The following is a 121,896-nucleotide window of genomic DNA, read 5'->3' on the forward strand; positions in this document are numbered from 1 at the left end:
ATTTCCAGATTACTGGAGATATACAGTCATGGGCAAAAGTTTTGAGAATAATACAAATGTTAATTGTTACAAAGTCTCCGGCATCAGGTTTTATAATGGTAATTTGCATCTATTCCAGAATGTTATAAAGAGTGATCAGCTTAACAGCAATTAAATGCAAAGTCAATATTTGCCTAGAAAACCCCAAAACACATTTCAACTTCATTGCAGGCGCCTTAGGCGGAGCAGCGGCCATGGTGTCAGTGATGTCTCCAGTAACACAGGTGCGGGTGTTGATAAGGACAGGGCTGGAGAGCAATCTGTCATGATTAAGTAAGAATCACACCCCTGGACACTTTAAAAGGAGGCTGGTGCTTGGCATCATTGTTTCTCTTCTGTTAACCATGGTTATCTCTAAAGAAACACGTGCAGTCATCATTGCACTGCACAAAACTGGCCAAACAGGGAAGAGTATCGCAGCTAGAAAGATTGCACCTCAGTCACCAATCTATCGCATCATCAAGGAATTCAAGGAGAGAGGCTCCATTGTCACCAAAAAGGCTCCAGGCGCTCAAGAAGGACCAGCAAGCGCTAGGACCGTCTCTTAATAGTGTTTCATCTTGGGGATGGGGCTCCCAGCATCGCAGAGCTCAGGAATGGCAGCAGCAGGTGTGAGGCATCTGCACACACTGTGACACTGCGGAGACTCCTGGAGCAAGGCCTGGTGTCCAGGAGGGCAGCAAAGAAGCCACTTCTCTCCAGAAACCATCAGGGACAGACTGATATTCTGCAGGAGGTGCAGGGAGTGGACGGCTGAGGACTGGTGGAAAGTCATTTTCTCTGATGAATCCCCTTTCTGATTGTTTGGAACATCTGGAAAACAGCTTGTTGGGAGAAGACAAGGTGAGCGATGCCCCCAGTCCTGTCTCCTGCACCTGTAAAGCCTCCTGCAGCCATTCATGTGGGGGGGGGGGGGGGCTTCTCAGCCAAGGGAATTGGCCTAAAAACACCTCCATGAATAAAGAATGGGACCAGAATGTCCTCCAAGAGCAGCTTCTCCCATGGTGATGAGCAATGCCTCCTCCAGCATGATGGAGCACCTGCCATAAAGCAAAGGGGAGAACTAAATGGCTCAGGGAACAAAACATAGAGATTTTGGGTCCATGGCCTGGCCTTGTGGTCAATCATCAAGAGACGGATGGACAAACAAAAACCAACACATTGTGACAGAATGCAGCAGTGATTGTGCAAGAATGGACGGCGATCAGTCAGGATTTGGTGCAGAAGGTGAGTGAGAGCTGCCAGGGAGAATTGCAGAGGTCCTGAAGAAGAAGGGTCAACACTGCAGATACTGACTCACTGCATTAAAAACCAGAGGGCAACAGATCATGTAAAATATAATATTTGTGTCATTCTCAAAACTTATGGCCATGACTGTAGTGATTTAGATGTGGTATTGCATGTAGATATATTGTGGAACCTTACAGTAGAAGATTGATTGAAAGATGAACAATAGATAGGATAATACGTTCATGTGAATGAAGCCTTACACTGCGCAGCCCACAACAAAGGCAAATAGATCTATCACCAAACTTTAGTGGCAAAGCCTTTACTCTTTATTGGAGTCGTTATAAAATGATTCATAGAAATGGTTTCATCTTCAACAGATTGCAGGAATAGCCGGACAACCTACTCAGCATGTGAATAGCACTAGTTTAATCCTACTTACCATACATTACCCACTGTGAACACATACTGTATATCCCAGCTTCGGGGTTCCTTTTTCTAGCAATAAGTTACCTGATTGATACATTTGTTAGATAAAGAAGTAAATTGTGGGCTGATGTTTGACAAATAACAGGGCGATCCGGAGAATTATTACTTTCCTGCGACACATGTGCAGCTGTTTTCTTTCACGTCCTTTAACAGAAACCAGAGAAAGTCTAAATTCACTAAAGGCAAATTCATTCTCCACTTCTCTCTAGTCACTCATGGTACGGTCTGACCTCTTTTAAAGCTCCAGCAATTGAATGACAAAGGATCATGCAAATGATACATTAGCCCTTAAGGAGTGCTCCATTTTTTTTAGCATTCAAGACAGAAGGTATTTAATAGAGCATCCAGTTCTGCCCCAGGAGCTAACTCTGTGTTATCTTAGGAGTTAAAAATGTGATCTATGGTTTGACGACCATAATCCGGATATAAAGGTGCATCAATTTGTAGGAGGGGGAAACTTTATTAAACAAATTCTAATAATGAATCTTAAGGACATTTACTATGATTTAAATTTGCAAATCCACCTAATAAGCCGAGGACAATTCTCAGTTACTCTCCATAGACTCTTGCAGTTTTTTTTCTTGTTAGGGTAGAAGCAAATCTTCTGCAGTGGTAGGGGATATATTTCAACTCACTGATGAAACACCGAATGGACGTGGGTTCCCAGTCTGCAGAAACTTTCGGGATCCACAACATCTTTTAACATTTCTCCGGCTCTAATTGGCGGAGCAGGACTTAGTCTCCTATGAGACACAGCCAGAGACCCTAGGGCAGTGGTGGCGAACCTATGGCACTGGTGCCAGAGATGGCACTCGGAGGCCTCTCTGTGGGCACACGGGCTGTCTTCCAGGCACAGAGTTTGCCAGACATGGCATTTTCCTGCAGTCTCAGTCAGTCCAAGTAGTGCCCTGCTATTTTAAAGTGACCCATCCTGTGCGAAGAGTGAAAAGGTGTTGACAGGGTCGGATTGGAACTCCAAAATTCTGGTAGCAATAAGTTTGTTACTGCGTAAATTGCAGTGTTGGCACTTTGGGAAAAGCTAGTGTTTTTTGGGTCTCATTTTGGGCACTCGATCTCTAAAAGGTTCGCCATCACTGCCCTAGGGAGAAGGGAAAAGCTGTTTATTACTGCTTCTGCCTTCTCCTTTCTGCACTGAATAGAACTGAATAAGTGCAGTAGTGAATGCAGGAGCAGAGAGTCTAATCAGACATAACATAGGGAGTTGTTTTCCCCAGTAACAGGGACTCTTATAGTCCCCCCGGCTGTAGATGAAAATTTAAAGTAAAAAAAAAAATGAAACAAAGCCAAAAAAGAACTGTGAAAATGTCCCCCAGGTGTCTTTTATGATCTCACTTAGGACATATAAAGAAAAGAAAATGCACACACATAAATAATAAAAAATAAATAATTAAAAATAAACATTAATATAATATATACAATTAAAATTAAGATAAAATCCCTCTTTACACTCTAAAAAAACCCCCCACACAGTCGCCCCGTTTGCCCAATACTATAAATGGCCACACTTTCGTCAGTTTTTCCAACGTTTTCAGGATTTGTGCCGCTGGTGACCATGGTATCCCCATGATTTTACTGACCCATAGAATAAAGAAGAGGTGTCATTTGGGACACACAGAGAAACATGTAAAAAACAAGACCACAATTTAATTGCACAAATGTGTTTTATTTCATCAATTTCACTGTATTTGGAGTTTTTTTTCCCACCTCCCAGTACACGGCATATTAAATACCATCACTTGGAAGTACGATTTGTTATGCATGAAACAAGCCCACATACAACTCTGTACATAGAAAAATGAAAAATATATGGATTTTTGAAGGCTGGGAGTGAAAAATGGAAACACAAAAAAGTAGCATTGGGCCAAGTCACTAAAGAGTTAAAGCTCTAGGGCAGTGGTGGCGAACCTATGGCACTGGTGCCAGAGGTGGCACTCAGAGCCCTTTCTGTGGGCACTCAGACCATTGACCCCAAGACAGAGCTCACTAAACAATTTAAGAGATTCTGCAATCAGCGCTATTTTAAAACAACACTTCATTGGCTTTTTGGAACTGCGGGAAAAGTGAGAAGGTGCTGATAGAACTGCAGTATCTTTGGAGGTCCTCCGACTGGACCCTACATTCTTACTGTACAGAGAGACCCTGGTGAGAAGCTACAATGATAGTCTGAATGTGCCCTCCTTCTTTCAACTGTATTGGTGGCCTCAAGGGGCCGATACGATTGATAGATGGGGAAGTACAGGGAGCAATAAGTTACTGCTTAAAATGCAATGTTGGCTCTTCACGGTAAATAAGTGGATTTTGGTTATAGTTTGGGTACACGGTCTCTTAAAGGTTCGCCATCACTGCTCTGGGGTGTCCTGGTAAAAGTAAAAGAAAGTGGCAAGTTACTGAGGGCCATTTACTATGGGGGTTTTTGGCAGTTTTGTGGCGCTCTCACCCCATGTTCTTCTCTCCGACCTATTTATTAGCTAGCAGTGCCAGAAAAAAATGACTTTTTCCGCCTGCTCTGACTCTACTCCGAAAAGGGGCGTGGCTTTGGCGGAGTGGAAACTCAGACACAATTAATATGTGTCGCAGGCATTTTTGGGCGCTGTAAACTGGCAGAAAGTAGACCAAAAGAAATTTGGTCTAGCAGGGACACAAAACACTGCTATTCCGGTCCCAGGGACAGAAAATTGCCTCGGCGCCTGAAATGTATCTGCACGGCTCCACAATATTACATGTGCATCTTCTTTCCGATAGCGGGTCGGTAACACAACCCATGTAGACACCGACACTTTATGGAAATGTCCCACTGACTTCAACAGTGAAGAGGACACCACTGAGAGCAGTTCATTGGCTTCAGGTGTGATCTTCCCTTGAAAGATAACGGTAATAATAATAATAGTATATTTACTGTCATCATATTCAGATCAATGGTTACATATACAGACAAAAATCAAGAAGATCAGGGCCCTCCTTGTGATAACTTACAATCTATTATGAAGAACTGGCAGCACAGTGGAAGTGCTTGTACAATATAGTCTGCTCGGTCTGCATGCCCTGCTGTAGTACTACTAATGGCCACAAGATGTCAGGAGAACATTCAGTCAATGGAAAAACTTGCTACAGGGACTGGATACAAGACAACAAGATGTTCTTACTACTCAGGGATCTTCATTTATTGATTGATTAATACCTTGATTTATGCAATGTTACCTGCTTACGCTCTCCTGCTCAGAAAATATAGGCCTTTACCTGCAAAAGATAGAAGCCTGTGTGTAAGCAATAGCATCATTTTCGGTTTTCCCTTTTTAGGTTCTTATAGAGCAAAATCAACAATGCAAGCAAAACATACCATCAAGATGACAAAATGACCTTGTGCTCTCATGTATGCATGGACAACAGAAGCTTTAAATGGATGGCAGGAGCTTAGTACAGGGGTCTTCTATAAGGACACCAGGACCCTTGTACAGCCTTCCTCTACATCCACCATTCAAATCCGGTATGGACAAACCAGGGACACTCACTCATAGATCCAGGCACCATGTGATTATGACAATATTCTCACATTTGTTATCCATGGCCTGCTTCCTTCTAAAAGCAACTTTTATAATTATGCTCATGTTTAAGCTGCTGGTTCCCAGTAGCTCCCCCTCCGTGGTGCAGATTCACAGGCTGTTACACTGTGCAGGAGCACTTCCCCCTGCCACTGTGCTAAAGATTCCTGTGCTGCAGGAAGATTACATCAAGGGAAATACTGAGAAGGGAAGAGGGGGAGGGGAGACAGTGTAACAGCTGGGAATCTACAGCACGGAGGGACTGTGGGAACCATCCAATAGTCTTCTAGACTCATTAACATAATTTTAAAAGTGGATTTTAGAAGGAAGGAGGCCATGGATAACAAATACAAGAAGATTACTACAGTCAGTGTTGCCTGGATCTATGAGTAAGTGTCCCTGGTTTACCCATGCTGGATCTTCTCACACAGCCTGCACCCCCATAGTTTCCTACCTACCTGCTCACACAGCCTGCACCCCCATAGTTTCCTACCTACCTGCTCACACAGCCTGTACCCCCATAGCTTCCTACCTACCTGCTCACACAGCCTACACCCCCATAGTTTCCTACCTACCTCCTCACACAGCCTGTAACCCCATAGTTTCCTACCTACCTGCTCACACAGCCTTTACCCCCATAGTTTCCTACCTACCTGCTCACACAGCCTACACCCCCATAGTTTCCTACCTACCTCCTCACACCGGCTGCACCACCATAGTTTCCTACCTACCTGCTCACACAGCCTACACCCCCATAGTTTCCTACCTACCTCCTCACACCGGCTGCACCCCCATAGTTTCCTACCTACCTGCTCACACAGCCTGCACCCCATAGTTTCCTACCTACCTCCTCACACCGGCTGCACCCCCATAGTTTCCTACCTTCCTACCTACCTGCAAATATATTTCCCAGAACGGGAAAAGGAAAACATTGCCTCTTTTGGCTATCTTGTAGGCCCCTTACTATCAAGCATGAATTTCAAGAAACCTAAAGACATGATGTGGGATTAAAGACAAACCAGTGCATTTATTCCAAAGGACCAGTTTCCCAACTGTAGTCAGCACTGTTTTGATGTCTTTGTATCTCGTCAGTACACCGTAGGGAATTAGTTTAGCTGTGTGGGAGGCTTTAGACTAGGGTTGGGAAGTAAGTCTCCACATGCCTGCAAGACAACCTAATTGGCTAAGTATCTGTAAAGAGAGCTCTTACTACCTGACTCTAGTCAAAAGCTTATCATCGTTCCCTACACTGTACTGACAAGATGCAAAGACATCAAAACAGCCCTGCCTACAGTCGGGAATCTGCTCCTTTTGGAAGGATATACGTTTGGCTTCAATCCCACATCATGTTATCAAGGTTCTTGAAAGTCATGCTTGATGTTAAGGGGGCTGCTTTGTAAGGCATGATAAATAATAAAAGATAACCAAAAGAAGCAATGTTTTCCTAAAACAGAGTCATATTTTAAGAGGGAAAAGGTCTTTAAAGAGATGAGTTATTTTTTTTATAAATATACTGTATAGATGATATATACAGCAAATATAGTCAAAAGCTGCTACATCCCCATAAAGGACAAGGGGTAATTTTTCCGATATAGAAGGCAATAACATTCCCTATTTTTGTAATATACATTGGGGGGGGGGGGGGGAGGGGGTTTTCATTAAAACCTCCTGTACAATTTTTTTTTTTATTTTGCCGTCTTCTGGCCCTAATAACTTTTCCATACTTCAGTGCCCGGAGCTGTGGGTGGTGTCATTTTTAGTGACTTTTGATTACATTTTTAATGCTTCTATTTTTAGGACTGTACGACCTTTTGATCAGTTTTTATTGAATTTTTTATATTTTTCAAACTGGCAAAAATAGATTGGGCATTTTGGGACGCGGCGATACCGAATGTGTTTAAGATTTTTACTGTTTATTTATATTTATATCAGTTCTAGGGAATTGCACATTTTAATGGATAGGTTAAAACCTTCGGCAGCGATGGACAGGTTAACGCCTGCGATCAGTGCTAGCACCGGCCATGGGTGTTGCCGGTAAGTGTTTACTGCAATATGCAGCAAACACTTACCGGCTATGGAGAGGGCTCGTGTCGTTAAGGGGTTAATGTTCTCCCCCCCTGGCATTCCGGCACAGATGTCTACTAAAATGCTCCAGCCTCTTTGTAAAACACAGATGCAAAGTCAGCTAGTTTGGACAAGGTCTGAACTGCTGGAGATTTTTTTGCTATAGTACATATGGTGGGCTAGGTGTTCACGCCCTTCTTCGCCCCCTCCAACATGCCCAAAATGCTAGAGGGCTGGTGAAACAGGAAAAATGGTGAGAAAGGGGAGATACATGTGCCTCTTCTATGCTATAAAACTGGCATAATGAATCTGCCCCATTGTAGCAGTAACATGGCGTTACCCTCTAGTCATTCCTTCTCACCGGATTGCCAATACAGGCGGTCCCCTACTTAAGGACACCCGACTTGCAGATGATCCCTAGTTACAGACGGCCCCCTCTGCCCCCTGTGACCTCTGGTGACCTCTCTGGATGTTACTATAGTCCCAGGCTGCACTGATCAGCTGTAAGGAGTCTGTAATGAAGCTTTATGGATAATCCTTGGTCCCATTACAGCAAAAAATGTTGAAACTATGATTGTCCCTGGGGCAAAATAATTTTTTTGACTGGATCTACAATGATAAAATATACAGTTTTGACTTACATACAAATTCAACTTAAGAACAAACCTATGGAACCTATTTTGTACGTAACCCGGGGACTGCCTGTATCTATTTTGTCGTGCATAGAGCCCTGTGCACTTTGCCTTTAATGATCTTCTAGGTGTATCACCCCCGAGGCGCAGGTACCTGAAGGATAATGACAGCTGTTTATATGGTAAAACATATTTAGATTTTTATTCACCATTTTTGTTTCCTGCTACAATGTCCCCATGAAGCAGCTCTCCGAGCCATTCCATCTCATTACTGCTACAGATGGAAGATTTTACTGGTTTATAATTCTCTTCATCTCCATTATTGTCTCTTACCGGTTATTTTCTACAGCGATGTCTTCTGCCTCTGATATAGTACGAGAAAAGAGATAATGTTCAGACCCATTTTGATAAGTTATAGTAAATTATACAATGAAGTATCCTCCATCCCACCGCTGCTTTCCCCTTCACTATATATTAAATGATTCGTAGTAGATAAACTATAAAATACATAAAAATACTAAATATAGTATTTGAAATGATGCAAAATTATGTTTAATTCCTCATTAATTGGGTATAAAATACTAAATATTTGACAATAATAGGGATCTTACTAATGTAAAATGATGTCCTAAAGAATCACTGTTCAGTAGTTATCACATTTCCAGGTATTTTCATTTCACTTATCTTATTTTTATCAAACAATATTTTCACGTAAAAATTATTTTGCATTTCAATTTACTCTTCTATATTCAGATGAACCAAATACATTGCATCAAAACAATGTTATTATGGGATTGTTGACATAGTGTAGTAACCCCTTAGCGCTCTGCGCCATACTAGTGCGGCGATGGCTCCCGCGATCTGTGCTCAGCACTGTACTAGTACGGAGCAAGCGCACCCGGGCTCTTTCGTGATACCACGTCACGTGCGGTGGGGACATCGCGATGGGACGCGGGTGACGGAGGCAGGAGAACCTGACGTCATCCGACCAATCAAATGGGTCCCTCCTGCCCGTCACTGCGATTGGCCAGTCAATCCTGACTGCCCAATTGCAGCGTATATGGGCTGAAAAATGTGTTTTTATCTCCTCCTCTTCCTCCAGCGGCACCATTTTCTTTTGGTATAGCTGGAGAGAGGAGCAGAGCGTTACTGTTCGCACCAGAACAATATTTTCCTATCTGATCCCTATCTGATCCATAACTGATCCCTTTCTGTTCCCTTTTCAGTGCGCTGTGTTAGCGTTGTTCTGTACTGGACGCACTGTTCAGTGCGCCGTGTGAATAGCGCTGCACAGTATCTTTAGCGGTAGTTAGATTGTCTTAGGGCAAGCTAGGTGCATTTGTAGCGCCCTTTTGCGTGGTGCACATAGGGTTTTTTTTTGGTGCCTGGTATTATCTTTTCCAGTAGGTGTACCCGTAGTTGGGTCGTTTTTTGTCTGTGCCATCTGTCCGTGTAATTCGGTACACAAATGCTGGTGCACAGCATATTGCCCAAAACCCCTCTTCATTTTATGCACAACCCTACAAGTGGACCCCTGTCACTGGAGCAGAGAAGTATTGGGGCAGAATATTTCTTATGGGGATTGTAAAGAAGCCATCAATCAGGGACTACTGGAGCACAGATATACTGTACCACACCCCGATGTCCCGCATGGCAATGAGCAGGATGCGCTCTGAAGCCATCTATAAGTTTATGCACTTCACCGACAACACACAGTGAGCATAGACGAGTCCCTGGTATGGCGTGAAGATGAATAAGCTGTGTGAGAGTACATCAGGGTACACATACAAGTTCAGGGTATATGAAGGGAAGGACTCCACTATAGAGACCCCAGAATGCCCCCACCTTCCTGGGTGTTACAGGGAAGATAGTGTGAGATTTGGTTCACCCACTGCTGGACCAGGTCTACACTATTCAAGTGCCTCGCTTCCAGAAATACTGCGGCATGTGGCACTGTATGCAGAAATCAGAGAGGTCTCCCTAAGCCGCTGCTTGGGCAAAAAAAAGGCACTATAGCCAAGCACTATGCAGCGACTGTGTACAGGAGAGCCGGGCACTATGCAGCGACTGTGTACAGGAGAGCCGGGCACTATGCAGCGACTGTGTACAGGAGAGCCGGGCACTATGCAGCGACTGTGTACAGGAGAGCCGGGCACTATGCAGCGACTCTGTACAGGAGAGCCGGGCACTATGCAGCGACTCTGTACAGGAGAGCCGGGCACTATGCAGCGACTCTGTACAGGAGAGCCGGGCACTATGGAGCAACTCTGTACAGGAGAGCCGGGCACTATGGAGCAACTCAGTACAGGAGAGCCGGGCACTATGCAGCAACTCAGTACAGGAGAGCCGGGCACTATGCAGCGACTCTGTACAGGAGAGCCGGACACTATGCAGCGACTGTGTACAGGAGAGCCGGGCACTATGCAGCGACTCTGTACAGGAGAGCCGGGCACTATGCAGCGACTCTGTACAGGAGAGCCGGGCACTATGCAGCGACTCTGTACAGGAGAGCCGGGCACTATGCAGCGACTGTGTACAGGAGAGCCGGACACTATGCAGCGACTCTGTACAGGAGAGCCGGGCACTATGCAGCAACTCAGTACAGGAGAGCCGAGCACTATGCAGCACCTCTGTACAGGAGAGCCGGGCACTATGCAGCACCTCTGTACAGGAGAGCCGGGCACTATGCAGCGACTGTGTACAGGAGAGCCGGGCACTATGCAGCGACTGTGTACAGGAGAGCCGGGCACTATGCAGCGACTCTGTACAGGAGAGCCGGGCACTATGCATCGACTGTGTACAGGAGAGCCGGGCACTATGCAGCGACTGTGTACAGGAGAGCCGGGCACTATGCAGCGACTGTGTACAGGAGAGCCGGGCACTATGCAGAAACTGTGTACAGGAGAGCCGGGCACTATGCAGCGCCTCTGTACAGGAGAGCCGGGCACTATGCAGCAACTCAGTACTGGGCGGATAGGAAAGCTAACGTCCCCTTATTTGACTTGTGATATGCACATTGACTCTTGTGAGTATGATGAACTTAAATAAATTTTAACTTTGTTGGAACATACCACACCATCTGCCGGCATATTTTCTTCCAGCTACAATATAATTAAAGGAGGATAATGAAAGTGCGATGGTGCTAGTCTGAATGGTGACATACTTTCAGCAGGAGAAACTGAGGATTGGTGCTGTTCATCGATGGTTTAAGATGGAATAAAGAATAAGAAGAATAATATTGGGAGCGCCAGTCATAGTGGAATTATTTTCTCTATTTCTGTGGACTTTTTCTAAGACTGTGTGGACTGGTCTTTTACCGTGAGTAGCTCCTTAAGGGGCAAACTGTGTACCACGAATAACTGTGTTTCTGTATTGTGTGTTAAGTAAAAGGACAAGAGAGAGGTCCTTGTATTAACAACAATACACTCGCCGGCCACTTTATTAGGTACACCATGCTAGTAACGAGTTGGACCCCCTTTTGCCTTCAGAACTGCCTCAATTCTTCGTGGCATAGATACCACAAGGTGCTGGAAGCTCCTCAGAGATTTTGCTCCATATTGACATGATGGCATCACACACTTGCCGCAGATTTGTCGGCTGCACATCCATGATGCGAATCTCCCGTTCCACCACATCCCAAAGATGCTCTATTGGATTGAGATCTGGTGACTGTGGAGGCCATTTGTGTCCAGTGACCTCATTGTCATGTTCAAGAAACCAGTCTGAGATGATTCCAGCTTTATGACCTGGCGCATTATCCTGCTGAAAGTAGCCATCAGATGTTACAGGGTACATTGTGCTCATAAAGGGATGGACATGGTCAGCAACAATACTCAGGTAGGCTGTGGCGTTGTACCAAGGGGCCCAAAGAGTGCCAAGAAAATATTCCCCACACCATGACCCCACCACCACCAGCCTGAACCGTTGATACAAGGCAGGATGGATCCATGCTTTCATGTTGTTGACGCCAAATTCTGACCCTACCATCCGAATGTCGCAGCAGAAATCAAGACTCATCAGACCAGGCAACGTTTTTCCAATCTTCTACTGTCCAATTTCGATGAGCTTGTGCAAATTGCAGCCTCAGTTTCCGTTTCTTAGCTGAAAGGAGTGGCACCCGGTGTGGTCTTCTGCTGCTGTAGCCCATCTGCCTCAAAGTTGGACGTACTGTGCGTTCAGAGATGCTCTTCTGCCTACCTTGGTTGTATCGGGTGGCGATTTGAGTCACTGTTGCCTTTCTATCAGCTCGAACCAGTCTGCCCATTCTCCTCTGACCTCTGGCTTCAACAAGGCATTTCCGCCCACAGAACTGCCGCTCACTGGATGTTTTTTCTTTTTCGGACCATTCTCTGTAAACCCTAGAGATGGTTGTGCGTGAAAATCCCAGTAGATCAGCAGTTTCTGAAATACTCAGACCAGCCCTTCTGGCACCAACCATCATGCCACGTTCAAAGGCATCAAATCACCTTTCTTCCCCATACTGATGCTCGGTTTGAACTGCAGGAGATTGTCTTGACCATGTCTACATGCCTAAATGCACTGAGTTGCCGCCATGTGATTGGCTGATTAGAAATTACGTGTTAACGAGCAGTTGGACAGGTGTACCTAATAAAGTGGCCGGTGAGTGTACATGAGCACACCACCACCCCTGTCCCAGTACGTGGTACCAGTACAGAAACCCCCAAACCCGACTGCATACTGGATAATAACAAGTACATGGGAGGGGTGGACTTGTCGGACCAGGAGATTCAGCCACATAACGCCATGTGGAACTCGAGGGTGTGGTACAAGAAGCTGCTGTGCACAACATGCAGATGGCACTGTATAATGCTTATGTGCTGCATCTATATGCCGGCCAGAGGGGAACTTTCCTGGAATTTCAAGAGGAGGTAATAAAGTACTATCTTTTTGGAGACCAGGAAGGGGGGAATTCCAGCACTTCTGGAAGCAAGGCCACATCACACATTGTACCAGGGCAGCACTTTCCAGGAGAAGTTCCCCAAACTGACAGCAGGGGAAGGACACAGAAGAGCTGCATGGTGTGCTCCAAAAAAAAAGCATTCAGAAGGACACCATTCATCACTGTGAGACATGCCCAGAAAAACCAGAACAACCTATTGCCGAGTATGGGGTCGTATATACGCCGTATATATACGTCCCCCATTTGTGTGTGTGAATGAAGCCTTAATGGTCCCGGGTATCTAGTACATAAAAACCCACTGTAAATCCATTTTGGCAAGAAAATGCTAATATTGCAGTTTAATTATAATGGATTCCATTTTTCCCTTCTTTAAGCAGGAAGATAGTACAAAAACAGATCCAAGTCTTGATATTGATCTTCCAGCTTATTGCACTTGTGCTATTGTGACTTTTATGACTTTGCAATTATGTTTATCTAGGACATAAATATGCGGTGTGCACACAGCGGAGGGGAGCTGATACATTGGTTTCTCATGGCTTCTCGTTTGTCAACCTGCTTGTACTAAAAGGATGAACTCATTAAAGGTATAGATAACACATCTTTTAGTCTAATTATTTTCTTGAAAAATATCTCAGGCATTTTGGCGATAAAATATGCTCCTTCTTTAATTGTTGCCTCTCACAGCCAATACACATGACAGAAATAATAAAATGCCTGTAGACTGTTTCAGGTGACAGTTTTTCTATTGCACAGACCTGGTAATGCATTAGTGGGTCTGGCAGTGTTACAATTTAAGTGGCATATTTCTTGTGCACGCATCTAAGACCTCAGGCACACGACCAGGTGCTCACCGGGCGTTACAGAAGAGGCCAGAGACTGCCCGGAGAGGGGGTGGGCTCTTCACCATAGAAAGCCAAGACACAGTGGGGATTATTATGACTGACTTCTCATACCAGTGGTAATATGCCCCCCCAAAACATGCCCGCAGGGCATGTGCCAACATGACATTTTAAGCAGTAACTTATTGCTACCTGTTCTTCCATTTCTTTAATTGTATCGGCCCCTGAGGCCAACAATACAGTTGACAGAAGGAGGGCAAATTCAGACTCTCATTGTAGCTCCTCTCCAGAGTCTCTCTGTTTAGGAAGAACAGTGGCTCCAGCAGGAGGACCTCCAAAGATAATGCACTTCTTTCAACACCTTCTCACTTTTCAAGCAGTTCCAAACCGTCAATGAAGTGTTGCGGTAAAATAGCGCTGAGAGCAGCATCTCATAGGTTGCCTGGGACTGCAGGAAGATTTAATGGATTTGGTCCTGTTTGGTGAACTCTGTCCTGGGCTGGTGGCCTGAGTGCCCACAGAAAGGGATCCGAGTGCCACCTCTGTCACCAGTGCCATAGGTTTGCCATCACTGTCTTAGTAGATTATGGACTCTTCTCCACCAAGTTGAACCTTTTAAGACCAGGTCTGTACTGGTAGAAATTGTAGCTATAGTCTCAAACCGGTGAAGACTACAGTACACACAGCAGGCCGGTGCGTTTATGCCCCTGCCTGCCTCCTGCCTACCCTACTTCCCCCTCCAGCATGCACAATGTGACATGCGGGCTCGAAAAGCCCTAAAACGGTTGCAAATGGGGCTTGTTGTATGATCAGTTTTCTGGTGGAGAGAGCCGGTGTTCTCACTGTTACCTGGTTGCAAATTGTGTAGCCATAAACACATTACATACAGTGTAAAAGCTGCAGGGAAATCTTGACACATAAACTTCCATGTTGGAGGCTTGAAAACCTACATTTTATATAACTGGCTGGGGTAGTGTGAGGGACTTGTAAGAAATGCAATATCAAGTGTTTGCAACACAGCAGTCGCCCATAGCCAATAGCAAGACTTAGCAAAGCCAATCAGTTAACATTAAAAGCAACATTGGAATAGAACGCAAATTGAAAAATTGTAGTGTTATGGTAATCTAAGACACCCAAGTGGTGTAGAAAACTGATTGGACTGATCAGAGCTGTAAGGTGATAAAGTTAGCAAAAATACTACCACCAAGATGTATCAGACCACTAACACATATTTTAATAGACTGCTACACTAATTGTGGCTCATTTGAATGAGGAATCTAGCATTAGTAGAGTAGGGATCCAGGAGGCTATCTCTCACACAGTAGAGCCGGTTGTCAAGTATATCAGCTGGCTCGGTGAGCTGGGGAAGAGATGGGCTGCAATCTGGTTCCCTCCTACTAGTGGGCCACATAACATGGGAGCTACGCATTCTACACTTCCCATCAGGTCGCAGGTAGCCTGTGAGATGGGGAGCTAACGACTCCTTCCTACACAATCGTGGCAATGTAATTACATCCATGTCCATGGCAGAATTTAGTCTTGATGTTGCCTTAGTAACTTTCAGTGCTTATGCCTCCTTTTGGTGCCATCAAGCGAACGTCATTGACCATAACCCCAGAATGTTACCAGAAGAGAGAAGCAAAGGAAACAGGAGTGGTCTCTCCGATGATTGACTGATGGCATTCACACTACATATACCCCATTTATTCTCCCTATCGCATCTGCCAGTACACTGAAACGCTTGCAATTGTGAATATGCACATCCTGTTTTGCATTGTGCAAATGCAATTGGGAGAAATTCCTCTCCACTGTGCTTAAATTGTATTCCTAAGTGTAATTGAAGCGCAGTGCACAAAAGCAACCACCAGGAACCTAAATGTACCTACACACACATGCATAAGTACATAAAAATAGAACAAAAACCAAGTTCAGTGTTGTGTTTTGGGTTATTGCTAATTGGTAAAAACCAACACTTCTTGTAATTCACACATGACATCTTTGGTTGGAGAAATTCTCTTTCATCTTTTTTTCTATCTGTAGGATATGTTCGCTTCTTCCAGCCAGAACCCGGCTCTGAAGTTTTAGAAACACAAAAAAGTTGGCTTTGTCATTTTATCATCATCTCGTCCACCTTCTTGTGGCCAATTTAATACTGTTATATTGTTCCCCTAGAGATCATAGTTATACCGCTTCAGTGGGGAACAGTTAGCCTGCACTTCATAACCATTAGTCACAGTGCCTGGCCTAAGTAGCCAGTGCTGCCACCAGTAGTCACAGTGTCTGGCCTAAGTAACCAGTGCTGCCACCAGTAGTCACAGTGCCTGGCCTAAGTAGCCAGTGCTGCCACCAGTAGTCACAGTGTCTGGCCTAAGTAACCAGTGCAGCCACCAGTAGTCACAGTGCCTGGCCTAAGTAGCCAGTGCTGCCACCAGTAGTCACAGTGCCTCGCCTAAGTAGCCAGTGCTGCCACCAGTAGTCACAGTGCCTGGCCTAAGTAGCCAGTTCTGCCACCAGCACTGTAATATTTTTACGACTCAAAAAAAGGGTGGAGTTCAACCTCCAGGCTGTCAATTGGAGTTGATGTACCACCGGATGATGTACCCCGGATGATGTATTCAGCAGAAGATAGAAGAAATCTCCAGCATCTTTTCGGGCCAGGAGGGAGTCACCAGGATCACTTGGGCCTGCATCTTCTTTTTCTTTTGGATTAACCTAGGAAGAAGAAATTAAGGGGGGAAAGCATACAAAAGTCCATTCGGTCAAGATTGACACAAGGCATCTACTCCACTAGAAAGAAGATCTTTAGACAGGGAATAAAAGGCTGACAATTTGATTGACTTACGAATTGATCTATACAGTACAGGGAGATCCCCATTTTTCCTGGAGTTGCTGAAAAACTGATTTCATGAGGCACAATTCTCCCTGCCTCAAAGTCTTGCAACTAGGGTAGTCTGCCAGTCTTTAAGGTGCAGGGTAGAGAGGGAGGCCAGATTCCTTTTTGCCACTAAAAAAATCCCTATAGCAATGAGGCTAATTAAGATAATTGAGGAATGAGATCTGTCTGGAACTTTTCTTCCCTTAAAATCTGTGTGGTCTTCATCCTGATCTTGAAAAGCTGCCGCTGATGGTAAAATTTTGTCTTTGAGGTAAAACCCTTCTTCTTGTCAGATCCCTTTTCTAAGATGTCATCCAAATCAGAGCCAAACAATCGATCAACTTCGCGAGGAAGGGAGCAGAGCTTACCCTTGGATCCAGCATCCCCGCTATACAGAGGGTCCTTGCACACTAACATTAGATATCGCTGCGTCTGAAAATGCCCGATCTATCAAAATATAACAACGGTTTTTCACTGCGTTTAACCCTGTAACGGAAAATCGTGCCCAAAGTCGAAAAAGTCAAAAGTTTAAAAATTCTATAAAAAGTGATCAAAAAGTCTTACAGTCTTTAAAAGCCACAAGAAAAGACACCACCCACAGCTCCATACACCAAAGAATAAAAAAGTTATTAGCGCCAGAAGACGTCAAAATCCCCCCCAAAAATTTTGTACTATACATGACAAAAAAAAGCTTTTTTTTTTCACTTTAACTCCAAAAAACTAAAAAGGAAAACAAAATAATTTACCATTTCTCATTTTGTATAAAAATACCACCAAAAATTTTAATGTAGCACATAAAAGGGATGACCCTTAAAACACGATTTAAGAGAATTCACTAAAATTCCTGGTCATTAAAGCCTTTTCAGGCAACATCATTAAGGGGTTAAAAATAAAAAATGACCTCCAATGGTAACACTTATGTGTATTATTCTATTTTAAATAGAAAGCCAAAAGTCCATGTTTGTTTTGTAAAGCGAGAATGCCGGAAGTCATCTGTTACAATGTTGCAATAAGAGGCAAAGCATAAGAGGCCGGATTGCTGTCAGATCTGGATGGAAAGTCTCTTTTCTGTCTGTTGTTTTAGTTCCTTCGAAAAGCCAAATCAATTCGTCCGACTCGATTTATCATGAAAACAAAGCTGACATTAATTGGGCTGTGTTATTACAAGAGCGGGTCAGATGTGCTCCACTCTAATAGACTTTACAGATTCTTAGTTTTATAGATATTCGGAGAGGGCTCGAGTACATTACAGAAAGTTGAGGTCAACCCCAGAGTCATCCTGAAGAAATAAAAGGAGAAGGATTTATATCTCTCGTGTAGAGAACGTGGTAGGGAAACGGGGGCCTTGGGCTTTGATTGTGCCAATAGAATCACAAATTGGATTGCAACAGCTAAAGTGCCAAAGGGCTCTTACCATACACCTCACAACGATGTGCACCCCCCTTTATTGCTCTAGTATGCGGGCACCAACCACAACATAAAACCACCCAACTAATATGTAATTACCCTCCGACTAATCAAGGCATGGACGTCACCGAGCATATGATAATGTCCCCAGCTATCACATATCAATATATTATCAGCAGGTAAAATCTTCATGGATCACACATTACCTAGCACATCCTATTTCCGCTTGACTTGGTTGTGACATTGGTAATCTGAAGTCAACATCTTGAACTCTTTTTCATTCTCTTGAAGCCATTGATGCAGTGCGTCACGGCAGAGTATCCCACTGCTTTAAAGAGGAGCTGTCACCCATAATTTCGGCACTAGGAGATGTTACTAAAGTAAGCAGCTCCTAGTGCTTAAACAAACGCCGCAGTGTTAGAAGAATAGCGTTACCCGAAACCTCCTTTCTAACACAGCTCGCAAAGTGGTCCGATGTATTCATGAGGGGGCGTTCTGAGGCGCTGCCTCTTCCCCGGACCACCCCGTTCGCTCCATAGGCCGGCAGGGACTGCCACGTGTCAATTCCGTTCCTGACTGATCCTGTGCTGCCTGTCTCGACCTCCTGCCTGTTCCTGACCATGAGCTTGCCTTACAATTCTGTACTTCACCTTTGCCGCCACTGTGGACAAAGTGGCACCTGTGGAACGACCTGGTGAAAACCGGGTGCCACTTACACTCCGGTTCCATGTTTTGGCTTACGTCATCGTCCACGGTGGTCCAGAGCATCCACTACCCCTGATCCTGACAGCTGCACCGGGGTTCCCTACCTTTCCTGGTGCAGCTCTTCTCCAGGTCCTGATGCGGGTGCATACAACCAGCATGGGGAAATGTCTACTGTAGGGGTCTCAAGTCTGCCCTGGGGATCTCCAGTATTATCATTGTCTACTCTTGGGTCTCTCCATTATCTGCTCTGTGGTCTCCCTTATTAATGTCTGTTCTAACTTCAGTATTTGGTTTCTGGGGGGGGTATTATTTATTTTGTGGTTGTACGGGCAACTAGGGTGCTCTTTACTATTGTGCCCCCTTAAAGTTCAGCAGTATGACAATGCAGCCCTTGGACCAATGAAAGTTGTCCGCCCCTGGACGAAATCTTTAGATCAGGAATAGTACAGACCATTTAACCCCTTTCCACCCATGCCCTTTTCTGTTTTCTGGGACAAGATGACATTTTAATTGCTACCATTTTGGGGACTGTATGACTTATTAATCACTTTTTACATTATTTAATGGGTAACAAAATGGTAAAAAAGTGACAATTCAGACATTTGGGCGCTATTTTCCGTTTCTGGGTCATAGAAGGTAATACTTGTTTTCATATTTTGATAGATTGATACTTTGGGGACGTGGTGATAACCATTATTTTTTCATGCATTTTCACATCAGTTCTAGGGGAAGGGGGTGATTTGGATTTGTTTTTTAAATGTATTTCTTTTTATTGTTTTTCAGACCCCCTCGGGTATTTTATTGGTACTGATTGCTTCCATCATATAAAGCAATGCTACTGTATGGCAGTATATGGAGAATTTGCTATCGATCTGTAAAACTATGCTACTAGCAGATCTCAGATCTCAGTGGATGACAGTTCCTGGAATCTTATAAAGACTCCAGGCTGGCATGGGAACTGAAAGCGAAGTGAGGATCCAAGCCAATATGGTGGCACTAACACACTGCTGGCTTTTAATGGCCTCCAGCAAAGCCCCTGACAGCGGTGCTGGCACTAATCGTTGGTGTTACTGGTGGGTGTTTTCTGCAATATGCAGTAGAGTCCCAGGCTACATGGAGAGGGCTCAGCCTGTAAGCCTTCTCCATACCTTTTTGCTGCCACAAAGGGTTAAAGTGCATTTCGTAATTTTCCAAAATTCCTATGAAAAAATATTCAGCCTATGCTGCATTGATCAAACTGTACCAATTAAACATTTGATGAGTCGGAGTTGGTACGTTCTATCATGGCTCCAAAAATAATGTCACCAAAATGGTTATCGACTGACTTCACCGCCACAACGCCGACTCCCCTGGGCAATAGTGTATAAATGTAACAGCTCGATCAACTGTTTAGTAGTTACATTTATTCGGTAATTAAATGACATTTGGCCCTTTTAAGACAACCAAGAGGCCAATTTGGCCCCGAGTGAAAAGGAGTTTGACCCCCCCATGGCTTTAGTGGATTAAAACTTTCTAAAACAAAAGGTGTACATCGAATTGTGGTATCCATAGCTTGCCAACTATATAAGCCATGTGTTGCCCACATCAACCTGGTTGGTGGAGAATCTGATTTCCCCAATCTGGGTATCCCTAATTAATTTATACCTCAGACTACAGACCAGGCCACTAAGTAAAACGGACCAAAAATATACTTAAAGTAAGCAGATCCCAGACCAGCCCCTGCGGCATATGCCTCCTCTTCCTATTGTACTGTAATTAGAGATCCAAACAGTAGATAAATACCTTATGGCACTGTCAGGGTTCTGGCCAGAGTCTGTGAACCCTTTGGACCACAGCGGCAGATAATGGTACTAGCCGATACCTGGGACTGACACCTGGGGCCGGAGTCTAAGTGTCACCTGGTCTTCACCAAACTTGAAGAGCCAAGCGCGCACGCGCCCTAGAGAGCGGGGAAGCACGTGGCCTAGATGGATGGGAAGCAGGCTCGTGGATAGCTAAGTCCGGCCTGGGGGGTGCAGCGCCACACAGGAAGGCACGGGTGTGCCCTTGTCGCAGATCGCAGGTGCATCCATGACAGACAGCAATACTAATTTGCTCATTTTGTGATGGAGGAGTTTTACAATCTAAAACATCATTTTGTCATCTTTCCTTTTTAAGTAATGCAAGATTGTGTTCACTTCACTTCCTGGACAGCGCACTCTCCAGAAAACCTCCACCGTATCACACAGCTACTCAGTGTCCATATAATACAAGCTGCGGAGCCATTGTAACCCTGATTAGTACATTTCCCTGATCAACCATATAAATCCTTTTTTTTTATATTTCTGTGAACATTTTTTTTTCAGTTTTCTCCTTTATTTTATTTTGCTACAGCCCCTACATACATATTGTAATAAGGGAATAACAGATCAAAAGAATTTGACACATTTTCCCAAATAATGATGTAACAAAAAAGTGACAATAAAAGGTGACTTTAAGGGCCAGGAACTCAATTTAATACCTGGAAGGGAAACATTGCTTCTCTTTTCATTTTTAAGGCTCACGGTTACTCTTTGGCTTTGAGACATTGGGGCACATTTACTTACCCGGCCCATTCGCGATCCAGCGGCGCGTTCTCTGCACAGGATTCGGGTCCGGCTGGGATTTAAGATGGTAGTTCCTCCGCCGTCCACCAGGTGGCGCTGCAGCGCCGAAAATAATCTTAACGCCCCGGAATGCACCATCCCATAGAAGGTGAAGGTGAGCGCTCCCCATGCGACACATTTTCGGTTTTTAAATGCAGCGGTTTTTCCGAATACGTCGGGTTTTCGTTCGGCCACGCCCCCCCGATTTCTGTCGCGCGCATGCCGGCCCCGATGCGCCACAATCCGATCGCGTGCGCCAAAAACCCGGGGCAATTCATGTACAAGCGGCGCAAATCGGAAATATTCGGGTAACACGTCGGGAAAACGCGAATCGGGCCCTTAGTAAATGACCCCCATTGTCTCACTTGGCACCGACAATATTGGCGCCGCACATAAATGGAAGCGTTGGAATGACTAGAGAAGGAGCAGATGGACAGCAAAGCCTTCCCAATGCTGTTACCATACAGACAATCTTCAGGTGCCCTCTGCAAATACCTTTATCCAGGTAATGAGAACACAAATGGGAATGAATGGAGCCATTAGCTGGTGGTAATCACATGCACGTTATGCACTATCACCTTTCTAATGAACTGGGAGCAGAGACAGACAATAAATGGCCCCTTCATTCATGGGAAATAAAAAATCCTTTGTACATGAAATTATATGTGGTATCACAGGAGCCTCGCTGCTTTGCTAATAAACAGAGAACTTCTCGGTAAATTGACCGGAAAAGATTTAACATCTAAAATGCAGATCATAAAACACAATTGGTCTTATTTACTAAGGGTCCGCGGACCACACATTCGTTGGATATTCTGATGTTTTCGGGTTTCGCGCCTGGGACAGGTATTTAAAAGGGGATTGTGTCGAAAGCGATCGGATTTAGGCGCAATCGCCGGCTTACATGCTACAGAAATCGGGGGGGGGGGGGGGGGGGAGCTGGGCCGTCAGATGCTCCAACTGATTCGGAATGAGCGCGGGATTTAACTTTAAAATTGTGTCGCAAGACAATGCACTTACATGCACCAGGAAGAGGAAGGTGAACTCCGGGGACCTGAGCGGGGAAGCGACACATGCAGGATATAAGAAGCACGATTATAGTGACTCCCCACACAGCGCATTATACACGGACAATGCACTTACATGCACCGGGAAGAGGAAGGTGAACTCCGGGGACCTGAGCGGTGAAGCGACACATGCAGGATATCTGGCGCACGATCTTAGTGACTCCCCGCACAGCACATTATACACGGACAATGCACTTACATGTACCAGGAAGAAGAAGGTGAACTCCGGGGACCTGAGCGGTGAAGTGACACATGCAGGATATCGGGCGCAGGATCTTAGTGACTCCCCGCACAGCGCATTATACACAGACAATGCACTTACATGCACCAGGAAGAAAAAGGTGAACTTCGGGGACCTGAGCAGGGAAGCGACACATGCAGGATATCGGGTGCAGGATCTTAGTGACTCCCCACACAGCGCATTATACACGGACAATGCACTTACAAGCACCGGGAAGAAGAAGGTGAACTCCGGGGACCTGAGCGGTGAAGTGACACATGCAGGATATCGGGCGCAGGATCTTAGTGACTCCCCGCACAGCGCATTATACACAGACAATGCACTTACATGCACCAGGAAGAAAAAGGTGAACTTCGGGGACCTGAGCAGGGAAGCGACACATGCAGGATATCGGGTGCAGGATCTTAGTGACTCCCCACACAGCGCATTATACACGGACAATGCACTTACAAGCACCGGGAAGAAGAAGGTGAACTCCGGGGACCTGAGCAGGGAAGTGACACATGCAGGATATCGGGCGCACGATCTTAGTGACTCCCCGCACAGCACATTATACACAGACAATGCACTTACATGCACCAGGAAGAAGAAGGTGAACTCCAGGGACCTGAGCGGGGAAGCGACACATGCAGGATATCGGGTGCAGGATCTTAGTGACTCCCCACACAGCGCATTATACACGGACAATGCACTTATATGCACCAGGAAGAAGAAGGTGAACTCTGGGGACCTGAGCAGGGAAGCGACACATGCAGGATATCGGGTGCAGGATCTTAGTGACTCCCCGCACAGCGCATTATACACGGACAATGCACTCATATGCACCAGGAAGAAGATGGTGAACTCCGGTGACCTGAGCGGGGAAGCGACACATGCAGGATATCAGGTGCAGGATCTTAGTGACTCCCCGCACAGCGCATTATACACGGACAATGCACTTACATGCACCAGGAAGAAAAAGGTGAACTTCGGGGACCTGAGCGGGGAAGTGACACATGCAGAATATCAGGCGCATGATCTTAGTGACTCCCCGCACAGCGCATTATAGTCGGACATTCTGGATTGGGGATTGCGCCAGGGACGGGTAAGTAACTGTGCCCCGTTATGTACAATACATAACAAAAAATGCCAAAAGGCCAATTTAACCCTTTTTGTGCTAAAATTTAACTTTTATTTTCTAAGTTTAAAATATTTGTAAGAGGACTTTAGTGTTTTGGCTCAGTATTTTTGTTTTAAAATATATCAAGGAGGAGGGGCCGTGCCACCTGAAATTTTTACCTCTTTATCTCCTTATGAGACTATTTCCTATACACGGGTGCAGTGTCTGTTCAGCCATTCACTCTGATTCTCACACAGACGAGGGAAGACAACGAGGGAGGGGGAATTTTAAGGATTGGGGTAGGGTGGAGAGGTAGGGTTTTCAGTATTCATTCAGACCCTGTTCAGGGCGTCTAGATAAATGACTTTTTCTCTCTTTTCTCTACAAGTGATTATTAACCCCTATTCTCCTCTATCCCATGTATAACACAGAGCATCCACCCTATTCTACTATTTGGTTACTCGCTACCGTCCTGTAGTCTCTGGTGCTTGTTAACTATTCCTAGTCCTCCCTCTCAGCAGCTTCGTATTTAACCCCTGTTCGGGTGGCTACCTCAGTTGGCTGTGTATTGTGTCCGTCTCTCATTCCTTGCTTTAAAACCTAAGATCCCCCCGATCATCAGGGCCAAACCCCTGATGACGCCACGCTAGGTGGCGAAACATGTCGGGGGGGGGGGGGGGCTGTGATATGATGTTTGTATCGTAGTTATGTTAGGAAAACTCACGACTGGAATACTGTTCACACAAAGAGAATTAGCACACAAGTCTAGGCGCAGGCTGACAGAATCAATCCTGCGCTGATCTACCAACTAGACCCTACCAAGGGTCACACCAGAACCACCGGGTCACACCAGAGGGTACGTCAAGCTCAATACCGCCAGTCAAGGAAAAGTAAACTAAGGGCCGTTCCACACTTGAACTCGCTTCACACTCGCAACGCATGCTGCCTGGATCGCACGGCCCGAACGCTGCAAACCGGGACTGAACTCAGCATGTCAGTTTTGCAGTTCGGTTTGCATGTTTGGGCCGTGCGATCCAGGCAGCATGCGTTGCGAGTGTGGAATGGCCCTAACTGGCGAATACAATACTGGGGAGAAGCAACAACACTAAAGGGGGATCAGGAGACCAGGAATCCAGCGGCTGTGAGCTCCAGAAGGACAAACACTGGCACAGGTGGAAGGTCCTGATCCAATTTATGCAGCCTGAGATCTGCCCCCAGAACCCCATAGGAGCAGGAGCCCAGGATGATTCAGAAGACAGACAGCATGAACTTCCCTAAAGCGCACGTGTCCTGGATGCCCCGAGCAGGATTAACTCCCTGCGGACCGGGGGCGGAGCCAGCACGGAGACGTGTTAGTGACAAGTTATCTTAGTTAAAGGGGTTGTCCAGATATATCATTTATTTCTATACATGGCAGCCAGCGTCGCCTGCCATATACCCTACAGCAGGGGTCGGGAACCTATGGCTCGCGAGCCAGATGTGGCTCTTTTGATGGCTGCATCTGGCTCGCGGCCAGGGCCGCATCCAGGGATCGTGTTCAAAAAATATACTCATTTAAAAAAGCCCAGAGTGTATAAATGCGCTTGGGGCTTCTCTCCTCCCTCAGTCCTGGCAGACACTTACGCTGGATGGATGGTCATGTGACCGGAGCCAGTAATTGTGTACATACCGTTGTTGCTCCGGTCACATGACGACGAGGTCTGCCGGGATTGAGTCTCGCGCTGCTGTAGCTGTCCCTCACCCTCTCCAGCAGCAGCCGACTATGTGAGGAGGGGGGAGGGGCTGAAGCTCATGTCTGCCGGGATCCTGCTTAGAGAGCAGACACTGAGCTTCCTGTGCAGCCTGTGTACATATCCCTGCACTGATATCCTGGGGGATTTGGGATCTATTCAGAAGATGTAAGTGTGTAGAAGTAACTGTCAGTGTGTCACATGTATTGTACTGTGAGTGTGTGTGTGCAGTGTCAGTGTGTCACATGTATTGTACTGTGTGTTTATGTGTGTGCAGTGTCAGTGTGTCACATGTATTGTACTGTGTGTTTATGTGTGTGCAGTGTCAGTGTGTCACATGTATTGTACTGTGTGTTTATCTGTGTGCAGTGTCAGTGTGTCACATGTATTGTACTGTGTGTTTGTGTGTGTGCAGTGTCAGTGTGTCACATGTATTGTACTGTGTGTTTATGTGTGTGCAGTGTCAGTGTGTCACATGTGTTGTACTGTGTGTGTGCAGTGTCAGTGTGTCACATGTATTGTACTGTGTGTTTGTGTGTGTGCAGTGTCAGTGTGTCACATGTATTGTACTGTGTGTGTGCAGTGTCAGTGTGTCACATGTATTGTACTGTGTGTTTATGTGTGTGCAGTATTAGGCCACATGCACATGAACACGGGTGAATTTTGCAGTGGGGTGATAACATCTGATAACAGTGGGGTGAATGGTACTTATCTCGCCAATGTCCATTGTAAGTGACTGTGTGGGTTGCAAAGACGGCAGGTCTTACTCCTGCCATCTTCGCATGTATGAGGAGGTTCTGCAGCAGCTGAGGCTTGTGCGTAACAGTGTTCCTCCCTGCTGTACTAAGCCACCACTGGACCAAAACAATGGTATTTCCCTGTAAAATAAAAACTAGATAATTTACACTGGAGCCTGTGATGCTTGACAACTCTTCCAGGACCCTGGCTTCTTCTTTTTAATGGGCATAACTAGATTAGGCTTCTTCCCACCTGATGAGAGATGCCAGCTTTCAGGCGTGCGCAGAAGAAGGAAGAGTGCTGGACGAGATGTCATACATCACAAGCGCGAATGTAAATTATCTATTTTTTTATTTTAAAGGGAATTACCATTGTTTTGTTCCAGTTGTGACTTAGTACGGGGGGGAGGAACACTCCTTGCTGTACTAATGACTACTGGAGCGATTGTTCTGTCAGTGTCCCTTTAAACATATTGTACGGCTCTCGCAGAATTATATTTTAAAATATTTGGCGCTCATGGCTCTCTCAGCCAAAAAGGTTCCTGACCCCTGCCCTACAGCATGTCTAGGGGTGATGTCACACATGGCGTTTTTAGGACGCTTTTGGGCCATTTTTAGTTAATGCGTTTTCAGATGGTAGAAAACGCATGCGTTTTTGTCCGTTCTAATTGTGCAAATTCGGAAAACCAAACAAAAATGGCCCAAAAACGGCCTAAAAACAGGATGTGTGATATCACCCTGAGGGCGCATTCACACGTTGCGTTTTGTCCTGCATTTTCATTGCGTTTGAAACGCATATACAACAGCTGAGGAGATTTGCCTAATTACATTACCGTTAACAAAGCGTGTGTGTTAACACATTGTTAACACATGCATTAACATCGCGTTTACAATGCGTTTTGTAAACGGAAACGTTAACAGTAATGTCATTAGGCAAATCACCTCATCAGCTGTTGTAATGCGTTTTAAAACGCAATGAAAACGCAACCAAATCGCAACGTGTGACCCGCCCTCAGGCTGCAGCGGGCGTGTGGCTGTGGTTGGGACTGCACTGCTCACCTATGTATATAGGGGGGATGGGCGCTGCTCACCTATGTATACAAGGGGGGACGGGCGCTGCTCACCTATGTATACAAGGGGGGACGGGCGCTGCTCACCTATGTATACAAGGGGGGACGGGCGCTGCTCACCTATGGCGCATTTTGGCGCATCGGCGTCGGCTTGCACGCGACAGAAATGGGGGGGGTGGGCCGTCGGACAACCCCACGGATTCGGACAAACCGCAAAACTGATTTAAAATTGTGTCGCAAGACACGCACTTACATGTACCGGGAAGAAGAAGGTGAACTCCGGCAGACCCGAATCGCGACAGGACTGGGTAAGTAAATCTGCCCCAGTGTCTTAGCTGTAGGTAGCATGTTATAGAGCAGGAGGAGCTGAGCAGATTGTACATAGTGTCCTATCTGCAGGCAGCATATTATAGCGCAGGAGGAGATGAGTAGATTGTACATAGTGTCCTATCTGCATGTAGCATGTTATAGAGCAGGAGGAGCTGAGCAGACTTTACGTAGGGTCCTATCTGCAGCCAGCATACAGGGGGGGACGGGCACTGCTCACCTATGTATACAAGGGGGGACGGGCGCTGCTCACCTATGTATACAAGGGGGGACGGGCGCTGCTCACCTATGTATACAAGGGGGGACGGGCGCTGCTCACCTATGTATACAAGGGGGGACGGGCGCTGCTCACCTATGTATACAGGGGGGGACGGGCGCTACTCACCTATGTATACAAGGGGGGACGGGCGCTGCTCACCTATGTATACAAGGGGGGACGGGCGCTGCTCACCTATGAATACAAGGGGGGAAGGGCGCTGCTCACCTATGTATACATGGGGGGGAAGGGCGCTGCTCACCTATGAATACAAGGGGGGAAGGGCGCTGCTCACCTATGTATACAAGGGGGGACGGGTGCTGCTCACCTATGAATACAAGGGGGGAAGGGCGCTGCTCACCTATGTATACAGGGGGGGACGGGCGCTGCTGAGCATGAGCCAGAGAGAGGTGAGAAAATGCTCTTTATCATTGTTAATATAGCCATATATATGTATAAAAAAATATATATGTTTAAGTTTTTAATCGGCCTCCCACATAAGTTTACAGAAGCACAATCCATCCCTGATCTGATGCATGAATGTTTTTACTTACTGGGATAGTGATCAGGATATAGGTTATATAAATGTGTGTCCAGAATAGTCCCCCATGCCCTGTGCAAATCATGACAACATTTGGCTGCATTCACATTTTATCACAACATCCAATGGATGGCAGCAGATTATCCCACTGTGGGATACATCCTCCTGCTGAGTCTCACCACCCTGAAAGTGATTGGAAGTTTAGGACGTTCAATTATATAATTATAATATTTATAACAGGAAATGTACAATAAAAAACTTATGACAAAGGCATCACGCACACGTGCATCGTGCAAGCAATGAGCCTTGTATTGTTAATTGTGGCCCATCTGACATCGGTGGGTGAGCACCACTCGCCCCACCAATGTCCATAGAAATGACCAGCCACAGATGCAGCAGTCTGCTACATATCATTCCACTTCCTGCAGCAAAGCAACATACACACTCAGCAGTGGTGATAATGAGGGACGGATGCCACTGTATGGCATCCATCACCGGCCTCCACTGAGCACTCAATGGGATAAAAGGAAACACCCTGAATATTGGCAGCAGTAACTGTCTCCATACTGCAGACATGTACATAGTCATATACATTATGCAGACACATACACTGACACGCTTACAGTACATACCCTCCCGAGCGTCCCAGATTCAGTCCCAGAATTTAGATTTTGTTACAACCAGGAGGGGTATGTCCCACAACATCAACTCTATCAATGTCCTCTGGGTGCCTTACATGCTATTTGGAGAGTCGGCGGTGAGGATGTCATCCAGCCAGTGCTACACATTGCAGGAAGAGGAGTTGCTGGGGAAGGTACAGTATGATGGGGAGCTGCTGGGGGACACAATATGAGGGGGAGCTGCTGGGGGACACAATATGAGGGGGAGCTGCTGGGGGATACAATATGAGGGGGAGCTGCTGATGGAGGGGCACAGTATAAAGGGAATCTTCTGGGGGCCACAATATGAATGGGAGATGCTGGGGGACACAATAAGATGGGGAGCTGCTGGGGGACACACTATGAGGCAGAGCTGCTGAGGGAGGGGCGTAGTATGGAGAGAAGCTGCTGGGTGAGGGGCACAGTATAAAGGGAGTCTTCTGGGGGCCACAATGTGAGTGGGAGCTGCTGGGGGACAAAGTATCAAGAGGGACCCAAATATGAGAGGACCACAATGTGAGAGGGAGCTGGGGGACACAAGCTAAGGGGAGAGGGAATTATACTGTGTGGGTGGAGTAAACGGTAGGGCAAGAGCTGTGGCATAGGGCAAAAAAAACCTTTTATGACTCTTTCAGCGCTCAAAAAGTTGGGTGGTACATGCACATACACATGTACACACAAACTGAGAAACACACACTACACACATAGGTGGTGGAAACACAACACAGACAGGAACTCACTAGTGATGGGAAGTCCGGCTCTTCTTAGTGAGCTGGATCATTAGGCTCCGCTCACTAACAGCCGGCTCTTCTGACTCCTGAATGGCTCCCGATTAAATATATAACAGGGAGCCTCTGTCCAGCCAGTCCCCCACACCACTTTTAACTTGATTTTATTGGGTTAAAGAGGGTGTGGTGAGCCATTCAGGGGTGGAGTTAAGTGAGCTATTGGCTCATTGAATGGAGCCCACTCCCGTTGTTTACGCGAAGGAGCCGTCACTAGAACTCAGGTTTCTTGCTTCTCATGTGCTCTTTGTGCTCCCTCCATCCTTTCTTCTCCTGACAACTCCAAGAAGAGGAAAGTTCACTAAAGGATAAAGTGTAGCCAGATGCATGACTACAGCAAGGTCAGACTCCAGCTCCAGCCACCATCCACGATGATAAGTCTATGGAGAGAGGAGCAGTGAACCAATTATTCCCCTATCACTCCGGTGACCTGGCCATTGCAGGCCTTGTGCGCTACTTAAATCAGCCATGTGTGTGTCCTTTGAGGAAATCTCAAAAACAAGCCTACACAGAGGGAAGTTACGGACAGAGGGAAGTTACGGACTTAGAAGAAAGTAGATTGAATCAATCTGTGAAGCCGTCATTGCACGGTGGTTTGGGTGGGTGGATGTGGAGTGAATAGTGCAGAAACCGCACATTTGTACCTCCCAATTATCCTGGCGCGCATCAACTGTACTTCAAATGTGAAATTCATTACATTTATGGTTTCTTTGATGGAAAAATTGCACAGAAATTTGTCAGTTTCTACAGAGGGATGACCATGCAACCATTATAATATGAAAAGATTTAACTATTGTAGAGATCATAAGTGGCAGGACAGTGCATTACATGTGTATAAAGGTGGCTTTCACCCCACAGTTCCTGCAACAAGTAATAGGTACTATCAATTTTTTATACTGTATAAACTCGAATATAAGCCGACCCGAGTATAAGCAGAGACCCATAATTTTACCACCAAAAACTGGGAAACCTATTGACTCAAGTATAAGCAGAGGGTGGGAAATGCATTGGTCACAGCCTCCAGTGTATAGCCAGCCAGCCCCCTATAGTATACAGCCTGCCAGCCCCATGTAGTATACAACCAGCCAGCTCCCTATAGTATACAGCCTGCCAGCCCCATGTAGTATATAGCCAGCCCCCTATAGTATACAGCCTGCCAGCCCCATGTAGTATACAGCCAGCCCCCTGTAGTATACAGGCAGCCAGCCCCCTGTAGTATACAGCCAGCCTCCATGTAGTATACAGCCAGCCCCCTGTAGTATACAGCCAGCCCCCTGTAGTATACAGCCAGCCTCCGTATAGTATACAGCCAGCCAGCCTCCATGTAGTATACAGCCAGCCATCCCCCTGTAGTATACAGCCAGCCTCCATATAGTATACAGCCAGCCTCCATGTAGTATACAGCCAGCCTGCCAGCCCCCTGTAGTATACAGCCTGCCAGGCCCCATGTAGTATACAGCCAGTCTGCCAGCCCCATGTAGTATACAGCCAGCCAGCCTCCATGTAGTATACAGCCAGTCTGCCAGCCCCATATAGTATACAGTCAGCCAGCCCCATGTAGTATACAGCCAGACAGCCCCCTGTAGTATACAGCCAGCCTCCGTATAGTATACAGCCAGCCAGCCTCCATGTAGTATACAGCCAGCCACCCCCCTGTAGAATACAGCCTGCCCGCCTCCATGTAGTATACAGCCAGCCATCCCCCTGTAGAATACAGCCAGCCAGCCTCCATGTAGTATACAGCCAGCCTGCCAGCCCCCTGTAGTATACAGCCTGCCAGCCCCATGTAGCATACAGCCAGTCTGCCAGCCCCATCTAGTATACAGCCAGCCAGCCTCCATGTAGTATACAGCCAGCCAGCCTCCATGTAGTATACAGCCAGTCTGCCAGCCCCATATAGTATACAGCCAGCCAGCCCCATGTAGTATACAGCCAGACAGCCCCCTGTAGTATACAGCCAGCCCCCATGTAGTATACAGCCAGCCAGCCCCCTGCGGTATACAGCCAGCCCCCTGTAGTATATATCCAGGGGGGATATATCGGGGGGCGTGGCCGAACGAAAACCCGACGAATTCGGAAAAACGAATTCGGAAAAACCGCTGCATTTAAAACAAAAAATCTGTCGCGGAGCTTGCACTTACCTTCACTCAGCCCGAGCCAGTGAACTCCAGCGCGTTCCGATGCTTTTCAGCGCAGCAGCGCCACCTGGTGGACGGCGGAGGAACTGCCTTAATAAATCCCGTCCGGACCCAAATCCAGGGCAGAGAACGCGCCGCTGGATCGCGAATGGACCGGTTAAGTAAATCTGCCCCATTCTGTAGATAAACATGTCGGTGAACAAGGCCTGTTAATTTTTTCCCAAAATGTGCTGATGACCAATAGCTTTGCAGTATACTATTCACGCCTCTTTGATGACTCTTCTGTCTATGATATAATGCATTTGAGAGATTAAACGAGGGAGAAGATCTTTACATACACTAAGAGACTGACGTGTGTCTTGGTTTTATGTTCAAGCCCGGGGCAGCCATGAAATATTTAATTTGAAGTCACTGTACAACATGAAGGGCGGTTAGGCCCTAGATAAAAATCTCTAACATTAATTGACGTCTCCGGCTGGGCATACTGGGCATGTTCACTAAATTGTGGCAAAGGATCACTTGTACGGTGTCTGACAGACTGGACAGTGACGGATGGTCAGACAGTCTGTGGTGTTAGCTGAAGCTGTGAGACGGCAAGTAGTAACCCTTAGATGTCTGCAATGCTAGAGTGGGAGATATTCTGTTGTGATTATCATAGTGTCTATAGTACTGTTTGACTAGTGCCAGTAGCGCTGCTCATAGAGGTATAGAGCTCAATTTGTGCACGTGCAGCGGAGAACCGCCCTGATCAGGTGTGCGTTTAGCTCCTTTTGGGGAGTCTGAACGACTGTGTGGATGACTGTAAGAACTAGTAGGGACTTGGTCAAGAGTCACTAAGAGAGTTGACTTGGTGAAGAGTCAAGGAGAGAGTAGTTCAGTAAAGAGAGTTGACTTGAGTCAATAAGGGAGACTTGGTAAAGAGTCCTCTGTGGAAGTCTGGTATCTAGTTTCTTTGGGGTCAGTCACACAAGGTGTTGGATTCACTGTGTCTGTGGGGACAAGTTTGGCAGTGTTGCAAGCATTTATGATGAGTTGTGAATTGGAATTGAGCCAAGTGCATTGCAGACAAAGGGATAAGGGAGATTGTTTTTCACATTTTCACATGAAGGGGAAAGATGCACAGAGACAGAAGGTTGTTGAATTAAGTAGGACTGATGGAAAAGTGCAAGTTGATATGATGGAACAGAAGCGCTGGTAGTTTTGTGCTGAAATGAAAAGTAATAGTGAAGGTTTGAAAGTTTTGGGATGTGTTAAGTGGTGGCGAACCTATGGCACGGGTGCCAGAGGTGGCACTCAGAGCCCTCTCTATGGGCACCCATGCTATCACCCCACCGCAGACTCTGCCAGACAGGACTCAATGTCTCTTGCAGTCCCAGGCAGCCCAGGACCCTAGAAGGAAGCTACAATGATAACCAAAGCTTTTTCTCCTTCTTTCTACTGTATTGGTGTCCTCAGGTGCCTACACAATTTAAACATCTGACAGAGCAGGGAATAATAAGTTACTGTTTAAATTGTCGTATAGGCCCTTTGCGAAAAATATATATGGGTTTTGGATGTAGTTTAGGCACTCAGCATCTAAAAGGTTTGCCATCACAGAGGATCTGATGATTGTACAAGTGAGAAAACTTGATCAGATTTGTAAGCAGACACTTAGAGCCTCTGACTTTGACGGACGGACCAGGACAGAGTGACAGAAATCCTTCAGAGTGCCCATTGAAGAAATAGACAGGCGATAAGGAACATTTCAAAGTTTTTGATGTGGAAAGAATTTGAGAAAAAGAGATTTTATTATATTTCCCTTGGGAGGGAAAGATGGCCCCTAGAATGCAGACTCCACTGCTGTATCTGGTGGTTAGAGAAGATGACACGCCCTAACATCTTTCAGTGGCGGCCATCTTAAGACAGTTTATTTTTCAGTGGCGGCCATCTTAAGTTATTTTCCCTTCAAGTCCCTGAAAGTTAATTGCTTATGACTCTACTCTGTTGGCAGCCATAAAGGCTGGTTGTGCAGCTTTCTTGTAGGATAGCAGCTGAGCAAGCTTGAAGCTTCCTGGTACACGTTTGAAATAAAACGCCGGCTAAGGGTCTTGGAGTGTGGGACATTGTTTGGGTATTATTAAAACTTATTTGATCCCGACAATTAGAGAAAAATTACTATAAATTGTGTTGCAATGTCTGTTACCTGCTTTCTGGAGTTTAAGGAGTTAACAAGGGTCAGATCATGGGGGCAGCTGTGCTGGGCTCTGCCTGAGCTGTGTTATCAGTGTGTGTGCGAAGTGGCCTTGAAACGATCTGTGTTGTGCGAGGATAGAACAGACAGTGTAAATTGTTTTTCAAAAAGGGGGGGCAGATCGCTGCGTTTAGAGTTCTCCCTGACAATCTAAAAAAAGAGGCTTGAAGGAATTTGCTTGTGGAACAAGAATACAGAATGATGTGATGTCCTCCTGTGTAACCCACGAACAGACTAAGCAAGAACGAGCCCCCCAACTGTATTACAGAGCCTATGACGGTCTTTTGTTACTTTTTGATTAAAAACCAACACAAGTGTACCTGACTTCTGTTTGAGACTTTGCAGTCTGGCCAGAACTTTATAGAAAGCACAGAACACTTGGCTGGAGATGTAGTGGAGGGACTTGACGTACAGAGGGAAGAGAGACCAGGGTCGGTAATTTCACAGACCATGCCAAAGTGAGACTGACAACATTTCCGGAAGTCTCAACCGACCAACCCAAGTGGGCGTTGCGGGGAGGAGACATTACTGTAGTGAGTGGCGGAGACGGCCCCAACAGGGCCGGACAAGGGGGGTGGTAATGAACGAGGATGTCAGCATGCACAAGAACTGATGTGTGACTCTCCCCAGCTAGCCCGATGATGATTTTAACCCATTCCCGGTCAAGAAAAAGACCCAGAAAGAACAGCCGGATACATGTAGGATGGTCCATGACCTCCAAGCTGCCAATGAGTGTACTGAAGCCCAGTAGTCCCCGGGAGTGACATATTATTCACTGTTATTGATTTGCCAAATGTTTTCCTCTCTGTGCCCCTACATGAAGATTGCCAGTACCTGTTTGCCTTTACCAGTTCAGTATTCCAGTATACTTGGTGCAGATTCCCACAAGGGGGGTAAAACTCACCCAGCCAGTACTCTATACTACACGGCCCTATAGGGATTAGATTGGCAGACTAGCCCCTTACTGGATGTTCTCCTTTTCAGTATGCGGAGGACCTACTGTTTTTGTTTGCCAGGATGCATTTATTGACCTTATGTGTTTTCTGTTCCAGAAGGGTTACAAGGTTTCCAGAGACAAACTCCGGTATTGCCAGGAGAAGGTGGTCTTCCTAGGCCTCTGCTTCTCAGCCACAGGCAGATACCTGACAGAGGAAAGAAAGCTGGCAGTCCAGAATGTGCCCCTGCCCTGAGGCCCTAAGCCTCTTCACATGTTTCTAGGACTGGCCAGCTCCTGCAGGCCTGGGATAAGGTCTGCTGCCCCCAGCCTGATGTTGCCCCTTTCTGACTGCATTGCCTCTTCCCCATTTGCCCTTAGTCAGGAGGCAATTGATGCATTCCAGAGCCTTAAGCTGGAAAATACTGTCTGCCCCGGCCCTAGGCACACCCCACTGAACCAAACCTTTTATTTTATTTTGCACCGAGTATCTAGGTCACAGGTGTCTTAGCCCAGGAACGTGGTGGTCTCGCCATTGGCCCACTATTAGGCCCGGTTAGACCCAGTCGTGAGGGGAGCCCCTCATGTGTCAGTAGCTGCAGCCAGCAATCTGCTCAGCAAGGCCAGTGAGTTGATCCTAGACCCTAGATCACTCAGTTACAGTGCAAACCCCACATACCTTGGGCAGTGTCCTCACCCAAGTACAGCCCAAGCATCTGAGCCAAGGCCAGACAGCTCAGACTCCAGTGTGCACTCCCAGAGCGTCACACTGATAAGGGGGGAAAAGCACATAGATCATCTCATAGATGGTTCCAGACGGGTTCTACACTGGATATACAGTGGTCAGTGGCGCACATGAGGTAGTACAAGCAGAACCTCTCCCTCCACACAGGTCAGCGCAGGAGGTGGAGTGACGGCACTCAGGGAAGCGCTACAGCTGGTGGAAGGTAAAAGGGCGAACATCTATACTCAAGGTATAGTCCTGGGGTCTAAACACGACTATGAACCCTTATGGAAGGCTAGAGATTTCCTCACCCCTGCAGGGACCCCCTCTAAGCATGGCACGCTGGTTATAGAGCTCATGGATGCTCTCTTACTTCCACAAGAGGTGGGGATAGTAAAAGGAAAAGCACACACAATTTGGTAACTCCACGAGCCAAGGGCAAGTATGTGGCTGACGGGATGGCGAAGGCAGCTGCACAGATGGAGCCCGGAGACTGTCCTGAAGTCTCAGCGGTGAGTTCTGAGCTAAAAGTTTGATCCACAGGTGTTCCAGTCCCTGGTGGCCCGAGAGTCATCAGAAGAGAAGGAAGTGTGGAGGAAAGCTGGACCTGGATGCTGGGAGAGAGGGTGTGCCTGCCCAGAGCCCTGCACCCGACAGTAAGTCAAGTAGCCCACAGACCCACACACACATCCAAAATGGCCATGCTAGTGCTCATAAACCATCAATGGTTTGCCCCGGGCGTTACTACCCCTGTCACTAGACTAGTGAAAGCCTGTATAGTCTGTACCCGTCACAACCTGGGTGGTGGTTTTATCCAGCTACCAAAAAGTGGTAGATAGGAATACGTGCTTGTGTGCATTGATCTCTTTCCAGGGTGGCCAGAAGCTTCTCCCATGACCAAGGCTTCTGCCAGAGCTGCAGCCAAGAAGTTGGTGAGATTTCTCTGCAGGTTTGGATTTCCAGAGACCATAGAGTCCGGTCGCAGAACCAACTTCACTGGATAGGTAAAGACCTGAAACCTTGTCCCTACTGGGTGTAGAACAGGCGAGTGCTTTCCTGCTGCCCACCATTCAGTTAGGACCACCCCAGCAGAAAGATGGGATTGTCCCCCTTTGAAGTACTTTTTGGCTGTGCACCCAGACTAGGCCTCTACTTCCCACAGACCCTATAGCTGATGGCAGGAAACCAGGTGGAACATGCCACACAGCTGAGCCAGTGGGAGCACCAAGGTGAGTACAAGGCCCACAATGAGATATGGGCAGGTCTAGAGTCCATTATTCCCCAGAGAGCTATGAGCAAGATGTTGGTTGGGTTAACTGTTTTTATTGTAATCAACAGAGACTTGTGAATTATATCCGAGATGCTTCCCAGAACCGCATGGCTTTGGACATGACCCTTGCTGAGAAGGGAGGAGTCTGTAAGATGATGGGAGTGGCTTGTTGCATATACATCCCAGATGACATCGCCCCCTATGGATCCATTACCCATGCTCGTGAAAAGATTGAAGGGAATTCAAGAGAAACTCTGGGGTGGACACTTTGTCCTTCACTTTGTGGTTGGGGAATTGGAAGGGTTTCCTTTAAGTGCCGCCTGTTGTACAAACCTATGAACTATAGAAACTCAGTGATGTGATGTGAGTATGCAGGCCTGTAACCCCTGAGTGACTGGCCTCCAGGGGATCTGGTGAAGAGTTAACAAGTCCAGCAGGTACGGGCTTAGCCTACCTGTGGGTACCTGGGGCTTGAGGTGGTCGCTCAGGATGGAGTTACAGGCCAGCAAAGCTCAAAGGGGGTGTCAGGCTTGCGGGATGTGGATCCTCTGGACCACTGCAGACAATGACTCAAGCCACTACCTGGGACCGGAGTCTAAGTGGTACCCGGTTTTCACCAGAGCCCGCCACAAAGCGGGTTAGACAAGCTGCGGCGTGGTACCACCAGGTCGTTCATCAGGCGTGACTTGTCTGCAGTGGCGGCCAAGGTTGAGGTACAGAAACAGCAGTCAAGCTCGGGGTCACAGTCCAGGCACAGGGTCAGGGCAGGCGGCAGAGATGCAATGTCAGAATCCAAACCGGGGTCAGCAACAGGAGGTCCAAGCAGAAGGGTAGGGGAACACAGAACTCACGACAGCAATACGGAGGGACACTGGAATACGGGAACACGGAGGAAGTCAGGCAACACAGGAACACGGAGGGAGTCAGGCACGCAGGAGACACTAGAACGCAGGCAAATCGCAACAGAGCTTTCTCTAAGGCTGTGGGGCACAAAGATCCGGCAGGGCTTGCAGGAAGAGGCAGACTTATATAGATTTGGGCAATATGGCCAGCGCCAATTAATGGCGCGCTGGCCCTTTAAATTTCCTAGAAGTGTCGCGTGCGCGCCCTAAGGCGCGGGACCGCGCGCACACGGGGCGAGGCCGGGACTCGGGAGCGGGGAGAGGTGAGACGCGCTGGCGCGGCGCCTGCGGGGAGCGAGAGGCACGGGTGAGCCCGCGACCCGCGATGTGGGTCGCGGGTCCACCCGTGACAGGGGGGAATTGTTAAGGAGCTCGCACTGGTTTTGGACGCCATCTTGACTTAAGAAATCCCAGAAAAAAGGACTGTCCGCCATCTTAGATACAGCGGCCATGTTCGCTGACCACTGTCAAGTTAATGTCATGATTCAAACTTCATTTTATGTAACCTGTTTGCTCGCCTGTCAACTACTTCCCTTTGACATTTAATGAGAAGCCAGTCTGTCCTCGATGCTACATTATATTATGATTCTGGAGTCCACTTATCTCCTTCTTCTCAGGAAATTAGTATAAACAATATCTGTGTACAAGGTCCCTGAGAACTGAGCACAATTAATTCACTTTTTGTAGAATGTATTAGAGGGCGGTTGTAGTACATTTAAACTAAGCCTATAGAATCCAAGCCCCTTATCTCCTCGTCATACCCACCAATGCTGATCTTTCTGTCTTTTTATACATGCAGCTGTGATTAAAACACATACACTAAGAGACTGACATGTCTTGGTTTTATGTTCAAGTTCCTGCTACCAGGACAACCATGGAATATTTAATATGAAAGTCGCCTGTACAACTGTTAAGGGTGGTTAGGCCCTAGATAACATCATTTTAAGTGTGGTGTTATTATGATATTTTACAAAGTTTGTATTGTTGCCCAGGACCTTCATGTTACACATCTGGTGTTTCTGGTTTATATCAGATAAATGTTTTTTTTTAATTATTTTAAACATCTTTAAGATTGTTAGACAATATGATGGATAAGTAAACTGTGGCGTGAACGAGTTAAAAATAGCACCGCTCCATCTGCCCCAAGCACATTGAGCCGTCCATGGCCATTACTCGGCCGCTCGGTTGCAGTTAGATGTGAATCACCTGCAGAGATGCCCAGGTGCTCGGATCGTAATCCGCAGCTGCTCTTATATCTGGAACCTACCTGGACTTGGCGATGCAAGTAACGTCTCTGGACCAGGATGAATTTTGGTCGGATGTCAGCACAGCAGATGTGAGCTGGACATGGGGTCTGGCGTGAAGACACTGCAAGGTTAACATGAGCGGCTGAGCCGGCCAGGGATCCGGATCATCAGAGATGGGGGCTGTTGATGAGCTTCTAACCACATTCTCTTTTCCTAATTGTCTCTTTTATAATATCTTCCTAGAATGAAATATCAAGTCTTTTATGATGTAGGTCAGTGAAGGACAATATCAGCGACAATAAGAAATACTAAGGGGCTGAATTTCTGCAACATGTTGCAACATGGACACAATTATCTAGTACCTGTTAGTATGTGTCATATAAATAATCTTCTACAGATAACTGTACATTTTATATATTATTTAACGCTGCCAAACATCCCCAACCACATCAAAATTATCTACATTGTCTTCATTTTGCTCCATTTCCCAGCTGGCAACTACCTGGGTTATATTTATTAACCAACATAATAAAATCTCTCTGATGGGGAATGATTAACTTTGCCCAGGTGTTTGCTGTTAGACATTATTAACATACAATGGTTTGTCAGAGAAAGGGTTAAAAGAAATAAACCTTTGACACTTATCTGGGGTTTGTTACTTTCAACTCTTCCTCTGACAAAGGGGCAAATCAGCAATTCATTAGGGCAAAATAAGGACATCTACCATAATAATAATTGCAATAGGAGAAAAAATGCAGGAAGCGCTAAAGTCCAAAAAGGAAATTACAGTGAGATTTATTTAAAAATTGGCGACGTTTCGGTATAGACCACATTTATCAAGAAGTTAGCAAGTGAACCAGTTTTTATAGGAAATACATCATACAACAATGAATGCAAGTGGGCGTGTACTAAAGTGCAAAGTGCATCATTTGCATAAATTACATAAAAACATCCATATAATAGTGACAATTCAATACGAAAAATCATATTAACTCATGATATACTATTTCATACCTACATGATCACAACAGTACATTAGTGTAGCGCATAATGTGAATATTTTGTGAACATATGGTTAAAATAACCCTATTGGGTCAGGACGTTCCCTCCTGTGTTGGATACATCTCAGTCCAGAGATACACATGTATCAGTGTCCCTGGCACTCAACCGCACATGTACAAAAAATGTGCGCATGCGCGGTAAGGTGCACAGCGACCGCTGTGCCATAATGAACAAGGGCGACAACTTTGTCAGGAACCAGGGGTAGTGGACCCTCTGGACCACCGCGGACCATGACGTAAGTCGACACCTGGGACCGGAGTCTAAGTGGTACCAGATTTTCACCAGAGCCCCTCTGTAACGCAGGTTGGACTTGTTGCAGCGTGGCACCACCACTTTGTCTACGGTGGTGGTCAAGGCATAGTGCAAAGTAGTCAGGCAAACTCGTGGTCCAGAACGGGCAGCACGGGATCGGAGTCAGGGACGGATTCGAGGTCACAACGGGAAATTAGGATAATCGCAAAGGGCATGGAACAAAGCTTTCTCTTAGGCACAGAAGTACAACGATCTGGCAGGGAACATAGGAAGAGGCTGAGAATTTATCAGAATTTGAATCCCAGGAAGCCGGCATGCGCGCCCTAGGAGGTTGGGATGTGTGAGCTGTACCACGGGAGTCAGCTCTAGATCGCGGCGAGGTAAGTGAGCCAGCCAGGGACCGGGGCAGCGGAGAGGGGCACGAGTGCACCTGCAACCCAGGAGGTAGGTTGCAGGAGCACCCGTGACAAACTAGAAGTATTTTACCCATACAGAAAATTGATAAATAAGCAGTATATGTGGCCACTGTTTGACTGAGTATCTCTATAGTATAAGCAATATACTTCTACAAGGGGGAGAGGACGTTCATCCAAAAGGGTAAATTCCATTGCCTTGTATTTGATATGTCATCTAAAAGAGAGAAAAAGAAATGATAATTAATTATATATGAAGTGCCATGAAACAAATTGTTTAATAATAACTTGTTGTATGTTGAGGATTGAATTATTAGGAGGACACCATCCAGTGACCTCCCCAAACATTGCATATCTTATAGAATCTTATAGAATACTCCCCGATTAAATTCTATATTCAAACCATTGGGTTTTAAGGTGTTCAAACAAAAAAGCCAATTTAACTCTTTTGTTTTCAGTAACTTTTCACAATTTCCTCCGCATCTCAAGGGCGATACATGATCTATTGATACAAATGTAACGTTGGGTGATTTCCCCTACATATTCCTTATTGTCATGAGTAAATGTTTCAGTTGTGAACAATTGATACATGTCCTACATGGAAAACTCCCAGTGCGTTTTTTTGCCCCTTAGGCCAAGCTGAGTATGAGTTTCAAGCGGGCCCACACTATCTTTAACATTTTTGGATTGTCTGGAAGAAATGAGGGGAGGATCACAAAATTCAGGAATGTCAATTCTCTTTGCTTTCAGATGAATGTTTTTTAATAATCCCATTAATTTCCGGACTCTTGTCATTATATGTAATATAATAACGAATGGGATCCTCCCACTGGACTCTCTATTTGTTTTACCTTTTGGAAGCTCCTCCCTCTCCTTAGTGTCAGCTGGCTCTCCATTCCTACATATCACTCTCCTCGGATATCCCTGCTTCATACATTTTTGCCCAAGTCCCAATTTTCTCACTGTATATTATTTTAATGCTAAGTAATTCACTTAAAAGTAATAAATTTACCATGGATCTAAGTTACTATAGAAGATTGTTCCTTTCCGTGGGTGTCGTATATAAGTGTGTAGATAGACCCTTGTCTGTTATTTTCACTGTTACATCCAAACATTTAATCATATCCTGTGAATGTGAACCATAGTGAATTTACCATATATACTCAAGTATAAGCCTAGTTTTTCAGCACAAAATTTGTGCTCAAAAACCCTAACTTGGCTTATACTCGAGTCAACTAAAAAAAATAAAGTCACTCTGACGTAACCCGTAGGTCCTCTTCTCTCTGAGACAGAAGAGGACCTATGGGGGACGTCGGAAAGGTGAGTACAGTGTTATTTTTTTTCCTACTACAGGGGCTGGGCAGGATGTGTGCTACAGGGGCTGGGCAGGCTGTATGCTACAGGGGCTGGGCAGGCTGTGTGCTACAGGGGCTGGGCAGGATGTGTGCTACAGGGGCTGGGCAGGCTGTGTGCTACAGGGGCTGGGCAGGCTGTATGCTACAGGGGCTGGGCAGGCTGTATGCTACAGGGGCTGGGCAGGCTGTATACTACAGGGGCTGGGCAGGCTGTATGCTACAGGGGCTGGGCAGGCTGTATACTACAGGGGGCTGGGCAGGCTGTATACTACAGGGGGCTGGCAGGCTATATACTACAGGGGCTGGGCAGGCTGTATACTACAGGGGCTGGGCAGGCTGTATGCTACAGGGGCTGGCAGACTATATACTACAGGGGCTGGGCAGGCTGTATACTACAGGGGCTGGGCAGGCTGTATACTACAGGGGGCTGGCAGGCTATATACTACACGGGCTGGGCAGGCTGTATGCTACAGGGGCTGGCAGACTATATACTACAGGGGCTGGGCAGGCTATATGCTACAGGGGCTGGGCAGGCTGTATACTACAGGGGGCTGGCAGGCTATATACTACAGGGGCTGGGCAGGCTGTATGCTACAGGGGCTGGCAGGCTGTATACTACAAGGGCTGGGCAGGCTACATGCTACAGGGGCTGGGCAGGCTATATACTACAGAGGCTGGGCAGGCTGTATACTACAGGGGGCGGGCAGGCTATATACTACAGGGGGCTGGCTGGCTATATACTACAGGGGGCTGGCAGGCTGTATACTACAGGGGGCTGGCAGGCTGTATACTACAGGGGCTGGGTAGGCTGTATACTACAGGGGCTGGGCAGGCTATATACTACAGGGGGCGGGCAGGCTATATACTACAGGGGCTGGGCAAGCTGTATACTACAGCGGCTGGGCAGGCTGTATACTGCAGAGGCTGGGCAGGCTGTATACTACAGGGGCTGGGCAGGCTGTATACTACAGGGGCTGGGCAGGCTTTATACTACAGGGGCTGGGCAGGCTATATACTACAGGGGCTGGGCAGGCTGTATACTACAGAGGCTGGGCAGGCTGTATACTATATGGGGCTGGGCATGCTGTATACTACAGGGGGCTGGGCAGGCTGTATACTACAGAGGCTGGGCAGGCTGTATACTACAGGGGCTGGGCAGGCTATATACTATATGGGGCTGGGCAGGCTGTATACTACAGGGGGCGGGCAGGCTGTATACTACAGGGGGCGGGCAGGCTATATACTACAGGGGGCTGGCAGGCTGTATACTACAGGGGATGGACAGGCTATATACTACAGGGGCTGGGCAGGCTGTATACTACAGGGGCCGGGCAGGCTGTATACTACAGGGGCCGGGCAGGCTGTATACTACAGGGGCTGGGCAGGCTATATGCTACAGAGGCTGGGCAGGCTATATACTACAGGGGGCTGGCAGGCTGTATGCTACAGGAGCTGGCAGACTATATACTGGGAGGCTGTGACCAATGCATTTCCCACCCTCGGCTTATAGTCGAGTCAATAGGTTTTCCCAGTTTTTTGTTTTGAAATTAGGGGTCTCGACTTATACTTGGGTCGGCTTATACTCGAGTATATAAAGTAATTTCCTGATCCACACTATTTACGTATGTATAAAAGTTGTGTCATTGAGCCTGTCCAAATAAGGAAGACATAGGGGCAGATTTATCAAGCGTCTGAAAGTCAGAATATTTCCAGTTGCCCATGGCAACCAACCACAGCTCAGCTTTCATTTTACCAGTGCTCATGAATATTTTAAAGGGGAGCTGTGATTGGTTGCCATGGGGAACTGGAAATATTCTGACTTTCAGACGCTTGATAAATCTGCCCCATTGTCTATGTATCGTCACCACGTAGATAAATCCTTCTTCTAAATCCTTCTCCGTCATTACAATATTGACCCTTGTTTTGGGTTTGTTTCTTTCAATTCTTCCTCTGACAAAGGGGCAAAACAGCAATTCATAAGGTGAAATAGCGAAAGCAGGAAGGGCCTCCCACTTTATCCAAAGTACATTGAGTTGTGATGTAAACCACAGCACAGATTATCTAAAGGACATCTACCATCTGAAGGTAGACGTGTCCTACTAAGAAGCATTGGCGTAACTTGGTATGAGTGGGCCCCACAGGAAGCTCCCGGCTGGGGCCTCTCCCATATAATATATGTGTGTGTGTATATATATATTATTCTGTTTACTACACATCAGTGACCTGGGTATTATTTTTTCTAATAAAATGGTTGACAAGGGTGACAATTTTAATAAAATATGTTTCCTAAAACAAATTTAACGCTAAACTTTCCTTAGTTAAGGTGATGTCTAATAGACGGTTCCCATTACTAAGGCCAGGGCCTAGTATTAGCCAGTAGAAATACTGTATTGGTGTCCTCAGGTGCCTATACAATTTACACCTGTGACAGAGCAGGGAGTAATAAGTTACTGCTTAATTTATCGCATTGGCACTTTGCGAAAAATATGTGGGTTTTGGTTGTAGTTTGGACACCCGGTGTCTAAAAGGTTTGCTAAGGATCACTGTGCTCTCACTTTCACCTCAGGCAGTGGAAGGGCATGATGCAGCCTTGTACCTGCGGCAGTGTTTGGTCCCTAAAATGGTCCCTTTCTCATAGACCAGTGATGGCGAACCTTTTTGAGATCAAGTGCCCAAAATGTGACCCAAAACCCACTAACTTTTCCCAAAGTGTCAACATGGCAGTAACATAACTGCCTAAATGCCCTAATATCGTTCAAAGGAGGAAGGGCACCCTGAACAGGAAGAGTCGTGGGGGCCTGGAGCAAGTTCTCTTATAGCTCTAAACCATCCTTAATCACACCTTCTCACTATTCCTACAGTCCCAGGAAGCCTAAGATTGGTCTCTTTAAAATAACACAGACTGTATGAGACTGCAGTTTGCCATGTCTGGCAAACTCTGTGCCTGGGAAACAGCCTGAGTGCCCACAGGGAGGTCTCTGAGTGCCACCCCTGGCACCCGTGCCATAGGTTCGCCACCACTGTCATAGACTAAACATGTTCACATCATCTGCAATAACCCTAAGGTTGGTAAAGTGAACTTTTGCCCTGGGTAAAGGAATAACTAGCTACATAGTTGTATTAGAAATAGGATTAAGGCACAACCCAAGATCTTGCCTTGCCAGAAAATGACCCCCATGATAAAATTCTGAACTTTTTAAGTTCAGAATTTTAATAAATTGTGATAAGTACATTGTAACACTTCCTGTAACTAAAGGCAAAAGACAGGGTAGGTCTCCAGAACACAAGTCTGAACACAGAAGATCCAGAGGCTTAGAGAGATGCAATGGCTCAGCATTTCCAGAGGCTTTACATTAATATGACGCAGCCACAGGACCTGCCGGAACACGTCTCACATCTATAACAACATACTTTTCTTAAGGCAGCACTGAAGAGTTTGTCCTTAAAAAATATTTTTTAATAGAAGATGATATTTAGCTCAGTGGATGTGTAGGTGTAATGGACCTTTTCTACATATTTAGTTTTTTGTTGTATATAAACAACTATTTATTTTACTGCCATTTATTATTCCTTTTTCTATATTCATGGTTATATTTAATTTCTCCGTTGTAGAACTGGTGTTTTTTTTTTGGATTGCTAAGAAAATTCAAACTGTTGAATAAAATTCAAAGAAATATTTTAGAATTTGTGAAACATTTAGCAATGGCTATAATATGTAATAGTGGCCGCTAAACTGTTCAGAATTCCATGGTTGATATATTTTCAATATAGAATCATTCCTATTGCCTATTGTTGCTATGCGCAGTGATGTCCCCTATCAGTTAATTATATACACAGAGCAGCTAATGAATTACAAGGTAATAACACTGTGTATAATAGAATAATACTGTGTATAATAGAATAATACTATGTGCAATAGAATAATACTGTGTATAATAGAATAATACTGTGTATAATAGTATAATACTGTGTATAATAGAATAGTACTGTGTATGATAAAATAATACTGTGTATGATAAAATAATACTGTGTATATTACAATAATACTGTATACCAGTGATGGCTAACCTATGGCACTGGTGCCAGAGGTGGCACTCAGAGCCCTTTCTGTGGGCACTCAGGCCATCACCAGAGATGACTCCAGGTATCTTCCTGCAGTCCCAGACGGCCCAGGACTTGCTGTGGACAGAGGTATTTTAAAGTGACAGCTCTACCTGAGACTATTTTCTGCTTTATTGGTGTCCACAGGTGCTGGTATCAATGAAAACTGTGACAGAGAAGGGAGTACAAATCACAAATTACATTTCTGTGTTGGCACTTTGCGATAAATAAGCGGGTCTTTGTTGTTGTTTGGGCACTCGGTCTCTAAAAGGTTTGCCATCACTGCTGTATACAATAGAATAATACTGTGTATAATAGAATAGTACTGTGTATAATAGAATAATACTGTGTATAATAGAATAATACTGTGTGTAATAGAATAATACTGTGTATAATAGAATAGTACTGTGTGTAATAGAATAATACTATGTATAATAGAATAATACTGTGTATAATACAATAATACTGTGTATAATACAATAATACTGTGTATAATAGAATAATACTGTGTGTAATAGAATAATACTGTGTATAATAGAATAGTACTGTGTGTAATAGAATAATACTATGTATAATAGAATAATACTGTGTATAATACAATAATACTGTGTATAATAGAATAGTACTGTGTGTAATAGAATAATACTATGTATAATAGAATAATACTGTGTATAATACAATAATACTGTGTATAATAGAATAGTACTGTGTATAATAGAATAATACTGTGTGTAATAGAATAATACAGTGTATAGTAGAATAATACTGTGTATAATACAATAATACTGTGTATAATAGATCCCATTACTGCATGTAACCTGGTAATTCTGTACATTCGCCACTAGATGGCAGCATGATACCATGAACACTGTGAATGCGGCTTCCTATACGCTGGGGGGTCACGTGACGAGGAGCAGCATAGGATGTGCGCTGTCCTCCGGCGCCTATGTCCCTGTCCTTTGTACCTGCCGCACTATGGCCGCTCCTAGGGGCCTCTCCGCGGTGTCCCGGGAAGCCGTGCTGGGGGTAGGAGTGCTGGGGGTCACCTTCGCTGCGGGGGTCTACATAGGTGAGTGCATCTCATTGTACCATACAGAACACGCACAGTCTGAATATGTATCTATTCTCTGGGGGGGAGGGGCAGGGAATTTCCCCCATGGGGCCACAGAACAAATTGGAAGGGTTTTAGAGAACCGGACTAATATAATTAACTCAGGTCAACCCAATACCACTTCTTATTGTACCCCCTAAATAATGACACCCCCCCCCCTCATTACTCCCCATATATTATACCCCCTGCATAATGACCCCCCATATATTATACCCCCCCTGCATAATGACCCCCCATATATTATACCCCCCCTGCATAATGACCCCCCCCCCATACATTATACCCCCTGCATAATGACCCCCCCATACATTATACCCCCTGCATAATGACCCCCCATACATTATACCCCCTGCATAATGACCCCCCATACATTATACCCCCTGCATAATGACCCCCCATACATTATACCCCCTGCATAATGACCCCCCATACATTGTACCCCCTAAATAATGACACCCCCCCCTCATTACTCCCCATACATTATACCCCCTGCATAATGACCCCCCCATACATTATACCCCCTGCATAATGACCCCCCATACATTATACCCCCTGCATAATGACCCCCCATACATTATACCCCCTGCATAATGACCCCCCATACATTATACCCCCTGCATAATGACCCCCCATACATTGTACCCCCTAAATAATGACACCCCCCCCTCATTACTCCCCATACATTATACCCCCTGCATAATGACCCCCCCCTACCATTATACCCCCTGCATAATGACCCCCCCATACATTATACCCCCTGCATAGTGACCCCCCCATACATTATACCCCCTGCATAATGACCCCCTCATTACTCCCCATACATTATACCCCCTGCATAATGACCCCCTCATTACTCCCCATACATTATACCCCCTGCATAATGACCCCCTCATTACTCCCCATACATTATACCCCCTGCATAATGACCCCCTCATTACTCCCCATACATTATACCCCCTGCATAATGACCCCCCATACATTATACCCCCTGCATAATGACCCCCCCATACATTATACCCCCTGCATAATGACCCCCCCATACATTATACCCCCTGCATAATGACCCCCCATACATTATACCCCCTGCATAATGACCCCCCATACATTATACCCCCTGCATAATGACCCCCCCATACATTATACCCCCTGCATAATGACCTCCCATACATTATACCCCCCCTGCATAATGACCCCCCATACATTATACCCCCTGCATAATGACCCCCCATACATTATACCCCCTGCATAATGACCCCCCCATACATTATACCCCCTGCATAATGACCCCCCCATACATTATACCCCCTGCATAATGACCCCCTCATTACTCCCCATACATTATACCCCCTGCATAATGACCCCCCCATACATTATACCCCCTGCATAATGACCCCCCATACATTATACCCCCTGCATAATGACCCTCCATACATTATACCCCCCTGCATAATGACCCCCCCATACATTATACCCCCTGCATAATGACCCCCCCATACATTATACCCCCTGCATAATGACCCCCCCATACATTATACCCCCTGCATAATGACCCCCCATACATTATACCCCCCTGCATAATGACCCCCCATACATTATACCCCCTGCATAATAACCCCCCCATACATTATACCCCCTGCATAATGACCCCCCCATACATTATACCCCCTGCATAATGACCCCCCCATACATTATACCCCCTGCATAATGACCCCCCATACATTATACCCCCTGCATAATGACCCTCCATACATTATACCCCCCTGCATAATGACCCCCCCATACATTATACCCCCTGCATAATGACCCCCCCATACATTATACCCCCTGCATAATGACCCCCCCATACATTATACCCCCTGCATAATGACCCCCCATACATTATACCCCCCTGCATAATGACCCCCCATACATTATACCCCCTGCATAATGACCCCCCCATACATTATACCCCCTGCATAATGACCCCCCCATACATTATACCCCCTGCATAATGACCCCCCCATACATTATACCCCCTGCATAATGACCCCCCATACATTATACCCCCTGCATAATGACCCCCCCATACATTATACCCCCTGCATAATGACCCCCCCATACATTATACCCCCTGCATAATGACCCCCCCATACATTATACCCCCTGCATAATGACCCTCCATACATTATACCCCCTGCATAATGACCCCCCATACATTATACCCCCTGCATAATGACCCTCCATACATTATACCCCCTGCATAATGACCCCCCTCATTACTCCCCATACATAATCCCCCTGCATAACGACCCCCCTCATTACTCCCCATACATAATACCCCCTGCATAATGTTCCCTTTCATTACTCCCCTATATGTTCCCACTCTCCTCATGCCCCCTTTTTATGATGTCCCATCTCCTTCCCATATTAGATGCCCCCATGGTAGAGACACTCCCCATATTAGATGTCCCCATGGCAGAGACACCCCCATATTAGATGCCCCCGTGGTAGAGACACTTCCCATATTAGATGCCCCCGTGGTAGAGACACTTCCCATATTAGATGCCCCCGTGGTAGAGGCACTCCCCATATTAGATGCCCCCGTGGTAGAGACACTCCCCATATTAGAAGCATTTATGGGGGAGACACTCCCTCCCCCCATTTTAGAAGCAACCATGGTAGGCACCCCCTCCCCAATGATATAAGCAACTGCACTGAACCCCTTAATAGTGAATAGTAGAAGCAGCCAGGGTACACCCCCCCCCCTCCCCAATAGTAAGAGCAGTCGGGTTGTGTCCCCCTATATAGTAGAAGCAGCCTGGGTGCCCCCCACCCCACATGTCCTCATAATGGTAGAGCCAGCGGAGATGCTGCCAAAGAGTGGAATTTCTCAGATTGCTTCCGAATGTAAGCTACAGGCAGCAATGTTCATGGTATTACTGTATACATGTGTATATATATTACTGTATACATGTGTACATAAATATTACTGTATACATGTGTATATATATATATATATATATTACTGTATACATGTGTACATAAATATTACTGTATACATGTGTGTATATATATATATATATATATTACTGTATACATGTGTATATATATATATTACTGTATACATGTGTGTATATATATTACTGTATACATGTGTATATATTACTATATATTACTGTATACATGTGTATATATTACTATATATTACTGTGTACATATATATTACTGTATACATGTGTATATATTACTATATATTACTCTATACATGTGTACATATATATTACTGTATACATGTGTATATATTACTATATATTACTGTATACATGTGTGTATATATATTACTGTATACATGTGTATATATTACTATATATTACTCTATACATGTGTAAATATATATTACTGTATACATGTGTGTATATATATTACTGTATACATGTGTATAAATTACTATATATTACTCTATACATGTGTACATATATATTACTGTATACATGTGTATATATTACTATATATTACTGTATACATGTGTATATATATATTACTGTATACATGTGTATATATTACTATATATTACCCTATACATGTGTATATATATATATTACTGTATACATGTGTATATATTACTATATATTACTGTATACATGTGTACATATATATTACTGTATACATGTGTATATATTACTATATATTACCCTATACATGTGTATATATATTACTGTATACATGTGTATATATTACTATATATTACTCTATACATGTGTGTATATATATTACTGTATACATGTGTATATATTACTATATATTACTCTATACATGTGTAAATATATATTACTGTATACATGTGTGTATATATATTACTGTATACATGTGTATATATTACTATATATTACTCTATACATGTATATATATATATATTACTCTATACATGTGTATATATTACTATATATTACTGTATACATGTGTATATATTACTATATATTACTGTATACATGTGTGTATATATATATTACTGTATACATGTGTATATATATTACTGTATACATGTGTGTATATATATATTACTGTATACATGTGTGTATATATATATTACTGTATACATGTGTATATATTACTATATATTACTGTATACATGTGTATATATATATTACTGTATACATGTGTATATATTACTATATATTACCCTATACATGTGTATATATATATTACTGTATACATGTGTATATATTACTATATATTACTGTATACATGTGTACATATATATTACTGTATACATGTGTATATATTACTATATATTACCCTATACATGTGTATATATATTACTGTATACATGTGTATATATTACTATATATTACTCTATACATGTGTGTATATATATTACTGTATACATGTGTATATATTACTATATATTACTCTATACATGTGTGTATATATATTACTGTATACATGTGTATATATTACTATATATTACTCTATACATGTGTAAATATATATTACTGTATACATGTGTGTATATATATTACTGTATACATGTGTATATATTACTATATATTACTCTATACATGTATATATATATATATATTACTGTATACATGTGTATATATTACTATATATTACTGTATACATGTGTATATATTACTATATATTACTGTATACATGTGTGTATATATATATTACTGTATACATGTGTATATATTACTATATATTACTCTATACATGTGTAAATATATATTACTGTATACATGTGTGTATATATATTACTGTATACATGTGTATATATTACTATATATTACTCTATACATGTATATATATATATATATTACTGTATACATGTGTATATATTACTATATATTACTGTATACATGTGTATATATTACTATATATTACTGTATACATGTGTGTATATATATATTACTGTATACATGTGTATATATATTACTGTATACATGTGTACATATATATTACTGTATACATGTGTATATATTACTATATATTACTGTATACATGTGTATATATATATATTACTGTATACATGTGTATATATTACTATATATTACTGTATCCATGTGTATATATATATATATTACTGTATACATGTGTATATATTACTATATATTACTGTATCCATGTGTATATATATATATATTACTGTATACATGTGTATATATATATTACTGTATACATGTGTATATATTACTATATATTACTGTATACATGTGTATATATTACTATATATTACTGTATCCATGTGTACATATATATTACTGTATACATGTGTATATATTACTGTATACATGGGTATATATATTATATATTACTGTATATATGATGGTTCCTATCCTTTCTCTCCACAACAAACCCCTCCCTCCCCTACACAATGAGTTCTAGCTGTAACCGTTACATGCAGGGAATTGCTACAGGAGAAAAGCAGCAGTATATCATTTTCTTTCAGTGCGTTCGGAAGCCTTAGTCTAGTAGTTTTCCATACATTCATCCTATACAAGAACACGGCGCGGCCTAAATAATTAATAGCCCCCATGTCACATGTCCCCCTCCTCTTTATCAGAAGTCTATTCAGTGATGTTTAGTAGAGGGTTAGATACAATATGTAACCATGAGGTTATTTTATAGATTCCCATCTCAAAGTGATGACAAATCTCCAGGATATCAGGGGGGTAGGGGGAGGGCACAGCAGTGTCGTCATATTTGCCTTAAAAAGTTCTGAATGTCATTTTATTACGGTATAGCTAATATCTACTTGAGCTGGGAAATAGTTACATGGATACAGTATTACCATTATCATCAGCAACAGACAGCGGCGTCGCCAGTATGTGCCCATATACCATAGTCACAGCGCCCCCACAGTACGGAGATAAAAACATGTACAGGCAGTTCCCAGGTTACATACAAGATAGGGTTCATAGGTTTGTTCTTAAGTCGATTTGTATGTAAGTCAGAACTGTATATTTTATAATTGTAAATCCAGACAAATTTTTTTGCTGTAATTGGACCAAGGATTATCAATAAAGCATCCAGAGACTTCACCAGAGGTCACATGGGGCCCGTTTTTAACTAGCTTTGAAGCAGCAGCAGCTCTTCTATTCATCTCTGGGCGGTATATGAGCGTGGCTCTGCACAGGCAGACATCATCACATCTCCCGGCTTCAGAGCCGCCTCCAGCTACTGATATGAGAAGATGATGGCTACTGCAGAGGGACAGGTTGGATAACACTAGTCCGCTGGCTATTAAGCCCTTGTGTCCTCGTGACACCTGTGGTCTATATTGTCGCACATTATCGTTTTTTGGCACAGCGTCGCCGTTTTTCATGCAATCGGAATCGGGGGGTGGGTTGTTGGACGATCCAACTGATTCCGACTGAGCGCAGGGTTTAAGATTAAAATTGTGATGCAATTGATGCAACCAATGCACTTACATGCACTGGGAAGTAGAAGGTGAACTCCGGGGACCTGAGCGGGGAAGCGACACATGCAGGATATCGGGTGCAGGATCTTAGTGACTCCCCGCACAGCGCATTATACACGGACAGTGCACTTACATGCACCAGGAAGAAGAAGGTGAACTCCAGGAACCTGAGCAGGGAAGCGACACATGCAGGATATCAGGCGCAGGATCTTAGTGACTCCCCACGCAGCGCATTATACACGGACAATGCACTTACATGCACCAGGAAGAAGAAGGAGAACTCCGGGGACCTGAGCAGGGAAGCGACACATGCAGGATATCGGGCGCACGATCTTAGTGACTCCCCACACAGCGCATTATACACGGACAACGCACTTACATGCACCAGGAAGAAGAAGGTGAACTCCGGGGACCTGAGCAGGGAAGCGACACATGCAGGATATCTGGGGCAGGATCTTAGTGTCTCCCCGCACAGGACATTATACACAGACAATGCACTTACATGTACCAGGAAGAAGAAGGTGAACTCCAGGGACCTGAGCGGGGAAGCGACACACGCAGGATATCGGGCGCAGGATCTTAGTGACTCCCTGCACAGCACATTATACACGGACAATGCACTTACATGCACCAGGAAGAAGAAGGTGAACTCCGGGGACCTGAGCGGGGAAGCGACACATGCAGGATATCAGGCGCAGGATCTTAGTGACTCCCCACACAGCGCATTATACACGGACAATGCACTTACATGCACCAGGAAGAAGAAGGAGAACTCCGGGGACCTGAGCAGGGAAGCGACACATGCAGGATATCGGGCGCACGATGTTAGTGACTCCCCACACAGCGCATTATACACGGACAACGCACTTACATGCACCAGGAAGAAGAAGGTGAACTCCGGGGACCTGAGCAGGGAAGCGACACATGCAGGATATCTGGGGCAGGATCTTAGTGTCTCCCCGCACAGGACATTATACACAGACAATGCACTTACATGTACCAGGAAGAAGAAGGTGAACTCCAGGGACCTGAGCGGGGAAGCGACACACGCAGGATATCGGGCGCAGGATCTTAGTGACTCCCTGCACAGCACATTATACACGGACAATGCACTTACATGCACCAGGAAGAAGAAGGTGAACTCCGGAGACCTGAGCGGGGAAGCGACACATGCAGGATATCGGGCCCAGGATCTTAGTGACTCCCCGCACAGCGCATTATACACGGACAATGCACTTACATGTACCAGGAAGAAGAAGGTGAACTCCAGGGACCTGAGCGGGGAAGCGACACACGCAGGATATCGGGCGCAGGATCTTAGTGACTCCCTGCACAGCACATTATACACGGACAATGCACTTACATGCACCAGGAAGAAGAAGGTGAACTCCGGGGACCTGAGCGGGGAAGCGACACATGCAGGATATCAGGCGCAGGATCTTAGTGACTCCCCACACAGCGCATTATACACGGACAATGCACTTACATGCACCAGGAAGAAGAAGGAAAACTCCGGGGACCTGAGCAGGGAAGCGACACATGCAGGATATCGGGCGCAGGATCTTAGTGACTCCCCGCACAGCGCATTATACACGGACAATGCACTTACATGCACCAGGAAGAAGAAGGTGAACTCCGGGGACCTGAGCGGGGAAGCGACACATGCAGGATATCGGGGGCAGGATCTTAGTGACTCCCTGCACAGCACATTATACACAGACAATGCACTTACATGCACCAGGAAGAAGAGGGTGAACTCCGGGTACCTGATTGGGGAAGCGACACATGCAGGATATCGGGGGCAGGATCTTAGTGAATTGCGCCAGATGTGCATTCCAGACGGACAATGAACGCGCAGGACGGGTAGGTAAATGTACCCCATTATATTAGAGCTGCGTCCTTCATTCTCCGCATCCTAGAAATGCAGCTAAACCGCTTTATTACCGTATTATATTATTACCTCTTTATTTGTGCCTTATATAAACTACAACGTACAAATACAATAACATTCTGTCATAATAAATAAAGCCATTAACTATTTCAGGTAAAAGATACTTCATGTATAGGAGGAAAAAGTCCCAGAAGATATTTGATGGTGTAGACGACCCCCGGAGAACATATCTTTTACGCTTATCCCTCAGAGAACATCCATCTGCCAAAAAATTACGACAGGTAAAAAAACAAGTCTATACCAAGTTGTGGATCCATATACTGGGGCCCACAAGTCCCATCCTCCAGCTACTATTTTGGGAACACTGCACAAGTTATATATATCATTATGAAGCAATGAAGTTTTATTATACCTGATTTTTAGGCATGCCCAAGGGGGTTATGTCCCCCGTGGTCACTCATCTTGTCATCCAGAATCCTTCCTTGAACTAATGATATTGATGTTTGTTCCCAGCATTTAGGGAACACGTCTCAGGATGTCAGCAGTGACGCTGCCCAATTATTGGCGAATCTGGCTAAACTGATCAACTCCAAGAAAATTTTGGAAATGGGTGAGGATTTCTGTGGAATTTATCAGTGCAATCACTTAAAGGGCTGCTCCATCCTAACTAATGAAAACTATTGTTTGGATAATAGAAACTTTCTGACATTACCATCAATTTCTCACATTTTACAAGATCTCAGCTTGAAAAGGAATCTTAATATTTTACTTCCTGAGGCGCCGTCTTCCAGATGTATCTGGTGGCCCTGGCGGAAAATTACCTGCGCCAATCCAAGCCTGAATAAGCACCAGTTATAGCGGGTGTGACTGGGCGCACTCCCTCCACGCCCACTTGAGGTCGTGTGAAGGCGGAAATAATCGCAGTTCCTAGAGGTGAATGAGGAGTTGTGATTATTTCTGGGCAGCTGGAAGCTATGATACATGTGGCCCCTTATAGGTGCAAATTGGAGACTTTTTAGGTGCAAAACGAAGTACTACTGACCCCGTGGTTAGTTCCATACATGCTTTGCACCTAGAAAGTCGCAAAAATAAAAATAAAAAACCTGCAAATCAGAAACAAAGGAAAAAAAAGACATTTATCACAACATCAAACTTAGAAAGATACAAAGCACCGCTGAAGGATTCTGACTGTAGCTAGAAAATCAGACGATTCATGTGCCCCTATGAGTAGCAACAACATCCCCTTAAAGAAGACCCGTCGGGCTGATTTGGGACACTAAAACAACTACAGGTCCCTAAAGTGGTTTAGGGTTCTATACTTACCTGGATGTGAATCTGTTGAGGCACATCGGACTCACATCAGAATCTCCGGTGCCTCTTCTTGCGATGCTGGAAGTGAATCCGGGACATTAGTCCTCAGGGCGCCTTCCCACGTCACGTTTTTAAACGCATCCAAAATGAAAGTTGGAGAGGTTTAGGCCAAAATCCATACACATTTGCAATGAAACGCATGTGTTTCAGGCAGACCCACCTCCCACTTTCGTTTTGGATGTGTTTAAAAAACGCCCACAGGGTTTTTCAGATTCAGTTTTTGATGTCCAAACCAGGAGTGGACTGAACAAAATGAGGAGGAGTAACTATTCTCAGTGATCTGTTCTCACCCATTGTCATCCGCACCTGCTTTTGGCTTTGAAAACCTGAACATGTGAACGCAGCCTGAAGGAGCCCTTGTTGCGGTGCTATTCACTCGCCTTTCCTGCAATCGCATGTTGTACCTCGTATTTATCCGGCTTTTATACCACAGGCTGCAGCAATGGCTACAATCCCCTGATCCTTGCTCTGGTCTTACCATCTGATGGAAAACTGATTGCACATGTGCGAGAGGCGGAGGATGTGAGTTATGCGCGGGGACTATGGAAAGAGGTAAGGTGTTCACTCTGGACCTTTGGACTTTGGTCCTCAGCCTTGATCAAATGATTAAGTTACATTGTGTTTTGGCAGATGCAGTGGAAACGCAATGTAACCTTAGCATGTAATCAGGGCTGAAGCCAGTGGAATGCATCAAAAACGCAACGTGCAACGCAATGCATCGTGTGAATGCACCCTCAGAGTGCTGCGACATGTCACGTTTTGGATAACCCCTTCACGCACCGATCGGGAATGAACTCTTCCGATGCCGCCGGCGGAATTAAAAAGATGGAGGCACGTGGGCACCACCATCTTGGTTCCGATCGTCACTGGGGGGGGGCATCGATTGTTTCCATGACAGCCTTGGGTCTTCGTCAGGCCAAAAGCCGCCTTGTTTCTGCAGATTCATTACAATGAGCCACTGGCTCATTGTAATGAATACTGTGCAAAAATGCCATATACGGCAATACAGTGTATGGTAGGAACAAACAGACCATCCAGGGTTAATGTACCTTAAAGGGTCTAAAAAAAAAAGTAAAAAACCTCAAATTTCAAATCACCCCGCTTTCCCTAGAACTGATATAAAACGTAATACAGGCAGTCCCCGGGTTACATACAAGATAGGGACTGTAGGTTTGTTCTTAAGTTGAATTTGTATGTAAGTCGAAACTGTATATTTTATCATTGTAGTTCCCGACAATTTTTTTTTTTTGCCCCAGTGACAATTGGAGTTTCAAATTTTTTTGCTGTAATAGGACCAAGAATTATCAATAAAGCTTCATTGCAGACAATTTTAAGCTGATTATTGCAATCTGGGACTATTTTAAAGCATCCAGAGAGCTTCACCAGAGGTCACAGTGGGCAGAGGGGTCCGTCTGTAACTATGGGTTGTCTGTAAGTCGGGTGTCCTTAAGTAGGGGACCGCCTGTAATCAGTAAAAATCACAGACACAATAGGTAACGCCGAAGTTATTGCGCCCAAATGTCTGAAACCATTTTACATTATATAAAAAATGGAATAAAAAGTGACCAAAATGTCGCACAGTCCTGAAAATGGTAGCAATAAATATGTCGACTCATTTTGCAAAATATGACACCGCCCCCCCCCCCCCAGCTCAGTGCACCAAAGTATGAAAAAGTTATTAGTGTCCGAAGATTGCAACATTTTTTTGCTTTTTCGTACACATTCGTTTAACTTTTGAAAATGTGTTAAAACACAATAAAATCTGTATAATTCTGGTATCACTGCGATCGCACCGAACCAAAGAATAAAGCAGACGTGTGATTTGGAGTGCGGAGTGAAATACGTAAAAACTGAGCCCACAAGAGCACATGTGGCGTTTTGAACCCGTTTTTAGCCCGTTTTTAAGAAGTCTGTTAAAAAACAATTTTTTTGAAAATGCATCAGTTTTTGACCGGTTTTACCAATTATTTTAATTAAAACAGTTCAAAAACTGATGCGTTTTCAAAAATGCATGCGTTTTGAACGGACTGCTTTAAAACGGTCCAAAAAACGGGTTCAAAACAGCACGTGTGCTGCTGGCCTAATGCCCCTTAGCAACTGACGGAGAAATCCATATGATGCGATGTTTCCCCCTAAAAAAATGACTGCATCAAAAATACTTACATTTTACTGCATCGTGTGAATGCGCCCTAAGTAAATGACATTTCTCTTTTTCCAGGCCGGGGTGGAGAGTAAGATGGAAGTGAAGGTAAAGTCTGAAGAACAAACACTGGGTAATAATCCTGCACGGGTGACTTTCTACTTCCGGCTCGGCGGGGACGTATTCCCTGACACAAGACACACAATTGTAAACCACTGATTGCTAAGCCCCTCCTACACATGCGAAGCGCGGCGTATGAACGCGTCTTTAGGCTGCGATTACACGTTCCGCTGGCAGTCCGTTCATAACGCGACGCCAGCGCACAGGCGGGCGGTTCCCTGGAAACGCATATGTGATTGGCCGAGGCCCGCCCCCTGTGCGCTAGCATCGCGTTATGAACGGACTGCTAGCAGAACGTGGGACCACGTCCTTAGGGTGCACGCAGATGTAGCGTTAACGCATTTTGAATAGCTATTAAATAGCTGAGATTTGCCTATTTACATTGCTGTTAACATTGTGTTTACAAAATGCATGTTAAGATGGTTAACAGACACTAGGGTGCTAGGTACCGATTGCTTGCATTTTCATAGAGACATATGAAAATTCCGCCCCGTGCGTTTTGAATCTGTTTCCAAATGGTGACAGCGCCCGTAGGGAATTATGAAAATGTTTTAAAATACAAATTTAACTGTGTTATACTGCAGATTTTCCACACACGTTTTCCGGTCCGTTTTTGGGCCGTTTTTAGATCGTAAAAAATGCATGCGTTTTTGTCCGGTCACAGGTCTACCAGCCTGAAATCGGATGATGCAGTGGATGCAAGTCAGCAAATCCATAGACCCAATATCATAGAAATCTTTTCTGCAAGTTAATTTAACATGCCTTCCGGGGGTCTTTCCCCCACGATCGCTCCCCCTTCCCCCCAAGCACGCCCTTCCCGCTACCAACACCCCCACCCCTGCAATACATCAGTCCTGCAGAGTTTATCATGAACAAGCAATCTTTTTTTTGTAAATAAACGCAAAACTTATGAGCCAAAATTTACCACTAAAATGAAGTACAACACGTGGGGAAGAAACAATCTCAGAATCGCTTTGATAAGTAAAGCAACACAAGTCAGAATCCAAAAAATGGGACTGAGCCTTAAGCTGTAAAATGGCTGCGTCCTTAAGGGGTTAATATACAGGCAGTCCCCGGATTACGTACAGGATAGGGTTCATAGGTTTGTTCTTAAATTGAATTTGTATGTAAGTTGAAACTGTATATTTTATAATTGTAGCTCCAGACAATTGAAGTTTAAAAATTTTTGCAGTATTTGGACCAAGGATTATCCATAAAGCTTCATTACAGACACCTTACAGCTGATCATTGCAGTCTGGGGCTATAGTAACATCCAGAGAGGTCACAGGGGGCAGAGGGGTCCGTCTGTAACTATGGGTTGTATGTAAGTCGGGTGTCCTTAAGTAGGGGACCTCCTGTATTGATATAAGAGCTTTTTGAGAGGAAGTGCAGAAAACAGAAATTACTTGCTGGGGTTTATCCGGTGCTGGCAGAACCATCGTTCTACTTGGGATGACCTTTCACTCCTTGCTAGAAACAGTTTAGGAACTAATTTTTGGGATTTGTATAAATGGAATCTATGAGCAGAGATTCCGTGTGTAACGATTGGCTGCGTCACTTTCCTTATGGATCTCTCTTATGTACAGATGATCTTCTGAATGCCGGAGAATCTGGGACATTTGACTTGATCTTCTTAAATTTGGCTGGAGAAACGAATTGCAGGAAATATTATGAGAAGTGTCTGCGTCTGCTGAGGACCCGGGGCGTGCTGGCTATAGATGGGGTAAGTTGACTATGAGGTCCCTCACATACAAGCGAGTGATTCATGTAACTTGTGTCACACTCACAGCATAAATACATTGGCTGGAACCTCCAGCCGGAACGCGGACAACCGAAACCCAACTGAGTGCTCAGCCCGGACGTTCCAGCCAGTACGTGATATGATTGGACAGATCTCACGCGCTCGTGTGTGAGCGGCCTCAGTTGTTGCATGTGATCTATAATCTATTGCTATTTATTCAACACAAGAACAGGAGAGGATACGTATAATGGACTGCGGTAATGTAGAAAAAGCTTTATTAATTCATATGCATAATCAAAATAACAACAAGACCATAAAATAAAAACACTTAAAAAGTACACCATATATACAGGACCACGTCAGTATTGAGCCACATACCCCTGAGGAAGTCACCGGAGTAGGTGACGATACGCGTGGGGTTCGTTCCTCTCTCCTCCTCCCCACTCCGACCTTGCCTTCCTGCCTCCTTTACCTCATTATATGGATCTACACTAGGTACCGTATACTCTAGGCATGTAGGCTACTCCATACAGGACTGTTTGGTTTATTTTCTGCACAGGTCACTTTATGTATGCACATATTTCCTGCTGCAACTTGATATTTTCCAGCTGTATTTAGCACTTTCCTCATTGTCCTGCTGTAGACATTTGTCGTTTTGATTGGGTCGGTTTTGGGCTTGCATGGTGTACTTTTTAAGTGTTTTTATTTTATGGTCTTGTTGTTATTGTGATTATGCATATGAATTAATAAAGCTTTTTCTACATTACCGCAGTCCATTATACGTATCCTCTCCTGTTCTTGTGTTGGTTACATGCTTCCCTAGGATACGTGGACTAAACATTTCTCTTTATCTATTGGTAGTGCCTGTCCCATCTCTTGTTTGGTCATATTGCTATTTATTCCTCACCTTTTACATTAAAAAAAACCAGCAGTCCAGGAAGAACACGGGTTTTGGCTTTCTCTTCTGTAGTCAGTCTCTTATTTTATAGTCTACTTCAAGCCGCCGGGTAGAGATCTGTGGCTGTTGTGGCTCCTCTTACAGTCATGGCCGTAAGTTGTGAGAATGACACAAATCTCCTCCTGTCACATGATGTGTCCCTCTGGTCTGTCAGATGTTTATCACATACAGAGATACAAGTGCAATCATATTATGGGGAGCAGAAGCTTTTATTGTCAGTGAGAAGGAGTTACTGCAGCGAGTCAGTATCTGCAGGACCTCTCCTTCTTCTTCAGGACCTCTGCAATTCTCCCTGGCAGCTCTCACTCACCTCCTGCACCAAATCCTGACTGATCGCCGTCCATTCCTGCACAATCACTGCTGCATTCTGTCACAATGTGTTGGGTTTTGTTTGTCCCCCGTCTCTTGATGATTGACCACACGTTCTCAATGGGATAAGATCTGGGGAGTTTCCAGGCCATGGACCCAGAATCTCTGTGTTCTGTTCCCGGGCCATGGACCCAGAATCTCTGTGTTCTGTTCCCGGGCCATGGACCCAGAATCTCTGTGTTCTGTTCCCGGGCCATGGACCCAGAATCTCTGTGTTCTGTTCCCGGAGCCATTTAGTTCTCCCCTTTATGGCCGGTGCTCCATCATGCTGGAGGAGGCATTGCTCATCACCATCTGCTCCTGGAGGGTCGGGAGAAGCGGCTCCTGGAGGACATTCTGGTCCCATTCTTTATTCATGGAGGTGTTTTTAGGGCGATCCCCTTGGCTGAGAAGCCGCCCCCCACATGAATGGCTGCAGGAGGCTTTACAGGGTGCAGGAGACAGGACTGGGGGCATCGCTCTCCTTGTCTGATGCAGTAGACTTTGTAAAAATGAACATTTGTATCAAAAAAGTTTTGCCCATGACTGTATGCTTCTGGCAATTATAAACTGCGCCAACCCCTTTGACTCCCTGGCTGCCGGGTGCATTGCCAAAAATTTAGCCAAGTACAGTCCTCAAAAATAGGCTGTTCATGTAAATCTAATGCTGGTGTGAAGTGCATTGGGAAAATACACTGGATTCTGGATTTTTTTTTATAATGTTCAAAGTTTTTTTTATAATGCTCAGAAGCCGCAGCGTCGCACACAATTCCACCAACCATGTGGAGCAGCTTGGCCATTCTGCACCCAATGTAACTACCCATATGCAGAATACTTGGGATCTTTATTTAAATGTGCTAATTATAGGGAACCCACATTGCTAGAAAATAACAGGCAGAAGATGATCTTGATGTAATGGATGTGTACAGTGACCCCGCTGTTATCTTGCAGGTTCTGTGCAATGGAGCGGTCCTTAAAAAGAACGCACTGACAGAGAAGGTGCAGAGCGTGCAGCAGATGAATGAAGCCATCCTAAGGGACGCCCGCGTCTTCCTGAGTATACTACCTCTAGCAGATGGACTGATGCTATGTTTTAAGCTTTAAAAATCAGTTCAAAATGTACAGACTTCATAATGGAAGATTATCTGACAAGGCAAAGCTGTTATGGAACTGCACAATATACCAGCAATCCTACTGCAAATCATGGCATGATCCAATGGGGGCTACATGAGAAGTCCCCCTCCATAATTAATACATTATGCGAGTTATGCTACATGCCCACAGGTCATTAATGCCCCCACTTACTGCAAACAGCTATTTTAGCATATGAAATGACTTAGGAGCATTTAGTGAAAAAACAAACCCTGTTCATTAGTTTGCTGTACGTCAAATGCCCATCAAAAGATTATATATCTACCAACGCACTTGGCTTTGAAAGAAGCATAAAGCTACATTCACACAAACGTATGGGGGATATATATATATATATATGTTTCCCATACACTTCTATGGGCTCACGGCTCTGTACAGGAGAGGCACGGTACAACACATGTGCGGCACCGTACCGCTCCGTAGCAAGATAGGACATGTCATGCCGTGCGCTGTATATTCCTATGGAGAGGGGCGGGGGTGAGCTGCACTCATCCTCTGCTCCTCTCCGCAGCGCCAATGTATGTCCGCCGTACTACGGTACAGCGAGAATACATTGTGTGACTGTAGCCTTAGTGTGGTGGCACACTTGCTGTTTTGAACCAGTTTTTAGAAAGTTTAAGCAGTCCGCATGAGTCTTTAAAAACTCATCCATTTATGACCGTTTTTCCCTATTCTCTTAAGATAATTGGAAAACAGACAAACGGTCAAAAAACTCATGCATCTTTTTTTAGTTTTTTGACCTTTTGTCTGTTTTACAATTATCTTAAGAGAATAGGGAAAAACGGTCAAAAATGGATGAGGTTTTAAAAATGCAATCATTTAACGGACTGCTTAAAAATAGCCTAAATACGAGTTCAAAACGCGACGTTTGCCACTACCCTTAGTGTGTTGTGAATTATTGCTTCTTTTTCCGTGGAAGCCCCTTTCTCGTGAGCAGTGGAGCTCAGGGGTCATTCGCATATCTATACATTGCTGCTCAAAAGGACATTGCTGGGACACTCAACTACAATATGCTGTCATTAGTTTCTTTAAAAAAAAAAAAAAAATATGAATGATGAATAAATTGTAAATGATGTCAGTCTGTTGTGTTTTTTAATAGTTACAGCAGAAGGAATGGATGCGCCATTTTTAAAAATAAATAAATGATGGACCCACCCAAGTGATGCTTTGCAATCTGTCAGCTCCATAGAGAGATGAATGGAGCAGAATGGACATGTGTGACGGATTGCTCCATTCAGAACACCCCCCCCTGTAGTTAGCACTACAGCCTTGCAGCGCTGGGGTCCTGGGTTCAAATCCCACCCTGGTCAACATCTGCAAAGAGTTGGTATGTTCTCTCCGTGTTTGCGTGGGTTTCCTCCAACACATACTGGTAGGTGGATTAGATTGTGATCCCCATGGGGACAGGGACCGATATGGCCGCTTTGCGCAGTGCTACGTAATCTGTGTGCGCTATATACATAAAGAATTATTATTATTAAAGGGGTGAATATGATGATTAGGTCACCATATTGTTTGCAACCCGTTTCATCAACATTAGATCTGCTCACACCCCGACAAGGAACCTGCTCCATGATTTGTGACTCCTGTAGTGACTAATAATCCACAGCCGGGCGCTCGAGGAGGCCTCGGAGGACATGACCTTTACCATTATATTAAGGAAGAGACTGTAACACATCGCACATGTAAGTTAGGTTTTTATTTCATAATTTTTTTTCCGGTTCGGGATATCAAAAAATCCTGACAAAATAAAGGTGATTTACTCAAAACTGCTGTCCCTCTGGATGATCAGATCTACGGATCCGTCGCCTGTGGCGGCTTTATCAAATGTTAAAAAGGAACGTAAAAACAAACATGCAGACACATGTACATTTTGTGTTTCCTATGAATCGTGTGGGGGAAGCATAGACATAAATAACGTGTAACTTCTCTGTAGGAACCCGAGAGGGAAGCCTCATCCAGAGAGTATGGAAAATCTACCTCCCTGTAGTTCCTTGTCCTATGTAGTGGGAAGGGGGGAGGGGAACAGAGGGAGGCAAAAGAGAAGCTTTGCTGGTTATGATTCAGAAACAAATATATAGGTAAGGCTGAAGTTTCCTGGATATCCCTCGGTGGTTACAAACAGAAGGGAGAAAGAGCTTTAAGCTTCCAATTCTACACCCAAGCCAAGTTTATGGCCGCCGGCATTTATGTTCTTTCCATCGACCAGCGCAGACAACGTCAGCTTCACACCTGCGGAAAGAAAGAGAGAGACGACCAATGAAGACCGCGACACCTGGAGCACCGCCCACTTGGCTGTACACGACTAAGTGTTTTTCATTTTTCAATGCTCAACTTCCACAAGACCCCCTCCCATCTTATCTAGGAATAAGAGTGCTCAACTTTGGGTTTTCAGTAAATTTTTAAAAAAATATTTATCACAAACTCGGCTTATACTCAAGTAAAAAAAAATATATATATCGGGGCTGGTTCTATGGCTATATACTGGAGGGCAGGGGGCTGGCTGGCTATATACTGGAGGGCAGGGGGCTGGCTCTATGGCTATATACTGGAGGGCAGGGGGCTGGCTCTATGGCTATATACTGGAGGGCAGGGGGCTGGCTCTATGGCTATATACTGGAGGGCAGGGGGCTGGCTCTATGGCTATATACTGGAGGGCAGGGGGCTGGCTCTATGGCTATATACTGGAGGGCAGGGGGCTGGCTCTATGGCTATATACTGGAGGGCAGGGGGCTGGCTCTATGGCTATATACTGGAGGGCAGGGGGCTGGCTCTATGGCTATATACTGGAGGGCAGGGGGCTGGCTCTATGGCTATATACTGGAGGGCAGGGGGCTGGCTCTATGGCTATATACTGGAGGGCAGGGGGCTGGCTCTATGGCTATATACTGGAGGGCAGGGGGCTGGCTCTATGGCTATATACTGGAGGGCAGGGGGCTGGCTCTATGGCTATATACTGGAGGGCAGGGGGCTGGCTCTATGGCTATATACTGGAGGGCAGGGGGCTGGCTCTATGGCTATATACTGGAGGGCAGGGGGCTGGCTCTATGGCTATATACTGGAGGGCAGGGGGCTGGCTCTATGGCTATATACTGGAGGGCAGGGGGCTGGCTCTATGGCTATATACTGGAGGGCAGGGGGCTGGCTCTATGGCTATATACTGGAGGGCAGGGGGCTGGCTCTATGGCTATATACTGGAGGGCAGGGGGCTGGCTCTATGGCTATATACTGGAGGGCAGGGGGCTGGCTCTATGGCTATATACTGGAGGGCAGGGGGCTGGCTCTATGGCTATATACTGGAGGGCAGGGGGCTGGCTCTATGGCTATATACTGGAGGGCAGGGGGCTGGCTCTATGGCTATATACTGGAGGGCAGGGGGCTGGCTCTATGGCTATATACTGGAGGGCAGGGGGCTGGCTCTATGGCTATATACTGGAGGGCAGGGGGCTGGCTCTATGGCTATATACTGGAGGGCAGGGGGCTGGCTCTATGGCTATATACTGGAGGGCAGGGGGCTGGCTCTATGGCTATATACTGGAGGGCAGGGGGCTGGCTCTATGGCTATATACTGGAGGGCAGGGGGCTGGCTCTATGGCTATATACTGGAGGGCAGGGGGCTGGCTGGCTATATACTGGAGGGCAGGGGGCTGGCTGGCTATATACTGGAGGGCAGGGGGCTGGCTGGCTATATACTGGAGGGCAGGGGGCTGGCTGGCTATATACTGGAGGGCAGGGGGCTGGCTGGCTATATACTGGAGGGCAGGGGGCTGGCTGGCTATATACTGGAGGGCAGGGGGCTGGCTGGCTATATACTGGAGGGCAGGGGGCTGGCTGGCTATATACTGGAGGGCAGGGGGCTGGCTGGCTATATACTGGAGGGCAGGGGGCTGGCTGGCTATATACTGGGGAGGCTGTGACCAAAGCATTTCCCACCCTCTGCTTATACTCAAGTCAATAGGTTTTCCCAGGTTTTTGTGGCAAAATTAGGGGCCACGGCTTATACTCGAGTATATATGGTAATTACATTTGAGGGAAGCTGTATATAAAAAAGGACTATTCTGCCTATTCTGTCTTCATATCAAATGAAACCTCCCATGAGGAATCCACCATCAGGAGTAGATCGGATAATAGACTCCTCTTGGCTGCCTCTGCCCTAATCTGTAATTGAACAATCCCAGAACCCAACTGGTTCTACATTTTCCGGGATTATTGAAGATTAGGTCAAGATGGAGGCAGGAGGGATCTACAATCAGATCTACTCCCGATGGTGGAGTCTTCATGGCAAGTTACCTTTCGGGTTTGGTCACAAGTAGCGCTACGTTTACAAACACAGGGTCCGGGGGTAGGTCCTGGCCCAATTACCTTTCTGTACAAATGCAGGCGATCACTAACCAGTTCTGGGGTCTTGGATTGTTTTAATGCAAGACACCGGGTTTCGGTTACTGATCACATGTGTTTCCATATAAGCACAAACCCGATCGGGCCGAGGCCCATCCCCATTATCCTGGCGCACCGCTAGCAGTACATGCGACCCTAGATATAGAATCATAAGACTTTGGAACCTTTATCTCAGTTTATTTTGCGACTTTTTTTCAATGACACTTCACATTAATGCTATAGCTTAGTCAAAAATATATTGCACTTATTTGTAAAAAAAATAAAGAAAATTGTCAAAATTAAAAAAATTCTGATTTTTCAGATTTCTAAACGTTCTACTCATCATACAGTTTAACCGCCCAGATCGGTGCCAACTAACATTAACCGTATGTCTGCTGTATGACACCTTTTCTTAAATGTTATTTAATTAGGACTTTAGGGGGGGGTTTAAACCTTGAATACAGATTTTTCAAAAAATATTCTTTAGTGGACATTTCATCTTCATAGGGGTTTTCATAGTTCTATATGAGAAACTCTCCACAAATCAGCCCATTCATTTCTTAAACTGCGCCCCTCAACCTATTCCAAACAGACTTTAAAGCATCTCCTAAGAATTAAACAAAAATGTAACTTAAAAATTCTAATTAAACGATTACCATATATACTCAAGTATAAGCCTAGTTTTTAGCACAAAGTGTGCTGAAACCCCAAACTCGGCTTATACTCGAGTAAAAAAAAAAAGATATATGTTTTACCAGGTTTTGTGGTAAAATTAGGGGCCTTGGCTTATACTCGAGTATATATGCTATTGCTTCTAAAATGTACATGTTCACGCAGGATAAAATAGGAAAACACATCTCAGATGTAGCTGTGCAGTTTCTAACCAGTAGGGCAACTCCCCACGTGTGAATGTAAACTACTTTAAGGGCCACAGCAGAGCGCAGACTGGAAGGAGCCATTCAGTTTTTATAGGGCAGGTTTTTTTGTTTTCGGGTACTATTACACATTTGAAAAGTTCCTGAGCCACAAGAACAGCGACACCCACAATCCTATTTCGGAAACTACATCACCCGGAGAATTTATCAAGGTTTATGTTGAGCTTTTTACCACCGCAGATGTTTTATAAAAAGTATTTACATCGTAAGTGAAAATCTTTTCCAAAAAAAAAAAAAAAAAAAAAAAAACTTTGTTGGCCCTAAATTTTTATTTTTAGAAGGGGGTTAAAGAAGCAAAAGAACCCCATAGTGTGATCACGCAGGGGATGTCACTGCATTCAGGAGTAAAACCGTTTTGCTTCTCCAATCTAAAATGCATTCACTTTCCCCAAGAGCTTTATAAGAGACAGAAAAAGGTTCAATTTAAAGAATCTTTAGGTTTTTTCTTTTTATAAAGCCCAAATCATGGGATAAATACTTCAGACTTAAAATTAAGTGCATTGGTCTGATTTATAAATCTAGGGGGTTAAACACAAAAGGTCTTATTCCCCACCCCATTTTATTGAGTTCTTGGTGCCCAACAGGGATGGTTTTTAAAGTGATCCTTTAGACAAGCAATAAATGCACTATCCCTTTAAGGCTGAGCTCTGCTGCGATCACAACAATCTAAAGGTTTATCCAGGATTAGAAGAGTCCAGCGGTTGTGTATAGTGTATAGTATAATATATATGTACAGCAGAGCCCTGGTGTTGTGGAGGTGCAGTACTAGTCCCCATCCTGACTATGCAGTGTACGTCTCCACTTTGATGTGATCAGCCATTATTTTGTCCCCGGTCCAATCACATGGACTAGAGAACTTAGATGACTACTCCAGCACTTACCTGGCCTGAGAGTCTGGGTGTAACCTACTCCGACAAGGCTTGCATTGTTCACTTTTGCCTGATTGTGAAATAAAATAGCTTTAGATTTTAATTTATCATACATCTCTAGAGAGTAACTACATAGCGGCCGCATACAAAATAGTAAAGCAATAAATCCACATTTATAGTGTGTAGAATATATTCCTTTGCCATATTTTAGTGATGGATCCATATGGCAGTGTGAACACAATCTAAACCTTAACATCCCAGTTTAGATGGTCCAGAAAACCAGAGTGTCCTGTGGATGTCCCTACTAGGTCAGATTCTGGGTTAATTTACTGTATTTTCCGGACTATAAGGCACGCAAAAAGTTTCTTAGATTTTTTCAAAATCAAAGGTGCGCCTTATATATGAACCGTACTTACAGACAACAGCTGCCTTGTACTGTGCACAGGTCTGCCACCTGCTGGTCATTCATCCTTATAATCTGGTGCGCCTTATATATGGACCGTACTTACAGACAACAGCTGCCTTGTACTGTGCACAGGTCTGCCCCCTGCTGGTCATTTATCCTTATAATCAGGTGCGCCTTATATATGATCCGTACTTACAGACAACAGCTGCCTTGTACTGTGCACAGGTCTGCCACCTGCTGGTCATTCATCCTTATAATCCAGTGCGCCTTATATATGGACCTAGACTGTTTATCAGGCATTTATCGATGGTGCGCCTTATAGTATAGTGTATTATGAAATGCGACTAGTCACGATGCCAGAAAAGTCTTCATCAACTTTACTGGGATTCACATATGGTTAACACGTGCAAGTAGCATCGATTGTCCAATACTCACAGAGATGGATGCATGGGAGTCCAACTGGTATTTAGCAGCAATGCCAAAACGGGTGCTGTTGTTTCCGGATGTCCAAGCAAGGTTAACTGCAGTCTCCAATTTGTCGCTAACTTTCTGATAGATTGAGCCAGCAAATTCAGAGCCGTCATTGCTGAGGAGAGAAATTACAGGACACAAAGTAAACCATCGGGATACAACAAGTTTCTAATCTTCTAGTGGATGGGAATCACAGAAGGTCAGAGTCCCCCCCCCCCCCCTCCACCAACAGCATTTGTCTCTGATCGTTGTAGGACCTGCGTCCCACTAGTCAGGAGAATGGGTGCCCCATGTGTCACCATTCAGATTCTAAGCCTCTTTTCACTGGGAAGGGGAAAGGGAGGTTTGACTTTTATTTTTAATATATTTCTCAAATATATAGGCTACGGGTCAAGTATCCAAACAGACTGTGCCACAGCAAGCAGAGGGCAGCCCCATTTATCAGCCTAAACATAAAAATTATCAAATAAACATCCATTTGGTGACATTGCGTTGATGTACTCACACGTTGGTATGGAGTTGGAAGTCTCCAGTCTTGTAACCGACTGCAAAGTTATTCTTGGTCAACTTGGATTTGGCACTATCAAAGGTCATCTGGTAACCAGCGAGCCACCCCTCGTAACCCAAAACCGCAGAGCCATGGATGGCAGGACCAGCAAAATCAAAGTCCACATCACAGCCAAGGTTCACAAACTCCCGCTTGTAGGCAGCCTTAACCTTGCCACTCTTCTTCCTGAGAAAATCAAAGAAAATAATTAATGATGATGTATGGTAACTATGGTAACCATTGCTGAATATAAATGTGAACACATGGAGAGAACCTAAAATACAATCAGTTCTGTGTACAGTACTTGGATGGCCCGGCTTACCCAGTGCACAGGTAAAATATCCCTTTCCAAGCAAAGAAGAATTATGTAGGATGAGCTGTGATCAGTGCGGGAGCAGAAGTGCAGGAGGCCTTAGCTGCGGCTCAGTGACTTAGTCCAGCATAATCCTGACCTGCCACTTATCTTCATCTCTGCAAAGAAATCTGCTTCCTCAAATGCCCCCGGCCCAGTGCAATCCCGTCACGTCCCAGCCCAATGTATTCCCGCTGCGTCCCAGCCCAATGGGGCACATTTACCAAGGGTCCACGGACTGCAATTCCTTCGGGTTTCCCGACTAATTCCGATTTGTGCCGCATTTAACAGGGGTTTTTGGCGCACGTGATTGGATTTGACCGGCGGAAAACCCGACTGATTCAGACTAAGCGTTACCCTACCCAATGTATTCTCCGAAAATAAGACAGTGTCTTATATACATTTTTGCTCCTAAAGAAGCACTAGGTCTTATTTTCAGGGGAGGTTTTATTTTTCAAAAAACCACAAACCTCCTCCAACACTCACTCGCACTTTCCTTATCTCAGCCCTTCTTGTCCTGGTGGCCGCCCGCATCTCATTTGCAGCGCAACAGTCAGATTTCATCTGGACTAGTAATACTCGTGTGTAGCCCATAGAGGGAGCTGCACAACGACGGCCACTGGGGCTTATATTCAGGGGGACGCCTTATATTTCTAAGCTGCAAAGAAATTGTACCAGGTCTTATTTTCAGGAGGGGGCATTTTTTTTTTTTTAGGGGAAACAGGGTAGCAAGATTGGATCTCTAGCGAGGAAAAAAATGGAGGCAGATACTCACCCTGTGTTAGGTGAAAATGTTGTGTCAAAGGTCAGCTTCAGGCCTTTAGTGAGCTGTAAACGGAAAGAGTCAAAATCATTAAGTGCAACAGAACAGACACTCGGATGTCAGAGGGGCTTTGGGGGTTTTGGTGACAAATTTGCATTCCTGACACTTTTGTTGCGGCTTTTTTTCATTTTTCAATGTACAGAACTGTGAGGGCTCAGTGTTTAAAGGGGTTATCCGGGTTTAAAAATTTTTTTATGGCCGGGCTGGGGAGGGCTAGTTAAACACAATAAACATGTACTCCTCCGGTGCTGCCGACGTCCCGCGCCGCGGCCGGTCTTCTCTGTGCGCCAGTTTCATTACAGGGGCGCACAGGGAGCTTCTGGCCGGCCGGATGCTCTCATCCGCACAATCTCCCAGTACTTACAACGCTGAGAGATAAGGACGGATGGGAGGAGCCGGCCACAGCGCGGACCGGAAGCTCCCTGTGCGCGGCTTCCATGCCCCTGTAAACAAACAGGGGCACGGATCGAAGGGACCGCGGCGCGGGACATCGGCGGCTCCGGAGGTGGTAAGTCCATGTTTATTATGTTTAACTAGCCCTCCCCCAGCCCGGCCATAAAATTTTTTTTTTAAACCCGGACAACCCCTTTAAGACCTTCACTGTCTGCTCCAATGATCCTTAATCCTTTGGTTCAGTATAATCACGATGATACAAAATTTCTAAAGAACTTTTTCATATTTCGATGTACGGATCTGTGGGCGGAGTCATTCTTCACGAGATGAGCCGACGTTTTCATTGTTAACGTTTTCTGTTATGGGGTTAACCGCCAGGAATAACCATTTTTTATATTTCGATAGATCACGCATTTTGGGACGTGGCAATACCCAAGAGATGACATTTTCTTAGTTATCCCCGTGTCCCAAAATGGTAAAATGGCAACAAACAGGTTTATGATTATTACGGTTTATATTTATATCAGTTCTAGGGAAAAGGGGACGTTTGACTTGTTAGATAACTATTTGCCAGACCCCCCCAGGGCACTTTAACCCTAGGTTTTCTGATTGATCCCATCATACTACAATATTATATGGGGACTTATCATTTGTTACAATGTCACCACCTGAGCAACAGTTCTGATTATTTGCAGTAGCAATGAATAATGGGAGACTCCAAAGCTAAATGACAGGTCAATCGTTTCTTACCTGATCTTCAATGGTAATTTCTGTCCCCAAAGTGTTATCCGTGTTCCATTTCTCTGTAAATGTCAGGCCATATTCTCCCCACTTGTATTTGGTCTCTAAACTGCCATTCACTTTCCCAGAGTCTGTGTTTGAGGAGCCAGAAGTTGTAAATTCCTAAAAAAAATTAAAAAAAATTAATGAAGGGATCATCACCTAGAACAACCCAATTATGAACACAAATTGATGTTAAAAATAATATATACACAAAACCAGTTCTATCGGACGACTAAGAAAACTCAGCCTAATCTAGACGTAAAGTGGATCTTTGACCTATGGGAGCTACAACACATTCAGAACTTCCGTCAAATTCTGTGGCTAATGTGAAGTTTACACACAGCAGAATTGCCGCATAAGAAAATAGAGAATTTCACTTTGTTTCTAAAGTTTCTGGAATTGGCGCTGAGTACATAACAGCCTTTCCACATGTGCAGATAACTTGGATGTGTCACTACATCTACAGTATAGGCCATCCAGGTGTGATCAATGGAGGGGCAAACCCTGAGGATTGTCAAAGTAAACAGGGTGTGAGGATTAAAGGGAACCTGTCAGCACATGTGCACATATACAGCCAGTGACAGGTTCCTATAGAGCCCTAATAACTGAACTAGAAATGACCTGACAACGCAGGGGGTCACCGTGTATATTACTACAGAATTACTTATGTCCCCAACATCCAGAAAACTGTATTTCAAGATGGATTTTCCAGACACTTTGGAGAGCAGGACTTCAGCACCCAGCACTAGTGCCCCATGCTGAAACATTATTACAGAACAGTAAAGTATCCAGTCCTGCCCCCTGTAGTGTAGGGTCAGGAAATAGACCCCGTACACAGACGTCTCAGCGAGGCCTTAGAGCCACCATTACATTTCAGTATGTGGAATCATTATTGGAAAGATGGGCGGCATAGCGGCTGAGTGGGTAGCACTTCTGCCTTGCAGCGCTGGAGTCCTGGGTTCAAATCCCACCCAGGTCAACAACTGCAAACAGTTTGTATGTTCTCTCCGTGTTTGCGTGGGTTTCCTCCGGGTGCTCCGGTTTCCTCCCACACTCCAAAACATACTGGTAGGTTGATTAGATTGTGAGCCTCGAGGGGGACAGGGACTGCTTTGTCATGCATTGTGCAGCGCTACGTCTTCTGTGTGCGCTATATAAATACAGAATTATTATTATTATTACAACTGTCCTAGTTTTTGCTTCATCTCAGAATTGGCAAAGCCCCATTGGGGTCAAAGTGGTGGCTACTGGTACAAAGCTACCTACAGTACGAGGTAAGTGGCTCTTCTGCTACAAGACATTCAGACATTAAACTCACCACTCCACTCGCAGACTTGGTTTTAACATCGAGTTTCACGAGTCCAAAACCTGAAGAAAATGCAGAAAAATTATTTTAATCAAACAGATCAATCCATTAAGCTCAAGTTAAATGAACGTCTGTTTAGTTCTTTCTGTGACTCTTGGCGCACAGTCCTCGTCTTACCGTATCCTTTGCTGAAGATGTCTCTAGAAGACTTTCCGAGATCAGCGTAAGATGGTGGGACAGCCATTATTACTATAGAGAGGATGGAAAGAGAAAAACATTAGCCACAACGCAATAACCAGGGGGATGCAAAGAGCTGCAACTCTTAAAGGGGTCTACCCACAAAGACAAGTTAGGCCCAATCCCGTGGATAGGACCCAACTTGCTAATCAGTGCGGAGACCACTGCAGATCGCAAGAACAAGGGGTCCGACCGACCCCTTGCCACTGCTCGACGGAAATTGCCGAGCTCTACGCTCCGTGATCTCCTTCAGCTCCATAGAGATAAATGGATCAGAACGGTCATGTGCGGCCATCTGCTGCATTAGTCTTCTGGAGTGACGAGGAATCGTTCTCGTGATCCGTGGGGTCTCAGCACTGAGCCCAACACTGATCAGCAAGTTAGGCCCTATATACCGTGAGTAGGGCTTAACATGTCTTTACAGGAAAACCCCTTTAAGGAAATCTACCAGCAAAATCCATCATGATAAACCAAGGCCACATACTCATAGATCCAGGCACCGGGACTGTGGGAATCTTCTTCTAAATTAAACTTGTAAAAATATGCTAATGAGCCCTAGTGTAACACTCCCCAGAGCCCCTATCTCACTGCAGCAGAGGTTTAGGGGGAGGTGCTGCTTGCACACTAACAGCCTGTGAGTCTGCAGCACAGAGGGGCTCTGGTAAGACCCCCACAGCACTTAGTGGCTCATAAGATTTTTTTAAAAACAGATTTTAGCAGGACGGGGGCCATGGAGAAGTATAAAACGATACCACAGTCACATTGCCCGGATCTATGAGTAAGTGACCCGCTTACCATGATAGATTTTGATGGCAAATTTCCTTTAAAAGTTGTTTCCCACAAATACAGAAAAACACAGACGGCAGGTTTTGGGGGGGGGGGGGGGGGGAGACAACGAAGGTCAAATATTGAGCCGCGAAATCTTCAACATACACAACTTTATCCCAGTGCACTTTTATAAAAAAAAAACTTGCAGAATGAGAGGTTTTACAAGGTTTGTAAAAATTTTTACATTTAGACTGGTAGTAAAAACACGTTCCACAATAATATGACTTCTGCCCCCCCCCCTTAAACACAGCAGGGGTGAGGCCGTAGTAACACTGCAACCAAATCCTGCCTGTAATGTATATGGGCTGTATCCAAGGGCAACTCAACCCTCCTGCCCCCATGAAATGAAACACCAGAAAGGAGCCAGCGGGCGGGCCTGGGCGGGGGGGTGAGTTTGGGGGGGGGGGGGGGGAGCGCCACCATTCACTTTGGCAATTTTAACGTTTCATACAAGACTGCGGACATAGGAAAATTTAGCAACATGACCGCTCGGTATATCCCAAATGTCCTGAGCTCCTAAACCTGGTGTGGATACACACAGGCGGTCCCCTACTTAAAAACACCCGACTTACATACGACCCCTAGTTACAAACGGACCTCTGGATGTTGGTAATTTCCTGTACTTTATCCTTAGGCTACAATAATCAGCTGTAACAGTTATCACAGGCGTCTGTAATGAAGATTTAGTGTTACTCCTGGTTCTTATGACAACCCAACATCTTTAAAATCCAATTATCACAGAGACCAAAAAAATTCTGTCTGGAGTTACAATTATAAAATATACAGTTCCGACTTACATACAAATTCAACTTAAGAACAAGCCAACAGAACTGATCTTGTCTGTAACCCGGGGACTGCCTGTATTCTTCCTGGAGTGGTTGCACCCGTTGCTGTGGTGACAATTTCTGCTTATTTCCTGCATATTTCCCCCATCAGTCATGTCACACGCCCTGCAGACAGCTACGGCCCGTATAGAGCGGGGTGTGAGCGCTGCATTCCTAGGAGCGGCCGTAGTGCCCCATGCAGTGCCCCATGCCGTGCCCCATGCAGTGCCCTATGTCAGGCTGCGGAATATGCGCTGCCCACCCAGGCACAGCAGGAATGTGTCACAATGAGGCCTCCGGGCGCTGATGCAACTTCCAGCAATAAAACTGAGGAGGGATAACAAAAAGTTTTCATCTACAAAGCTGCGAGTCAGATCAGTCATGGCGAGACCTTGTACAGGCAGTCCCCTACTTAAGGACACCTGACCCCTAGTTACAGACGGACCCCTCTGCCCCCTGTGACCTCTGGTGACCTCTGGATGTTACTATAGCCCCAGGCTGCAATGATCAGCTGTAAGGGGTCTCTAATGAAGCTTTATTCATAATCCTTGGTCCAATTACAGTAAAAATATTTTGAAACTCCGAAAAAATAAAAAAATCTTGTCTGGATCTACAATTATAAAATATACAGTTTCAACTTACAGACAAATTAAACTTAACAAAACTATGGACCCTATGTAACCCGGGGACTGCCTGTACATCAGACGTTACATTATACGTCATCAGATACAATGTTACTCCATGGGACCACAATGTAACATCCAGGCTGTAAGGTCACCCGCTGCTGCGTCCTATATATAGCAGCGGCTACAAGGGTATATACAGGCGCAGAGTGGGGGCGGCCATCTTGGAAGCATGCACACAGCCATACAGGAAATTAACCCTTTATGAGAACATGGTGCCTCAGTCTATGATTATACCGGGACGAGACGACTGCTGGGAAAGCTGCAATCCACCGCCATGAGGCAGGAGGACTACTAATCCCAGAAAGCACACAGCTCAGCCAGCATACTGGGAGTTGTAGTTCCACATTAATAGAGAGGCTAATGGGGGAGGGGGGCACAGAAATCACATGTCTATGAGAAGAGGGAGCCAGAACTGCTGCGCTGGATCCAGCATATTATAGTATAGTGATATATACTATACATTACACTCCTATAGAAGCGCATGTGTGCATAGGTGTAATGTGTGCATAGGTGTAATCCGCACATACAGCTGCGCACATCCCTCTCCTATAGCGGGATGACGTTACTCGGGCCCCGGGTGTCCCGCAGTCCCGCTAAGTACGGCGCCGGGCCCGGCCGTTACCTGTGCTGGGTGCGGAGCGGCCTGTCCTGTCCGGAGCGCGCGGCTGGAGGGCGAAGTGAAGGAGACACGGAGCCTGTCACTGCGCAGCTCCGCCCACTGACACACGCCCCGCCCCGCCTTGTGCTGCCCCTGGCGCTGCCTGCACGGAGGCGCCGCGCGCCGGGCACCTCGTCCCCTGACTAATAACGCTTCAGGATTTAATGAGTTCTTCTAAATCAAACCTAAATATTCTCAGTCATAGTGATCCTCAGGAGACGTTACTCTGGTCAGTTTAATCGCTGATATATAACTCGGGCAGCCTGAGCGGACATGGGGGCCTCGTGAGGGCGGGAATGACGCCGGGAGAATGGCGGGGCGGGGAGTCAGTGTCATGTTCGATGTGACCTCATGTCAGCGGGACAGCAGGTGGCGCTGTGGTATATTCTAGAATCTGGTTACACTGGGGCAGATAACAAGGGCAATAATATCACTGCTTAGTACCCCCCCCCCCATCTCCACCTCACATTGTTCTGTCACATTGTGCCCAATTCCTCCACCTTATAGCGTGACCCCAGCTCCTCCTGATATTGGAGCCACCTCATTGTGTGCCTTCCCCCAGCAGCTCTCCTTATATTATGTCCCTCCAGCAGCTCCCCTCATATTATGTCCCCTCCAGCAGCTCCCCTCATATTATATCCCCCAGCAGCTCCCCTCATATTATGTCCCCTCCAGCAGCTCCCCTCATATTATATTCCCCCAGCAGCTCCCCTCATATTATATCCCCTAGCAGCTCCCCTCATATTATATCCCCTAGCAGCTCCCCTCATATTATGTCCCTCCAGCAGCTCCCCTCATATTATGTCCCCTCCAGCAGCTCCCCTCATCTTATGTCCCCTCCAGCAGCTCCCCTCATATTATATCCCCAGCAGCTCCCCTCATATTATATCCCCCAGCAGCTCCCCTCATATTATGTCCCCTCCAGCAGCTCCCCTCATATTATATCGCCCAGCAGCTCCCCTCATATTATGTCCCCTCCAGCAGCTCCCCTCATATTATATCCCCCAGCAGCTCCCCTCATATTATATCCCCCAGCAGCTCCCCTCATATTATGTCCCCTCCAGCAGCTCCCCTCATATTATGTCCCTCCAGCAGCTTCCCTCATATTATGTCCCTCCAGCAGCTCCCCTCATATTATATCCCCCAGCAGCTCCCCTCATATTATGTCCCCTCCAGCAGCTCCCCTCATATTATATCCCCCCAGCAGCTCCCCTCATATTATATCCCCCCAGCAGCTCCCCTCATATTATGTCCCCTTCAGCAGCTCCCCTCATATTATGTCCCCCCAGCAGCTCTCCATCATATTATGCCCCCCCAGCAGCTCTCCCTCATATTATGCCCCCCCAGCAGCTCTCCATCATATTATGTCCCCTCCTCATATTATGTCCCATCCAGCAGCTTCCCCTCATTTTATGTCCCCCCAGCAGCTCTCCCTCATATTATGTCCCTCTAGCAGCTCCACTCATATTATATCCCCCCAGCAGCTCCTCTCATATTATATCCCCCCAGCAGCTCCCCTCATATTATGTCCCCCCAGCAGCTCTCCATCATATTATATCCCCCCAGCAGCTCCCCTCATATTATATCCCCCCAGCAGCTCCCCTCATATTATATCCACCCCAGCAGCTCCCCTCATATTATATCCCCCCAGCAGCTCTCCATCATATTATGTCCCCACAGCAGCTCTCCATCATATTATATCCCCTCCTCATATCATGTTCCCCCCAGCAGCTCCCCTCATATTATGTCCTATCCAGCAGCTCCCCTCATATTATGTCCCCTCCTCATTATGTCCCATCCAGCAGCTTCCTCTCATATTATGTCCCTCCCAGCAGCTCTCCCTCATATTATGTCCCTCCCAGCAGCTCTCCCTCATATTATGTCCCCCCAGCAGCTTCCATCATATTGTGTCCCCTCCAGCCCTCTCCTCATATTATGTTCCCCCCAGCAGTTCCCCCCATATTATGTCCATCCAGCATCTTCCTCTCATATTATGTCCCCCCAGCAGCTCCCTTTACATTGTGTCTCCCCAGCAGCTCCCCTCATATTATGTCCCCCCAGCAGCTCCGCTCATATTATGTTCCCCCAAGCAGCTCCCCTCATATTATGTCCCCCCCCAGCAGCTCTCCATTATATCATGTTCCGCCCAGAAGCTCCCCTCATATTATGTTCCCCCCAGCAGCTTCCTCACATATTATGTTCCCCCCAGCAGCTCCCCTCATATTGGGGCTTATTTACTATGGGTCCCCCGGGCGTATTTCCCTCAGGTTTTCCGACGTTTTGGGAATCGCGCCACTAGGACAGGGATTTAAGAGGGGATTGTGTTGCACGTGATCGGATTTTGGCTTTCATGCGACACACATCGGGTTCGGCCTCTTGTGTCTCAAGCCATGTATTTAGATCATATTATATCCAGTCTGAACAAACCATCACTAGGATTTAAAACACCAATAAAACTGAGTTAAATTGTAAATTAAGGGGTTAAACGTTATCTTTATTTTCATTAGGGGATTATAATTTGAGAAGGTTCTTTCATGGGTAAACCCCTTTAAGGTTAGTGGGTAAAGGACCTCAGATGACATCACCCATGTCACATGACATTAAGTGCTGAATGCTCAGAAGAGGCATGTGATATGGGTGGAGCAGCTGTGAATAGGTGGCCGAGCAGGACAGGCCCCCTCTGATGCCAGGTAATATTTTATAAGGATGTAAGGGAAACAATTTTTGGCTAAAAGAAGGGAGGCATTTAGTTAATAGGGCTGTATGGGAACATGTCACTGGATGTATTTGTGACAATGTGGTGACAGGTTCTCTTTAACTTTACTGAAACAAGTCTACTCTTCTGGTGCCAGTGCGGGTCGTGCACCCTGTAATATAGTAGACTGGCTGAATGTAGACATGATCCAAACTAAGCTCAATAACATCAATGTGTACAAAGCTCCTGGACCAGATGGGTTACACCCCAGAATTGTTAAAGAACTCAGTTCTGTTATTTTCATGCTGCTTTCTTAAATGGCTGGTACAGTGCCAAGTGACTGGCGCAAGGCAACTGGCAAAAGGCTCTAGAACTTCGCCAGGTAATTACAGGCCTGTAAGCTTAACTTATATGGGAAGGATTGCTAAAAGACTATATACTGGAGGATGTGACATCACATGGTATAAAAAGTGACAGCCAGCGAGGGGTTACTAGGGATAGAAGTTGTCAGACTAACCTGATCTTCTTCTATGAAGAGGTGAGCAGATGCCTGGATGGAGGAGCCGCTGTGGATATTGTGTCCCTCATAGACGCCTGATGGGTGACATAAGGTCTAGTGGTTTGGCAGGAATCATTTGCAATTGGATTGAGAACTGGCTGAAGGATCCAGAGATGAGGTCAATGATTCCTACTCGGAATGGTCACCAGTTATGAGTGCCGGACCCCAGGGTTCTGTGCTTGGCCCACTACTATTTAATATAGAGGTAGGAATTAATAGAACTGAGCTGTGTAGTGTAATACAGTCTATGGAGGATGAGGGGAATAGTACAAGCTGTGTAGTGTAATACAGTCTATGGAGGATGAGGGGAGTAGTACAAGCTGTGTAGTGTAATACAGTCCATGGAGGATGAGGAGAGTAGTACAAGCTGTGTAGTGTAATACAGTCTATGGAGAATGAGGGGAGTAGTACAAGCTGTGTAGTGTAATACAGTCTATGGAGGATGAGGGGAGTAGTACAAGCTGTGTAGTGTAATACAGTCTATGGAGGATGAGGGGAGTAGTACAAGCGGTGTAGTGTAATACAGTCTATGGAGGATGATGGCAGTAGTAGTACAAGCTGTGTAGTGTAATACAGTCTATGGAGGATGAGGGGAGTAGTACAAGCTGTGTAGTGTAATACAGTCTATGGAGGATGAGGGGAGTAGTACAAGCTGTGTAGTGTAATACAGTCTATGGAGGATGAGGGGAGTAGTACAAGCGGTGTAGTGTAATACAGTCTATGGAGGATGATGGCAGTAGTAGTACAAGCTGTGTAGTGTAATACAGTCTATGGAGGATGAGGGGAGTAGTACAAGCTGTGTAGTGTAATACAGTCTATGGAGGATGAGGGGAGTAGTACAAGCTGTGTAGTGTAATACAGTCTATGGAGGATGAGGGGAGTAGTACAAGCGGTGTAGTGTAATACAGTCTATGGAGGATGATGGCAGTAGTAGTACAAGCTGTGTAGTGTAATACAGTCTATGGAGAATGAGGGGAGTAGTACAAGCTGTGTAGTGTAATACAGTCTATGGAGGATGAGGGGAGTAGTACAAGCTGTGTAGTGTAATACAGTCTATGGAGGATGAGGGGAGTAGTACAAGCTGTGTAGTGTAATACAGTCTATGGAGAATGAGGGGAGTAGTACAAGCTGTGTAGTGTAATACAGTCTATGGAGGATGAGGGGAGTAGTACAAGCTGTGTAGTGTAATACAGTCTATGGAGGATGAGGGGAGTAGTACAAGCTGTGTAGTGTAATACAGTCTATTGAGGATGATGGCAGTAGTAGTACAAGCTGTGTAGTGTAATACAGTCTATGAAGGATGGGGGGGGGAGTAGTACAAGCTGTGTAGTGTAATACAGTCTATGGAGGATGAGGGGAGTAGTACAAGCTGTGTAGTGTAATACAGTCTATGGAGGATGAGGGGAGTAGTACAAGCTGTGTAGTGTAATGCAGTCTATGGAGGATGAGGGGAGTAGTACAAGCTGTGTAGTGTAATACAGTCTATGGAGGATGAGGGGAGTAGTACAAGCTGTGTAGTGTAATACAGTCTGTGGAGGATGAGGGGAGTAGTACAAGCTGTGTAGTGTAATACAGTCTATGGAGGATGAGGGGAGTAGTACAAGCTGTGTAGTGTAATACAGTCTATGGAGGATGAGGAGAGTAGTACAAGCTGTGTAGTGTAATACAGTCTATGGAGGATGAGGGGAGTAGTACAAGCTGTGTAGTGTAATACAGTCTATGGAGGATGAGGGGAGTAGTACAAGCTGTGTAGTGTAATACAGTCTGTGGAGGATGAGGGGAGTAGTACAAGCTGTGTAGTGTAATACAGTCTATGGAGGATGAGGGGAGTAGTACAAGCTGTGTAGTGTAATACAGTCTATGGAGGATGAGGGGAGTAGTACAAGCTGTGTAGTGTAATACAGTCTGTGGAGGATGAGGGGAGTAGTACAAGCTGTGTAGTGTAATACAGTCTATGGAGGATGAGGGGAGTAGTACAAGCTGTGTAGTGTAATACAGTCTATGGAGGATGAGGAGAGTAGTACAAGCTGTGTAGTGTAATACAGTCTATGGAGGATGAGGGGAGTAGTACAAGCTGTGTAGTGTAATACAGTCTATGGAGGATGAGGGGAGTAGTACAAGCTGTGTAGTGTAATACAGTCTGTGGAGGATGAGGGGAGTAGTACAAGCTGTGTAGTGTAATACAGTCTATGGAGGATGAGGGGAGTAGTACAAGCTGTGTAGTGTAATACAGTCTATGGAGGATGAGGGGAGTAGTACAAGCTGTGTAGTGTAATACAGTCTGTGGAGGATGAGGGGAGTAGTACAAGCTGTGTAGTTGTAATACAGTCTATGGAGGATGAGGGGAGTAGTACAAGCTGTGTAGTGTAATACAGTCTATGGAGGATGAGGAGAGTAGTACAAGCTGTGTAGTGTAATACAGTCTATGGAGGATGAGGAGAGTAGTACAAGCGGTGTAGTGTAATACAGTCTATGGAGGATGATGGCAGTAGTAGTACAAGCTGTGTAGTGTAATACAGTCTATGGAGGATGGGGGGAGTAGTACAAGCTGTGTAGTGTAATACAGTCTATGGAGGATGGGGGGAGTAGTACAAGCTGTGTAGTGTAATACAGTCTATGGAGGATGAGGGGAGTAGTACAAGCTGTGTAGTGTAATACAGTCTATGAAGGATAATCATAAGCTGCAGGGTGATTTGGACTGACGAATCCCTTCCTCATCCAATCCCTTCCCTTCCTTGGTTTATCTTGATAGACAAGTCTTTTTTTCATCTGTATAAACGTATGTATTATGTACAGGTTATATTACAGTCTCAAGACTAAATTAATAAAAATAGGAGCTATAAAGAGGTGACATGTTACATTGTAGCAGTTTTCTAGGGCCTTTATTTTCTTCCCCAATTAGCGGATTCCTTTTCACATTCCTTGAGCCTGGAAGCGGCCTCTGTGCTATACAGGAATGTGCGCCCGTATAGAGTCTCCATAACACAAGTCCATTATTATCATATATCATATAGAACTGCTGTATTAGTGCAAAAAATACTGGAATGAGAAGTAATTGGTGGTAAGTGATGACACAATATTAGGATTAAAGGACACATTTATTGAGGAACACGGTGCAATTGAAAGGACACTGTAGTATTAGGCTGCCTTTAGCCTGAATAAGATGAGTTATTGCTGGTTATGGAGCCATACGGGTTCTATATGGTACTTCAGTGGAACACTTGTCTACACTCTACATTTGCAGAGACGTGGGCTGTGGCTTGGTCAGGGACGTGGGCTGTGGCTTGGTCAGGGACGTGGGCTGTGGCTTGGTCAGGGACGTGGGGCGTGGCTTGGTCAGGGACGTGGGGCGTGGCTTGGTCAGAGACGTGGGGCGTGGCTTGGTCAGGGACGTGGGGCGTGGCTTGGTCAGGGACGTGGGGCGTGGCTTGGTCAGAGACGTGGGGCGTGGCTTGGTCAGAGATGTGGGGCGTGGCTTGGTCAGAGATGTGGGGCGTGGCTTGGTCAGAGATGTGGGGTGTGGCTTGGTCAGAGATGGGACTCACCGCAAACACGCTCCTGCTGCCTCCGCTACGAGAAGATGGCCGGCAGCAGCTCTAAAGGGAGCCGAAAGAGACACAGGAGGAGAACGGGTGTTTTGCATTATTGATGCTCATTCCAGAACACAAGCATTTCATTGGAAACATAAATGTATTCTTATAAAGTCCCTCCCATTGCAGTTTCTGATGCAGTCAAAACACTTCAAAAAATGCGGAGTGAGGGCGCTGTCACATGCTGCTTTCTTGGACAGTTTTTAAACGCACTGAAAACGCAGGTGTTTTTGTATGTTTACCACGCCATTGGCTGGTTTAAATCAGTTTCACACTTCCAGAAATGGAACACGTGGGGTTTTGAACCCCTTTTTAGGACGTTTTCAAGCAGTCTTAAAAAAGGCAAGCAGTTTTTACCGTTTTTTGTCCGTTTTCCAATTAGGAGGGCAGTTCAATAAGTACCCGTGTTAGAAATGAAGACACCATTTAAAAAAAAAAAAAAAAAAAAATTTCAACAGTCCCCTTTTTAGCAAGATCCACTTCTCCCAACGTTCCTGCCATTTTTTTTTAACCCCTCCAAAAAATAGGAAATGTCGAATTCTCTAAAATGCGCCTCTGTCTCGGAGAAGACTTCCTCTTTTTAGCTACATTTTTTTCCCGCGAGCCGTTTCTTCATGTTAGGGAACAAGAAAAAGTCGCAGGGAGCCGGCTCGGGTGAATACGGGGGGTGCAGCAGCAATTCATAAACGCAATTCATGCAGTTTGGCGGCGACAACTCCGGATGAATGTGCTGGTGCGTTATCGTGGTGAAACAGCACCTTCTTTTTACCAATGCGGGCGCGTCTCCTCCAATAACTCACTGTAGCATTGTCTTCCCTTTTTCTAAAAAATCCATGAGGATGACGCTCTTTGCATCCTAAAAAAAAATGTCGATTCACCGGGATAAATCCATTGTTCTGATTGTTGCTTAGTTTCTGGTGTGTAACGATGAATCCAGGTTTTATCAACGGTGACAACTCGACACAAAAATTCCTCCGGATCTCGCTTAAATTGCTCAAAAAACTGCTTCCAAGTTACCAGCCGCATCCGCTTGTTGTCCCCACGTGATCAATCGCGAAAGCCATCTGGCTGACAATTTTTTCATCTCCAACTTATCATGCAAAATATGAATTGCCGTTCTGGTCGGCACACCTACGGCCTCTGCTACTTCGTGCACTTTCGTTCGATCAGCGAGTATCATGTTGTGGACTTTTTGAATGATTTCCTCGGTGACCCCGTGTGCCGGGCATCCAGATCGCTCCTCATCAAAAACGGATGTTCGGCCACGTTTAAATTAGTTGAACAAAAACTGTGGTCAAAGATGGTGACGTTTCCCCATAAACAGCAAACTTTACTTTAATCTCCTCTCATTTTTTCCCATCCAAAAACAAAAAAGCGAATTACCGAAAGATACGCAAAATCACGAAACCAGTCTTACTCAAATGGCTGCCAAATCCAAACTAACCAATTGATCAGTCTGCAATTTGTTTTGCCGTCGTTTGATAGATGGCAGACACCAACTTCCCCCAGGAACGCCCTCTGTCGTCAAGCACGGGGACTTATTGAACCGCCCTCGCATATTAATTAAGATGATTAGGAAAACCTGTCAAAAAACGGATACGTTTTTAACGGACTACTTAAAAACTGCCTAAAAACGGGTTCAAAACGCCACATGTGCCACCACCCTTAGGCCTCATGCAGACGATTGTAGTTTCCTCAGGCGATACACAGTGCATTTAAAACACAATGGGGCAAATTTACTTACCCGGTCCATTCGCGTTCCAGCGGCGGCTTCTCCGCTCTGGATTCGGGTCCGGCCGGGATTTAATAAGGTAGTTCTTCCGCCGTCCACCAGGTGGCGCTGCTGCGCTGGAAGTAAACTCATCGCGCCGGAATGCACCGAGCTGGACCAGGTGAAGGTAAGCGGTCCTTATGCGACACATTTTCGGTTTTTAAATGCGGCGGTTTTTCCGAATACGTCGGGTTTTCGTTCGGCCACGCCCCCGTCGCGCGCATGCTAGCGCCGATGCGCCACAATCCGATCGCGTGCGCCAAAATCCCGGGGCAATTTAAGTACAAGCGGCGCAAAACGGAAATATTCGGGTAACACGTCGGGAAAACGCGAATCGGGCCCTTAATAAATGACCCCCAATGCAATTGGAACAGTCACATCTGCATTTTATCGGAAACACGTGCGATTGGCAACTAGTATTTTTTTTTTTTTTTGCATCGTTTATATGCAAAACCTGTGGTGCTAGTTACAGATCGCATGCGTTTCCCCAGCAGTCTGTCCTCGACACAGGACTCAGCATAGTCCATGGTTTACGGGACGACAACAGCAGTAAGGAAACGCTCTTTAGCTGCGAATTTAAAGGGGTTGTCCACTTTCAGAAAATAATTGATATGTTTAAGTGTGTAAGGAAAAGTTACAGTTTTCCAATATACTTTCTGTATCAATTCCTTGTGGTTTCCTAGATCTCTGCTTGCTGTCCTGCTATGGAAAGCTTCTAAATTTACTTCCAGTGGATAGAAATCTGTCCATGATCTTGTGATGGACCTGCAGGCGCAGGAGCCGTTATTATCAAAGATGGTAATCAGAGCCGTGTGATACTAATGGCCGTCATCACATCTCTATCCACTGGAAGTAAACATAGTAAACAAAGCCTTCTATAGAAGGACAGCAAGCAGAGATGTAGAAAACCACTAGGAATTGATACAGTATATTGGAAAACTTTTCCTTACACAAACTATATCAATTATGTGCTGAAAGTGGACAACACCTTTAACACATGGTAATATAGGGATCCTAAAAAGGCCAACTGAGAGCCAGTGGTGTAACTAGAAGCAGATGGGCCCCAAGTGCAAAGACTGTGCCGGGCCCCCGACTATAAATGTAGGGTGCATAGTAATAGTCTTCTCATATGGGAAAGTGACACCATAAGGGCCCCCTAAACCTCTTGGGCCCGGGTGCGACCGCAACCTCTGCACCCCCTCAAGTTATGCCCCTGCTGAGAGACCCCTTTATGAGCCAGAAGTGACAGCTAATTAATAACATTTGGTTCCTCTGATGGTGAACCCAGTCAAACCAGTTGTATTGGTAAATTTGTAACCAGACTGCACAATTTCAATTAGGAGTAGAACCATTAACCACAAGGTATCAGAGGTGAAAGGACAATCTTCTGATCGCTGGGAGGTTTGTCACTAGATCCTCCGGTAATTTTGAGAATGGGATCCCCTAAACCCGTATTATCAGGCGAAGGTCAAACATGTGAGCTCCTGCTACTTTCATAGTCTACAGGTTAGACAGTAATATCCGAGCTCTATACTCCATACGCTGTGACCAATGCCGGACATGTTTTTGTGTTTTTTTTTAAATTTTTTTTAACTATTCATACAAATAAATGGAATAGCTGTTCCCCTGATCTATGGAAACCGTAGTGGTAAATGACCCCCGAGTGATGAGACATTCATCTCCTATCAGGCATTGTAAAATAATAAGACAGAATCAATGATGTCAGTCTCAGGTTTAATACTTTTTTTTCACAGAAATGTAAACAATACACACGTCCCAGATTTGGGTAACGGAATACAGACCTGGGCTGAAGTCAGAAGCAACAAAAAGGTATGAAATTAATACGAACCGAAACTAAAATACTCCTGAAAACAGGAAAAATTCATTTAAATTGTAAACCATTGGAATCATTTCTACCAATCAACAAATAACGAGGCCGCTCCAGGACCCAGCAGCATCATAAATACCCAACAGAAAACAACGTACCCAAAATGAATGGATAATTCGCTACTTGCTATAAAAATACAAAAACGCGGTCTGAAATTGATGACAACGAATCTATTCTTTGTACCGGTAACTCTATTATCTGTAATGAGCGCACAACATCTCTGTTTGGCTGGCGGCACGCGGACGCGCTTGGTCCATGGAGAAGAGTGTCGGGAAGGAGCGGAGCCGCCGTCTGCGGACCTAACAGTACAGTGTCACAGATGGCGCTTGCATTGTGTTTAGAAACGCAATACAAACGCCTGGGGGCGGGGCTCATCCCAATTGGAATTGTGTTTCCAGTGAAACCCATGCGATCGTTAACATAAACTCTGTGTTTTGCATCGTTACATGCGTATCACTGGAAACACATTCAGCCAAGCCACCAGGCGTTTGCATTGCATTTCTCAGGTTGATGCCACACATGGCGTTATTCGTCCTTTTTTAACCACGCGTTTTCAGTCCATTTAAAAACGCATCCTTTTTGACCATTTACCACGCATTTGGCAGCTTACAACCTGTTTAACTGTTTAATAATTGGGAAAAACTGACAAAAAAGGTGAGAAACCGATGCGTGTTAAAACTGACTAAAATTGCATTCTTAAAAACGGACCATAAACGCTATGTGTGTCTTCACCCTCTGGGCGTGCAGCACTGCGTTTCAAAGAGAATGGGGTTGTGCCATGCCCGGTCTCATTAGTGTTTCCAGCGAATCGCATGCGTTACACTGCAAATGCATTCGGCCAAGGCTTGCTTGTACACTGGGACTATTAGAATTCCCTGGGCACATGATGTACCAAGAGACCAAAGCCTTTCAGTATTTCGGGTGCATCATCCATGGGTCGTGTTAACCCCCCCACACACACACATAGAGTCAGTATCAGCGAGACAAAAAATTCTACAAACTGTTTTACATCCTACAGTGGAGAATGTTTCTCTCTTTTCTACACAAAGGTGGATGGAAATGTACAAAGAAGCCGTGTAACACATGAACAGGGCCCATGGCATCAACACATTAAAAAATAAATTATGAACTTATTATAAAAATAACCGACCAAAATCAAGTTAAAAAGCAGAAGCAGCAGAACAACATATAGTCTTGTGGGGAAACAACATTAAGTATAACTTCATTTCGGACTGAATTTGTGCCTCTGCTGAGCAGTCGTATTCACACGTTCATCCCTGTATCAGAATAGAGAGAGATAGCCGCGAGCTGAACGCATATTCACGTAAGAATCATTGAATAATAATTCACCCGCAAAAAAAAAAAAAAAAAAAAATTATAGATCAATCTGCTCAGCTTCTCCTGCTCTATAAGATGCCAACGGAGAGTGGACTGTCAATCATACTGAAAAAAAGGCAGAATTCAAAAGGTTCCCAAAAGAACCGTATTTTACGGACTATAAGGCGCACCATCAAATGCCTGCTTAAATTTCTAGGTTCATATATAAGGTGCACCGGATTATAAGGATGAATGACCAGCAGGTGGCAGACCTGTGCACAGTACAAGGCAGCTGTTGTCTGTAAGTACGGTTAATATATAAGGCGCACCGGATTATAAGGCGCACCTGATTATAAGGATGAATGACCAGCAGGTGGCAGACCTGTGCACAGTACAAGGCAGCTGTCGTCTGTAAGTATGGTTCATATATAAGGCGCACTGGACTATAAGGTGCACCATTTCTAAGAAAATCAAAGGGTTTTTTGTGCGCCTTATAGGCCGAAAAATACGGTACATTTTAATTACGTTTTAAGCCATAAAAGCTAATGAAAGCCCAAGGGCTGTGATGTGGGTTTGTTAATAATCTTCCAAACCGTTTGCATTTGGCCCCCCATTGTTAGTTTAGGGGCGAGGCCGCATTCACACACTGGACTGTATGTTGGTTGGTTTTCTTGTTTAACAACAAGAAAAATCTACAACTTATCTGTAGCAAGTTCTGCAATATAAGACCAAACAAGACGATCAATACTTTTACAGGAGATGCATCAATAATTGTAAAGCATTAACTATGTAGCAGGTGGCGCAGTGCTGCAGACTTTCCATGCCCCACCTGGTAATGGCTTCAGAATACCGATACAGACACTAGTTAAAGAGAACCCGTCAGCCTTTTCTTCCCACTCCCAGAGTACTTTCCAGGGGTCTTTATACGTGTCCCACTGATGCCTCTATCCATGGGATTACAGCCACCGTTCAAATTAAAAAAAAAATTTTTTTTAAAGGCTTTTATTGATGTCCTCAGTTCCAGTCATGGAGGTGGAAAGAGAAAAAAAAAAAGCTTTGAAAATTATGCAAATGAGTCTGAGGGGTTCCAGGCTCCATTAACACCTATGATGATAGCCCCTGCAGCTCATTGGCAGAAGTTTAAAAAGACTTAAAAAAAAAAACAGGGCAGATGCTTGGTTTGGCAGATGTCCTTTAATGATTTAGCAGAGTGGAGTCACACACATCCACTGTCTCACTCTAAACCTCTTCCTTCACATTTCTGAGGGTCAGCAGTGTTAGTTTGGAGGCAGGGTAGCTCGACTTTATACTTCAGCTCCTCTCCTCCATGACTGGAACAGATGACATCAATAAAAGTCTTTTTTTTAGAAGAATGGTGGCTCTGATCACATGGATAGAGGCATCAGTGGGACATGTATAAAGACATCTAAAAGGTACTGTGTGTGTGTGTGTGGTTTGTGGGGGGTTCCCTGGTGTCAGGTTCTCTTAAAATACTGGTATACAAAAAAGACATTGACCCATCCAATCTGCAGCTCCTGACTCCAATGTCTCCAGGAAGGTCTTCCCCAGAATCCACTGTGCGCAGCATTATTAACGCTTGTTCCATTACAGTATGTTCTGACCCACAAAGTGAGTTAATATGTGATATCCATATAGGCCCTAATGAAGTCTAACACTATAGCGGATGGTAGCCCTCCTCCTAACACGCTGACGTGTACATGTTGTTATAATCAAGACGGAACAGACAAATCGGCTGCTAGAGAACAAAGCTCATTCTGCATCTGTGATATAAATACATGTTAATACAATTAACGTAGCAGCCATAAAATTAAAAATATTAAAATAAACCTACTCGCGGTTCTACCTTGCAACCTGCTAATAGTTGTCTTCAGTGTTAAAAAAAAATATATATTTTCAACCCAAAATGGTATTTTTTGCAAAAAAAAAAACAAAAAAAAAAAACTAATGCTAATTTACATAGAACAGAGAGATCGGCCCTTCAATTATTTAGATCTATAGAAATAAAAATATGTGTTTTTCTCTTCCTGTTATTAGTAACATAAAGAGAAAATCACCAGTGTTATGCGTTACCCCAACGTTCAAATATTGAGACTATAGAATGTCCGATATATCACAATGACAGGTTTAGCAAAAAAAAAAGTGATAATTAAAACATTTTAACTATTCTGGAGTAGCGTATTTTTCAGACTATAAGGCGCACCATCAATAGATGCCCGCTAAAACTTCTCAGTTCATTTATAAGGCGCACCAGATTATAAGGCGCACCTGATTATAAGGATGAATGACCAGCAGGTGGCAGACCTGTGCACAGTACAAGGCTGCTGTTGTCTGTAAGTACGGTCCATATATAAGGCGCACCAGATTATAAGGCGCACCTGATATAAGGATGAATGACCAGCAGGTGGCAGACGTGTGCACAGTACAAGGCAGCTGTTGTCTGTAAGTACGGTCCATATATAAGGCGCACTGGACTATAAGGCGCACCTGATATAAGGATGAATGACCAGCAGGTGGCAGACCTGTGCACAGTACAAGGCAGCTGTTGTCTGTAAGTAAGGATCATATATAAGGCGCCCCGGACTATAAGGCGCACCTTTGATTTCTGAGAAGATCAAAAGGATTTTCTGTGCGCCTTATAATCCGAAAAATACAGTATGTTTCTTCACAACGCTGCGCTCTACCGTTCCTCTGCTGGGTCTGCTAAAAATTTATGATGACAACTAAAGTCTCTTTAGCCCTATTTTACAGCAGAATAGCAGCGCTAAAATCTAAATGGCCTTGGAAAATACATCCACTGTGCTCCATCTGTAATCAGCCATGGGGTAGTCACCAGCGAATTTGCTGTAGCCAACCTGCAGACAACACATCGTGTATGACCCAGTCTGCAGCAGAATTATTACTTACATGCAGGTGTGTGCCCCCTCTGGCAGCATCCATTTTGCTTTAAGCTTTGTCTGCTCTTGTTTTTAGGGAAAAAAAAAAAATTAACCATTATGCAAATGAGCCTGGGAGGCAGCAGGCTCCAGTAAAACCTATGGAGCCCAGAGCCCCTGAGGCTCATTTGCATAATTTTAAAAGCCTTTTTTTTTGTAAAAAACCAGGTGATAAGAAGCTAAGAGAAGAGCAGATCCTGCCAGAGGGGGCCCACACCTGTATGTCAGTGTGCTTGGTTTACAATCCCTGATCTTGGTGGTAGATGTCCTTTAAATGAAAACGAGAATGTATATACTTCTGTGCGGGTTGTTACAAATTTTGGGGCTTTTCTATAATTTCCCAGATCTATAGCATTACTTGTATACCTTATATAAGGCTTATGGCTCCACCTAAATATTTGATGCAAAGGGTTTATGGGACTTACATGCAACTTACTTTCCCCTCCGGATGCTAAAGCCAGGCTTACTGATATCTAGTAACAAGTTATCAATGTGCAATCCTTCCATTAATAAATGTTCACCTTCCATAAGGTAAAATTCAGCAGCAGAAATGGGCATTTCATGCTCTCAAATACCCACATACATTGTTTACCAGATAGGGCAGAAAAAAAAAAATTTTAAAAATGTTGCAGCTTCAAAGTTAAGTTCATTTCTGATGAGTTTTCTACAGGGGGCAAAATAAGTTAATGAAACAAGTTCTTCAGGAACACAGGCCTAGAGAAGGGCCAGCAGTACTCATTGGGGACGGGCCCTTTTACATTGCATTCAAAGAAAGAGAACATGGGGAACCAGATGCGAGCGCGCCGGCTCTGCTGGTACGCACGGGTATTGGCCAATGTGTGGTAATAAAGGAAAAGTCTGGTGGTGATATAAAATGCAATGAAGACATCAATGGAATAATGTTCATGAGCAGCCAAAATGAAGAAGATGCCAAACAGGTTGAGGACCCAGGAAAGAGTATGGAGGAAGTTCCAGCTCCGAGGAGTGTCTGAAATAAAGAAGGTTCATGGTGATTATTCGTGTTCATCTCATAATCCGCTCTCACACATCTGAAATGAATGTTGTAGCCAGTTTGAGGCGGATGACCCGCTACAGGCACAGGCGCTCCCCCTGCCGCCGCCCTCCGCCACAGGCGCTCCCCCTGCCGCCGCCCTCCCCCTGCCGCCGCCCTCCGCCACAGGCGCTCCCCCTGCCGCCGCCCTCCGCCACAGGCGCTCCCCCCTGCCGCCCTCCGCCACAGGCGCTCCCCCCTGCCGCCCTCCGCCACAGGCGCTCCCCCCTGCCGCCCTCCGCCACAGGCGCTCCCCCCTGCCGCCCTCCGCCACAGGCGCTCCCCCCTGCCGCCCTCCGCCACAGGCGCTCCCCCCTGCCGCCCTCCGCCACAGGCCCTCCCCCCTGCCGCCCTCCGCCACAGGCGCTCCCCCCTGCCGCCCTCCGCCACAGGCGCTCCCCCCTGCCGCCCTCCGCCACAGGCGCTCCCCCCTGCCGCCCTCCGCCACAGGCGCTCCCCCCTGCCGCCCTCCGCCACAGGCGCTCCCCCCTGCCGCCCTCCGCCACAGGCGCTCCCCCCTGCCGCCCTCCGCCACAGGCGCTCCCCCCTGCCGCCCTCCGCCACAGGCGCTCCCCCCTGCCGCCCTCCGCCACAGGCGCTCCCCCCTGCCGCCCTCCGCCACAGGCGCTCCCCCCTGCAGCCCTCCATTACAGATTACTAGAACTAGGAACTCATTTTCTCCATATGAAATAAAACCTGTCACCAGATTTTGACCCATCCATCCCCCCCCCCCCCCACTAACAATTCCTGCGGATAGGAGGTCACAAGTCCTCCCTATATCACCTAAAATTAGCTGCCAGTGGGGCCCTGTACTTTAATTACAGCCATTTTCTGATATACAAATCAGCTTTCCTGCCTCATCTCTGGCAGCCTCAGAGAGGAGAAGAGTCAGAGATATCAGTGAACCATTCCCCATTATTGTGACTGACAGCTCTGTGTCTCTTCAAATCACTGCTCTGCCTCCTTGTACTCGGGGACCGCCTGCTACTATTCAACTACAGACATATAAAGCTCTATGTACAGATGGGAAATAGTGTAAAAAAAATTTTTTAACAGGGCCTTGTGTTACATTCATGACATGTGACCAGTGACATCATTGCTGGTCCATTAGCCTTCTAAGAATAGCAAACTGTACACCATGTATGTGATTGCATGAAATCACAGCAGCCTCCTTGGAGGATGGAGAAAAGTAGAAGTCCATGGAGGCTGCTGTGACTTCATGTGGTCAGATACATTTATGGGGTACAGTTTGCTATTACTAAGAGGCTAAAGGACCTGAGATGATGTCACTCTGGTCACAGGATATGAACTGTGACCAGTAAGGAGGCATAAGGAGGATTAGATGGGAGGGGAGAACAGAGCAGGGCATGTAAGTAATGTGTAAGGACATGTGCAGGTAATATATGAGATTAAAGGTCATTTATGGGGATGTAAGCAAAACTATTTTTAGCTAAAAGAAGGTGGACAGATAGTTAATAGATCTCTATAGGATATAGATCTCTATGGGAACCTCTCCCTACCTGTATATGTGCTGACAGGTTCCCTTTAAGTGTCACATGTGGAGTCACAACATGTAGCGGAATCAAATGCACTTTGCTAATAACGTGAATAATGTCAGTTCCCACTCAAAAACAAATTCTCAATATTTAGGAGTCTGCGAGCCAAGACCTTGAAAATAGCGAGGTATTCATACACAAACTTGCATAACTTTCTATCTTGCAATCGTTACACAAAGTATACCACGGGGAATAACTTTTATTGTTTACCCCCCACAGAAGGCGCGCAGAGGATTGCGCGCGGTCATATGGTGCAGAGTAGTGTCATTTATACAAATGAAACTTACATTCAGTGACAAAGAAGTTGAGCATGGTGAGGACCACAGTGTGACCGCTGAACATGTAGTCTCCACAAGTGTGCACTCCAGTCAGCGTCATGCCAAATCCACTCCAGATAGCAAAGGCGCGCTGAAGCTTGGCCCACATATTATCATAGAGCTAAAATGACAAAACAAGTGCGATTTATTCATAGTCACAAATTTTACGGAATATAATCAATATGACACAACACTGTTATACAGTAACACTATCCTATTGCTTGTACCACCTCATGGATAGTATCTGCGGTTTTACACTTTGGATCGACACAATAACTACCATGTCCCTTAACACATTTTCTAAATTTTGGTAAAAGGTTTAGAAAGATTCCAAAATCCAAATCTATTTTATGATGTTCCATTACATAACATATTCAGATTTGGATTTACTTATACACCAACACTGAACAAAGAAACCAAAACCATCTGCACTGTTAGGGGTTCACAACTAGATTTGTTATTATTCATATTTTATTATCAGATACACATTGCATGTGCTTGTGTTACAGTGTCATGTGATTGACAAATTAAACCAATTCACTTCCCCAGAATTTAGAGTAACCTCAATTTTTACTTTATTACATGGTGTCATCTATAACCGAATCTGAGCAGGTTTGGACGGCTTCTAGCAGGACACTTCATCAATGCTGCCAGCAGGTGGCAGCATCACATAACGGAGAGGGAAACGGTCATTACACATTGAGGAAGGCGTCATGTGACTGTACGGTTTCTGAATATGCGCTTTACATATAGTCATTTATAAAATGTTTAGTCCCCGAAATTGAGCCTCATTAAGGGTAAAGGGTATTGTTTTCCATGACATGTTATTTTTAAAGGACAGATTCCCTGATGCTAGATGATTAGTCCTCACTTCACTGATCGTATAGTCGGTAGGTCTTTGAGTTTCTCCATTTTGGAGAAAAGTATGTTTTTAAAATATTCAAATGAACTTCAGCCATAATGTAATATATTCACGCCTCCGACCTGACTGACACCTCCTACAGAGTGTTCAGAGAGCCGGCGACAACATAACATCCCTTACGCTATCAGTTTGCTTCCCAGTGCAAGCATAAGACTGAAGCTCTGAATGTGACTGGAGTATCAGATGTTATAGAACAATAGATAGGCAATTGCAGCTCTGGATGTGACTGGAGTATCAGAGATGATCTAATGCCTCTACAACATTGGCTAATTGTCGCAATCAAAATCATATTTGTATTAGCCGTCTTATACTAAAAATGAGCGATTTTTATACTAAAAATGGTTCCTGTAGTTTGGCGATCAGGTTATTAAAGGGGTATTCTCCTTACCCCAAATTACTGTTAGTTTTTGCATGATGAAAAATAAAACATTTTTTCAGTATCCTTTCCATATCAATTCCTCATGGTTTTCTTGATCTCTGCTTGCTGTCATTCTATACAAAGATTCTTTGTTTACTTCCAGAGAACAAAAATCTGTCCATGGTCACACAGGTGCACGGCTCGTTAGTATCCGAAAGTAATCAGAGCTGTGGGTTATAACGAGCCGTGCACCTGTGCGACCATGGACAGATTTCTGTCCACTGGAAGTAAACATAACAGCTTCCATAGAATGACAGCAAGCAGAGATCTAGAAAACTGTGATGAATTGATACAGAAAGGATACTGGAAAAATGTATAATTTTTCAAAAAGTGTATTTTGGAACGTGCAGGGTGAAAAGTTTACACTCAAAACATAGTCTATTGCATTCCCCGGGTCACAGGTAGTGGCTGTGTGCGGATTCATTTAGTGGACATTTTAATGTATGTATCAGATTCTATTAAAAGAAACCTTAGATACTAAGGACCAAATTATGAAAACTTGCTGCTCCATATAGTTCCATATCAATGTCCAATTTATTTCTGGTTCGGCAATGTCAGATTCACAGACCTGTGCACATATAACGAGGCAAATCCCCATTAGTCATTGTCCGATGGCTCAGAGGTCTTAGTCGGCACATTCCTATCTTCTGTTCTATAGTTTTAATAGCAAGACGAGAATCCCCTTCATATTGCACTGGCTGAAATGACTCGGCCTCACTATCCGTTACAACAAATTAGCGGTAAAGGTTTAATACCATTTGACTTCATGTTAGAGAACTATATATGGAGAAGCAGGTTGTATTCATTTGTTTCCTGGGGGCTCAAGAATTCTTTTTATACTATAAGTAGGTGTTGCACTTGTCCTTCCAAATGTTGGTGCCCCTGTTTTTATATATTATGGTATTCCCCAGGTTAACAGGCAGATCAGAGGAAATATAGAAACAAAACCACAGAAGATTTTTAAAATTAGACTTAAAGGGGTTTTCCCATCTGGGCATTTACATTAAATTTAATTCATTTGCCATATGTAAACATTTCTTCTATTGGATGTTATTAAGAAAAAAAAATGTTCCTGTGTGAAGATAATTTCTCATAAATGTAGTCATGTTGTCCCTTAGAAACTAGATAGCTTCCTTGGATACGACCACCTCACATTTTGGCCAGACTTGCGCTATTGAGTCCTGCCTGACCTCTTGGATTCAGCGATCATTACCACAGGACTGATGTGGGATTTGCAGTAACTCCCGGACATTTCACATACAAAAACCTTTTGTTTCTTTGTGCAATCCCTCCAGCAGTGGTGGTCGTATCCAAGGACACCGTCTTGTTTCTAAGGGACCATATGACTACATTTATGAGAAATTGTCTTCACACGGGTACATTTTTTTAATGACATCTAATTGAACGAATGTGTAAATGTGGCAGATAAATGACTCTGGATGTGAATGCCGAGACGAGAATAACCCTTTAAACAAAGTTTGCATCATTTTAATTGTCTAATTTAATACAGCGTCTATACCAACATTGGAGATCTGTTTCTATGGATTGTGTAATATGATAAATGATTGACTCTCCAAAGAATATAGTGGATTTATATGTATAATATAACACTGTGGCCTATCAAGTGTATTGTTTGCATCAACCCTTTCTTGTCTGCCCAATGTGCGTTTTTAATGTATTCATTTTAATGGGGTGGTTTTTCAAATTTGCTGTATTATTGTATATGCTTATAAAGATTCATACCCAAGTACAATTCCTGAAAAGGTATTTATAGGTGTATTTAGAATTGCCAGGGGTGTAAATTAAGGGGGTGCAGAGGATGTGGTCGCACCTGGGCCCAAGAGTTTTAGGGGGCCCTTATGGGAAGACTATTACTATAGACCATACATTATAGTCGGGGGCCTGGCACAGACTCTGCACTGGAGCCCATCAGCTCCTAGTTACGCCCCTGAGAATTGCACTATAGCCTGGGAACTTTGAGGCCCGAATGTTGCAGGCAATAAATACTGCTCCACCTTCACACAATCAATTCTTGATTAAAATCTCCCTATTAATTTGTTTACCTATCACTGAGAATGCAATAGGTAATTTATCACACTGCAAACAGGGATGGGGTGTGAATCCTTATAAGGAAATCCAAACTTTTAAATGACGCCAGGTTTAGTATTGTAGGTGTTCAGCCATTGGACTAGAACAAGTTTGGAAGGAGAATGAAATGTATGTGACACCTCCTTCCCCCATCACAAAGTGTATGCGCCTTTGTGGGTCAGTGGGAGAGAGGATGAGCGGTTTTACATTCATTTACCTTCAGCACCAGTAAGAACAATATTTGGAGAACATATTATAGAAGATTTATAGTGCTATAAAAGATACTAACATCTATTTGTAAATGATTAAAAAAGTTCTCACCTTTCCTGAACACTGCAGATGCTCACCAGGAACAGACAGAGATGTGACAAACATGGTGACGCACCTCAAAAGAAACACTGTTCCCATCAGGCTACAAAGTCGGCGTAAAAGTATAGACCTGGAGAGAAAGACGACAGTAATAAGTACATAAATGTGTATACATGGGGCACCTCTGGCACAGTCATGCTGAGCCATCTATGTGGGTCACATCATCACCTTTAACCACAGGAAAAAGGTGCAGGTAAAATGTAATAAAAATCACACTAAAGGGAACCTATCATCAGGAGCTCCCCCCCTTATTGTCCCCATAGAGCAATGGTAGCGAACCTATGGCACTGGTGCCAGAGGTGGCACTCACAGCCCTCTTCATCCCAGCATGAAGACTCAAAGTATCTTCCTACATTGATAGGCAAATTTGCCCTCCTCCTTTTAACTGCGTTGGTGTCTTTAGGAGGCTGAACGATTGAAAGTTGTCAAAGAACAAGGAGAAATAAATTACTACTTAAATTGCTGTGTTGGCACTTTGCGATAGATAAGTGGCTTTTGGTTGAAGTTTGGGCACTCATGCTCTAAAAGGTTCCCCATCACTGCTATAGAGAATAGTGGGCACATTGCTTGAGGGTTTTTTTTTTTTTTTTTTTTAAATAAAACTTGCTTTTTTCGATAAAAAGAAAAGTTAGATGAAAGTTTACCTTTCTCTCTGCAGAGCAGTGTCTAGTGTGTCCCATGGAAGCGGCCAGTGAGAAGAACTCCCACGGGACCCTGCTCTGCAGAGGAAAACGTAAACTTTCATCTAACTTTTGTTTTTATCGGAAAAAGCCAGTTTTATTATAAAAAACACTTTGGCACACTATTCTCTATGGGGAAGCAAGAAAAAAAAGTTCCTTTTGACGGGTTCCCTTTCAGATGTGATGACAATTTCCTTATGTGTATGAGAAAGCATCACATTTTAGAAATATTAAAACATCCCAAGTACCTAAACAGTGATATCAGTAGGGCCGGACAATGAACTAAAAGGGTTTTATGGAACCTCGTGACATATTGTTAGGATGGGCCATGCTCTGAGTGAGCACCACAGCCTTTACTTTCATAGACACAGCATAGCACAGTTTATTTAGGTTGTGCCTGGTACCACACTTAGCAGTTGGTAAACACAGAGGGCACATACATCACCCGAGGTGCCACTTAACACAGCCCAAGTTACCTTTTTTAAAGATACTGTACCATTGTAAAACATCGATATTAAAATGGGCGTCCCAAGTATTACAGGGATTGTTTTCTCACTAGAGACAGGAGTTGATAAATGAGCATGAGCTCAGTCACTCCATTCAGTTGTATGGATGCAAGTAGATAGCACTCGGCTATCCCTGGCACTCTCACAGAATTGGGTGGGGTGGTAGGACGCATGCTCCACCCTCTGTGGACCCATTCCCGTGATCGGTTTGAGCCCCAGCAGTGAGCAGACCCTCACCTTATCCTGTGGGCAATAACTTCAAAACTTTAGACAAACCCTTGAAGAATAGATTTAACACACAGGGCATGTAATTGCTATTCAATTTTTTGGGGTTTTCCCCTACTTCAAGATAACAATCTGATCAGGGAGTCAGCATCAAGTTGAGCAGAAATTGCTCAGCACTCACAGTTGTTGTCTATGTATAATGGAGAAGCAGAATGCTCCGGACCTGCAGCCACATCAATTACTAAGAACAGGGTCTGGATGAAGCCTTTGCTACAGATACACCTGTGATCTTTCTACAAAGCCGTCAAGTTTGAATTGATGTAGAGGAACCCTTACATTTTCAATCAGTTTTCCAGTTGGTCAATGGACATTTTACTGGGGAGTAGGGTCAGTGGTCATCACATTATCAATAGAGGGAATATTAAAGATGGGTAACACTGAAGGCAGGTCATACAGGATCACCCACTGACACAACTCAGCCCAACCTCTGCACATGTCACAAGCATAATACAACACGCACACTGGGGCAGAGGGACTTATATTTAGACAGCTAAGAGGGCGCAGTCATAGGAAGTAATCTATCACAATGGCGCCTGCTCTGGGATAGGTTGGCACACCCAGCCACATCAAGACTAGCTTACTTTTCAGCATTGACCAATTTGGCACCCTTGAGATCTATCAGACCTATCCCAATTGTTACCTGTGTTTGTGGAGAAGTAATACTAGCAGCCAGATATAGCAGAGGACCACTCCACACATCTCCGTCATTGCAAAAGCCCAAGGGATCCGAGGAACACTGCAAAGAATAAGAGAGAAAACATTAACTACACGAGGGAAGAAAAAGACAATGAGAACGTGCAGCATCCGCTACACACAGTGGACACTACACGGTTCTGGTAAATTCCTTGTGTTCCTGTAAAAAAATGGCAACGTATCTAGCGACTACATGTACATGCAGCAGAATGCCCGACTGGACCCGTACACCAGCAAAGCTCCAGGCAGCTCAGTATACATTACATCCAGCGGGAAGCAAAGGATATAAGAGTATAGTAGATTTTTACTAGTACAGGCGGTCCCCTACTTACGAACACCCGACTTACATACAACCCCTAGTTACATACGGACCTCTGGATGTTGATAATTTACTGTACTTTACCCTTAGGCTGCAATAAACAGCTGTAACAGTTATCACAGGCGTCTGTAATGGATCTTTATTGTTAATCCTGGTTCTTATAACAACCCAACATTTGAAAAATCCAGACACCAAAAAAAATTCTGTCTGGGGTTACAATTATAAAATATATAGTTCCAACTTACATACAAATTCAACTTAAGAACAAACCTACAGAACCTATCCTGTACGTAACCTGGGGACTGCTTCCAACAGGGAACACTTTTACATTCGGAAGAGGTCATTAGAGGCTATAGGAGAAGAATGGCGGAGAGATTGCACCTCCCACTGATTCTGGATAATGCACGTCCATACGGCAGCATACGGTGCACAGCCATATGCAGCACGTACTTAGCCCGTATTTTATACTTTCCCATTGCCTTCTATGGGCCGTACAGAACAGACACACGGTGGAAAATAGGACATGCTCTATATAGTTATACGGCTTGCTTACGGTACAGTGGACATCAACGTACATGGATGGCCGTATAGCCCATTGGAGAGCATGGGGCCGTATTCCGGTCGTATATACAGTCGTGTGCATGGGGCCTTACACAGACATTTTTTAAAAACATATTTGACATATACAGTACTTTATAGCACCTCATTAAAAAAAAAAAAAAACCCCTGATGACAGGTTCCCTTTAGTGTTTGAATTTTGTTGCAGTTTTCAAACAGAGGATAATCTAGGGCAGTGGTGGCGAACCTATGGCACGGGTGCCAGAGGCGGCACTCAGAGCCCTTTCTGTGGGCACCCGGGCCATCACCCCAGCACAACAGACAGGACTCAAAGAATCTTAAAGTGATACTTACTTCGCTACTTCCTACTGACCCCTTGATTCTCTGTGTGCAGAGGGACACTGGAAAGAAGCTAGAATAAGGCAAATTTTCCATCTATCTACTGTGTTGCTGTCCTCAGGAGGCCAACATGATTAAAAGTTGTTGAAAAACGGGGAGCAATAAGTTACTGCTTTAATTTTTGGTGGCACCTTGGGTTGCAGTTTGGGCACTCGGCCGCTAAAAGGTTCACCATCACTGATCTAGTGGAATGTTACCTTACCTAGCACTTGGTGCAACACTAAGCGGGTCCCACTAACCTCCGTCCCAATACTTTAGGTGACAAGTCAGCACATTAAATCGATTTCAACGAGAAAAACCACCACAAAATCCACACTGCACAATACATGGTTTGGTACCGATTCCAAAAGTTTCCCAACAGTAAAATAAAGGAACATTTGCTACTCTCTCAGCCGTCTGTGAGATCTACACTTCCTCTTCAGTACGTTACATCTGTTTACACATTGTGTCGAGATCACTTGTCACCCCAGCCATGTGATTCCCACAAGTCATCTGTGTTGTGGCGAGACATTGACAGAAGTCGTGGGACAAAATGTTGCAACGTGTTACTCAATCTCTCCTCCCGAAATTAAGAACTGAAAACCACATCAGGCCCCATTATAGATGGAAGTATGTGACCCCATAACATCATTTTCTATTAATGTACATTATAATATGTTGGGAAAGATTCTGATATTCTGGACCAAGTTTCATTCAAGCTCTTCAGCCAATAACAATCTGGAACAGTTTAGACCACATCTGACCTGGCAGAGATTCCTGCTGTAGTCTCTATAATAACTGCAGCAGGCCAAGCGTTCACGGCCCTACCCACCCGACATGCCCAAAGTGGGGTGGAAAGCCCCTGGAACTGATGGGAATGGGGCAGATGGGGAGCTTCCCTGGCAGAAAAGGCCTAATAAATATCTCCCATTGTGTCTGGCACCTACATAGCACAAGCATAAGTTTATAATGTACAGGATGGGCCAAATATATATTTATTGTAGTAGTAATGTTCTCCATTAACAGTCCCATTATCCCATCACTATACATTGTATCCACCACATCCATGTATAGATGCTGAGGATTTCTCAAGCCCCTACATACAATTTTCCCTCTTCCTATAGCCTGACAGCCTGTGCCAATTTCTTGTCTTTACAGGTATATCTTCCACAATCACTGTTACCCAGGGTGCTTTGGGCCTAAAGTCCAACACCTTTTCTTGTTTTTTGATCTTCAGTCCATAATTTTGGGGGTTTTAACCCCTTCAGAACTCCTCCATTTATTAAATCTGCCCTGTGTCACTATAAGATATCCAGGGGATTATAAGTACAGGCGGTCCCCTTACTTAAGGACACCCGACTTACAGACAGACCCCTCTGCCCCCTGTGACCTCTGGTGACCTCTCTGGATGTTACTATAGTCCCAGGCTGCAATGATCAGCTGTAAGGTGTCTGTAATGAAGATTTATGGATAATCCTTGGTCCAATTACAGCAAAAAATTTTGAAACTCCAATTGTCACTGGGGCAAAAAAAAAAAAAAAATTGGTTTGGATCTACAATTATAAAATATACAGTTTCGACTTGCATACAAATTCAACTTAAGAACAAACCTACGGACCCTATCTTGTACGTAACCTGGGGACTGCCTGTACCGTATATACTCGTGTATAAGCCGAGTTTTTCAGCACAAAAAATGTGCTGAAAAACGTCCCCTCGGCTTATACACGAGTCGATACGAGTAAAAAAAAATAATAAAAAATGGACTTCAAAAACAAAACACTTTTATACTCACCCTCCGGTGGCCCCGCTGCGCAGCGCTGCTCCCCGATGTCCGCACGGGTCCTCTTCTGGCTTCCCGGCTCCTCTTCTTGCTTCAGCGGCCGTCTTCTGTCTTCTTTAACACCGTGCTGGGCGCCGCCATGTTTTTCTCTCTGGCGGCGCCTAGTATGACGTCAGCATACACAATTCTTTATTTTCAAAGTTCTAAATTCTCAAAGGGTCGTAGCACCCTAATAAATTCATAGCTTACATTTCCCAAATGCCTGCTTTATGTTGGATGGTTTTATAAGATTCCACATATTTTACTAGAATGTTATAAGGTTTAGAAATTAGGTGCCATTTTTCAAATTTTTTGGAAAAAAAAATCACCAAAACCCATTTTTAGATGGACCTGCTCAACAGAGAGGCCTAAATAATAGCTAGACCCGTAAATTACCCCATTATGGAAACTACACCCCTCAACGTATGAAAAAGCACTTTTAAGAAGTGTGTTAACCCTTTTATAGGGGGTTTTGTAGGGGTTAAAACAAAATGGAGGTGCGGTCTACAAATTGTAATATTTTTTGACAATACACTCATTGTGGGTATCTTCGGCGCAATCCAGAGCAGATTTGCATTGTCTAATTGTACAGGCTACCATTTTTTTTCCCTTTTCTTAATGTGGACCTATAGGGGCTTATTTTTTTGCCACTTTTCTTTTGCCATCATTTTGGGGCATCTATAGATAAATGGTGAGATTTAATTAACACTTTGTTGGAGGAAACAAAAATCAATTTTTAGGAAGATTTTTTTTTTCCCTGCTGCTTAACAAACTACAAATAATAAATTAAAATTTAATTTTAGCGTCACCATTCTTTGGCCTTATTTTGGAGCATTTTTTTAAAGGGTATTAATTTAAAATTTTCTTTTTCTCAGAGCGTTATTTGGGGTTGTACGGGCCCAATAACGATTCTGTTTTACTATGCAGATTTTCGCAGAGATAACAAATATGTGGGGGTTTTGTGCATTTTTTTTCAATTTTACTGAATAAAAACTAATTTGGGGAAAATCTTAGCTGACGAATCTGGTTAAGGGCTTAATTTTTTGCGAGAAGAGTTCTTTTTGGTAGTCTTATTTTAGAGTGCGTAACCGTTTTACTTCTTTTATCAAAACTTTTTTGCGGTTTTTTCCCCAGTGTTTGCCGTGCTGGTCCTGTAACTATTCTGTTTTATTCTACAGATTGTTATGGATGCAGCAATACCAAATACAGGCAGACCCCAGGTTATGTACAAGATAGGTTCTGTAGATTTGTTCTTAAGTTGAATTTGTATGCAAATCGGAAGTGTATATAATTGTAACTCTAGACAAATTCTTTTGGTCTCTGAGACAATTTAAAATGTTGAATAGTCTTAAGAACCAGGATTAATAATAAATCTTAAGTGTAGACGCCATAAATAACTGTTACAGTTCATTGTAACCTAAGGATAAAGTACAGTAAATTACCAAAGGTCCGTTTGTAAGTAGGGGTCGTCTGTAAGTCGGGTGTTCTTAAGTAGGGGACCACCTGTATGTGTTTTTTTTGTTGTATTTGTGTTTTTTTTATACTTTATCAAGGGACAAGCTGATGCTAAAGTTCACAGTGTTTCTACCAGTCTGTATCGTCTGTATATGGACAGTGACATCACTGGGGACCTCCACACGTGTATGTTAGGTGGGGGTCAGGAAAACTGCAATACTTTGCATCTGTCCCCCAAAGCCTGCGATGGCATCTGCTGAGCTTAAACGTTGCTCAGGAGGATGGTACAGGGTGGAACGGGGCATCTTTCCATCCTGTGTTTTCAACCGTATACATGCGTACAGTGCAGATGGAGGAAAATAAAATACCTCTGTGTGGCAGTATATGGTAAAAGTATACACTTGGCATACATGGCATGAGCTTTCCTGGCGTACATACTGAGTGTACACATAAAGTGTGGTGTGAATGTAGCCTTAGAAATTCCCATGTAAATTATCCCAAATGTCCTACCTCATCCCGACGCTTCTGTTTCTTCTGAGCCAATGACAACAGTATCATAACACCTGACGCTCATACAAGTCAAACACAAAGGCCCATTCATGACCTGGACATATTTTCATGCACAATTATTTGCCCTAAAATATGTACGCACCTGTCTAGGAAGATGTCGGGCAGAGGTGGGTAGGTCTGCATGTCCGGAACACGCTCATGTACAATAACCATGACAAAGGAGGTAAAACCAAAAACTATAAAAACATAAACACAGCTGATGGCCGTCTTCCAGTACTCGGGGTCCAGTCTCTTTGGGGGATGTTTGTGCTTTCCGTTGGAGTACTGGTGTGGCTCCACACTGGAATCGGTTCCATGTCCATCAAAGTCTCTTGTAAGATCTCCATTACATAACCAATCAGGACTTGGTGGGGAACTGACGCTGAGGGGTCCTGGGGCTGGCTCATTACTTAACCCCAACTCTTCCAGGACACTTGCATGCTGCTTCTGGAGCTTACGGATAGAAAGCATAAGGCGTTTGATGTCTCCTAATACTTTTATTTCCAGTGGTGGAGAGCGCAAGTCATATTCTGTTAACGCTAACAGTGCGGTCCCATCCAGGCGATGCTTGTTGCACAGAATATCTACGTAGTCGCAAAATCCTTCTTCTCGGAGCCATTTGGCCACATGTTTGGTAGTCCAACGTCGAATGCACAACTGACTGTTGCTTGCCATCGTTTTAGAAGATAACTGTGAAGACAGACAAAAGATGTTGAGCTCAAATTGTAGAAATATTTACTTATACTGTATCTTAAAGGGGTTGTCCGAGTTTTGGAAAAAAACTATATGTGGCCGGGAGGGGGCTGCTTAAAACAATAAAGATGTACTTACCTTCCGGTGCCCTCCGGTATCCAGCGTAAACAAACATGGCCGCCGGAGCAGCTCTGCATTCAGCTTCCGGCCGGCCGTGGCCGGGTACGCCTATCCGTTCCTATACAAAGCATTGTGTATGGGGGCCGGAAGGTTGACGGGTCCGGCCGGAAGCTGAATGCAGCACTGCTCCGGCGGCCATGTTTGTTTACATGGCGCCTGGACCGGAGCGACAGCAGCGCTGGATACTGGAGGGCACCGGAAGGTAAGTACAGCTTTATTGTTTTAGGCAGCCCGCTCCCGGCCACATACAGTTTGTTTTCAAAATTCGGACAACCCCTTTAACGGAAGTAGGTTTTAGGTCTAAATGTATGCGCAGTGAAGCCACATGTAAGGGCCTTCCACAGTTTTGTGCTCATGCATGGAATACTGCTGGACACATCGTAGGTAAAAGATAAGTTATATATTTTTAAAAAATTATCTATCCAGTTATGCGGGCCCATGATCATTAGAAAAGATAACATCCTCTGCAAGATATCATGCTGGTGGAGAAATTAAATCTAGTAACAGGTTTCTTTTTGCTGAAAATTAGCACCTAAGTGAAAAATCTGAATTTATCACCTGGGATTTTATAGCTTCATTTTTAGGAAATTGGAAGCAATCATGGCCAAGCCTTACTCTCTACAGAGAAAAATCACTTCCCATCGCATTTGTGTCCATTGCGCTTGCATCACAATTGGTAACATTGCATTTTTGTAAACATTATGTAAACACAATGTCAACTAAATATTAGCAGAATGTTAACACATATGAACACATCATCTAGATGAGCCCTGAGAGATGACACACTCTCTGCCATGGACAGTATGGGAGAAGAGTAGCATAACACATGCCTTTCACATCTTGTATCCATACCGCACCCAAAGGTATGACGGTACCCAGAGAACGCAGCAGCCCATACTCGTGTTATTCAAACAATTATCTCTCACAATTGTCTCTTACAGGCAGCAGATAAAGCACAAGCACTAGCAATGTTTTACTATACATTACACACAGTGAAGAAGGGGTGGAAAGGGGAGGGGTAATGGGTCACATCACTTCTCCATGTGACCAGCCTCATTTACATAATAAAGAAAAGATGATTTTAGAATGATTAATGTATGAATTAACTAGATAAAGACTGGGATGGAATCCGTAGTTAGTGGAGATAGGACTAGTAACAGAGTATCATAGTTAATACGGTTGAAAAAAAGACACATGTCCATCAAGTTCAACCAAGGAAGGGACCAGATGACAGCTGACCTCTGAAGAACATCTACCACCAGGGTGAAGGATTGTAATCCAAGCACACTAACACACTGGTGTGCGCCCCCTCTGGCAGGACTTGCTCTTCTTTATGGTTCTTATGGCCTTGTTTTTAAAGGGAAAAAAAAAAGGCTTTAACAATTATGCAAAAGAGCCTCAGGGGCTCTCAGCTCCATTAACACATATGGACCTGGAGCCCCTCAGGTTTGTTGGCATTTTTAATACTTTTTTTTTGTAAAAGCCAGGGCATAAGAAACATAAAAAAGAGCAGATCCTGCTAGAGGGAGCGCACACCGGTATGTCAGTGTGATTGGATTACAATCCTTGATCCTGGTGGTGGATTTCCTTTAAGTCTACATAAATAATTAATCGTATGAAATCTAATTTAATACATAGACTAAATATATATGACCGATCACTAGAATATACACATATTCAGAAGTTCAAGTACAGGCGGTCCCCTACTTAAGGACACCCGACTTACAGACAACCCGTAGTTACAGACAGACCCCTGTGACCTCTGGTGACCTCTCTGGATGTTACTATAGTCCCAGATTGCAATAATCAGCTGTAAGGTGTCTGTAATGAAGCTTTATTCATAATCCTTGGTCACATTACAGCAAAAAATGTTTAAAGGGCACCTACCACCACAAATCTACCTATAAAGGTAGATTGGGTGGTAGGTGGATCATTGGGACGTGAGGATAGCCCTTTTAAGGGCTAATCCTCACGTCCCTGCACTTTTTTGAGAACTTTAATTTGATATTTATTCAAATTTACTTATGTGGCTACCGGGGCGTGGAGTAGCCGCTTATGAGATTACACGAGGCGGCTACTCCACGCCCCGGTAGCCACTTTACCCCTCCTACTCACCCATCTTCGGCGCGCAGCTCCGCGTAGCTGCGCGCCCTCGTCCGGCGAGCCTGCCGTCTGCGCATGCGCAGAAGAGCAGGCCCGCGCCTGCGCGGTCACAACTCCGAAACAGGCGCGGGCCTGCTCTTCTGCGCATGCGCAGACGGCAGGCTCCCCGGACGAGGGCGCGCAGCTACGCGGAGCTGCGCGCCGAAGATGGGTGAGTAGGAGGGGTAAAGTGGCTACCGGGGCGTGGAGTAGCCGCCTCGTGTAATCTCATAAGCGGCTACTCCACGCCCCGGTAGCCACATAAGTAAATTTGAATAAATATCAAATTAAAGTTCTCAAAAAAGTGCAGGGACGTGAGGATTAGCCCTTAAAAGGGCTATCCTCACATCCCAATGATCCACCTACCACCCAATCTACCTTTATAGGTAGATTTGTGGTGGTAGGTTCCCTTTAAACTCCAATTGCCACTGGGGCAAAACATTTTTTTTGTCTAGATCTACAATAATAAAATATACAGTTTCGACTTACATACAAATTCAACTTAAGAACAAACCTCCGGACCCTATCTTGTAGGTAACCCGGGGACTGCCTGTACATGTATACATCTTTCAAGTCAGTTGGACAACAAGTACTTACCTGTGGAGTCATCACTGCGGATCTGCAACCCTAGAACAAGAAAGTGTCCCAAAAAGTGACAAGAAAGTACAATGAGCGGTCCAATGTCCAATCCATGTATTGGAAAGAACAAAGTAAGTGAAAAATCTATCAACTAAAAATAATTAACAGCGCATTGCTAGTGATAAGGAAGTGAGGCAAAGAGCTAGCACTTATCGCAGAGCTATCAGTGGTGACACAGGCAAGAATCCCAAGTGCACTGAGGCAATGGCTGAAATCGCGGAGGTAAGCAGGGCTGTAAAACGCTGCGAATCGAGCTCATCTATTGACTTCTGCAAGTGCTTGGAAGGGAGTCCTGCAGTGGGCGGCCTCTTGTAGGGCGTAGCAGAGGATGAATCACTGTGACTTTCTCCTGTGAGCTGGAACTTCACGTCTTGAGCAACTGTTCCTACAGCACAGACTGAAATGTGAGCGCTGGAAAGGTGCAGACGTCACTCCAGATAGGGGAACTAACAAATAAACTTGTTCATGTGATAAAGCAGTGAAACTACTGCACCCGCAGAACTTGCTTGGTAAAGTTTGCATTAAGAAATAAGATGACGATGAGAATACACGTGGGGGTTTGCTTACAGCAGGATTTTCTGGTAGGTTTTGGTTACTATCAGCTCGGGGTCACACACAAAAACAGTCAGGGTTTTCAAGAAAAAGTATATAAACTCGGCTTATTTATGTTGTTTATCCCAACCTCAAACTCTACATTCAGCCCGGCCGAGGGAAAAAAGAGTCAGCAGACTCCAACGTTCACAAGAAAAAAAAAAAAAAATGGAAAAAAAAAAAAACACAACAACAGAAGGCGGCCACAGGGTTAAAGGGTAAATATGGTCCGGATGCCAACCAAAAGTTATTAGTAGCCATAGGAATAAGATTTGTATGACTGTAGCGACGTCACAGCTATGTTAATATAATTGCATTTGTAGTCACAAACCGCATTTAACCCTTTAAAGGACCAGGCCACTTTCATACTTTTTACATCTTTCACTGTACTTTCCGAACACTTCTACTTTATTCTTTGGGTCAGTACAATTGACGGAATTCCAAATTTATACAGGCGGTCCCCTACTTAAGAACACCTGACTTACATACGACCCCCTAGTTACAAACGGACCTCTGTACTTTAGTCCTAGGCTACAATAAACAGCTGTAACAGTAATCAATGGTGCCTGTAATTAAGATTTATAGTTCATCCTGGTTCTGATGACAATCCAACATTTTTAAAATCCAATTGCCACATAGACCAAAACAATTTTGACTGGGGTTACAATAATAAAGTATACGGTTCCGACTTACATACAACTCAACTTAAGAACAAACCTACAGACCCTATCTTGTATGTAACCCGGGGACTGCCTGTATAGGTTTTATTATGTTTTAATAGATTTAAATAAATCAAACCGTTTGTACAAAAAAATTATTTCTTAACCTTACCGTGTTCTGTCACCAATAACTTTTTCATACTAAGCCGTTTGAGGTGTTATTTTCTACCCAATTACAGGTCCAGGAGCCTCGATACATGGGAATAGATAAACACTCCCCGATGACGTCACAGGGGCGGCGACTAACCAATCCAAGGTGACGGCACCCACGCCGTCATAATGCGTTAAGGGGTTAAAGAAATATTCAGGGTTTTTTGTTTTTCTCTTCACAACTGGACAGTTACTAAACAAACAGACCATTGAACAAATACAAGTTACAAAGTGGCCTGGGAGTAGGGCCTTGAACCCTTAGAGAACCTGTTATGCAAATGAACCTACCCAAAATAAATACTTCATAAAAAAAAAACTATTAAAAAAAAAAAAGCATTGCCCTTATGCCTAAATGATTCATTTCCATGGCAGTAATATTAAAAAAAATCTTTTTGTAAACTTATATGCAACTCACCTGATGCGAGTCCACTGACAAGCGCGTTCAATGAGACCCTGCATATTCACGGATTACTGCATTGCCTCGCCTCCTAGTGCCTGATTGACAATTCCTGATGCCAGGTAATGTAAGATTTATGGGGATGTAAGGGAAACAAATTTTATCTAAAAGGTGTCACTTAATAGGGCTCTTTAGGAACCGGTCACGATCTATATTTGTAAATATATGGTGACATGTTTAACCCCTTAAGGACCAGGCCCTTTTTCGTTTTTGCGTTTTTATTTTTCACTCCCCACCTTCAAAAATCTATAACTTTTTTATTTTTCCATGTAGAGAGCTGTGTGACGGCTTGTTTTCTACATAACAAATGGCATGGAATATTGAATACCATCACTATGAAGTGCTAAGTACTGGGAACCGTGAAAAAAAAATTCCAAATGCAGTGAAAATGATGAAAAAACACATTTGCGCCATTTCTTGTGGGCTTGGATTTTACAGCTTTCACTCTGCGCCACAAATGACAGGTCTACTTTATTCTTTGGGTCAATACGATCACGGGGATGACACATTTGTATAGGTTTTAAAACATACATCTACAAAAATTAAAACCTCCTGTACAGAAAAAAAATTCTTCATTTTGCCATCTTCTTGCGCTAATAACTTTTTCGTACTTTACTGTACAGAGCTGGGGCTGGTGTCACTTTTTGCGACTTTTGATAACGTTTTCAATGCTTTTATTTTTAGGACTCTACGACCTTTTGATCACTTTTTATAGGATTTTTTCTATTTTTCAAAATGGCAAAAAAAATGCCATTTGCGACTTCGGGCGCTATTTTCCGTTACGAGGTTAGACGCAGTGAAAAACTGTGAGCATAATTTGATAGATCGGGCATTTTCGGACGCGGTGATACTTAATGTGTTTATGATTTTTACTGTTTATTTATATGTATATCAGTTCTAGGGAAAGGGGGCGATTTTAATTTTTAATATATTTTTTAATTTATTTTTTTTTACTACTTTTCAGACTCCCTAGGGTACTTTAACCCTAGGTTGTCTGATTGATCCTATCATATTACTGCCATACTGCAGTATTGCAGTATATGGGGATTTTGCACACCATCTATTATAAAGTGCAAATCGCACATTATAATAGATAGCCGAGATCATGATAGCCTAGGACAGTGATGGCGAACCTATGGCACGGGTGCCAGAGGTGGCACTTGGAGCCCTTTTTGTGGGCACCCAGGCCTTCACCCCAACACAGAGTCTGCCAGCTAGGACTCAAGGTTTTCTCCTGTGATCCAATACAGCCCAGGACGTGCCATGCCCAGCGCTATTTGGCTGCCAAGACTAAAGGAGGAGCAAGAAGGTGTGGATAAAGATGGATTGTCACTGGAGCTCCTGCTCTGGGTCCCCTGATCCTTCCTCTTCAGGGCACCCTGGAGGGAAGCTACAATCCAAATTTCTCCATCTTTTTATTGTATTGGTGAACTCAGGACGCCAATACGATTAAAACCTGTGATACACCAGGGATCAATCACTTACTGCTTAAATTGTCATGTTGGCACTTTGCAACATATAATTGGGTTTTGGTTGTAGCTTGGGCACTCTGTCTCCAAAAGGTTCGCCATCACTGGCCTAGGATCTTTGTGTGACCCGAGGCTGTCATGGCAACGGATCGCCGCTCCCCGATGAAGTCACGGGTAGTGACGATCGGAGCCAAGATGGCGGCACCCACGCACCGCCGGTTCCCTTATGCTGCTGGCAGCTTTGCCAGCGAGGATCAAAGGGTTAACATTATAAAGCAAATGCCCGGTGAGTATGAAGAGGGCTCAGTCCGTGAGCCCTCTTCATACTCCCTCATGCGCAGCAAGACGTTGGGGTTAAAGAGGACCTATCACCCAAAATTTCGGCACTAGAAGCTGCTTACTAAAGTAAGCAGCTCCTAGTGCGTAAACAAACGCCACAAACAACGTGTTAGAAGGATAGCGTTACCAGAAACCTCCGGTAACACTATCAAACACTCGCAAAGCGGTCCGATGTATTCATGAGGGGCTCCCGGACCGCCCCGCTCGCTTCATAGGCCAGCAGTGACTGCCACGCGTCAGACAGCAGTCACCGCCCCTAGCCACGCCCCAACCCTGCCCCCTCATGAATACGTCGGACAGCTTTGCAAGCGGTCCGACAATTACACTGTACCCCGTCACAGTGTTAGATAGCGTTACCGGAGGTTTCTAGTAACGCTATCACTCTAACACTGCGGCGTTTGTTCAAGCACTAGGAGCTGCTTACTTTAGTGCCGAAATTTTGGGTGACAGGTCCTCTTTAAATAACGAATAATCAATCTTGGGTCCTTTAAATGCCTATCCACACAAATAACCTACTGTAAAGAGAACCAATCCACGATATAGTAGGTCGATCAGCATTTGTTTTGCATTCTGCGATCAGTATAAATATAGAATATAGAGCCTAAATGTAGAGCCTAAGGAGACGTTAAGAGGATTTCTGATGTACCCTGAAAATGGCCATGGCTATGATATATCCCACTGTGTGCCACATCTTTCTATTCCGTGTTCCCACAGTTTACAACATAATCTAAGCAGACGGAGGCAAAAAGGATGATTATTTTCTAAGGGACAGCGGATCGCACTTTCGTCAGGTTTTCAAAGTTTTCTGGATTTGCACCACCGTGACAGGTATTTAACTTGGGATTGTGCCGCATGCGATCGGATTGTGTCGCAGCTGCTCTGGCTTTCATGCGACAGAAATGGGGGGGGCGGGCCGTAGGATGATTTGACTAATTCGGACGGAGAGTGGGATTTAAGATTCAATTTGTGTCGTAAGACAATCCACTTACATGCACTAGGAAGAAGAAGGTGAACTCCGGGGACCTGAGCGGGGAGCGACACATGCAGGATATCGGGCGCACAATCTTCTTGAATCGCGGCACAGTGCATTCCGGTTGGACAATGCACTTTCGGGGATCACAACAGGAGAGGTAAGTAAATGTGCCCTGTCTATATACTGAGAGTTTTCCTGCTGAATGTAGTAAACTAACTTTGGGCGACTAAAGCAATGTACCTGCAATGTTTTTATTTTACAATGTCAATTCTTTCATACTGAACGATAAAGCTAGAAATGTCATCTCTAAAATTAATCTACAGAAATTTAGCTACTGAAGATATGCAATATAATCATACAAGGTTGCTACAAGCAAATATTTGTGAGAATGATCTGTTCTTTTGTTCTGCTGGTCAAGTGACTCGGATAGATGCCGAGCCCTGTGTTCATTGGATAGCGCCAGGGTGGAGAGTGGCCTTTGTACATGTACATACATGATAAACACTTCAGTGTATACTCTCAACATTCACTATAGACAAATCTATATAGAATATTGATTGATGTACAAGAAATACTGCAGTGTCAAATCATGAACATAATTTTCAGGGTTTTTTCCCCCATCAGTTTAGGGCCATGCAGGGGATTTGTAAAATTTGTATACTATAAAGCTAGATAAGGGGTTTTACAGGTGTCTAGACTCTGCACCATACATTATGCAAAATTGTGCTTCTTGATTCTTATGGTGGTGGCACACGTGGCGTTTTGAGCTCGTTTTTAGTCATCCGATTTTTGAAAACGCGTCAGTTTTTAATAAAGATGGAAAACCGGACAAAAACGGATGCGTGTTCAAAAACGCATGCTTTTTTTTGACGGACTGAAAATGCATGACTAAAAACGGGTTCAAAATGCCACGTGTGCCTCCACCCTTAGGCCTAAAGTGATTGCCATTGATTTTGCTAAATTATTGATAGTGGCCTCTGGTGAGATTAACACTTCTCCGGTTCACTGTGGAACCTATGGCCCACACAGAGGCTCAGCAGTAACATCACGGCAACAGTGTGCACTCACTACACACATTTCTTGCAGATTAAAAATGCCCCTGACATCTGCAGCATACTGTCCATGGATGTATATGCAGCACACGTACACAACTCATATGGGACTCAATGATTGGTGCTCTTACAGATGGAGATCTGGGGAGATGTTGAGGGGAAATCTCTGAGTGATTATTTTATTTAATCATGTTCCCCGTTTTAACACACTTTAAAAATGTATTTTTTTTTTTTAAATATAAAAAACGGTGAATATGGTAACAAACCATGATACATGTGCTGGTGCCATCAGGCCACGTTCAAACTAGGGTTGCATGATGCATTGAAATCACAGTACGTATACAGAACGGTTCAATATCAGGTTTCTGTTCACGCAATACTGAATGACTTCCACAGACTCTACAGACATCGGGCAGGGAAACCTTTTAAGAAATGTGTGGGGTTAACGGCAGAGCAGTGACCACGTCATCAGGGAGATGTCACCATCTGTCCATATATGGTCTCCACATCTCCCAGGGCTTCCCCAGACATAAGGGGGGATATTTATCAGGACCTCTGCGCACCGCCAGGGGCACAGAGGCCCTGAAATAATCGCAAATGCTAGCTTATTGCTAGCTTTTGCGATTATTTTCCCCAATCCGCCACTTTCACGCCAGTGGGGCGTGAAAGGGCGTGAAGGGGGGGGGGCACGGTCGGCCGAGCGGACTCGCTGCTGCCAGCGACTTTTCATACGTGAAAAGTCGCCGGCTGCGTTTTTTTCTATGCCAGGCCCTGCCTGGCGTAGGATAAACGCTGCGCTCTGGCAGCCCGATACATCAAGAGGCGGAAGCCTCTTCATCTATCGGGCTGCGAATTTGCAGCGGCAGGGCTATCATACGGCTTAGTGGTCGTCTATGGGAGGTGTTTGTGTAACAAAGAGCTTCACTGTTACACTGTGGCCCAGGCTCCATGCACTGGTATATAGAGAGGGATCTTCTCAGAGATTATTCTTATTATGGAGATTATTATTATTATGGAGCGCTGTGCTCACCGATCTCCGTCAGCTCCTGAATGGTCATGCGTCGCACTCTGCTCCAATAGTCCGACGGACCCCTCGTTTTCACGATCTGTGGGGGTCTCAGCACTGAGATCCCCACTGATCAGCAAGTTAGGCCCTATCTTGTTGATAGGGCCTAACATTTCTTCGTGGGAAAACCCCAATAAGTAGTATTTTAGGATTAAAATATAAATATATTGAATAATAAATCTGACTTTCTGGTGCTCCCAGCGGTTTAGTTTCGTGCACCCACACGAGCGTCTGATAACTGGCTGCAGGGGGTCACTTGGGGAAGGGGGTCACTTATTAGATATGTGGTCATTACTTACAATTATCAATGTTTCCCCTAATAATAATTTAAGGTTTCCTAGACTTTAATACTTTTTACTAGATTTCTGGAATTATAGGAGCAGCCTGTAACTACACAGCACATAACCATGACGGTGTAAATGCACAGGAAAGACTCTGGTCCCCTCCGGTATATAACACAGCACAAGCTGCGACCTGAAGACCTGGGCACTCGGATACAGTCTCTCACCTGTAAGGAGCTAAGCTACTGCCAGGGACCCCGCTCCCCTGATATGTCCACCGGCAGGGTCCCTCTTCTCGGTCACCCGGTGCTTTTACTCGAAAGCAGGCTTCGTAAACGGGTGTAGGCCGCTGGCGTGTCCATAGAAACGGCAGTAACAAGAGGCGGGCCGAGGATAGAGCGTCTCCCAGCGGCGTCACTCTGTACACGTCACAGCTACTCCTACTGCTCTGCTGCAGCGCCACCACCCGGCCGCCTGGCGCAACAGCTTCTGTTCAAATAGATGAGAATGAGCATAAAAGTGAATAACTGCACAATAACAAGTCCCCTAAAGTATACATGAGAAACACTAATACTACAAGACTAGCAATCAAAGACGATTATACCGTGTATAAAAACATATTTGCCAACGTTAGACACAAGGCTATTCCTACTTGTATGGTGATCCTATAAGGAAGGTCATACAAACCTGGTAGGTGCAGACCCCACCTGTCCACAACACATCAGGACAATGGAGGTTTATTTACCTGGTGGTCAGACTGTTAAGGAGAGTTTCTCCAAAATTGCTGGCGCGGCCACTTTTACACTGACTTGAAGGATAAGCGCCTATAATTTGGCAATATCCTATAGATATGCGATAAATACAGATAAATGTTGGTCAACAACTGCTAATCCGCAGCGATTTACAGAACAACATAGCAGAGGGAAGTTATACAAACCATGGCGTAAAATACACCATGGAAAGAACAATGTCACTAATGATACCTCTCTACAAGGCCCAAGTAATACCACTACATTGGGACTATTACCATTACATAACAACTGAATAATACTGTCATACTGAATGCGGACCTATATACATACAGACCAGTATTTACCTTCATATAGTGACCACAGAGCAGGAGGTACCGTTCTGTTGCAGTGTAATTCAATCATTTACAGTGGACGTCCACATGTTGTCTCTTTCCTTCAGTCTAATCGGTCAAGAGACTTTTTTCAGCTACAACACACCTGCAGGTAAATAACAGACAATGGGGCAGATTTATCAAGCTGTCCGAAAGTCAGAATATTCCTAGGTGCCCATGGCAACCAATCACAGCTCAGCTTTCATTTTACCAGTGCTCATGAATATTTTAAAGGGGAGCTGTGATTGGTTGCCATGGGGAACTGGAAATATTCCGACTTTCAGACAGCTTGATAAATCTGCTCCATTGTTGACATCATCCCATATACTCCTCACAACCGACCCCCAAATATATCATAAATACATGCCCCTCACAGCACAACTGACCACCATATATCATATATACCCCTCACACCACAACAAGGCCCATTGTGCCCCCCATATAAATACCACTCGCACCATGACTGACTTCACTGTGACGGGTGTATAGTATATTCCCTGAATAAATATATATTTTACCCACTAAATTATAGGATAGCCCCCTATTATTTTATTAGTAAATTACAGAAAGTTTCCCTCTAATTGTACTTTATACATTTTCCCTCAGAATTACACATTTTAGCCCACTTTTTATATAGAGCCATAGAGCCTAGCACCTCCCATTCTTATATAATACAGCATCCCCAGTCAGTAATCCATGTATTATAAACCCACCTCAGTCCCCCTCCTTAGTAACCCATGTAATTCATTAGGCCACCCCCCCCCCCCCCCCACCACCATAGTAATACCACACAAGATGTAAGTGAAGCAGCAGCACAATGACTCACAATGGGGCACATTTACTTACCCGGTCCCGTCACTATCCCCGATCCAGACTGTCCGACGAGGATGAAGTCCGTTGCGATTCACTAAGATCATGCGCCCGATATCCTGCATGTGTGGCTTCCCCGCTCAGGTCCCCGGAGTTCACCTTCTTCTTCCTGGTGCATGTAAGTGCATTGTCCGTGTATAATGCGCTGTGCGGGGAGTCACCAAGATTGTGCGCCCGATATCCTGCATGTGTGGCTTCCCCGCTCAGGTTCCCGGAGTTCACCTTCTTCTTCCTGGTGCATGTAAGTGCATTGTCCGTGTATAATGCGCTGTGCGGGGAGTCACTAAGATCGTGCGCCCGATATCCTGCATGTGTCACTTCCCCGCTCAGGTCCCCGGAGTTCACCTTCTTCCTGGTGCATGTAAGTGCATTGTCCGTGTATACTGCGCTGTGAGGGGAGTCACCAAGATTGTGCGCCCGCTATCCTGCATGTGTCACTTCCCCGCTCAGGTCCCTGGAGTTCACCTTCTTCTTCCTGGTGCATGTAAGTGCATTGTCCGTGTATAATGTGCTGTGGGGGAGTCACTAAGATCGAGCGCCCGATATCCTGCATGTGTCACTTCCCCGCTCAGGTCCCCGGAGTTCACCTTCTTCTTCCTGGTGCATGTAAGTGCATTGTCCGTGTATAATGCGCTGTGCGGGGAGTCACTAAGATCGTGCGCCCGATATCCTGCATGTGTCGCTTCCCCGCTCAGGTCCCCGGAGTTCACCTTCTTCTTCCTGGTGCATGTAAGTGCATTGTCCGTGTATAATGCGCTGTGCGGGGAGTCACTAAGATTGTGCCCCAGATATCCTGCATGTGTCACTTCCCCGCTCAGGTCCCCGGAGTTCACCTTCTTCTTCCTGGTGCATGTAAGTGCATTGTCCGTGTATAATGCGCTGTGCGGGGAGTCACTAAGATCGTGCGCCCGATATCCTGCATGTGTCGCTTCCCCGCTCAGGTCCCCGGAGTTCACCTTCTTCTTCCTGGTGCATGTAAGTGCATTGTCCGTGTATAGTGCGCTGTGAGGGGAGTCACCAAGATTGTGCCCCCGATATCCTGCATGTGTCACTTCCCCGCTCAGGTCCCCGGAGTTCACCTTCTTCTTCCTGGTGCACGTAAGTGCATTGTCCGTGTATAGTGCGCTGTGAGGGGAGTCACCCGATATCCTGCATGTGTCGCTTCCCCGCTCAGGTCCCCAGAGTTCACCTTCTTCTTCCTGGTGCATTTAAGTGCATTGTCAGTGTATAATGCGCTGTGCGGGGAGTCACTAAGATCATGCGCCCGATATCCTGCATGTGTTGCTTCCCCGCTCAGTTCCCCGGAGTTCACCTTCTTGGTGCGTGTAAGTGCATTGTCCGTGTATAATGCGCTGTGCCGCAATTCACTAAGATCGTGCGCCTGATATCTTGCATGTGTCGTTTCCCCGCTCAGGTTCCCGGAGTTCACCTTCTTCCTGATGCATGTAAGTGCATTGTCCGTGTATAATGCACTTTGCGGGGAGTCACTAAGATCATGCGTCCGATATCCTGCATGTGTTGCTTCCCCGCTCAGTTCCCCGGAGTTCACCTTCTTCTTCCTGGTGCATTTAAGTGCATTGTCCGTGTATAATGCGCTGTGCGGGGAGTCACTAAGATCATGCACCCGATATCCTGCATGTGTGGCTTCCCCACTCAGGTCCCTGGAGTTCACCTTCTTCTTCCAGGTGCATGTAAGTGCATTGTCTGTGTATAATGCACTGTGCGGGGAGTCACTAAGATCATGCGCCCGATATCCTGCATGTGTTGCTTCCCCGCTCAGTTCCCCGGAGTTCACCTTCTTCTTCCTGGTGTATTTAAGTGCATTGTCCGTGTATAATGCGCTGTGCGGGGAGTCACTAAGATCGTGCGCCCAATATCCTGCATGTGTCGCTTCCCCCTCTCAGGTCCCCGGAGTTCACCTTCTTCTTCCAGGTGTATGTGAGTGCTTTGTCTTGCGACACAATTTGAATTTTAAATCCTGCGCTTAGTCCGACAGTCACACCCCCGATTTGTGTTGCATGAAAGTTGGCGCGATTTCGCCAATATACGATCACGTTCGCCAAAAACCCATGTTAAATGCGCTGCAAATCTGAAATAATCGGGAAACCCGACGGAAATGCGGTTCGTGGACCCTTAGTAATTGTGTACCAATGACTCAGAGATGCA

The 121,896-nt window shown here is 44.9% G+C and overlaps 3 protein-coding genes across 6 annotated transcripts; 1 reads left to right on the forward strand and 2 right to left on the reverse strand.

The window, feature by feature from the left end:
- The first annotated feature begins 47,407 nt into the window (after nt 1–47,407).
- COMTD1 (catechol-O-methyltransferase domain containing 1) lies at nt 47,408–65,782 on the forward strand. The gene is made up of 7 exons (XM_072130817.1): nt 47,408–47,591; nt 56,078–56,205; nt 56,438–56,534; nt 57,729–57,847; nt 59,514–59,568; nt 61,142–61,278; nt 63,554–65,782. Exons 1-7 carry the CDS (start codon nt 47,498–47,500, stop codon nt 63,704–63,706), a joined length of 783 nt encoding a protein of 260 aa, XP_071986918.1. The 5' UTR covers nt 47,408–47,497; the 3' UTR covers nt 63,707–65,782.
- VDAC2 (voltage dependent anion channel 2) lies at nt 65,435–78,359 on the reverse strand. Its single transcript, XM_072130816.1, has 9 exons — nt 78,214–78,359; nt 75,194–75,265; nt 75,029–75,078; nt 73,678–73,830; nt 72,487–72,539; nt 71,318–71,545; nt 70,777–70,927; nt 69,948–70,005; nt 65,435–65,986 (listed from the first exon to the last, which is right to left on the reverse strand). The coding sequence occupies exons 2-9, from the start codon at nt 75,258–75,260 to the stop codon at nt 65,895–65,897; spliced, it is 852 nt and encodes a 283-aa protein (XP_071986917.1). The 5' UTR covers nt 75,261–75,265; nt 78,214–78,359; the 3' UTR covers nt 65,435–65,894.
- A 10,225-nt stretch (nt 78,360–88,584) lies between these two features.
- On the reverse strand, nt 88,585–118,990 carry SAMD8 (sterile alpha motif domain containing 8). Of its 4 annotated transcripts, none has more exons than XM_072131196.1 (7): nt 118,834–118,990; nt 117,965–118,226; nt 107,090–107,676; nt 101,856–101,951; nt 99,697–99,814; nt 95,918–96,068; nt 88,585–94,011 (listed from the first exon to the last, which is right to left on the reverse strand). In XM_072131196.1, the coding sequence occupies exons 3-7, from the start codon at nt 107,659–107,661 to the stop codon at nt 93,707–93,709; spliced, it is 1,242 nt and encodes a 413-aa protein (XP_071987297.1). In that variant the 5' UTR covers nt 107,662–107,676; nt 117,965–118,226; nt 118,834–118,990; the 3' UTR covers nt 88,585–93,706. The 4 variants fall into 4 exon arrangements, with proteins under 4 accessions (XP_071987297.1, XP_071987296.1, XP_071987295.1 ...); XM_072131195.1 differs by lacking the exon at nt 118,834–118,990 and adding an exon at nt 118,483–118,574; XM_072131194.1 differs by lacking the exons at nt 117,965–118,226; nt 118,834–118,990 and adding an exon at nt 110,599–110,959.
- Nucleotides 118,991–121,896: the final 2,906 nt, after the last annotated feature.

The sequence above is a fragment of the Engystomops pustulosus genome, chromosome 11 (assembly GCF_040894005.1).
Source record: "Engystomops pustulosus chromosome 11, aEngPut4.maternal, whole genome shotgun sequence".
Taxonomy (NCBI): domain Eukaryota; kingdom Metazoa; phylum Chordata; class Amphibia; order Anura; family Leptodactylidae; genus Engystomops; species Engystomops pustulosus.

Excerpts from the sequence above, each read along its gene's own strand:
- COMTD1 (XM_072130817.1), top strand. The coding sequence starts at position 47,498 with ATGGCCGCTCCTAGGGGCCTCTCCGCGGTGTCCCGGGAAGCCGTGCTG. Across the intron at positions 57,848-59,513 it reads CGCGGGGACTATGGAAAGAG|GCCGGGGTGGAGAGTAAGAT; the intron begins GTAAGGTGTTCA and ends CTCTTTTTCCAG. Across the intron at positions 61,279-63,553 it reads GCGTGCTGGCTATAGATGGG|GTTCTGTGCAATGGAGCGGT; the intron begins GTAAGTTGACTA and ends GTTATCTTGCAG.
- VDAC2 (XM_072130816.1), bottom strand. The coding sequence starts at position 75,260 with ATGGCTGTCCCACCATCTTACGCTGATCTCGGAAAGTCTTCTAGAGAC. Across the intron at positions 73,831-75,028 it reads CCAAGTCTGCGAGTGGAGTG|GAATTTACAACTTCTGGCTC; the intron begins GTGAGTTTAATG and ends AATTTTTTTTAG. Across the intron at positions 70,928-71,317 it reads TTCCAACTCCATACCAACGT|CAATGACGGCTCTGAATTTG; the intron begins GTGAGTACATCA and ends TTCTCTCCTCAG.
- SAMD8 (XM_072131194.1), bottom strand. Across the intron at positions 99,815-101,855 it reads TTACTTCTCCACAAACACAG|GTCTATACTTTTACGCCGAC; the intron begins GTAACAATTGGG and ends CTTTCTCTCCAG. Across the intron at positions 96,069-99,696 it reads ATCTGCAGTGTTCAGGAAAG|CTCTATGATAATATGTGGGC; the intron begins GTGAGAACTTTT and ends TTGTCATTTTAG.